The following is a 136,987-nucleotide window of genomic DNA, read 5'->3' on the forward strand; positions in this document are numbered from 1 at the left end:
GCATCCATCACTGCAGGGCATGGGAACAGCTCACGTCTCCTCCCTCAGACCTGCACAGAGCTGCACCTCTGGGCTCAGACTGAGCCCTCAGGGGAGCATGGGGAGCAATGGCTTTCACTGGCTTGTGTAGGACCTGGAGCGCAGTGCATGGGGCAGTGCCTGCAGCCGGGAGAGGGGATCAGCTCCTCTGTCCGGATCACACCAGAGCTCTGATCAGCTGTGGGCAGGATGACTTCACTCCCACATTCAATGCCAGACCATATTCCTGGGACTACCCAGTTTCCTTGCATCCCACACCAAACCTCAACCCTGCAACTGCCCTTGCACAAGCCAATCCCAGGCCTGGCACAGAACCCGCTCAAGCAGAGGTCTGCTCTGTGGATCTCAGCCCCCCTGCTCACACAAAGCCTTTTGTAATGCTTTTATCTCCTTTCCTTCTTCTTTCCCAGATTTAAGGTCAGAACTAAACCCAGGCTGAGGTCGTGATGGGGGCTCTGCCCTGAGCCTCCTGCTGCTGTACCAGAACAGCATTCACGGTACAGGGACAATGACAGATTGGCACATCATGGAGTATGTGCTACAGGAACCCCACAGTTCTTAGAAGCAAAAGAGTTCTTCTCCCTCCCACCCCCCTCAAAAAATAACCCACTTAATTCCCATATTTCTCTCTATACCATATATATATATATATATATCATCTAGACACACTTTTCTGGTAAACATTTACAAGATATTGTAAAGAACATTGAAAAGATAGATCTCCATTTGCATAACAAAGCACACCCACGTACTCCAGTGTACAAGGACACACAGTAACATACAACCAAGAAATAAAGACTTCTTTTCCCCGGAAGTTACTCAAAAGACACTGCAATCGAGCAGCCCAGAGACACCCTCGGTCAACACAGAGTGAATATGGTGCAGAACTGCTTGGCTCTTTCTGTGTAAAACCCAAGGAATTAAACCAGAAGCTTGAAGATAAAGTGTCAGCGATGCTGCCTGGTAGGACTCTGTAAGCTCACCTGGTGGTTCTGGTCCCTCAGAGGGGAGGAGGGAGCATTTCCCTTCCCCTGTGCTGGGAGGCAGAGGGAACAGGCACAGCCTGAACTCTGCTTTGGGGGAAGATGGAAGATTCCCACACCACGTGCAGAGCTGAAGCTCAGGGGCCTGTGTTCCCTCTGCTGCTGCAGACCAAGCACTCTTTGGAGACCTCATGCAGACAACTGCTTCCAGAGGTCTCCTGCACTGCTGGCACACATCTGCTTGTTGGGGTTATGGGGAAGGAAAGGCTCCCATTGCTGCAGCCTCCAGTGGGCTCAGTTTGTGCTGCTGGCCCCTGCATTTCCCAGCTGCAGGCTCCCTGTCCCAGCACTACAGGAGGACAAGCTGGTTTGCTGGGGAGCTGCACGCTCCAGAGCTGCTCTGCACCAGCAGCCTTCCCTCCCGCAGATCCACATCCCTCTCCATTCCTGCAAGCAACGTCTGACACGTGCCACAGGTAAATACAGAACACGGCACAGGCGGATGCTCCACAGAGGGAAGGGCTCCTTTCCCCTTCGGGTGGGCAGCACACCAGCAGCAAGAGAAGAGCAGGGCCTTACCTTGCAGAGGGGAGGAGAGCACATACACACACACATCACACCCATCACACCCATCACACACCACACACTACATGAAGGGGAACACTGATTTTGCAGCAAAACTTGAGAGCAAGAACCCTACAACCCAGCCCCTTCCCCGCTGCTGTGGGCACAGCTCCCGGCAGCCCTGCGGCCATCACAAAGCCCCCCTGGCTGCACCAGAGCTACCAAGCCCCCATCCCTCTCCTTTGCCTTTAGTGTTTGTACCTGAGTTGAAGAATGAATCCGAACCCTCCTCAGCACAGCCCTAGCACGATGGGCACCCCTGCTCTCCCACTGGCAGTGCTGGAGAGGCACCTCCTGCAGGGGCCACAGAAGGGCATCTTCCACCAGCAGAGCCCACTCAGGGACCTCGGGCTATTTTCCTCTTCACAGGCATTGAAAGAAGCCCACCAAGACCTCACTGGAGACTTCCAGTGCATGTAAGGAGCTTTGCAGCCAGCCCCAGAAGCACACAGGAACCCCACAGGCACCAAGGGGATTGGCTGCAGTGCCCTGCTTGGAGCAGCTGGTCCTTACATGAGCAGAGGAGACAGGCACCTGCAGAGGGAAGGTGAGGACAGAGCCCCCCCAGGAGCTCTGACCTGCCCACCGAGGAGCTCCCCCTAACAGAGGAACCAGCCTCCTACCACGAGCAGCTCCAGTAAGGCAGGTAAGAAAACCTCAGCTCTAGAGCTCCCAGAGGAGCTTGGGACCAGGTTTCCAGTGTTCAGAGGGCACCAGAGAGCCTGGATTTGACAGAAAAGCCCAGTGCTGAATTCGGAGCTCTTCTGAAAACCCATCCGGAGCTGAAACTCCCGTGTGCTCGGATGCTGCAGCAACAAACAACGTAAACCCCCGGGGGGAGAACAGAGCCCTAAAAATAACCCTACAGGGATGCACTGAGGGACGAGATCAAAGGGGAACTTCTGTGATCCAAGTCCCTCTGCTGCTGGCAGAACCTTGTGATGTTGGTCACAAACTGAGCATTGGGCTTGTGGGGCTGGTTCCTGGTGCCATGGGGCAGTGCCTGCCCAAGGAGCAGCTCCATCCCACTGCAGCAAAGGCTGCTGAGCCCAAGGCAGCCCCAGGGATGGGGGCAGCTCCCACAGCCCCAGCTCTGCCTGGGTGCTGGTGGCTGCCTCGGCAGTTTGTGTGCTCCCAAAGCACGTCCTCAGCACTGAGATGCAGTTGCACAGATCTTTGGTTAAGTCACTGAAGGCGGCTGCGAAGCCGTGAGCCAGGACCACTGGACCTAACACTGAACACAGCACATGGAGAGCTAAGGGTACTTCCAGCTTAGACAGCAGCATGTGTCCAACTACCTTGTATCCACAGGCATGGCACTTGGAGGAGGAGGAGAAGGGGAGGAAGCATTGAAGGGGTGTCCCGGCTCCTTGTCTGGATGTCTCGTCTTCCCCCTGTCCTTCACTTGTTCTCAATCAGAGTCTGGACTTTATAGACGAGGTCCCGAGCCAGCTTCAGGATCTGCTTGGTGTTGTGCCGCTCGGCCATCTCTGGAACACAGACAGGAGGAGGATAGATCCGAGCAGCCTGTGTCCTGAGGAGCCCCCAGCCCCGAGCTCCAGGCAGGAGCTGAAGCCACAGATCCCTGCCCAGTGCATCCCTCACAGACACCTGAGGAGCCATCACTGACAGCTCCTTTGGGGGTGATTACAGCCCACAGCAGGCACAGCCTGCACCCACAGCACCCATCAAGCACAGCAAGGTGGGCTCTGCTTTAACATACACCGGTAGAGCCCAGATGACTGTCTACAGTCGGACACATGCTGCCTACACCCGAGTGGCTGCCCAGGAGGACACAGCTGTACCATTGAAAAACTTGATGATGTCTGTAAAATCCATGTTGTTCTCCAGGATTATGTCCCGGTACATTTCCACCAAGGCCAGGGCTATGAAGAGCACGTAGTGAGCAGAGGAGACGTGTGCAGCTGCCCAGATGGTCTCCCAGACGGCAAAGACATCATCATACACCAGCTCTGTAACACAGGAGGAAGCCCAGCAGTTACTGCACCAGCCTGGGTTTACAGCCACCCTGACTCACAGCAGCCCTGGGAAGATGCTGGTGGTTCCTTCCCACAGGAACCTGTTCCTGGTGGAAGCATTAAGTAACTCATCCCAGGAACAGATATCCTGGGAGGCGCTGGCTTGGGACACAAGCCTGGCTGCTCTGGAACAGCAGGTTCTGTATCCACACAGCAAAGCCCCAGATCTACCAGGGAAGAGCAAAGCAGGAGCATGTGGTGGAGTTCAGAGCAGCGGAGCTGCAGAGGGCACACAGACCTCGGCTTCCCTCGCCCCTTGCAGAGGGCACACACCTCTCTTGAAGTCCAGGAGGAACCACCGGTAGCAGAAGTAGAAGTGAGTGTAGTCACCGTTCTGGTGCATCAGCTCGAAGAGCTCCGAGTCCAGGATCTGTCAAGGAAAGCAAAAGGGAACTCAATGATGAGCATCGGAGGCAGCAGCCATGCCCCTGCCTGCTCTCCTCTGGTCCCACTGCAGCTTCCAGTCACCTCCTCCCTCCTCCACAGTCCTGGCACACATTACTCCAGGCTGACTCTGCAGCCTCCTGCTCCCCACCACTGCAGGAGACCCCCATCCCAAGAGCAGCTTTCCCCCTCTTGGTTTGAGGCTGTGTCCCTGTGCCAGGACCCTGTTACCTGGATCAGGGATCTCATGTTAGCAAAGTGGGTGTCCATGGCTCCTCCATGGGGGAAGTTCTGATTCATCCTCTTCATCAGCTCAGTGAAACAGCTGAAGGCCAGGGCCTCTGTGCAGGGAAGAGGCAGTCACTGGGGCTGCATCCTCACCACCACATCCCACCCACAGCAGGGACATCCCTCCTGCTCCACACAGAGCCCAGGGACCGGCCTTGGACAGACATCTCAGGCTGCAGCAAGCACTCACTGCCCAGGCTGGGCTCCTGGGAGTCACCAGCACCAACACAAATGGAATCCTGCTGCCCCACACCTCTGAGCATGGGACAGCCCAAAGGGTCACCACCAGCCCAGCAGATCCCCCCTGTGCTCCCACAAAGGTCATGGGAAGCAGAGGCACCCACTCACCATCATCCAGGATGACCAGGAGAGGGGCCAGCAGGTCACACATCCCCTGCACGTAGCCAATCTCAATGTGCTGCCAGATGTAGCTGTGTGAGAGAGCAGGAAAGGTGGCCCATGAGCCCCCCCATGCCATAGCTTCCCAACCTGCCTCTGTTCCCAGGACACTGGCATTCCCCACATGCTGCCACCAGCACAAGGCTGTGGCTGCCCCATCCCTGGCAGTGCTCAAGGCCAGGTTGGACACAGGGGCTTGGAGCAGCTGCTCCAGTGGAAGGGGTCCCTGCCTGTGGCAGGGGTTGGGGCTGGAGGAGCTTTAAAGTCCCTTCCAACCCAAACCAGGCTGGAATTCACCCCATGGTGACTTCAATAAGCCATGCCTGGCACAGCCCATGGCCATGGCATTGATCCAGGGCTGTGCCATGGCTGTTGCATGGAAATCAGTGTGGGGAAGAGCAGAATCAGCAAGCACAGCAGGGTGGGGGGGCTGCCCAAAGGGCAGGGTCTGACAGAGTGTGAATTCATCTCTCATTCTCACTCTTCCCCCTCAACTCATCCTCCTGCCTCTGTCTTTACAACATTCCCGTTTCCCCTCCCTGGACCCCATGTCCCAGGAAGCAACCAGCCTGTGGATATCTTCCCATATTTGGTAGCAAGTCAAAACGTGCTCCGAAAGGGCTCTCATCCACTGCTGGCACAAGGGAACGATGTTTCCCAGCCTGCCCACTCCAACGTCTGCTGCATCGTGGGCCTTATCCCAGCAGAGATCTCCACCTCTGGCTGTCAGATGGAGCGACAGCTCTAATGAAACAGCAGCTTCTCCTCATATGTGCAAGATGAGGAATGACAGCTCAGCTTTCGCTGTGCCAGCTGCTGGATGTCACACAGCAACCCCTCAGTCACAGGGACTGAGCAAAGAGAATCAGATACCCTGGGATCGCTGGTCCTGGGTAGGCACTAAGCACCAGTGGCTTCAGGCACACCCTCATCAGCACCACAGCTCTGCAGGCTCATCCTCATGACACACATTCCAGGGAGCAGGTGTGCTGCACCAGCTCCAGGATGCCTGAGCATCCCCAGGGATGCCTCTGCTTCGGCCAAGACACAGCGGGCAGAGCACAAAGGGCAGGATGCTGAGCTCCTCAGTGTGAGGTCCTGAGGCTGTGGCCCAGGTCTGGGATGAGGAGGGGATGATAAAAAGCTCCCCATGATGCAGCAGTGAGCCCGAACCCCCCTGTGTGCTGGGCTGCACCCCCAGAGCGGGAGCAGCAGCTCAGGGAGGGGATCCTGCCCCTAAAGGAAACCTGGAGAGAGGCTTTGACAAGGGCCTGTGCCCCCCCCGGCCCCACAGCTCCCACCTGCACATGATGTTGCGCAGCTTCTCCAGGTTGGCAGGGGTGAAGTACCAGTAGTTGCGGTCACAGCGCTGCACGTCCTTCTCGATGCGGTGCAGGTTCACCGTGTACAGGTCCAGGAGCTCTGCCTGCCCAAAGCAAAACCAAAGCTGGGTTGGTTTTAAATGGAAACCGAGAAGAAAGCTGCAGGAGGGGCAGGGAGCAGAGGGTGAGGCAGGACCCGTGCAGTGAACAAGCCCATGCTCACCGAGTAGGTGACACCCGTGGAGGACACAGCAGCCGTTTCGCTGGTGGCCAGGTCAGCTCCAGGCAGAGGGTCCAGCTGCGGGTACAGGCTCTCCATCTCCGGCTCCTCGGAGAGGTTATCCTCACTCTCCACCAGGCTCTGCTTCTCTTCGCTGTCTGCCCAGCTCTGTCCATCACGCAGGACCCCCGAGGTGCTCGCAGCAACAAAGTCCACGCTTCCACCGGTGGGAAATTCCCCTTCCAGGCTGTCCTGGCCCTGCAGCTTCTCCTCGTGCTGTGCACCGTCGGGGTCCTGTGGGGCTGGTGCATCCGAGCCCCCTGCCTTTCCCTGAGAGCTGCCCGAGGACTTGGTGGTCTCCAGGGCACTGTCCTCATTGCTGAAGCTGCGCTCAGAGAAGCCTGAGGCAATGGAGAAGTTCTGGGATGAGGGGTGGCCGGAGTCTGGGGAACAGGCACCGTTGGGCACTGTCCCATTGGGGATCTTGCTTTGTTTGCCATCCTCCAGCTGAGTGTCTGCTTCGGGCTGCTCCACCTCATCAACAGACTCAAACACCTGCACAGCAGAGCAGAGCCCCCTGAGGGTGAGCAAAGCCCCTGTGCTCAGCACGCTGCTGGGAACATGGGCATTACATCCCCAGGAGCTGCACTCAGACAGCAGTGGGGAAGGAGGATTTGCTCTCCATGCCCAGGGCTCCTACAAGCACCCAGTGCAAGAGAGCTCAGAGAACTTGAGGGTATTTTAATTTGCCACCACTGTGCCTGTCTACAGCCCCACATCTTTGCTATAGGGAAAGACAAGCCCAGCTGAGCATCCAGCTCTGCCCCGTTTAACCAGCCTTGGAGGACACCTGGGCACACCTCAGCCTTTAGGTTCCCCTGCCTGCACTGTGGCAGGTCAGTGCTTGATGACTGACACAAGTCAGAGCCCACAGCCCCGGCTCTGAAGGACTGCACCTTCCTCAGCACAACACAGTGAGCAGAGCATCATCCCCCGGGCTGCTTAAACACACAGACACCAACACAGGGACCCTCAAGCATGAAGGCCACACGGGGCAGGTCCTGCAAGCATCGCTCACCATCAGCACTGTGTGGTTCTGGGCTGGGGGGCACCAGAGGGTGCTGGGTGTCCCTTTCCCCCCCCCAGCTGCTGCTCTGTCTGCCATGGGCACTGAGCGGTGACCTGCCCCAGCAGAGCGGACAAGGGGCTGCTGCTCACCTGGGTGCTGGAGCTGGAGTCGCTCTGCAGCCGGGCATGATTCTGGCGGCCGGAGCTGCAGCTCTGCGAGGACTGAAAGAGAAGGAAGAGGACACTGCAAAGGCAAAGAGCACGGGGGGAGGCTGAGGCCACACTGCAGACGTGGGCACATCTGCACATACAGAGCAAGCGAAAATGCACCCCATAAACTCTCATATTGGAGCTGTGTGAGACGCTCACATCACACAGCCCTGACCTGCAGATCCGAGCCAAGCCCAGCGCCCTGCCCCAGCCTGACACTGAGGGCCTGCTGGAGAGGATGGCAAAGGCCAACCCAGCACATGTGGGTCTGAGGGAACCGCTTCCTCCTGGCCCCTGGGAGCCCACAGTGCTCCTGGAGAGCAGATTCCTACAAGCCCCTGTCCTAATTTGGCAGCATCACAGCTCACCCCATCCTGGTTCACATGAACCATGAAGTCAGAGCCCATAAACCACCCTTCCGAGCACATTAATGGCTTTTTCCTCTCTTAAAGGACAAATACTGGTATTTTAAGCCAGACTCAGTTGAGGCAGACCCTCTAAAAGCCCACTGCACGCTGTTCTGGCTTCCAGCTGAAGCACAACAGGAAGGGTTGGGCTTTGCTGTGACCATTTCAGTGCTCTGCCCCATGGATTCCCTCTGTGCAACCAGCCCCCTTGTCATCCAACATCCCAGTGCCAGGCTTATCCCAGCACAGGAGCCCATGGGGCTCGGCATGCAGGGACACCAGGCACAAACAATAGGGCTCTCAGAAAGCAGAGCTGTCCCAGCCTCATGCTGGGGGTGTTCACTGGGCAGGGCTCTGGTGCACAGAGGAAGGGCGACAGCTTTCCTCCACTGCCATGGGAGCGGCTGCTAACAGGAAAGGTCAGGGTGAGATGGGAAAAGGGAGAACTTTGGTGTGTGTCAGCTCCGGCAGCTCCTTCCCAGGCGTTCCCAGAACAGGCAGAGGTGGATACGGAACAACAGCAGCAGGGATGCCGCAGGGGTCACAGAATCAGGGAATGCTTTGGTTGGAAGGGACCTTAAAGCTCCTCCAGCTCCAACCCCTGCCATGAGCAGGGACCCCTTCCACTGGAGCAGCTGCTCCAAGCCCCTGTGTCCAACCTGGCCTTGAGCACTGCCAGGGTTGGGGCAGCCACAGCCTCAGCACCCTCACAGGGTGCAGCCCCTCTGCCCATGCCCTGCAGCACTGAGCCCTCAGTTCTTGCACACAGAGCCTGGTTCAGATTTGCCCTCCTCCATCTCCCCCTGTGTAACCCACACTCGTGACTGAGCTCATCCCTTTCCCAAAGCATCCCCAAAGGAAACCAGAGGACTCCAGAGCTGCACCTCCCGAGCCCTTTCCAGCCTGGCCCCGCTCCAGCAGCACAGGGTCAATAACCCAGCACCGCTGAGCCACGATGCTCTGCTCCAATGGCAAAACCCACACGGAAACTCCCTGGACTCTGTTCCCAGGGCAGCCTTTCCTTTAGCAGCCTTTTCCCCCCACACCCCTTGGTGTGGGCTGTGGATCTGACTCCTCACTGCACTGCTGGAAGCCAGGCCCACGGAGCTGGGTGCTGGCAGAAAAGGGAACAGGGAAAAGGGAGCCAAGAGCCTTGGCTGTTTCACAGCCCCTCAGTGCCAGAAACATCATCTTCCTCCTTCCACCCCTCCCTCCAGGGCCTCTGTGCCCAGCATGGATGCAGACCTGGTCAGTGCTGCTGCAAGAACCAAAGCACATTTGTTAGACCCCCAATACACCACTCGGACCAAAACCTCATGGTCACTGCAGCACCACACACCATGAAAATGGGGGTCATGCCATGGGAGATGCCTCCTCCTGCTTCTAAACACTGCAAGAGCACATGAAAGGTGGGTAAGAAAGCCCCAGCTCTAACTTGCATGGACTGCAGTGAGTGATGAGCTGTGGAGGCAGACACAGGGCAGGGAAGGAGGGCGAGCAAGGACCAGGTACCCCATAGCTGGGTGAGCAGAGCTCTCTCTCGCTGTGCCCTCACCTCGTTGCTGATGGTGGAGTCCCTGTGCATCATCCTCTGCAGGTGGGAATCCAGGCTGGCCCCCGAGGAGCACTTGGCCAGAGCAGCTGCATGTGACTCCTTCTCCCGCTGGCGCACGATGGCCTCGCAGCCCAACCACTGTGCCATGGTGTGCTCATAGCATGTGCGCGTCTGCTCATCTGCCTGCAGCCGGGGATCAGACACAGGCACTGGGAATGCTGTCCTGGAGGAGCCGGAAACAGCCCCTCCTGCAGCCCTGCACAGGGAGCTGCACGCTCGCATGAACCACGGCTGAATGCAGGTCACCCATCTCTGTCCCTGCTGTGCAAAAAGGATGTGGATGGGATGGAGAAGGTCCAGCCTAGGAAGGTTGGACCAGATGGTGCCTGAGGTCCCCTCCAGCCTGGGATTCTGAGATCCTGTGATCTGCACAGCACCAGCCAGAGCCTGACCCACAAAACCTTGCAAAATCAGGACTGAGAAATGACCTCCCCTCTCCTCCCTGCTTGGTTATGCTGGAACACAACCAACCAGCAGCTGCACAGGGGAGCCCGAGCTTGCTCCTGTCAATTCCTGTTTCCCCAAGTCCTTCTCCCAGTTCCTACCACCGCAGTACAAAGGGGACACAACACCCAGTGGGCTCACAGGGGAGGCTGTGGCACAGAGACACTTCAAGCTGTGAAGTGCCCAGAGCACAGCAATGTGATGCACAAGGCTGCTGAGCGTCTCCATCCCCTCCTGTACCCACACCAACCTCCTTCCTTTCTGCCTCCGTCATCCCGAACTGGTAATGGCCCAGCAGGAAGGGCCAGACAGCCTTCCTGATCTCGTGCTGGATCCCACCATAGTAGATCAGCCGCAGCAGCTCCTGGTCCTCATAACTCTGTGGGAAGAGCTCCCAGTCAGTGCACGCACAGCCAGGAGCACAGCCCATCCACTAACACACATCCACTAACTACAACCACTGAAGTGATGCTGCCCAGCACCTCCCAAGCCCCCATAGCAGGTATATCCCAGTCCTACCGTGCTGTCCTGCAGGTATCTCTGCCAGATGTCCACGGTCAGCCCCGAGCTGGCATTGCAGGGCACATCAGGGGACACGATGTTGTGGTTCACCAGCGCTGAGAGGTGGGTGCGCACCGTGGAGAGGTGCCTGCAATAGGCCAGCCCTGCACCGGGCCAAAGCAAACACTGAGCCACAGACCCGAGGAGCCGTGAGGATGCAGAACAGGAGAAAGCTCTGACTGAGGGTCCCTGAAGGAGACCCTCACTCCCAGTCCACATCCCAGGACTTTGTGCTGTGCCCACCACGCGTCTCAAGGCATCATGGATGTGACAAGTACTCACAGCCATAGAAGGCCCGGGAGAGGATCTGGTACTTCATGTTGTCACACAGGAGCTTCAGCGGAGCTCTGCCAATACAAACACATCGGATGTGAGGAGAGGAAGTGCTCCGTGTGTTCCCTCAGCCCCTGCTTTGATGTGACTGCTCCAGCTTTGCCTTCAGAGGTGCCCACAGGCCCTCTGCTCAGCCGGAGAGCAGCAATTCCTGCTGCCAGGACACAGCCACAGAGCAGCTGAGATGCCCCAGATGAGGGGATGAGCCCCACTTCAGCCTGGCTACATCCCACATCCCTGCACACCCAAGCCAAGCCTGGGGCTGGAGGCACCACTTGCACTGCAGCAGCTCCAGTCCGGCCAGCAGCTGAGCTGTCTCCTGTTACCCTGCCCTGCTCCCAGAGCAAGCAGTGGAGCTGTTGTACCTTTCGTGGCTGCAGCCATTGGGGGGGCCACCATCGGAGGAGCCGCTCTGGGAGCAGGAGGAGCAGGAGGACTTGCGGGTGCTGGGCTGCCACATGGGAGGCAGAGCAGAGCCGGGCGCATCCATCAGGTCCTGGGGCACTGCGAGGGCAGAGAGAGGAGCATCAGCTGCTGCCTGCACTGCCCCAGGGGAGACACAGGAGGCCTGAGAGGAGAGCTTTGAGCAGCAACTGCAGCATCCCATCCATGCAAGGAGGCTCCAGCCACCAGGGAGGACCTGGAGCAGGTAATGACAGCACCAGCACTGGTTTGCTCAGGAGAAGGGGAAGGAAACAAAGAGGATTGATTAAAGAGAGCAAGAGAGAATCATCTGCTAATAAATACAGTGCCTTCATCTTGTGCTGCTGTGTGCTGACCACGGCAGAGAACAAACACCCACACCACAGAGACTGAGGAGAAGGGGCTGCAATAGATGCCACACAGATGAGGAGAAACAGGAGTGAAATCAACCATTGTCCCAGGAAGAGTGGATCACTGGAAGGAAAAAGCTCCCATCTCTCAAGCATTCGGATCCCATCCAAGACACAGGGAAGGGAGCATCCAAATCACACAAGAGAGAAAGATGTGATGATGAGGTTGAGCGGGACAGCAGGAGCAAGGAGCTCTCCATGTTGTCACTTGCTAAATTCCTGCTGAAACTCAAGTGCTATTTCAGTGGCCTTGGGCACAGCTCAGGTACTGCCTCATGCTGTCATGCTGAGCAGCTTGGCTGCTGTCCTGCCTGGAACAGCTCCTGCCCTTCAGCTTGGGCCTCCCTAGGAGAAGGTGAACTGTGGGATGGAGAAAGCTGAATGAAGAATAATCCTATTTACTCCTCCTTGGGAATTAAATCATGGCAGAAATTCCATCCTCCAGACAGGAGAAGGTTCCTGCCTCCCCCTGGCTCTCACCAGCTCCTGTTTGTGATGCTCAATAACTGATCCTGGCAAGAAAGATGTTGAAATATCCCCGTGAAAGCCTCTTCCCTTCCCTCTGAGCTGGTGCTGAGGGGCTGGTGACAGTCAGGACAGCTCTGCAGGAACTGTCAAGTGACAACACAGACGAGCAGCAGCACCAGACACCAACAACAGCCGCATTACACTGATGCCGAGCGGTCCCCAGAGGGGCAAAGGGAGGTTGGGATGTGACGGGGAGCCTCAGAAACCACTTAGGGGTCACCAGCATCCTGCTCGCAGCTGCAGTCCTTGTGCTCCTCCCTCTCATTGCACTGATGGAGATCACAGAGGCGAGGAACGGCTGAAAATTACCATTAATGGGAACTAGAGACACAGAGAGAGGACAAAGGCACAAATCAAAGGGGATAAAGGCAGAATCCATCGAGAAGAGAGAACTGATGCAGTTCCACCCCCCTCTGGGAAGGTTCACAGGAACCTCACAGACTTGGATGGAGCCAGCTGAGGAGATTGCAGCAATTCATTTCACTGAAGCCCTGGCCCCCAGCATGGAATTAAGGGGTAGATCAAAAGGAAGCTGCAGAAAGGAGCATCTCCATCTGGTATTTGAGCCTCAATCAGGTCTTGATCTGACTCACTGAATGGTGTTAGTCAGCTAAAGGCAGGGAGAACCAAGTATAGTCTTAACTGACGTTATGGAGGAGTCACAGGAGATGTGATTGCTCCTTTCCAGCCTCAAAATTGCAGGAACAAGTTTCTGATCCAATTTTGTAGCTTTTAAAACCCCCTCCACAAGTTCTGTCACACTCTTGGTTTCCCCTTATAAAGTCACCCTCGATGCTCCCAGAAGTCAGAAACTGCTATCCCAAGGAAGAGTGAGGACAAATGCATAGTAATTTCAGCAAGCATATTGCTCACATCGTTCCCAACCAGGCATTCAGTTTGGTGAATCCAGCAGCATCCTCTCCTTTGCCCTGTGAGCCAGGGCACGAAGAGACACAGCTCAAGGCTGGCAGCACACAAAGAAGGTGCTGCCATCTCTCCTTTGCACTGCAGAAGGAACAGAGATGGATCTAATGCAGCACTTGCTGAGCTGGCCTGGGGATAGCAAGGGAAGGATCAGCACTGGAGGCTTGTGATGGGAAACAGTGACCCCCATGGAACATGACCAGAGTGCTCCTTACTGCTGAAATGATGTGCAAGGATTTCCTTGTTGTGGCCTCTTGTGCAGCTGCAGTGAAGGACTCCCCAGCAAGTGCAAGGTTAAAACCAGTAAACCTCAGCCCATACATGATTAAAGGCAGCACTGCTACAGGCAAAGCCCATTGCCCTGGCCCCACCTCCTGCACCCCAGCCTGCTCATGCACCCCGACAGCCCACCCAGAACACTGCCCCTGCACTCACCGAACTCAGCCTGTGTCCCTGGGTAGATGATCCTGAAGACATAATCTGTGGCTTCCTCATCTTCCTTGTCGGAGGCAGACTCAGAGGAGCCCTGTGGGCTTCTCTTCCTCAGCTTGGGAAACACCTTTCCCTAGGGGAACAAAACCTGATCTTCACCCCATGGGTCAGCATGGTCAGTGCCTCGCTTGACAAACTCCTATCCTGGATGATGTCTGCAGCTTCCCCATGCTGAAGCAGCCTCGGGATTGCACACAGTATGTATAACCATGCAGCATGGCCAGCTCCATGAGAACCAAAGCTCATGGCGAGCACCATCTCCCTTCTGAGGGTCTGTTTAGCTGGTCAAGGCCACGAGCTAAACCAAACTGACATATTCCAAGCCCATCTTCCTTGGCTTTGGGAGGGTTGTTTCAAACCAGAAGGCACTGATGTAGGGCCAAGGGTCTTCCTCGTCATCCCTGCTCCGAGACACTCCACAGGGGAACACCAGCAGGAGCCTGCAATGCCCAGGGCTCAGAACAAGCCTGGTTTTGGGTGCCTACCTTTCCCCGCTGGGACCAGAGGGGTGGATCCAGCTGCCCATGGGGCAGGAGCCCATTCTCCAGGCAGGACAGGAACTGCAGCAAGTGCCCTCCTCTGGGGAAGCGCAGTGGAGGCCTCTGAATCCCATCCTGGCTCACCAAGACAACCGTTCCACCACTGTCTACTATTAACAGTGAGAGCAGAGAGAAGAGAGACACGAATGAGGGACACACCAGTCAAACATGCAGGGGCAGGCAAGGAAGTTGAGGGAATTGTCCTTCTGGTACGGAGAAGGAAGACTCTTCCTTGTCTGCATTCATCTCCAAGTCCATTATAAGTCTGGGGGCCTGGAGAAGGCTTGCCTAGATCCCACCCTTGAAAACCATGGGGCATTGCTCTGCGTGGAGCACTTCCCAGCTAAGGAGCTGGTTTAAAGGTTCTCCTGGAACACTTACATAGTGGTGACCACCCAGACCTCTGGACACCTGCCCTGAAGCATCCCCATACACGCACTCGCCAGAGATAACAAAGCAAGTGCCAGGGTGCCAACACCCTCCAGCACCCTGGCTCCTGCCTTACCTTGCTGGTGACAGTGCAAGTACACGATCTCCTCCAGGCGAATAGTCATGGCATAGTCCCAGTACACACTAGAACAGAGAGAGGGGAAGGTGTGAGCTGCAGGGATGCAAGAGGCTCTGCCTCTGTTCACATCAGCTCCAGCTCCTGCCTCTGGCTGCCCTGGTGCCAGGGGAAGCCACAGAAAGGATAAGGTCCCAGCAGCAGAGCGACTGCCATGAAGCCAACCTGACTGACATCAGCACAGCATCTCACCCCACCTCCTGCAGCTCACCTCTCCCACCTCAGGCCTCCTTCCCCATTCCTTCCCCTGTTACAGGAGGATTGCTTTGCTCTGCAGTCATGGGGAAAACTCACTGATGGGCTTGGACACCAGATCCAAGCCCTGAGCTTGGGAACATTTCCCTCTCCTCTGCCCCAGGCACTGGGAACCAGGCACCTCTTCTCATAGTCCAGATCCCCCACGGAGCCGTTCATCAGCTGGTTGGGAGTCCACTTCAGTGCCATGATGTCTGCAGTCTGGTGAAGGGACAGATACCCTGGGATCGCCTCCATGTCATCCCGCTGGAGAAACACAAGGAGAGAAGCAGCTGGTGAGAGCAGGCTGGAAGATGCCAGGGGCACGAAGCATCGACCACTGCAGGGTACCAGAGCCTGAGCCTGAGCTCGTCGGGTTTCCAGGTAAGAAACCCAGCGTGGCCCTGCAGAACCTTCAGCAGAGCCACCAGGACACCTCCTGAGGAGGCTGGAGCTGCACATAAGCCACTGGCACCTCACTTGACTGCAATAAGCAGGCAGGGACAGGAGGAGGCATTTCATGGCCTCTGGTCATGAGTGGGCAGGAGAGGAGCCTGTTTGTGCTCAGACAGAAGCAGACTCTGCCATTCCACTGGGGAGGAGCCCAACAAACCCAGTCCAGTCACTGCCTTCCCAGGCCACAAATGAGCCTGTGCTTTCCTCCATCAAATCCTGGGATAGGCAGGGAGCAGAGCATTTTAAAGGGCAGGTGCCCCAGCAGGTACTCACTGGCTGCACCAGGACATTGTTCTTGCCATAGAGGAGCGTGGCTCGGGAATTCTGGTGCAGCGACTCCACGTAGTCCCTGGCAGACAGTGACGGCCGATCATCCATGCTGCCACTCGAGTGCCTCTTCTGGATCTGGAAAGAGATCCACCTACAAACGTGAGCTGAGCACAGACACCACCTGCTTTCACAAAGCTTCTCTTGAAGCTCCTTCCCTCCTCACTTACGAGGTCACTGCTAAAAATCACAGAATTACAGAGCTGGAAAAGACCTTAAAGTCCAACTTTTACCCTTTACTTTTCCCTTGTGTCCTCTAAAAGGTTTCCTGGCTCTGGCCAAGCTCAGTTCTGTACTTAGAGAAACCCCAGGAGTGGGTTTTGTTTGCAACAGAGCAGACTTCAGCTGCCTTTGCTCTTTGTTCCCATATGATGCTCTCCCAGGGCAGAGCCCCCCAGTGCAGTGCCCTGTTGATCCCACAGTCTCCACAGCCCCTGCTCCCAGCACTCCGGGCTGGATCATCCAAGGAGCTGCCCTGCCACACTCACACAGAGCGCAGGGCGCTTGGTGGGTGAGTCCTGGCGACAGTGGGAGCTGTGGATGCGGTGCCTCTGCACCAGCTCATCTGCAGAGGGGTCTGTCCAGAAGTGGTCGGCGGTCTTCATCTTCGTGTACTCCAGCGCGCAGGGCCCCACTGCAGAGACATCATAGAATCATAGAATAGTTAGGCTTGGAAAGGACTTAAGGTCATCCAGTTCCAACCCCCCTGCCATGGGCAGGGACACCTCACACTAAACCATATCACCTAAGACTTCATCCAACCTGGCCTTGAACACTGCCAGGGATGGAGCATTCACAACCTCCCTGGGCAACCCATTCCAGTGCCTCACCACCCTAACAGTAAAGAATTTCTTCCTTATATCCAATCTAAACCTCTGCTATTTAAGTTTCAACCCGTTACCCCTTGCCCTGTCACTACAGTCCCTAATGAACAGTCCCTCTCCAGCATCCCTGTAGGCCCCCTTCAGATACTGGAAGGCTGCTCTGAGGTCTCCACGCAGCCTTCTCTTCTCCAGGCTGAACAGCCCCAACTTTCTCAGCCTGTCTTCATATGGAAGGTGCTCCAGTCCCTGATCATCCTCATGGCCTCCTCTGGACTTGTTCCAACAGTTCTGTGTCCTTTTTATGTTGAGGACACCAGAACTGCACACAATGCTCCAGGTGAGGCCTCAGGAGAGCAGAGTAGAGGGGCAGGATCACCTCCTTCGACCTGCTGGTCAGGCTAACAAGGAACCATCGGGGTGTCCCAGGGCTCAGGGTCACCACAGAGCAGAGGATTCAGCAGGGCTGGGCAGTGAGCAGATAACCCCTGCCCGATGGAGCACTGCTCCTCAGGCCCCAGCCTCGAACCTGCTGTGCCCATCAGCATCACTGGAGCTTGCACAAGCTCAGCCTTGCCACCCTCCATCTCTGTGCATGGCTCAGCGGCTGCGCGCCAGGGCTGGGAGCATGGGTTTGGAAAGCAAGCTACCAAGGTAGGGTAAAGAGGAAAGTGTTACCCAGTAAAGATGCAAGAATTGGCCCATCCACAGGATCCATCAGGAGAGCTTCTTTCTCATAGTACTTACTAGAAGAAATAAAAGCAGGATCTGTAGCATTTCAATTGCCTGGGACTACAGAATGGTTTTAAATCACTGTGATGCCCTTCTCTTTCAGTACCATTCCTCGATGGTGAGAGGACAAGAAGCCCTTAAGGGGCTGTTTCTGCTGGCTGTGAAACTCCTGGTGAACAGCAGCACGCTGCAAGCACCACCATCTCCCAACAGAACACCCCCAACACTGGAGATGACAGCTCCCCAGCACAGGACAGCCCAGCATGCAGCTGCCAGAAGACAAGGACATGGCAGTCCCTGACAACCCAGCCACAAGCAGAGCAAGTGTGGCCTCATTTAAAGCTCCCTTTAACTGAGGGAGTGTCTGGTGCCCACCAGCAGCAGGTACCAGAGTCCCTGTGGTGGGTACAGAGCAACAACCGCTCTGGCCCATTCAGGCACAGCTCAGCCAGCAGCACCTCGAGCACCATCAGAGGGGCAGATGCTGGTAGTGAGCAATTGGTGGTCCTGTGCCAGCACTCACCTGCTGTTTTCTACCAAGTAATGGACGATTTTATCCAGGACCTTCTCAAAGAGGGCCGTGCGGATCCAGAGGTGTTTGATGGCTTGAGGAGACAGGTTGGGCAGCTTCGGCATCTTGCGCACGTTCTCCGGGATGCCCTGGACCTGATTTCGTCTTTAGGGGTACAAGGGAAAAGACAACAACATCACTGAGCAGTGCACGAACCCAGGGCACTCCTGAGGGACAGGGTCTCAGTGGTGACTGCAGTGCTCAGGGGACACCATTTCCTTCATCTGTTCCACCCCCTGCTCCCAAAGACCCACATCTGTGTTTGAACACTGACTTCACTGAAGCAGTTTCCCCCTGTGCAGGCACCTTCAAAAAGCCCCTGCCTCAGCAGAGCCCTCCAAGCCCCCACTCCCTTTCCACTGGTGCCTGAGGACAGCAGTTCACAAGTGGAGGAGTTTATCTTAGCATAAAGATTCCTGCCCCCAGGTATCTGCTCCATCCATCTCCCTGGTTCCTGTCCAAGGATGAGTAAGCAGTTCCCAAAGAGAAGGTGAATTACTGCAGGTTCAAGCCCTGCACACTGAGGCAGACCGAATTTGGTTCCAGCTGGCTTAGTGCTCTGGTCCATCAGCTGTGACAGCTCAGGAGCAAACAGCAGGAGCTGTCCCTGAGCACGAGGAAGCAAGAACTTGTCCATCCCAGCTTAAACTACAGCTGCAGCTCACAGCGTCCTAAAAGATGAACCAGTTCAGTCAGGGTCTCCATACCCCAGGCCAGGACCCTGCTCCACCGCAGGAGCGATTCCTGCTGCAGAGGCTCCAGCCGGACACTGCCACCCACAGCAGCACCCAAACCACAGTGACCCAAGGGGCAGCATCAGTGCTGGTGCCTTACGCGTTCTCAATGAGCTGCTCCAGGTCCTGCACCTTCCTGCAGAGCTCCTCAGCCAGGGGAAAGCTCTTCCCCACCTTCATGAAGAGAGCTGCTATCTTGTTGCTGCGCAGGAACCCTGCTGCCCGACGCTTCAGGCCGAACAAGACACAGGCTTCCACGGCCGCTGAAACAGAGCAAAGCCATTACTGCAGGCACAGGAGGAGCTCACAGCACAAGCACTGGGTCCCTGCTGCAGCCGTGCCCTTACTCCACAGCAGAAACGCTTCCCAAGAGGACACCAGTGCCATGTTCCACTTCTGCCTAAGCAGATGAGGGAGCCCAGATGCGCTCCAATGCACGCAGCAGACAGCAGAACGGCTTTTCTGCCTGCAGGAGCATCCGTCCTGTGGAACAGAGGCACCATTTGAGTGTTGCAGAACAGAAGAAAAATGGAGGTTGGTGGAGCCAACTGGAAGTTTGCTAATCTGAACAACTACCTTAATGCAAGTACATGTGAGCTGTGGATGTGCCAGCATGCAAGCATTTCAAAGGAGAGCTCACTTGTGCCTGCTAAAGTAGATCCAGGGTCTCCATGAAACCACCTGAGGACCAGTCAGGAGGACTGAGCTTGGCTCCTTCTCACTTACCTGACCAACTAACATCACATCACCTCACAGGGCTGGTGATGACATGGGAATGTGCAGCTTTCAGACCACAGAGGTGGCACTTCCATGCTGCCACCAGCTGTGAGCAGGGCCAGGGCTTCTCAGAGCACTTTGCTCATTCACAGAAGCAGAGCAGAGAAAGGACTCGCAGCACTGAGCTCCCAGCCTGTGTTCCCAAACACCAGGATCCAGCTCTGCTCCAGGACACCCTCACTGCAAACACATCGATGCTAACACTGCAGAACCTCAGCACGCCCGGAGGCGACATCCTGCTGCCAGCTCTGTGCCAGCACCATCACTGTGGTGGTGCCAGCAGAGCAGCATGGCTGCAGCCACTGCACAGAGCATGGCTTTCACAGGGTCATGGGGGGGCACCAGGTGTGAGGTCCCTCTGCTCACTCAGCACCCGAGTCCCTCTCCCTGCTGGGCTCATCACAGCCAAGGCAAAGCCTTGCACAGGGACTGTGGTTTGGGCACAAACCACAGCGAGTGCTCAGGAAGCACCAGACCCCTGCCCGGCTCCATAGAGAGCAGGAGCCCAGGACCTGGCTCTGCCGGTGATGGGTGATGGTGATGACTCCACAGAAGGATGCACACACATCCAGGCTCCACCACAATCTGCTTGCTGGAGCCCCCTGGGATGCTCGGGATGGATGCCTGGTGTCAAACACTGACTTATTAAACAGGCTGATCAAGCTGGTAAGCTACACAGACCCACAGCTCTGCAGGGTATTGATCTGGGTCTGACACGCTCTCTGCTGCACCAGCACCCTCCTTCCTCAGGACCAGAGGCAGCCGAACTGAGCCCCCCCTGCAGCAGCCCAGCAGATGCTGATCCACCTCTCGCCTGGAAAGGCTTTTTCCCTCCAGCTGAGCAACTCCATGGAGACATTAAACAGAACCATTTCATGCAGACCCATCAACATCAGCTCCCAGGGCTGTGAGATGCTCTCATTATCTCTGCCCTGCTTAGTGCCATGCCTGAGTTCACCGCAGAGCAGGCAGCGTCTGAGGTGCTGCGAGACACATCCTGATGGCCAAACAGCCTCCCAGCAGGCTCCAGCAAGACACAGTGGTCATCAGCACCTCTGCTCAACGCCACGGCCTGAACCTCTCACAGATCCCATTCCTGCTGGCAAATGACATGCAAATGTGCAGTGTCCTTAGGAAAAACCCTCCCTGTGCTTTCCCAAGGGCTTAGAGGCTTCAGCACCAAACTCCTGGCTTGCAAAAGACTACAGATATTTCTGTGAGCTCCCTGGCCTGGCACAATTCAGACCACTCAGACTGAGCAATAAGCAGGCCCAGCACTGATATGGACAGGAGCTCACACAGGCCCCAAGCCCTGCCTCTGGCTCCTCATCAGCATCCCAGGGCAGCCTGAACGTGACAGATGCCAACCCATGTTTGTCTGCTTCAAACCCTTCCCCTGGGGCACAGCAGGGCTGCTGGGGGCAGCTGCCCTTTCCTGCCACACCACTGGTCTCATGGAAGGGCTTTGCAGCTCACTGCCTGCACAGAGAGGATGAGGAGGAGGAGGAGGAGGAGGAGGAGGAGGAGGAGGAGGAGGAGGAGGAGGAGGAGGAGGAGGAGGAGGAGGAGGAGGAGGAGGAGGAGGAGGAGGAGGAGGAGGAGGGCTCTCCCCAGGCTCACAGCACACTCTGCTTGGCAGGGAGAAAGGCTCTTTATGGCAGGGAGAGCTGAACGTGAGCAAGGTGCACAGACCGTTCACATGAGAGAGCAACAGCACGAGGTGCAGGCACCAGAAGCCACTGAAAGCACAGCAGCATCATGAAGGAGCCAAAGGAGCCACAAGGAGCCCCTCGTGCCCGGATGCCTCAGCTCCGTGTCGCAGGAGCCTATAAATAATCCCAGGCTGCGGAGCCTCGTGCTGCAAGAAGAGCAGAGAATGAGTCACACCTTGATGCCTGCTCTGCTCTTTCGATGCCGTTCTGCACACAGGCACATGGGCCTCGAAAGACGAAGAGAGAAGAGAGAAAGAGAGAAAGAGAGAAAGAGAGAAAGAGAGAAAGAGAGAAAGAGAGAAAGAGAGAAAGAGAGAAAGAGAGAAAGAGAGAAAGAGAGAAAGAGAGAAAGAGAGAAAGAGAGAAAGAGAGAAAGAGAGAAAGAGAGAAAGAAAGAAAGAAAGAAAGAAAGAAAGAAAGAAAGAAAGAAAGAAAGAAAGAAAGAAAGAAAGAAAGAAAGAAAGAAAGAAAGAAAGAAAGAAAGAAAGAAAGAAAGAAAGAAAGAAAGAAAGAAAGAAAGAAAGAAAGAAAAGAATCATTTGTGTGAGGAGAAAAGGAAGGTGGCAGCATCTCTGCTTTCCCAAGCAGGGAAGGAGACCTCACAGCTCCCTTCTCTTCTTGTTCTGTGCCTGTGGATGCTACAGCCTTCCTCAGTGGTGACAGTGCTGCACGAGCCTTCCCAGAGCAGCTCCCAAAGGCAGCTGTCATCACTGCTGTCATTCACTTCCCAGCCTCCACATTAGAAGCTGCCCTTCAGCTCCCTGTGGATTGAGGAGCTCTGGTTCCCCTCCGCACGCTGCCCACCTGCAGCAGTGCAGCTGCCTGTCACTGAGAGCCATGGGCACAGCCAGAGCACCAGGCTCGAGGGGCAGTGGTTGCCATGCCCTCACCTGCAGTCCAGAGGCTCCCCAGCACCTTCAGCCTCAGGACAAGAGGGCAGTTTCTTGCTTTGCCCTTTAATGAAACTTGCTCAGCCTGGAGTGGTCCCTCCCAAGGCCCTTGCAGGGGAGCCAGCATCCATCCCCCCTCAACACTGCTCCTCTTTGGAAAGCAGGGAGGGTTTCCCACCAGCTCTGTGCCCTGCAGGAAGTGCCTGGAATCTGCCCCAGGGTTTCCCCACAGACCTGCAGGAGCAGGATGAGCAGGAAGGCCGTGACTGGTCAGAAGGCTCAGGCCAAGGGAGGACACAGCATCACCTGCACTCCATGGCAGCGCTCTGCAGCACCAGCGCTGCTGCCTGCATGCTCAGCCATTGCCCTGTGTTGCCATAGACACTACCAGGAGCAGGGAGCGCTGGCACCAGGTGGATAACAGGGGAGCCACAGCTGGAAAACTAGGGAGTGGGCAGAGCACAGCTTCCTCCAGCAGAGATACATGGCCTCTAACTGCTCCCATCAGCAGTCCAGTGTAGGATCTTTGTCTTGCAAAATTCAGGGAGCATCCCAAAGAGGGTGGTTCCAATTGGAACTGGATGGCACTGGACCTCACACATGCAAGCAGGGAAGCACAGATGGGTAAAACACTTGGCCCTCCAGCAAACTGCCTGCAGCACTTGCCCAGTGCTGGCAGTGAGCAGCAGCGACAGCTCCCACATCCACAGCACCCCAGAGCAGGACAGGCACCGTGTCTGGCAGGGCAGTGCATTGCAAAGAATGGGCTACAAACAGGTCCTAAACCAAAGGCACTATTGAGCAAGGCTGTGTCCGAGCCAGAGGACAGCAAGGGACCTGCTCTTCTTCCATACTGGTCATTTGTGTCTAACAAAACCATCATCCACCTCTCAGACAGCTGCTAAGGGGCACAAAGAGCCTGTCCCATGCCCAGGGCTACAACATCCTCACTCATGCAAGGGGCAGCAGGATAAGCACTTCAGGATCAGACCCAGGCTTCTGCCCAGGTTTAATGTCCTCACACAGCCCCCACCAGACCCAGCAGACTGGGTGGCTGGAGCTGCTCTTTACCTGAGCATCACCTGTGAGCAGTGAGCACAGCGCACACCAGGCACACATCACAGGCAGAGCCAGCAGCTCCCTGGGAGGCTGATAGGAAACCCTTTGCCAAGGTTTTGATGGATCCATCCTGAATCCCTTCCACACTCACAAACTGTCACCCCCGTAGAAGCAACAGAGATGGAGGAAGCAGGCTGAGTGTGAAGCACAGCTGCCAGGGAGCAAACCTGACAGCAGCACAGCATCAGAGCACAGCTCCCAGCAGCTCCACTTCAGATCCCTGCAGCCGCCCTGCTCCTGCACTGGGGCACACTGCAGGCTCCTTCCCATCAATTCCTCTTCTGTCACAGCAAGGAAATATTCAGACTTTCTGTTGAACTGGTTCTGAAGGGACTAAAACCTCACACATTATTCCTGGTGCTCCTGCAGTGAGTGTGTGCTCTGCCAGCATCCCTCCTCCTAAGACACATCCCGCTGGATTTCAAGCACAAAGTAAAGGCCTCAGCAACTCAGAGCACTGCCAGAACAGCTCAGCACCCCGGGCACCAACCACCTCCAGCACCATGTCCCCATGACCCACACACATCACAGCTCTGGATCCCAGCATGGCTCCAGCCCCAGCCCCTGCCAACACCCCCCACCAGACACTCACCACAGAAGGAGATGATGTGGCTGCTGTCCTCATGCACAAACTTCCTCGTCACTGCCTCCTCCATGATCTGTTTTACCTGTTGAACAGAGGCCCCGTCAGAGGAAACACTGAATTACAGCCACGGACCAGAGGGAGGAGGCCTGCAGTGGAGATGCTCCACTTGCTCTGTGTCTGAAGGGAGCCTCCTCTGCTCTCTGGCTCTCCTGATCACCTCTAACAGCTCTAACTGTGGTCTCATGGAGAACCAAAGCATCTTTGCTGGTGGCTATTCCAAAAAGTCAGGTATAACAAAAAAAGGTTGGTTTGGTTTTGAGAAACTTCCAAGTAGGAAAACAATGAGCAGAAAACCAAGCATGGGAATCCAGCATCACTTAGGTAAGAGGTCTCTTACCAAAGGAACCAGATCTCAATGCTTTCACAGCATTGTTATATTCCTTCATTTTACATGGATTTGACAAATTCCACATGACAGCTGTCCTGAATGACTGTAACCACCCATCAGTGCCAAACCCAGGGATCTCCCAATCCCATGTGCCCAGGAATGCTGTGTGCACAGCAGTGCCATCAGTGCTGCCCTCCACTGCTCACCCCACTTTATGAGCACCCACTGCAGTGCAGTGCCAAGGGAAGCTGCCACACCAGGGGCACAACTGGGGGAAGGAAATAAATAGGAACCCACATAAACTGGGAGAGTAACTTCTGCAGACACGAGATGGGAGCTGGGATAAGAGCGGATGGCCTCAGGGCAGCTCCCAGCACTGCCTGGCTGCTGCACAGAGGAGCCCAAGGAGCCCAGGACCACTGCTCCCAACATAAATGGCTTCTCCCAGTGCCCGCAGGGTGGGGGAATCCTGCTCAGGGTGCTCTGGCTCTCCGGGTGGGATTCCACATGAAACATCCTTAATGGATCATGGGGGGAACTATGGTCCTGTGATGAGGGCAGAGCAGCTCTGAGAGGTAGGGAGGTTTGAGCCCTGCTCAGGAAGTGCTGGTGCTGTTAACGGAGGAGGCAGCTCTAAACTGATGGCCCCAGGAACTGCCCCAGCTCTGCCCAACACGTTCAGTTCCTAACTGCCTTTCCTATTAAACACAGAGCTGCTGCTGTGCCTGGATCTCATCTGCTGGTGCCTCTGCAGCATCCTGCTTTTCACCCTCTGATTTCAGAAATTAGAGGGGAAAGGGTTCACAGTGCAGAGGTGTGGGTGGAAGAGCAGCTCTGCTTATCAGGATGTTCTTTCTGAAGGCACAAGGAGGAGGAAAGAAACAGGAGGTCCAGCCCTGGCCAAGCAAACCTTGCATTTAATAGCATCATTTGGGGAGTTCAACTCCTCTGCAAGATCTAATCAAGGTCAGTTATGCACAGCTGACAGCCCCATAAAGGAAATCCTTTTACGAATATGGATTAAGGAAAAAAGACCTGTCTAAAGCCAAAAGCATCTCCCTGCAGGTCAAAGCCATCAGGGCAGCTCCCAGTGCAGCACTGCTCTGATGTGGGGAAGCAGGACTGGCACCATGACTTCTCCTGCATCCTACAGCGCGCTCCATTGGGATGTGGACCTCAGGTGGCTCAGAGCACTGGGATATTCCCTTTGGCACAGCAAGATGCAGCTCCTGCAGCTCCTCCATCCCAGCTTTGTGCTTGGAGCAGTGACTGCAGCTGCAGGAATGCTCCTGGCTCCACTTCCATAAAGGTCCCTCCTCTCCCTCAGTGCTTCAGTGTGGCAAGTGGCCAACAACTGAAACTGTCCCTTACCAGGACACCTTCAGGCAAGGTGAGGTGAGGGAAGCAAGCCCTTGGTTTCATTATGCCCAATGTACAGTCTGGTCCCTTGTAGCGGTGCCATGTGCTGAGCACCATGGAAGGGGGTAACTTCAATCCTCATTCAGGCTTCACAGCTTTTAACTCTGATTTTAATCTCATTTGAATATTCTCATTTGAATATATTCCAATTTAAGCAGTGTAATGCTTGCCAGCCACCTTTGGCACAAGCATCATCTCACTGTTCCAATGCAATACCCATGGTCACAGCTACCACAGGACCAAGGACCAGCTGGTGAGGGAGTGCCCAGAGAGCACTTGGTGCCAACACAGCACAACCAACCTGTGCTCTCAAGGCAGTGAGAAAAACCTTCCAAGAGACACAGTGTAGTGGAAAAATACTCACTGCAATTAAAAACCAAACCGAACCCCCTGTATTGACTGAGGTTATCACCCTGAACACAACAGAGCAAACAGAGCTAAAGAAACAGGAGTGGAAAGGGCACTGCAACAAGGGCACTGACACGGAATCAGAGAATCATTTAGGTTGGAAAAGACCTTTAAGATCAAGTCCAACCATTCCCAGCACTGCCAAGGCCACCACTGCCCCATGGCACTGAGGCCTCGTCTCCATGGTGTGTGAACACTTGCAGGGATGGTGACACCAGCACTGCCCTGGGCAGCCTGTTCCAATGCTGGACACTCCTTTCAGCTGGCATCTGCAACCCAGAGAACCCCAGAACTCCTGGCAGGTCTCCTATGCTGTTGTCTGCAGATCCCAAAGGACTCTCCCACCCTAAGCAGGTTTGTAGCAGTGTGGGAATGGAGAACTACACTGAACCCATGTTTGGCTCTCTCCATCGAGAAGACTTGAACAGCCTCTAAATATGCTGCATTCCAGCATTTTAATGCTAATTCTCATATTCTAGCCAGAACAATCTCAACAAATGAGGCTGCCCACTCTTTATCTAGAGCCAGCCTAAGGCAAATGAGATGTTTGCTCTTCTTTTATTAGGAAGGAAATTAAACCAGCAACTAATAATTTAGCTGTAGGTAAACTCCAGAGGGATATCATCAAGTATTCCACAACAACCAAAGCACTCCTCCTGGCTCCAGCTGTGAGCACAGGATAAGCCACCCCTCCTCTGGGAGACAGGAACAAGGTGTCCACACAAACTCAGCAGCATTAATTGCAGCTCCAAAAGCACAGCAGAAGACAGGCTGCTCTCACCATCACCCTCTGAGTCACTGGCTCGTGAACGAGTGAGCTCGTCCTTCTTTGCTTCATGTGCTTGCCTGACTTACAAGGAAAACCATTTGTTTTCCTTCTTTCTCCATCTCCAAAGCTGGTCCAAGAGTGACAGCATTGAGAAGAGTCCTTAGATTATGGGGTTCATGAGGACCATCGGCAATCCTGATGCACCCTCTTCAGAGCAGAGATTTGAGCTTGCAGCCCCATACCTTCAGCGATGCTCCTGACCCCAGTGGTCTCAGCTTTTCCTTTGGATCCTCTTGGCCTCACCAGCTCCATCACAGCCAAAACATTGCTACTGAAGTTTTATTTGACTAACTGCCTTTTTTCCCCTCAAACCCAAACCCTTCCCTAGGCAACAGGCCCCAGGCTCCATAAGAGATGCAGGCTGAGATCCCTGCTACAAAACTCCCAGGGTTACACTGCATCTGAAAGCCCAATATTGCTATAACAACTTCACAACTGCACCCAGTCCCTGCTGTCATTTACCTTGGTGGAGCAAGCCAAATACTGCATCAGTTACAATAACAGGGATCAGGAGCAAAGCAATAACCCTGCATTTAATTACTCTAAGGCAATATTGACTCCCAGTGCTGTTTCACCTGGCTGGATTTTGCCAGGCATGTCACCATACACCCTGAATTCCAGACTACACAGTGATGCTCACAGACACAGTTTTCCTGCCATGCTTCTTGCAAAGCTTTTCCCTGGTTATTAAGGCATTTGTACTGAAGCACAGCATCTCCCACCTGGAGAGCTGCTCTCAGGTCTCCCCTTAGGAAGCCTTCTCTTCTCCAGGGTGCCCCAGCCCAGCTCTCTTTTTGCCACTCGAGACCACGCTCCCTGTGCTGCAGCCTGAAGCCCTTTTTCATCTCAAGCAGAACTCCTCAGTCTAATTCCCCTCCCAAACCAGATTGATCTTCTCGTTTGCAAATGCAGTGTCCGCCTGCTGCCTGTCGTGTTGCTGTAACATCCTTCTTCAGCAGACTTGTTTGTAGAATTCACGTTATCAATCTCAGGGTGCTAAGATACAGCTCCTCATCTTCCCAGCAACAACCCCCTGATCATTCCAAAACCAAGCGCCAGACAGACTTTCCCAGCACCATCTCAAGTTGAAGCCAAGCTCTGCCCCTTACCATAGAACCACAGAGTGGGTTGGGTTGGAAGGAACCTTAAAGCTCACCCAGCCCCAACCCCTGCCACGGGCAGGGACCCCTTCCACTGGAGCAGCTGCTCCAAGCCCCTGTGTCCAACCTGGCCTTGCACTGTTTATACACAGAGACTTCCAGGCCTCTTTAGAGCCATTCTGATGGACCAAGAGGGAGCACAGCCCCTTGCACCACAGTGGGACAGCACAACACAGAGACAGCTCTAATACCACCATCCACGTCACATGCACTTGGCTTTAAAGCACTAAGACATTTAACAGAAGGGTCCATAATGGAATGTGGAATCCCTGGGGAAACCCTTGGGAACCATCCCAGTGATGTTTATTTGCTGACACTCTTTGGCAACCAGATTTTTTCTCCATAGGGCATCGACTTTTGGCCAAAACCTCCATCCATACAACACTAATTTAAGACCATGGCTTATGGTATAGCTGCTTCTATTCCTGTTCTGCTTGTCAAGTGCAGATTTCCACACCATCTGTTGGCACCACGAGCTGTGAGATGCTCCATAAACACTGCAGCATTTCAGGACAAACTTTAGTCACTTCTCTGCTTCCAACAGCAGATCCTGGTTTGTTCTGCACCCATCACACCACCAAGCTGCTGTTTCCCAAGGGCTAAACTTACTCTGACAATTATCTGGGGTTTGGTTAGCAAAGATTGACATTATTTGCACTGAAACCATGTGCAATTTCCAGCCCCAAATTCCTTTGAAGTCTGGGATTTAATCAAACCCAGATATTTCCATGGCAATGGCCAGGATGCCACAAGAAGAGGATGACATTGTGGCAGCAGAGAGGAGAGGCTGGTGAGGAGGAAGGAGCTCCTCATCTCCCTGAACACCAAGAAGGAAGATGAATGCAGGGATAAAGCATCACAAAACCTGCTCTGGGTATGAAGGATCAAGCCAGGGGCTCCTGGAGCATGAGAGCACTTCTGCACATCACTGCTTTTATCTTCAAAAGGAGAGAAAATGGTCCCCAGTGATCAGTAATACTCTTTTCAGAAGAGATCGATGCAGGCAATCAAGGAATGCTGCATTAAAGCCATCTGTTTACTTGTGATACAGGAACATTTGGAAAAGGCTGTCCTGGGTGCTCGAGAGCCATCAGAAGGTCCCTCTGTAAATAGCAGCTTTCATTACAAACCTGCAGCTTATCACCCTCATCTTCATTCTGCCTGAAGAGCTCCGACAGCTCCGCAAAGGCCTTTTCCCTTCCAATTGGCCTCGAGCACATTTAAAGCTACCAGCATTAATTTTTCAAACCCGAGCAACATCCAATTCATTTCCCATTTCCACCAGTCCAAGGTGAAGCCTGAGAGCTGGGAACCAGGGCCACAGAGGAAACCAAACCCAACCTGCAGAAGCATTGCTCTTACCAATCACTCCCTGTCGCCCACCAATAGGGCTGCATAGCGGGGGCACAGCGCTGAAAGGGTGGGAGGAAGAGAGGCTCCCTGTTGTCCCTGTGATATATGATGATGGGATTAGTCAACAACCACAGAGTGACAACCATTTAAGCCATGAGAAAATGATACATCAAGTGGAAGGCTGTGGGACATCAGCAAGGGAGCTGGCTGCGGTCAACAACAGCTTGTAGTAGTACTCTAAGCATAGGCAGAATACAGGCACAACTGTTATTGATTGGGATTTGATGAGCAAATGTGGCAAGGACCAATGCTATCTGCACTGAAACCAGGTGAAACTCCCAGCCCCAAACTCCTCTGAAGTCCCAAGTTATGCAAACCCAGGTATTTCCATGGCAATGGCAAGGATGGCACAAGAAGAGGATGACATCTTGGCATCAGAGGAGAGGCTGGTGAGGAGGAAGGAGCTCCTCTGGCACACAGATCTTGTCTCCCTGAATGCCTTGTCTCCTGTTTGAGGCTTTAAAGCTCCTTGCAGAGTGGCAAGCTAAATATAAACTAAGGTTTTTGCAGAAGAATAAGCAAGACAACTGTTTACTTTCCTCTCCCATTCAGCTTTTCACACCATTCATTCCCCAGGCAGGCTGCAGAACACTCTGTGTTTCATGGGTAATCCCTGTTCTTGTATGCAATTACCTGGAGGAGGTGAAAAACGTACATAGGATTCTCCTCTGCTAAGAATGAAGCTTGAAAAAGAAGGGGAGGAACCTGGGTTGCAAGAAGAGTGCTTTGAGTTGAAAATCCAACACCCTTTTAAAGCAGAGAGTTTGGTCTCTGCTTTAGCCACATTCTGTCGGGTAACAGATCTAAAGAAAACAGGGAAGATTTGGTTGTGCTTCTTACCCTGCCCACCAGGAAGAGGGATGCCTCACAACATCCTGCTTGCACTGCTTCCCCTGCAGCCTGCTGACAAGCAGTCAATCTGGCAGCGCTCAGCATCAGTCTCATTTACCATGACCATACAGGGGAGCGAGCAGGAGGACGGCAGCGACAGCACAACTCATCCCAACCTGCAGCTCTGCTGCAGAGCAGGACTTCTGCAAAACACAAAGGCATTAACCATGGCAACAACCAAAGAGCAGAGCCCATCCGCTCACTGCAGAGCTTCGCTTGGGGTGAGGTTCATTTGTTGTTTATCTGCCTTCTCTAATCAGCCCCTGTCTTCACTGTGTTGACTCACTCGGTTACCACATGAGGATGACAGACACAGTGTGGCTTTCCAAGCTGGATCCATGCTGTTCCCAGCCCCAGAGGAGCTCAGCTGCCCCTGGGCACTCAGATCACATAAAACCAGGGCTGAAGCAATCCAGAAACAGGCTAATGAATGAGAATACGCAGGTTTATGGAAGAGCACTATTCCAGGGGGGAAGCAGGAGAGATATGTCTGCAGTTGGCCCTTTCTACTACTCCTTGGAGCCTGCACAAGCTCCTGACTTAACCTGAAGTGAGGCCACAAGAGGTAAGAAAACCAGAGCACAAGCAAAATGAGCCTAACGAACAGGGAGCACCAAGCAAAAGAATGCCCCATCGGCTCCCAGTTTCAGTTAATTACTGCTAAATAATTAACTGTTAATTAATGAAATAATAGAGAACCTGTTGTTCCATGTCACAGAATCCCAGCCTGGTTTGTGTTGGAAGGGACCTTAAAGCTCCTCCAGCTCCAACCCCTGCCACGGGCAGGGACCCCTTCCACTAGAGCAGCTGCTCCAAGCCCCTGTGTCCAACCTGGCCTTGAGCACTGCCAGGGATGGGGCAGCCACAGCTTCTCTGGGCACCCTGTGCCAGCGCCTCAGCACCCTCACAGGGAAGAGCTGCTGCCTAAGAGCTCAGCTCAGTCTCCCCTCTGCAGGTTAAAGCCATTCCCCTTGGCCTGTCCCTACATCCCTCATCCAAAGCACCCTCCAAGTGTCTTGTCAGCCCCCTTTAGGCATTGGAAGACTGTTGTAAGCTCTCCCCAAGAGGTTTATTCTACCAGAAGCCAGCAGAAAAGCACGTCACAACCCTCAGCTCTCCTCCCACCACCACACACAGCACTTCCTTCAGCCACAACCCCTGGAGGAAGAGCAGAGGGAGCAAACCCTGGCTCCGAACCAGCTCGGAAGATGCTCCTGTGCACTGGGATCTCTGTGAGGAAGCTCCCGGCCCTGGTTTAAGCAGCAGGCAGCCGGGCAGCCCTCCCCTCCTGCCCTCATGGCAGGCGCCGTGCAGCCAGGCTGCTGCTGTGTCTCTCTCCGCAGACAGACACTAATAATGAGGTGTCAGCTCCATCCACCACGCTAAATAAATGTCAGACCCTTTCTCTGCTTTAATTGCCGTTGCCAAGGCAACGTGTAGTATTCCTTACCTCCGCGCCAGGCACAGGCTGAAAGGTGGAATGTGGCCTGGATGAACAGCCGAGCACTGCTCGCTGCCACCCTGACCTACCCCCCTTGGGGCTTGTGCACCCAGTGTCTCCAAGCAGGGACGTTCTGCACTCCAGAGCCTATAGGCTCGATACCAAGATGCTCACAAGACGAGAACCAGAACATCACTCATGGTGCCCTCCAAAGCCCCAGGAGAGGTGACCTGCCCGGACAGACACAGGCAGGAGATGGCAGCTCCCAGCACCCCATGCACGGCAGAGCCAGCCCAGGTCCCCTGCAGCGGGTCCCCTGATGCTCAGTGTTCCAGACCCCGCGATGGGAGGCTCGGATGGGTCCGTGAGCAGCTCTCCCAGCCCACATCCCGATCTGCCATCGCTCACTGTGCTACCGCACTAAGGCCACACACACCACGAACACAGAGGAGCTTGAGGCAGCTCGGGATAAACCAACGGAGTTCAAGAGGCTGAGAAGAGGGACCAGAGCAGCCCGATGGGAAGCGCCACGGACACAGACACCCATGTGCATGCCCCCGTCTGCCTCCTGCCCTACACAGGGGCACTTTGGGGGAGAGGGGTTCTCCCCATCCCGGTTCCCAAGGGAAGCAGCGCCGGGAACCGTCCCTTTATCCCTGCGGAAACCACAACTTGCGGGAGCAGCGGCGGAGCCGCGCTGCGGCAGGGATGCTCCTGCACCCGGCACCGGGCAGCGGCACCGGAGCGCGGCCCCAGGGCCGCTCGGGATGGGGGGTTCAGGAACCGGATTCGCTGCAGCCGGAGCCAGCGCCGGGGCTGCCCTCGGGGATGGTCCCACCGCGGGGAACGGGGGGCACGGGGCTGCAGCCGCTGGGTCCCGCACCCACCTACCTCCTTCTTGACGGTGCGCAGCAGCCGCTGCCGGGTCTCGGCCTCTGTGGGGACAAGGGGAGAGCCCGTTAGTGCCGCGCGGCCCGAGCCCGGCCCCGGCCCCACCGCCCCCAGCCCTACCCGCCGGGGCCGCCGCCATGGCCGCGCTCCGCTCCGTGCCGGGCCGAGCCGAGCCGGGCCGGGCCCACCCGCGGCCGTCGGGGCGGAGCCGCCGCTGCCGCCGCCAATGGGAGCCGGGCGGAGGGAGCGCACCGGGCCCGGCCCTCACCGTGCACCGAGGCCGCGCCCCGGCGCTCACCGGTACCGGACACCCCCCGCGGGCCCCTCGGGCAGCACCGTCCGGGCTGCGGGGCCGCAGAGGCCTCCGAGGGGAGAAGCGACCTTAGTGGGACCCGCATCACTGGGGGGAGCCCTGCGGGGATGGAGGGGATGGAGGGGAACAGGGGAGGCTGAGCTGAGCTCTTAGGCAGAAGCTCTTCCCTGTGAGGGTGCTGAGGCGCTGGCACAGGGTGCCCAGAGAAGCTGTGGCTGCCCCATCCCTGGCAGTGCTCAAGGCCAGGTTGGACACAGGGGCTTGGAGCAGCTGCTCCAGTGGAAGGGGTCCCTGCCTGTGGCAGGGGTTGGGGCTGGAGGAGCTTTAAGGTCCCTTCAACACAAATCATGGTTCTGTGAACACACATTCATGGGAGAGCCAAGTCTGTGCTATCAAAATCACAGCCCCTCCAGAGAAATCCCTCCCAGCTGCTGCCATTAACGAATCTCCTGTTTGTCTGCTCCCCCATTGCTATTCCAGGACATTTCCATAGAAACAGCATCCCGGCTCCTCCGCAGCCCAGTTTCCAATAACTACAAACCACACTAGCGCCAGGGCAGCAGCTGGGCCTGGTTTGGTCCCTTCCAACCCCAGTCTGGTCCTGTGTGTCCTGAGGAGCCCAGGCTCAGCACGGATGGGTCACACAGCACCTTGCATGCTCTGGTCTCTGTAAAACATCTCCAGCCCGAGATGAGATGGATCTGAGCTCAACCATCAGCCCCTGCCGGCCAGGAGAGCCTGGCAGAGCCTTGAGCACCAAGGTTCTCCTGCCCGTTTCTCACTTTGGCCATTGTGAAGATGATGCTGGAGATGCTGACCTGGTCCTGATGGGCAGGAGCTGGTGACTGGACACGCTCTGAGTGAGCCCAGGGAGGTTTAGGTGGTACCAGAAACAGCATTGGAGAGGGACCAGTGGTTGCCTGGATTCCTCCCAGTCACAACGCTGCTGTACAAGGAGCTATGGCTAATTCATAACCTTCCCTTGGGGGTTCAGGGAAGCCCAGGATAAGCCTTGCTGGTTCCTTCTCCTTGGAAAAGTCTGCTTCTCCCTGGATTAAAGATGGGTGGGAGACAATCGGCTCCTGTTTTCTGCAGTCTGGAGAGCTTAAACAAGAGCACGTTGATCTGTCCTTAATGTGATTAAGTTACATCTCTGAGTATCATGCTAATTAAATTAACCTCCCCACTGCTGCCTCTGCGGCTCACACAGGATAGCTGCTTTCCAACCACAATCCACTCCTCTGCATTTCGCTGCACGGATGAGCAGGTAGGATAAAAGCAATGTGCTAATCAAATAATCATCCTGTATAGAAACAGCCTCGAACTCGATGGGAATTCACATTTAAATCTGATTCGAGCTGGATTCAAACTCTGCATTTGAAATCTAAAGCGATTTGTGCTTCAAGTGAGGAAAATAATAGGGAAAAGCAAAATAAAGTGATGAAGGGAGTGCACAGAGTACGTCTGTGATGCAGCTGATGCTTAGACAGCATGAGGGATGATGTGCTGGGACCAGTCAGCCTTCAGAGCAAGGAAATGCAGAAACCCCACTGCAGCTGCCTGTTGGTTCCCTTTCCTTGTCACACCTCAAGGTGAACACCCGGATCCAGCACCCCTGACTTCAGCTGTGTGTGATTTCAGGTGCTGCATGGCCTCTGGAATGCCTCTAGCTGCATGCCAGCTGATGGACAAAAACAGTTACCAATGAAGTTGGCAAAATAACAGCATTTTACCCAGAACCCCCCATCTGGTGTGTCACTGACGGGCACACTGAGCCTTGGTGGTACCAGTGATGGGGCAGACTGGACCAGCATACACAGCCCCTAACACTGGGGCTGGGACATTGGGCTTGGGGGGAAACTCATCTCCCTGGTGGGCTGGAGAGCTGGGATCCTGCTGGGCCCCAAAACACTGGAGCTGAGTGTGGGGAGCACAGCTCCTTGCAGTGAAACCATCTCCCCAAGACCCCTCTTCCTCTGCCCTCCTCCATCCCCATGATCCCAGAGATCCTGTGAGGGCTTCTCCAGCTTCTGAAATAAAGAAATAGGGATTTCAAAGCTCTCTCCTCATTGACTTGACAGCAGCAGCCTTGCCCTGATGCTGGAGGAGAGGCAGCAGCATGGGCAGGTGATCTGGCGCCCCAGGAGAAGGTGGGAGCAGGATGGGAGCATTGGGTGCATTCACGGCTCATTCACTAGCAAGGAGCCCGGGGGTCCATCAGGGATGGGGCTGCTGGAATGGCATCAAACCAACAGCACATGGGATGGGCTGGAGCAGAGCAGGAAGGGGAACTGCAGCCCCTCTGCAGCCCCAGCACTCGGGTACAGCCGTGTCTTTAACCCCCCGTGCCTGTGTCCCCCCCGTGCTGCAAGGATCGCAGCTGAGCTCTTGGCTTTGCACAGCCCCATGAGTGACACAAATCCTGTCTAAACCTCCAGGAGATTAACTGTGCCTCCCCTGTGTGCCGGGCTCGGCTCCGGGGAGCACAACCAGGAGGTAAAAGGAGCAGTGATATCATGGTTCACAAGCAGAGGGGAGAAGCCCTGCACAGGGACCCACAGCACCCATCACTGCCCGCTGGGATGGAGCATCCCAGTTCACCCCAGTTCACCCCATCCAGCATCCCCTGCCGCGCCGCTTGCCCGGGGTGGTTGTGCCACTGCAGAGGGACTAAACCCACTGAGGCACAGCCTGTCCTGTCCCCTCACTGAAGAGCACTGGGATGTGTGACCATGGACCAGCATCAGCCCTGAGCTGCTCTGGTCCAACAGCCCCGGCAAACACACCCAAACCAACCCCAAACGTGCTTTTGATGCTGTTTCTAACAGGTCTCTGTGTGTGCCTGCAGGATTAACAGTGTCCAGAGGCTCAGGTGCTGGGCAGAGGCTGGTGCTGCGTCACGTTGTCACAGCAACCCACCAGCCGTGGCCTTGGGAGCACAGATCCTGCTCCCAGCTCCTCTCTTGCCTCTTCTCATGACAGATGAGGCGGCTGCAAACCCAGTGCTGGAGCACCCCGGAGCCCCGCAGCACCCACGAGCCCTGTGCAAGGGCTCGCTCAGCACCAGCCCTGTGCAGGGACCTTCCCGGCTGTAACCCTGCATAGGCACCGACCCTGCACAGGCACCGACCCTGTACAGGCACCTTTCAATTGCTGCTGCACTGAGCAGTGATGGTTTCCCACATGCTGCCTCCTGAGCACACCTGAGCTGCAGAAGCTGGTGGCTTATTTGGAGCAGAACACCCCAACACGTCCATGGGTCCATGGGATGATGGGGTGATGTGGGGTGGCTTCAACCAGCCCTCTGCGAGTGGTGCTGGCTCTGGGCAGCACACGAAGGTAAACCCAGCACACGAGTGGGCTCACGGTGAGTGTGGGTCACGTTTGTGCCCTGTTCTTGCATCCTGGTGTTCCCATTTCCCATTCACTCTGCAGAGCTGTCCCTGCAAGAATGGGCTGTTATTCCCTTGGTAGGTCCAATGTCATCACTCACAGAGCACTCACTGCAAAATACACTGAAGGAGAAAGAAATAAGTGTTAGTCAGGAGCATCACCTCTGTGTGCAAATACAGATCCACTGCACCAACCCTGAAATCCATGGACCCCAGGAGCGGAGGGGCTGGAATCCCATCGGAGCATCACTGTCCCCTCCTGCCTGTGACCAGGCTGTGTTCCGGGGCTCCCCCTGCCTCCCTGCAGGGAGCTGTCCCCCTCACAAAGCCCTAGGAGGGAACGGTCGTGTTCCCGATGCGAGGAGTTAAAAGGATCAATAACTCCATGTGTGCAGCAGGGAGCTGGAGCCCTGGGTCCAGCGGGAGGTGGGGAAGCGCAGTCAGCCCGACCCTCCCCTCCTCGGAGCTGTCATCAGCCACACGGAAAACCCAAGTTCCTGAGCCTGCATCCTGCAGGATCCGCAGCATGGCACAGCCCTGCCCGGTGCCCGACAGCCCTTCCTGGCAGGACACGGCCCCGGGGCCACAAACCCACCCCAGGGACAAGTGGAGCAAAAAGATGGATTTCCTGCTCTCGGTCATCGGGTTCGCGGTGGATCTGGGCAACGTGTGGCGGTTCCCTTACATCTGCTACCAGAACGGAGGGGGTAAGGACACTGCAAAGGCTTCTTGGCTCCAAGGAAACCTGGGTCTCATCCTTCTGATGCCAAAACCCTCGCTGCTGTTTTCCTTCCTCTGCCTCCTCTCTGGACAGGGCGGTTTAGAGACCGACCCAGCTCCTCCTGACCTCTGCCTCTTTTCTGGTTTGTGTCTTTCTCCATGCAAAACCCTCCTCCATTCACTCCTTCCCAGTGTTACCCACTCCTTACCGGTGCCGTTCTCTCCTTAATGGTGTTATCCACTCCTTCCCGGTGCCATTCCCTCCTCAGAGGTGCATTACCAGCTCCAGGATCACAAAGAGCAAACTCCCGTGGTCCAAACTGCATGAAAGGATTGAGAATCCCTAAATCCAGGCTGGGAGGTTCATCCACTTGATGATCTGGAGGCTTTGGGAATGCAACCCTTACTCCAACCAGCATCCCAGCACCTGCTGCAGATCCCGGCTCATCCCATGGAGCAGGGACACGCAGCCGGTGCTCAGGGGGTTCAACCTGAGAGGGATCAACAAGAAGCTGAAGTGCAGAAGCTTTGTGAAGGGAAACCAGCCCGAGTAAATGGCACCTAAATAAAGTGCTGCAAGTGGAGCAGAGCAGAGCAGGGCCCCTGTGTGGAAATGAAAGAGGAGGAATTCCAGTTTTATGGTGTTTGCAGTGCAGTTAAATCGCTGAAAGCATCCTCTGGTGCCTGGGAAATGAGGAGGAGATCATTAGTACCACACTCAAGGCTATGATGGGATCCCGGGTGCCCACGCTGAAACACAGACTATTTGGGATTTACTCCTGTGGGATTGGCAGTGAACTTGAGCTGCTCCGCGTTGATGTGGGTCAGAGTGGAGGTTTCCTCACCCACCCCATGCACAGAGCGTTGATCCCAGAGCTGCTTTGGGTCCACATGGGAATCCTCGTGGGATATCAACAGCAATGGGGCTGGGCCAGCCCCACCAGGCACATGGGGTATGGGGGGATGCTGGGGGTGCCCCACTGGCACATGGAGGGCTCCTGGGTGGAAGAGCCATTGGGGTTCACTTAACCCCAGCAGAGCTTTCCTGAGCCTGGAGAGCAGCTCCAGGTCCAGAACATCCATGGGGTGCAAGTGTAACCCTGGTAAAGGTGATGGAGGACAAAGAGGATGAGGGCAACATTCAAACTGAACGGCTTTAACCTGCCAGGGAGATGGAGATGAGCTCTTAGGGAGAAGCGCTTCCCTGTGAGGGTGCTGAGGCTGGCACGGGTTGGTCACCACCGCTCTGCTCCTTGCCCCACAGGAGCCTTCCTCATCCCATACACACTGATGGCTGTTTTCGGAGGGGTTCCTCTCTTCTACATGGAGCTGGCACTGGGGCAGTTCCATAGGATGGGCGCCATCCCCATCTGGAAGCACATCTGCCCCATCTTTAAAGGTAAGAGACCCCCAGGCCATGGCCATGCACTTGGGTTGGAGACTGAGAGGGCTGGACCAGCACCGGCTCCTGAGCCTGCTCCTCTCTATTCCCAGGCATCGGCTTCTCCATTTGCATCATTGGCCTCTATGTCTCCTTCTACTACAACACCATCATCGCCTGGGCTCTCTACTACTTGTGCTCGTCCTTCTCGGGCTCCCTGCCCTGGGCCAGCTGTGACAACCCCTGGAACACCCCCGACTGTACCAACTACTTCGGGAGGAGCAACGTGACCTGGACCAACTTCTCCAGGTCCCCCGCTGAAGAGTTCTACACGTAAGTACAACACATTGTATGTGGATGAGGTGTTTAACGTGGGGCACATCACCCTCGAGGCACTCGGGTGCTGGGGAGCAGGACCGGGATGCAGGGAGCAGGGTCTCACATGGGGATGCTCTTGAGGAGCTCCTGGTCCCTGCTATGGGTGTGCTTGGGGGAGAGGTGAGGTGGGACTTGCCTGCTCCTGCCTATGCTGATTCCTGACTATGGGTCTCCCATCCCGCAGGAGGAAGGTCCTGGAGGTCCAGAAGTCCGGGGGTCTGGATGATGTGGGGGGGATCCGCTGGCAGCTGCTCCTCTGCCTCTTCCTCATCTTCACTATCGTCTACTTCAGCCTGTGGAAAGGGGTGAAAACCTCTGGGAAGGTAAAAGAGCCCCCAGCACCATCCCTGTGCTCAGCATCCCCACCACAGCCATGGGGGAGGCATCGAACCCCGGAGGGGTCCCGCAGCTCTCCAGGCTGCTCAAACACAACCATCACCTCCTCCCCATGCTCCCACCCTTGCCGTGCCCAGCACGGGCAGTTTGGGTGCTCCCGTGCTGAGGGCTGGCTCCCTGCAGGTGGTGTGGGTGACGGCCACGCTGCCCTATGCTGTCCTCCTCATCCTGCTGGTCCGAGGGGCCACCCTGCCCGGGGCATGGAGAGGGGTCCTCTTCTACCTGCGGCCGGACTGGGGCAAGCTCCTGAGCACTGCGGTGAGTGCGCGGTGGGACCCCAGCGCCCAAACCCTGCCACAGACACCGTGAGTCTGGCAATGGGGCCCTGGCTCCTACAGGGACAGACAGGCTCTTGTAATGTAAATCTGTAATTGAATCACCCATCTCATCACCACCGGGCTTTGTTTGTGCCCTGGGCTCACAAAGGGCTTCCTGTGGGCAATTACCAGGCAGCACTTGAGAGTTCACATTAAAGAGAATAAAGGCCCCACTGCCAGCACTGAGGAGCAGGCATGGGGGGCTCGGGGCTCCCCTCGACTTCATCCCCTTCTCAACACGGGCGCACACAGACGCTGATGCTTAATCCTGCTGCTGCAGGAGCCCAGGGTGGAAATGAACCCCCTTCATCCCACAGCAGCTTCCCTGCTCCTAGAGCAATGGGGCAGGCAGGAGAGGTCTGGCAGCATGTGCCAACACAGACCCCATCCCCATGCCATGTGGTGGGCACACCGTAGGGTACCCCCAGCCCTGCCTGTTGCTTCTCCTGCCAGGTTTGGGTGGATGCTGCCGCACAGATCTTCTTCTCCCTGGGCCCTGGGTTCGGTGTCCTTCTCGCTCTGTCCAGTTACAACCCCTTCCATAACAACTGCTACCGGTGAGCTCCTGCAGCCATGGGATGCTCGGCTGCATCCCGCAGCTCCTGTGCGCCAGCCGGAGCATCCTGCCCCATTCACTGTGTGGGGCTGGAGAGGGAGCCCCGGGGGGTGCTGAGCGGGGTGGGATTCTCCCATCCGTGCTCTCTGCCCTGCAGGGATGCGCTGGTGACCAGCGCAGTGAACTGCCTCACCAGCTTCCTCTCGGGCTTCGTCATCTTCACCGTGCTGGGCTACATGGCTGAGATGAGGGACGTGGAGGTGGAGGATGTCGCCAGAGACAAAGGTTCCCCTCCCTCCATCGCAGCTGCCCCGTCCTGCCCCTGTGTGTGCAGAGCAGCCGGGGAGCAGCAAACCAAACCCCTGTCCCCTCCTAGGGCCCAGCCTCCTTTTTATCACCTACCCTGAAGCGATCGCCAACATGGTGGGATCCACCTTCTTTGCCATCATCTTCTTCCTGATGATGATAACCCTGGGGCTGGACAGCACGGTGGGTGCAGCCTGGTGTCCCATGGCTTATAGTGGGTGACAGGGGATGCTGTGGCCTTCAGAAGCAGGGCAGCCTGCTGAGCATGGGAAGGATAGAGGGGACAGGATGGGACCAGACTGCCTGAGGGAGCAGCACAATCCCCACATCCCATTTCTCCACCCTGCTCTGCTGTTTCCTTTGCAGTTTGGGGGCTTGGAGGCCGTGATCACAGCCGTGATGGACGAGTACCCGCAGGTCCTGGCCGGGCGACGGGAGCTCTTTGTGCTCGGCCTCATCACCGTGTGCTTCCTGGGCTCCCTGAGCACCCTCACCTACGTGAGCAGCACCCGGCTCTGCTCCCATCCCTCCACATCCCCACTCCTATCTCCAGCATCCCCTGGGCAGGGTTCCCCCTGCTCCCTATGGGCTCTGCAGCCGCTCTCCCTGTGCTGTTGCAGGGGGGAGCCTATGTGGTGAAGCTGCTGGAGGAGTTTGGAGCTGGCTGCTCCATCCTGGCTGTGGTGCTCCTGGAAACCATCGCTGTGTCCTGGTTTTATGGTAAGAAACCCCCTCAGTTCATTAACCCCCTGCAGGCACTTACACCATGTTCTGCATCATGCACTGAGTCAATGCCATGGGATCCAGGGGCAGAAGCACATGTGGGATGGGGCACGGAGCAGCATGTGGATGCCCCTGTGCTCCCCATGGATCTCCATGCTGTGACAGCTCTCTCCTCCGCAGGGATACAGAGGTTCTCCCACGATGTGAAAGCCATGCTGGGCTTCACCCCAGGTGTGTTCTGGAAGGTGTGCTGGGTGGCCATCAGCCCTGCCTTGCTGGCGGTGAGTGTCTGTGGCCAGGATTAAAGGCAGGGCTGCCCTGTACCAGCCCCTTACGCTGCTGCTGCCCCATCCCCTGGTACCAGCCGGGTTTACAAAGGAACAAGCTGCAATTACATTTTCCAGCCCCTCTGCAGCTCTGGGGCAGAGCTGGGAGCTGGCAGCTCACATGGCACAAGCACAGCTTCACCTCATGCTCCTGGTCCCACACTTGTGCTGGCACCGCCAGCCACGGGTACAGCACTGAGCTGGATCCGACCCCTTTGAAATGCAGCTCGCCCAGAACTTCAAAGGCTGCTTAGAGGCAGAGGGTCTAATCTCACCACATCTGCGGGAGAAGAGGCCTTGTGAGGATTAATTAGTGCTCTGAGTGCTTGGCCGTGGTTATTAGAGGGAGGAATTATCATCAAAGCAGACAGCGAGCGATGCTGTGCAGCACTGGGGACGTGCAGCTTGCGCACGCCACGCTCCCAGTGGGGTTTGTGACATGAAGACCTCCCAGCCCCAAGCCTGGCAGCTGGGAAGTGTCACTGCAGCATCACCAGAGAGGGTTTGTGCCACCCATGTCGTGCACGTGGGTTTTGGGGCTCTACCTGCTTGTAACTGGCAGTGGGGTATCTCCTGCTGTGGTCCAGCCCCTTGAGCATCCCTCTCTGCTCCATTGGTTACAGTTCATAGTGATCAGCTCCCTCCTGGACCAGCCGCCGCTGACCCTCTTTAACTATCAGTATCCTGAGTGGAGCATCTCGGTGGGGTACCTCATAGTAGCATCATCCTTCATCTGCATCCCCCTCTACATGGTGTACAAGCTCGTCTGGACACCAGGGTCACTCAAGCAGGTCAGGGTGATGCCATGGCCCCTGCAAGGGCTGGGGGTGGGCAGGGACCTGACAGGGTGAGCCGAGACCAGGAGCTGGGCAGATGGTTCATGCATCCTCAGCATCGTTGTTCATGTGCCTGTTAAAACACACCCAAGGAGTGGGGCTGGGTGGATAAAACAAAGGGAATGGCTTTAACCTTCCAGAGGGGACACTGAGCTGAGCTCTTAGGCAGAAGCTGTTCCCTGTGAGGGTGCTGAGGCGCTGGCACAGGGTGCCCAGAGAAGCTGTGGCTGCCCCATCCCTGGCAGTGCTCAAGGCCAGGTTGGACACAGGGGCTTGGAGCAGCTGCTCCAGTGGAAGGGGTTGGAGCTGGAGGAGCTCTAAGGCCCTGGGCAGGAAGGAAACCCATTGCCTCTTCTCCCCAGCGCCTCTCTGTCTGCCTCTGGCCGGAGAGAGCCACACGAGCCCCGCAGGCAGAGGCCGTGCCCATGTCCCCGGTGCTGTAACCCGGCGGCATGGCAGGGGATGCAGAGACTGCCCCGGCCTCCTGCCCCTGCCCTGTGTGAGCCATGGGGCAGGCACAGGAGCCGCTGCCATCGGCCTGCTCGCAGCAAACCGCCCCCAGCGTCTCCCCCGGTGCCGCCCGTGCTGCTCCCAGGTTGGAAGTAGGCTGGAAGTGAAGAGGATCCCCGACCCCGGTGCAGACCGGGATCCATTGCAACCCCGGGTACGGGGCACCACGGCCCAGCAGTGCCTTTGGCTGTGCCGTGAGTGACCGGGAAATAAAGCTGCTGTCACCGGATCCGTTGTTGTGAACCAGTAACACCGCATCCCTCGGCACTGATGACGCCCGTTAAACACTTCCCAGAGCCCACATTCACCTCGGTGCAGCCAAAGCAGCAGCTCCCGGTCCGGCTGCAGCCCCGGCCTGCGCTGCTCTGCAGCCGTGCCCATCACCGTCCCCTCCGGGCGGCGCCGCTCGTTCAGGGTCACCCGTTGCAGCGGAGCCCATGGAGCCTGGGGCCGCAGGGGACCAATGGGGCACGCACGGTTTGGGGGGGGGAGGGACATGGGGCTGGGGTCCCGCTGCCATTGGCTGCTCCCGCAACCGGAAGTGCCGCCGGAAGAGGCGGGGCTGGGGCCGCGGGATGCCGGCGGTGCGGCAGGGAGCACTGGCGGCGCTGGCGCTGCTGGGCCCGGCGGGACGGGGCCGTCCCTACGCGGTGCTGCAGAAACAGAACCTGGGTGAGGGCAGGGATGGTTCTGGGGGGGGGGGGGGGGGGACGGACCGGTAACGTGTGCGTAACGTGTGGGTAACGTGTGGGTAACGTGTGGGTAACGTGTAACGTGTGGGTCACCTGTGGGTAACGTGTGTGTAACATGTAGTTAACGTGTGGGTAACGTGTCCTTAACGTGTTGGTAACGTGTGGGTCATGTGTGGGAAATGTGTGGGAAACGTGTGGGTCATGTGTGAGTAACGTGTGGGTAACGTGTAACGTGTGGGTAACGTGTAACATGTAGTTAACGTGTGGGTAACGTGTCCTTAACGTGTTGGTAACATGTGGGTCACGTATGGGTAACGTGTGCTTAACGTGTGGGTAACGTGTAACGTGTGGGTCACGTGTAACGTGTGGGTAACGTGTGGGTCACGTGTGGGTAACGTGTGGGTAACGTGTAACGTGTATGTAACGTGTCCTTAACGTGTGGGTAGCGTGTGGGTAACGTGTAACGTGTGGGTCACGTGTGGGTACCGTGTGGGTCATGTGTGCGTAACGTGTCCTTAACGTGTGGGTAACGTGTAACGTGTGGGTAACGTGTGCGTAACATGTGGGTAACGTGTAACGTGTGGGTAACGTGTGGGTCACGTGTGGCTAATGTGTCCTTAACGTGTGGGTAACGTGTAACATGTGGGTAACGTGTGGGTCACGTGTGGGTAACAGGTAGGTAACGTGTGGGTAACGTGTCATGTGTGGGTCATGTGTGGGTAACATGTGAGTAACGTGTGTGTAACATGTAGTTAACGTGTGGGTAACGTGTCTTTAACGTGTGCATAACGTGTAACATGTGGGTAACGTGTGAGTCATGTGGGTCACGTGTGGGTAACGTGTAGGTAACGTGTGGGTAACGTGTAACGTGTGGGTAACGTGTGCCTATCGTGTGGGTAACGTGTGCGTAACGTGTGGGTAACGTGTCCTTAACGTGTGGGTAATGTGTAACATGTGGGTAACATGTGAGGCATGTGTGGGTAACGTGTGGGTAACGTGTCCTTAACGTGTGGGTAATGCGCGCGTAACGTGTGGGTAATGTGTCCTTATAGTGTCCTTATCATATCATTAATGTGTTGGTAACATGTTGTTATTGTGTCGTTAACGTGTCGTTAACGTGTCCTTAACATGTCACCCTCCTGCAGTGCTGCTCGGCAGCATCCTCAGCGCGCTGCTGCTCACCATCATCCTCATGGCCATCTGCGTCTACAAGCCCGTGCGGCGGCGGTAGCGGCGCCAGAGCCAGGCCCGGGGCTGGGGCTGTCCTTGGAAGCACTGCTCATGCCCCCCCTGTTCTCCTGCCTGGAACCCAGCCCTGCTGCATCTCCTGCCAGCCACAGGATGCCCTGATGGCTCCATCACCACCAGCATGGCCGGGTGCAGGAAGTCACAGCAGGCAGACTCTGGAGCTCCCGCAGTGAACCTGGCTGGGTTTGAGCAGCGTTGCAGTGAGGCTGATCCATCAGGATGTGCTGGAGTGATCGGTGCCCGGAACCAGGAGAGCACAGCCAGCTGCTCACAGCGTACTGAGTTCCACCACATGTAGCTTTGTGTTCACATTAACTTGGTTCCTCGCTTGAATATTGAATCTTGAGGATGGGACAGGGCTTGGAGCAAGCTGCTGTAGTGGGAGGTGTCCCTGCCCATGGCAGGGGTTGGAACTGGATGGGCTTTAAGGTCCCTTCAACCCAAACTATTCCATGACTGTAGTTTGGCAGCTGGGGCGTCTGGTCCATGTTTCCCTCCTGGTGTAGCCACTCTGGGACAGGCTTGTCATGCCCCATGGTATTTGCTTTAACTCTTGGCTAAACAGCCCCAACCCACCTTGCACCAAATGTCCATGCCCAGCCTGTCAAGAGCTGGGATGCAGCTGAGGGTTTCCACTGAGGGATCCAGCTCCTGCAGGTTCCTTTTGGGGAAGCTCCAGCCAGCCCTGTCCCATCAGTAAGAGATTCAGGTGTTTACACTGGAATCCCACTTGGTATGAATGCTGCTGTTTTGTTTGCACTGCTCAGAGTAGTAACTGGATTTTGCTTTTTGAGTATACGTGTTATTTAACATAGGGGTGTCTGCCTAGTAATTTATTTAGTGTTTTAAAACTTCCCTTCCAGAATGACTGTGTTGACTGCTCCCTAAAACCTTGTGCTGCATCCAATGTGTTCTGTTCAGGACACTGCCTGCTGGCACTCAGGGCCAGGCTGGATGTGGTTCTGAGCAACCTGGTCTAGTTGAGGACGTTCCTGCTTGCTGCAGGGGGGTTGGACTAGACGAGCTTTGAAGGGCCCTTCCAACCCAAACTACTCCATGATTGCAATGGGGAATTTGCTTTGCTCATGCTCTATTAATCAAATAACAGTAGGAGGCTGGTCTAGAACAGATCCAGGTATTCACTGAAGGGAAACATGGATGAGGAAGCAAAGTAATGCTGCCTGCTGCTTTCTGATCCCTTTCTTTCTGAGTCCTCACTGCTGATTCCTCTCAGTCCTCAGCGGCTGTTCCTGCAGGTGGATGCAGCTCACAGCTCCAGCTTGGCATTCCCTGGAGCAGCATGCTGGTTTGCATTCATCCCTCACTCCCTGCCATGTCTCTTTGTACAAATAAAAAGCTGAGTAAACAGCCCAAGGCTCTTCTTTATTCATGGATGTTCCTTTGTTAACTCTGGAGCTGGATGAAGGATGAAGCTGTCCTCTTGCCACCTCCCATCAGCTCACAGGTCTGACCATTGCTAGGCCAGCAGCACTGGGCAAAGCCCCTGTTTTCATGGGAGTTTTTCAGCAAGAAACTGGTAACAGGGACCTCAGAGCTCACTCTTTGAGCATGGTGCAGTCACCAGTGATGTTAACAGGTAAAGTCCAGCGAGGAAGATTCCATTTTGAAATCGAAAGACATCCAAGCCGGAGTAAGGATTATCCACATTAAGCCCATCACCAGCTGTAGCTGTTGAACAGTAGCCCATATGCTTAAAACAGTCCAAAAGCACAGAAAGAAGCATGTGGTTAAGTCTCAAAACCAAGTGCAAACAGCACCCATCTCAAACACTTCAAAAGCCAGCTGTAGTTCTGGAATGAACTAGAGGTGTTTGAGCTGCTGCTTTCCTGCATCAGTCTCAAGAGTCCTTGGAAGAGAGGCTGGACTCAGCTTTACACAGCATTAACATTAAACATGCTGTGCACCCTCTGCTGCTCCTCTCCTGTTACTCACACAAAGGGAGGTACAGAAACAAGCATTCAGGAGTCCCATGGTGCTCCCTTTCATTGCCATAGATCCATCGGTTTCCAAACCAGGGAAACAAAAGTTGGCTGAAAATGTCAGGAATACAGTTTCTGGGATTATGTCTGTGTTTCAGACTACACCAGAGCCACCTTTGAGAACGCCATAGACATAACGTCACCTTTGATGTACAAAAAGGCAACAAAAAGGCAGGTCATTATTCCAAAGGACTCCAGTTACTGTGCTAGCAATAAAATACTTCATTTATGTAGTGTAATGCTGTGCAGAATCTTTGTTCCTCCAGCACACACAGAGGATAAGAGGACACTTCCCATACATACAGTTTCAGAGGGAAGCTGGGGTTTACGAAACGCAGCTCCTGGTCCAGGGAATGGCCTTCCTGGTCAGGTGGAACGATGCAAATGCCCTTTTCAGGCCCCCACCACCTGCCAACCCATTCGGATGAACAGAAACAGTGCAGATAAACCAGCTGTAGTTTACACTGAAGGGATTTTAATCATTTCCTATGTAAAACAATGGATTATTGGTTTAAAATAAGGTTCCAAGTCACCAACCATCTCCCTTGTTATGATCGAGTCCTTTCTACAGTGATTTTATACTGGTTAATAGTTGGTCACACAGAACCGCCCTGTTCTGCCCGAGGAACAAGGGCAGGATTAGGTAGCAAGATCAGACCATATGTACCATAGGTTCTTCCCACTCTGCCAGCCAGAACAGAGGAATATTGCTCACATTTAACTACAGTAAGGCTTTCCCGTGGACGTACATTGTGTACTTGTGGAGTGCACTTGAGAGTCACAGTGTGAGTACTGTAAACACTGACAGAAGTGCAGATAAAACAGCTACAAATAGCTCGTATGAGGAAAAGACCTGAGGAGAGCTGGTTAAAACAGACCTGTGAACCCTTACAATGCCACTTGGAGGAGTGGAGGCCTATTGGCTTGCTTTAAAATCAATAAAAATACTCAGATAAAAAAATATATGTCTTCACACGAAGGATGAGCCTTTGAGTTCTAGAAAGCAACACGCGCTTCCCTTCCGATGGCAGGTTAACACTTATCTTCTGCTAAGGATACATTAGAATTCCACCTGATTTGTTTTCCTGTTTGACTTTAGCACCTGCACCCAGGCACACTCGTGCACGCAGCGAGTGACTGCAGAGAAGCACCTGTATCTAGCACTTATTTTCTTGCTGCCCTCTGACTATGGGAAGGAGCTGGTTTGGAATCGCTGCAGAAACTGCTGCTTTACTTGGCAAATGGTCCCAGTTTAGGATCTACTTTTACTGGCTGCTTGTTTTGTCCTTTCTGCAGAAAGCACTAGTTTAATCTTGAGCTTGGATTAGCTGTTCAAGTATAAAATTATCCCTCTTAAGCAGGAGCACATGCTAAAATCTCAGTAACTAAAGAGAGAATCACATATAAACAAAGCTAACAGAAACCATCTGTCAGCACAAAGAACTACCCTATGTGTGTGTATGCATATAGAGACTCTTCCACGTCACAACGGGAAGAAACAGGCAATGGCTTCGAATTACTCAGAAATGACTAAGCAGGTGAGTATTTCTTTGGTAAGTAATGAAGTTTCCCTCCGAAACTCCCTGGAAATCAGGTTTTCAAGCTTTGCTGCGATTCTATATCCTGATGCTAAGCAAAGTTTCCATCTGCTCTTCAATAAATAAGTTTAGATAAAAACCTTCCTTCAGAGCCAAGACTGCGGCATTGGGGAGCCACGTGCAGAGTCCCATGGCCTGAAACTCCCTCAAACAAATATAAATCAGCTTTTGGTAGCTGGTGGTGCCAACCTTGAGGGCAGGTGAAACATTTACTTAAGCAATCCAGGAGTGGTCTTCAGCCTGACAGCCCCAAAAGCCTTCAGTTTTGTGCAGATTTGGTTAACATCCTCATTTCAGGAGGCCACTGAGGGGTTATTTCTCCACCAGGGAAAGCTGTAGGACTTGCTGCAGCTCTGCATCCTCCTCTTCCTGACGCTGCTTCTCCCGCTCCTCCTGCTCTCGCACAGACAACTCCATGGCAAGCTGCAAGTCTTTCTCAAAGCTGGAAGGCTCACTAGGGCTGCTGCACTGGGAGTTACCCGAGCTGGTGAGAAAGCTCTCCTGCAGCGCCCTGGAGGAGAGAAAGAACTTCAAGAAGGAAGAGAGACAGAGCCTATTTCACAGTTCCTGCCATGCTCCTTCCTAGCGACTGCTCTAACTGCAAACCTGAAAATCTCTCCCCAGAGAGCAGTTGTTCTAACATCCATAAAATTCCCAGCATAAAACCTGTTCTTTGAAGGTCCCTTTGAATCTTTCACACATACAAAAAAATTCTCAGCTTCTGAAAGCATTCTCACCTGGTTCAAAGGCAACACAATTTCATACATCCAAAGAGTCAAGAGGAAGCAGTTCCTGGCATGCACATGCAGGAAGACCCCACAGATACTGGAGCATGTTCTCAAGGGCCCATTAAATACATGTTGCTAAGGTTTTCAGGATTACAGAGCCACCCTGAAGTGTGCAGCACCTACTAAACAATCAACCCAGAGGGACCACATGCACAGCTTTAAGAGCAGAAGGACTGTGTTTACTTCTTGGGTAAACACTTATGTTGCAGACCAGTCCCATAGCTGACCTAAAGAGCTGCACTAGATAAGCCAGAGAGGCCTAGTTCAGAGTTCCTGCTGCTTGGAAAAGTAGAAGTTAGAAGCAGCACAAGAAAAGAGACTTTGATTTCTGTGCATCTGCTACCTATAAACACTAGAGTCACACAATTGCTTCATGCTACTCTTGGGAGTATTCCTGCTCTGTCACTGCATGGCTTGATGTGAAAAAGATTAGTTACCTCTGATACTGTATATTGAAGTCCTGTGAGTATGCAATGGCTCCATTGGCATCCACCCCCACATCCTAAAATGGGGAAAGACAGACAATTCCACAGCAATAATGAATCTGCAGTGCAACTCACAGAAAGGTAACTCTTACATCACTCTTAGTTCTTCTTTAAAATACATTTCTGTGTTTTCTCTTCTGAGGGTCTTAGAAAAATAGGTCTTACATTGGTTTAAATCAAAGTTTTGCACTGCACAGATTACAGTACACTTACTTTAACTCCACCAGATTCCAGCAAGCTCTGCTGAATGGCAAACTGCATGATCTCATTGTCTTCATCCTGCACGTGTATGTTCCTGCTGTCATCTTGAACGTGGTAAGTTTTGGGGATCTCAAACACCGACTGGTCGACCTCAAAATTAGCACCTGCAGAAGCCAGAGTTACAAACATGACACGGTCTATGCTTACAAGCTGTGACTTGTTCTGATGATGCTCATGCATGATTAAATTGACTCCAAAAATTCAGATAAGCCACCCGGTTAAACATACCAACAGCCTTTGAAAGGCTTTTGTGGCAAGCAAGCACACAGCAAGACAGAATGTAGGGTCTTTCTCTAGGATGCTGGCAAGTGATACAAACACAATCAGTGAGCAGCAGAGCTCTGAGGTGGCTGAACTCTGACAAAACCAGATGGGGAATATAAAAGGTTGGAAAAAGGTAAGTATCGTAGTGGCTCTTCTGAGGTTACTCATTAATGGGTCTGCAACAGCTCATAGGACAGAGTATCACTGGGTATACACAGCCAGGAGCATCCTATTCCAATGTAATCCACTCTTTCCTGAAGGAGCATGCAGACCTAGCTAGCCATAGCTTGCACCAGAATTTAGATCTCAGAATACTTGGGAAAGCTTGTCCAAGCTCAGTTTAGTCAGGCAAGCATGGAAGGGGCAGAACTGGTCAGTATGAGCAGCATCACACACTCCAGCTTCCTCTCACCTGTGAGTGTTTTATCTCTGCACTTAACCCATCCTCTCTCCTGTGCATCCCACTGACAGGCACCTAAAAAGATGCAACCACTGCATCTTCCCACCCCTCACCTGAATCATAGGGTGCACCTCTAGCTGTTTGTGATGAGGTTCTGTCAGCTGTCCTGCAGCCATTGACATTCTCAAATGTAATCCGGGCATTCAGCACGTGAAACAGGGGGATTTCTGTAAGAAAGAGTACAAGATTTCTGTCAAACAGGGAATTCCCTCATTCATTTCCACACCTACAGCCACATTTATTGAATGCATTCCACAATATATATATATAAAATATATAGCAGCATCCTATAATGAAAAGCACATAGCAACTCACTTCAAGAAATAGCCCATAGTCATTCTCTCTCAATCTCTTTATTTTACAGTAAGATTTGCCAAATCTAAGGCACTGAACTAAGAGGAAAGGCCTAGAAACATCTCAATCTTCCTGAAATGATGCTGTCTTTACACTTATACCTTTGGCCATTCAGAAGTTGGATGCAATGACCCCAGATGTACAAGACAATGTACGCCTGGGTTCTCAGTTCTAGATATCAGTGAGATGACTAGTAAAAAACTAACATGGTTTTTGTAAATAGGCTGTAAAACCAATAGCAAAACTGGAAATGAAGAAGATGCTACAATAAAAATTGCTAAATTTTACCAATTTTGACAGGAAATCCTGGTGGAAATTCCAGAGTGATGAAATCCCTAAGTCTGGCAAAATGAGCACTGGTTCTGGCCATCAGGTCGATGATTGGAGTGACTTGTTCCATAAGAGACAAGGGAAACTCTTCACTCATCCACAAGGTTGCTTTAAATCTTAAAGACAAAGATGCATAAAACCACCATAAGTTTACAGTTTAGCAACAGATGCAAAGCAAAATGCAGAGCTCTGTCACCTGCTTCATACACTTCAGAGTCCAAACAGTGACTGCTCTGAGAAACCAAACCACATTCCTGGTCAGACCAAAGGTACAGAAGGAGGTTACTAACAAGTTACAACACTACTCCAACTGTTTTCTTTGACTTAGTGGAAGAACTAGGCTATAGCTGAATAGTTCAAGATCTTTCTTGATTAATTTGGAAAGCTGGGGGAAACCACAGTGGGTATTTATGGTTTCCAGAGATTAGATGGCTGACAAACTAGAAATAAGTCAAACTTTATGTCTCACTTCTGCGTTCGGATGGTGACTTCTTTAGGCCTGCCTATGTCTCGACCTCTCAGATCAAATTCTGGGTCCAAGTATTCCTCCAGAGTAATAGCAGTAGGGTTGTTGGCTGCAGCATATTCTGTTGTCTTGGTTGTATTCTAAAAGAAAGGGAAAAAAACAACCAAAACTAAAAGTATGGAACACATAGACAGTGGCTACTGCAACAAACATTTAAGTTACCTCTTGTGAATTAACTCGTTTTCCATTTTAAGACACCAGTCACAACCAGAAATCCAAGCACACACATTCAGACTGCTGTCTACTGAGTGTAAAGATCTCCATGCATTTTAGAGATGGGAAAAAAACTACTTAAATACTTTGAAGCTAAAACCCAACCAGAAATGTACATGCAACCTACAGCATTTCTAGGCTCCAAGTACCTTGTTAATGGAGTATTTGAAACAAATTGACTCTTCTTCCCAGATTACTGGTGGGTTGCCACTAAGCTCTGTGCTGGCTCAGGTTTACTGCCCCTGCTCCCACCTCAACTCCTGCTGCACTAATGGAGTCTATGTGTTCATCAGAGTGTTCAGAAGGAGATGCCTGCTGTGCACACAGAACACTTGAGGACTTAAACCAAATAGAAACATCCTCAGGGAAAATTTTTACCTAGTGAGCAAAATTCCTGCCAACCTAAGGAAACAAGAGGCGATTCCACACACTTAGAATTCCTGCTGGCACAGATCTCTGTGCTGCACTGTGCTCTTTCAACACTCACCTGAACACCATACTCGTGCTCCACTGTACCCAGAAATGATTCCAGGGGGTTCCTGTCAGCTTCAAATAATAGGAGAGAAACAAAAACAATCTATTACTAATAATTAGCAATAAAACAGACTCAAAACATGCAAAAGTAAAGCAGGACAAAGCACCAGCAAGGTAAGTATTTCCCTCATCTATCTGCCCAGTCCTGCAGTCACAGAGACAGAATCAGAGCTAAAAGGTTCTACTTATACCCAGTTATCCTACAGGGAAACTACCTTTGTATCTTTTCTTCTCCTCCTCTGTTAAGTGTTCTGTGCGGATTTTGGTGACCACATTCACATTGTTTGCCACATATACCTTTAAAGTACAAGGACAAAAATCAAAAAGCCACAGGTTAAAAAGAGAGTTCTCCATTAAAGCACCACACACAGAGATCTAAAGAGAGAATAAAGCAGCGTGGATCTGCCCCTCATTGAAAAACATCTTGATCTTTTAATATACTGGTGATCAACAGGAAATGCTGCACTTGATATTTCTGTTTGCTTTGCTATAATGCAAATCCCACACATTATGTTCTTGACTGACCTACGCTAAAGCTGAAAGCACATGCCACCTGCTGGGTAACTGATAAAACAAGAAACCCTGCAAATGATGCACCAATCTCACAAACATCTGTGCCAGAACAACGGTGCAGGGGTCTGGTCATTGGCTTTGGCAGCAATAGAATTCAGCCTTTCAATCCACACATGATTTACACACTGTTTTTGGTAACTAACTAAACCAACCTCAAAACTAGACTGGCATCTCCAAGTTCTCTGGGGGGAATCCCCACCTGGGCAAAGATATTAAGAAAGAACAGGGAAGGGAAGTCAAAGAAAGTAGTTTCTGAACAGAAGGCATTTGTAAGGCCTTTCAAATGAAATTTAGTGAGAGTTTAATTCTGCAGGAACACTAATGAACCCTGGGTCCAACTCACTCCTGCCCAGTTCTTCTGGCAAGACAGTAGAGCTCTTGATGTAAAGTTTAAGACTTGAAATATTCAGGAAATAAAGGCAAAACACAATCACACTTCAGCTGGCTGCAAAACTTGTTAACAGAATAGAACGGGCTTTACCTTTGCTTCATAACCATTCACACTTTCTGCTTTTTCTGTCCTCCATATCCAGAATCCAGATGTGGTTCTGACAAAAAGGGAACACCACAAGCATCTGTACAGTTGCATCTCCACACAACCCCCAGCCTGCTTTTCTAAAGCTGATTTTAAACAGCATTTGATAGGTTATTAGGTTATTACCCTAGACAAAAGTACAGGTTGACCTGTCCTCACACACGTACCAGGACTGAGGAAGTCACACTGCTTCTGTTCTTACTCAGTCCATGGCCAAAAAACAAAGGCTCAGACAGAGATTTTACATGGAGATGTGGATACCTGAGCCACAGAGGTGAGCAGCCTAACAACTTACCCAATTAAACACATAGTTTCATTTCAGACATAACTTAGTCACTGCAGCTTCGGGAGCTGGATAGTGGGAATGCTTCTGTTTAAGAAATCCAAGTTTCTGAAAGTGTAGATGTTGCCTAAGGCTCAGTGAACTTTATAGTGACTAACTCTGGGCAGCTCTGAAAGGGTACTAAATAGTCAGGAGAAAGATGCCAAATTAGACATTTCACTTTGCAGACATGTGTTTTGCATGATCATGGCAGTGGTTTACTGCACAACAGAGCACTCCAAAAGGAGTTTCATAAAATAGGTTGTTTGAACTAAGCTGACAGGTACTGGGATAAAAGCAGGCAGCAAACAAGGAAGACAAATGTGTGTCTGTGGCAAGAACACACTATACACATCTTTTCATGGTATCAGTGTGAGATTTCATTGACTTAGCTACAAGATGCAAGTTCCTCCCTGTTAGTTCCAGCACTACAGAGATCTGGGTGAAAGGCAGACTTGTAATGAGACATTAACACTGATCCCACTAACAGAATAAACTGGAAGTTTTCTGCACATCAGTTCTTTCAGCTGCAAGCTGACCAAGCCAAATTTCATTATCCAGTGGTACATGAAGTTTAAAGTAATTTCAGATCTAGCCCTAAGAATTTTTATTACCAGGGTTTTTAAGCTTTTGTCTGTAAAGCTTTATTCTAACGATGACCATCCATAACCTTGAAGTGTTTATTGAAGGGAAATGTTGTATCTTACCTCTCAAAAGCAATGTTTCTGGTATCAAGGCACGTGTTAATAATGGGAGATGTAAGGCGTCTTTCCACGTCTCTTCTTTTGGGTGTCATAGATCCCAACGTCAAATGCTTCATCTGCTGGGAGATCTCAAAACGCTCCGTGGTAACAAACTTCTCATCGTGATTGATCTCAATCAGTTCTGCCCAACCTCCAGTATCTGTTGCAAGCAGTACAACTCAGTCTAAAGAAATCTTAGCAAGTATCCCAGGGTGAAAAACTGACAATATGCTGTATATCAACCAAGGGTGCATTCTGCACACTTGCAGCTGTATCTAGGATAATTTTTATTTGGGGGCAGAAGAACAGAAGGGGGAAAAACACAGTACAAGATTGAAGTAAAATTTTAGCCCTATTACTAAATTTTGACCTCAGACATACTCAAAGGAAAGAAACAAAGTCCTTATATTAAACCACAAAATGGTATCTCTCTGAGACACTCACAGAATATGTGTATAAAACAACTAGAACTTAGTACTGACCCTCAACTGGCCAAAGTCAGGATTGCTTATTGTGGCTCACAATGGTAATCAAAGGTGTAGACATGCGGAAGTATTTACCTCCTCCCTTGAAGATTAAGCTGCACCTCCCTCTCTCCCAGCTCATGTTCTCAAAGCCCAGTAACGTGATGTCAACACGCAGCTTGGCTCCGCTCTTCCAGATGCGGCAGACGTCGCTCGGGCAGACCCTGGAAACCAGTGGGACTAGAAAAGAGGAAATTCTCTTGAATGAGGAAAATGTAGATAGGAACTAAATACACAGGAGCCTGAGCTCAAGCAGAAGCTTATCCCCGATACAGGACTGTCAATACTATGATCATCATTCCAGAGGAGATACTGGAAGATCTTTAGCTTTCAGAACAATCAGCTTAGGGACAAACCCCACCAACTTTAATTCAAAGATGATGATGAAAAGGAAGGTGACATCAGTTCACACTAAAAGGTGTGGAACAGCACAAACCCCATCCCCTAGTAGTCTAACAGCTGTAGGAAAAAGAAGTCAGCTGTATGGCCTATCCTTCATTCCTTTAAAAGAAAAGCAGGTTCTTCCCAACTAGTCTGTGCCTCTCACTGTCCGAGTCATTAGTAGCCAGACAGGTAAAGAAAGCCCTAAGAAAAGGCTTCAGCAATTCTAGCGATGACTAAACTCCATTAAAAAAGCAAACAAAGCCCCCAAGAAGCAACCCAAAGAAATGAAACTGAATATTTGTGCAACTAAAACAAAAGAGGCTCCTTTGAGAGGTAAAGAGAGACGTGTTCTGTGGGGCAGGCATGTCTCTGTGCATCTTTTGTGACACCTGTACATTAGCAAGTCCCTTTGTTGATAGTATAAAAGAGATGACAATGATCAGGATGCTCACCCCAGCTTGTGAACTCCCACTTCATTTCCACATAAAAGTCAGGAGTCTGGAGAAGGAAAATACTTGATGAATACTACAGGAAATAGTTTCAGTCCAACATTCAATACAGCATTTCTTGTTTTAGATAAAGGAAAACAAATAAAGAACAGAACTAGAGCCATGATAAATGAATGTTAAAAACTGAAACTACAATGAGCTGTTCACCTTCAAGATTCAGCTTCCACTGCTGGAGTTCAGGACTAAGGAATTCTAAACGAAGTCAAGGAAAAGGTCCCCCACTCTTCCAGCACTGTGGATTATGCAAGTTGAGCCAAAGGATACAACTGCCCATCTGATTTCAGTTTACTCAACTGAACTACTTGAATGAGAATTGCAGCCTGGAGTAAGAGGTTTAAACTAAACCATTACCTCACTAATCTTCTGGAGTAACTCAGGAACTCCTCCAAGTGTCATGGAGGTCAGCTGGTAGTCCCGATGCTGCAGAATCATTTGTACCATCTCTGGATCCCCTGTACTGACAGCCTCGTTTAGAACTGAAAGAAATCCAGGCACAAACTGGTTTCAGCTTCTTTTCCAAGCAGAACACATCATGGAAAAGCAGTCCAAATACAACATCTGCAACTGAAAAGCATCAACACATGACTTCTGCCTCCCAGGTTGTCCTTACCTGTCCATCCCTGTGCGTTCTCTTTGGTTACATCTGCCTTGTGATGAAGAAGGACCTTGGCAGATTCTATATAACCCAAGGAAACAGCAAGGTGCAACAAGGTCCGGCCTCGTGGATCGCGTTGATCAACATCCTGTGGGGTATCCAAGAGAGAAATAATGCTGAAGCTGCCCTGTCAAATGCAGGAGAGCACACTAAAGGTTTATGTGAACAAAGCTTGGCAGCAGTAACCCAGGAATCAATATTCCCACATATCAGCCCACGGTGCACAGCTTCCACCATTACCACCCTGCAGTGCAGCCTAACTTCCCCATTGACATACAGAGAGAGAAATAGAGTGGGGCCTATAAAACCACCATGGTAAGAGCTGGTATCACTGTAAGACACGACTGAGTTGGTGCTTCTCATTTCATTTTCTGTATTTTTTCCTCTATTTCCCTTTAGAAGAAGACCAGAGTTTACTCTGCGCACACTGAACCACAGACAGCCTGAGACACCAAGAGAGGGGTTAACACACATAACATAAGGGGGGAAAGGAAAACTCAAACCAACAGGGAACACACAACACCAACTTTATGTATCACCTTTGAAAGTACAGAAGCAAATGGTATTGCACAAAGCATCCACCTGACTGACACACACAGCACAATGGGGAGTGAATGCATTTTGTACAAGTCACTGAAAAAATGAAGAAAGACAGAAACAAACTACACAGGCATAAATATCCAAAACATGCAAGCACAGCATACTCATACCTTACTTATTTTTCACTATTAGCTTAGAGATTTGAAACAGAAGAGCATCTATAACTAAAGGAAAAGGGGAAAGTCAATAGCAGAATAAGAAAGGAAAGTTATTATGCAAGTTAACACGGTTATCTGAGAGCGTTAAAGCTGGAAACAACACACACAGAGTAGGGAAAGCTTCAGGTTAAAGCATCCTCTTTCCATCTCTGTGGTGGGATACTAATGGATTTGCTTCCCAACCCCTACTGACAAGTGAAGGACTCTGAGGTGTCCCCCCCTTTGCTGCTATTAACTGGTAACCACACACTGCCATACATCTGCCATCATCTGCCACACCAAGTGTCTTTGATTCCCTTACACACCCCTCCAGCAAGAAGCTTATCCCAAGGAAGCAGAAGGAAATGTATCTTTGGAATACTTTAAAACACCAGAAGTAATTCAACAGGAGATAAAGGGACAGATATCCCATCCTAACGTGCTGCTCGTCTGAGGTGGGGAGCAGCACTCCACAACTGTGAACTGCAGCCTCAGACTAACGGCAGCAGATCCTAAATCACTGACAAACTTCCACAGGCAGGAACGTTACTGGAAGAGAAGTAAGTGCACAGAAGCAACGTGCCAGGGAGGTTCAAGGTTTGGTTAAGGATGAGATAAAAAGTAACAGCATTCCAAAGATGCTCCCAAAAGTAGGAGAGGAGCATGCTCTGCACAAGCATTAGTAAATCGTGGTGTACCGTTAGAGTTGCAGATGACAGTGAGTACTCAGGAGGTGGTGGCACAGCTCATTGCTGGCTCATACACGTGCAGTGTCAGGTATAATGTAGTTACCACTCCCTGCTTCTGCAGCCTGAACCCCACTGTGAGCAGCAGAGCTCCTCCAGCACCTCTGCCCAAGCCCTGCTGCAGCTCCTCACCCCGTTTCCTCACCCCACGACCATTGCTCACTGAGCAGGCCCCAACAGGGAGCAGGTCGTTATTTTCCTACTCCACAGCATGAAACAAGGATCAATTTTTAACCAAAGATGCTGAAAACATCCCAGCCCATATAGAAGCACTGCACCACGGCCTGGGACAGCAATGAAGAACTGCTGGTGCTCAGCGAGCTGGAGGCTGGTTTCATCTTCAGCAGCCACCTTCTCTGCATGTAGGTTTCCATTAAGGTAAGTAGCATTTATTGCTTACTTATTGCAGAGAAAAACCTGACATCCATTATATCTGCCCTTCTTGATCTGTTTCAATGACTCCTAATACTAAAAGCTATTCTGCACCCCCTCTCGAATGCTGTGAGCACAGCTCTACAGAAATCAATATCACAGATAACAAAAGGCATATTCCTACCCCTGCTTACATCACTCCCACAACCCCAAATCAACAGGTAAAGCAGCCCAGCAATGCCACAAGCCCAGCAGACAGACCTGCTGGTACCATCAAGGTTATGTCTCCCTAGAAGCAAGGGGCACCAAGGCCCTGCCTGCACACAAGCTCTTTTGGGGCTGCCAGCCACACTCTAACCCCTCTGCAGCCTGGAACCGCAGTTACCTGGTCCTGCAGCTCCTCGTTCAGCCGCTTGTAGTCATTATTCCAGACCAGGACGTGCAGGGGGAAGGCGCTGCTGGCCCTGCCAGGGGAACTCATCATGCCACACACCTGCAGGAGCGGGGAAGCAGGGTGCCTACCCTCACTGTCCCCCCTCTCGACTTGGGAGGCCCCACGTTACTCAGGCCCTCACCCCTGAGCTTCTCTCCAAGCCCAGCACTCCCCTGTCCCAGGCACTGGGGGAGCAATGGAGCACAACCCCCGATGAACCCCACACCCTGCTCCAAGGGGTGCCCCATGCAAAATCCTGCTCCCCAAGGGTCCCTATTCCTTGGATCCCCCCCAGCCCCCTGTTCCTGGTGCTCTCCCCTTATCCTGAGCACCCCAGACCCCAACCCTTGGAGTCCCCTGCTCCTGGGCTTCCCCCTATAGCCCCCCACTCCTGAGGGTCTCCCCTGCTCCTGGTGCCCCCTACAGCCCCCCACTCATGTGGGTTCCCTGCTCCTGGTGCTCCCCAGACCTCCACATTCCCGGCGACCCCATTTCTCCTGGGCTCCTCAAGCGACCCCCCCCCCCCAGCCCCCCACACTTGAGGGTCTCCCACACACCTAGTGCTCCCCACAACCCTACACTGCTGGTGTATCCTGCCCCTGGGCCCCTACTCCCGGTGCTCCCCACAACCCCTCACCCCTCTGGGCCCCGGTCCCTCAGCCCCACAACAGCCGCCACCACCTCACCCCCTCCGCCGCCGCGTCCCTCCTTCCTGTCCCTCCTTCCCGTCCCTCCGGGGCAACCGCCGGGACGAACCACAGCGCACCCGCTGCGGGGGGAGAACTCCCCCTCAGCCCACCGGCAGCCACCAGCAAGCCCACCGAGAGAGGAAATCGTTGCCCCCCGCACACCTTACCCCCCCCGCGGGCGGGCAAGATGGAGCGTCCCGGCCGCAGGCTGCCCCATCGCCCTCTGAGCGGTGAGAGCGGTGTTGGGCCGGACGCGGCGCTCGGTTCTCACTGTTCCCCCCTGCGTCCATCAAGCGTTGGTTTCGCCCTCCCTCTCTGCCGCCGCCATGATGGGTGAGGGCAGACGTTGATGAGAAGCGTGTTCCGCCAGCCTGCGCAAACCGGCTTCCAGCGCCTCCGCCCCGGCTGGAGGGGCAGGACCGGACCGGTACAGCCGCTCAGCGCGGAACTGCAGCGCTCCAGCGGAGCGGGGTGCAGCCGTAGGCGGCCGTCTGCCAGGATCAGACATGGCCGCTCACTGTGCCTCTCGCCCCTTTGCCCGGAGCAAACATGGCGGCGCGGCGCTCCCCGCTGTGGCGCGGCGGCGGCGGGGCGGGCGGGGCTGCTCGGCGCAAGCGCGCTGCCGCCTGGCGGGGCCGCTGAGGGGCCCGTTAAGGCGGCGGGACGCGGGGGGCTCCGTGCGCACTATGGCGAAGCGGCTGAGGAGCAGCGAGGTGTGCGCCGACTGCAGCGCCCCGGGTAGGCAGCGCCGGGGCAGCCCGGACCCCCTCCCACCCGGTGCCGGAGCTCAGGGATGCGGGCAGGTGGCGGCCGGGAGGTACCGGGGCGCGGCGGGGCCCCTGTCAGCCGGGGGCTGTGGGGGTGTTGTGGGTTTGTAGCGGTTGATGCCCTCTCGGCGGTGGGGAGCCGGGGCTGGACGTGCTTTCAGCGGCCCTCTTCCCGGGGGAGGTCCGGCTGCCCCCGGCTCTGGGGCCGGAGCGCACGGTCCTGCTGCCGGTGGGTGCCACGGGCCCTCGGAGGGGCCCTGCGGGGGGCGGCCGGTTAGGAGCTAACCTGGAGCTCCTGCGCTCAGGAAGGAGGAAGGCTGGTGGAGACTGGGCTGGCTTAAGGAAGTCGGGTTTAAAGAGCTGTTAGAGTCACGGAGGTAAAAGGTGGGAGGTGTCTGTAGCTGGAAATCACAGAATCCCAGCCAGGTTTGTGTTGAAGGGACCTTAAAGCTCATCCAGCCCCAACCCCTGCCATGGGCAGGGACCCCTTCCACTGGAGCAGCTGCTCCAAGCCCCTGTGTCCAACCTGGCCTTGAGCACTGCCAGGGATGGGGCAGCCACAGCTTCTCTGGGCACCCTGTGCCAGCGCCTCAGCACCCTCACAGGGAAGAGCTCCTGCCTAAGAGCTCAGCTCAGTCTCCCCTCTGCAGGTTCAAGCCATTCCCCTTGGCCTGTCCCTACAGACCCTTGTCCAAAGGGCTTGTAAAACACATGGGCTTTTTTTTATAAAGCACATGCTCTGTGTTGATGTGCACATTGGCAGTCTCAACAGGGGGTCCGTTTGTGAGCTTATTGGAATAAACCTAGTGTGTAGCAAGTCCCATCTCTTCTCACCGTCTCTAGCCCTGCTGTTGTTACATTTAAAGCTGTCTTTGTTTTTTAGCTGCTATGTCTATCAGTTGTCTTTACTTATGAGAGATTCGTAGCTGTTTATGTTTTGTGCTGGTTCTCCCAATACAATTACTTATGTTCATACTGAAAGGAGTTAAAAGGCTGTAATCTAGATAAGGTGTGAATGGGCATAAGATAGGACACAGAGAGGGGATAACAGCTTTTGTAAAACAGGCCTTTTGTTTAAAAGTAATAAAAATCCCAAATTAACTCTCAAGGAGTTACTTTTATCTTCGTAGAATGTTATTTTTGTGATAAACAGAGCTGTGTATCTCCCATGGACAGTGTATCTGTGCTTGTAAACATCACTGGTGTTCTGACGCTGAGATAAAGCTGTTTCTGTGCTCGTTGGGACAGTGCAGCGTGCTGGAATCATCACTGGGGTGATCTCATAAGATGGCCTTTCATTTTGTTGTGTTGTGACATTCTAGTGCTGTCAGATATTTACTTGATCTTGGTGGAGAAATCTGCTGCCATACCCATATATATATACACATATATATATATAAGTTACTCTCTGGTGAAGTGTGCATGCTTTTCTCTCGCAGGAGGTGATGTTACATGTCCTTCTTTGGTACTTCCTATTCTGAGGCAGGAGTTCAGTGTTCACGCTCATGGCTTGGCCTTGCCTTCATCACACGCTTCCTGTTTTGAATCACCCTGCGTGTTCCTGAAAGCAGAGCTCACCCGTCCTCTGCCTTCTCCCCTCTTGAGCTCTACTGTCAGCTTGAGCGGATTTTGATGGTGTCCACCACTGTATCACTTTAAAATGATTCAGATAGATACCTGCACAGACACTTCAGTGAATTAAATTTAAACCTGAAATACAGACTTTCCCACAGCCTGACCGCTTGCTCTCTGTTTCTTCAGACTAACACTGTGTTCATTCTCCCTTCCCATCCCTGTCTGTAAATAGGGAACAAGTGATTGGTTCTAAGCCAGGAATGGATTGAAGTGAGGAGCTACAATCATTGTGCAGTTTCACTGACAAAACCCTCTTTCAGTTAAACTAGTGTGACTCAAAACAGGTTGCAGTGCTGAGCTTCCCAGTTCCATCATGCCTGCTGTCAGGTCTGCTCTGCTGTGTATCATTTAGGCACCTAAACTGGGCCCTGAACTGCTCTTCATCTTTCTTCAGCTTCCCCAGTGCTTAGCAGGAGCAAGGAGTGTTCTCTCAGCTCAGTGTGGTGAAGTTCTCAGTTGCCTTGTCAAATCCCAGCCTGGTTTATGTTGAAGGGACCTTAAAGCTCCTCCAGCCCCAACCCCTGCCACGGGCAGGGACCCCTTCCACTGGAGCAGCTGCTCCAAGCCCCTGTGTCCAACCTGGCCTTGAACACTGCCAGGGATGGGGCAGCCACAGCTTCTCTGGGCACCCTGTGCCAGTGCCTCAGCACCCTCCCAGGGAAGAGCTTCTGCCTAAGAGCTCAGCTCAGTCTCCCCTCTCTTGGGCAGGTTAAAGCCATTCCCCTTGGCCTGTCCCTACAGGCCCTTGTCCCAAGCCCCTCTCCAGGTTTCTTGTTGGCTCCTCTATTGCCTTTCCTTTTGCTTTTCTGTTATTGTAATCTTTTTTTGCATCACGCCATCCCCTGTTGCAGTGGTGCCAGGTTTTGACATAGACTGGCCAGATTCCACATAAACATGGACTATCGGTGTGATTTCTTTTAGGCAGAATGCACAAGCTGAAGTGACAAGCAGTGAGGTACCGAGGTGGATGTAAAGAAATAAACCTGATGGTGATTGTTAGTTAAGGCAGAGTGAGTACTGGCTTCCAGAGGAGTCCCATTAGTTTATGAATGAGCGTGTGATAAGGTTGTGTGTAATGAAAAGGGACGAGGCTCATTAGTCTGGAAGGCTGCCTCCAGCCTCCGTGGGTCAGGTTAGAACTAATGCATCTCATTTCAGTGCTATTTTTTTCCTTAGAATGGAAAGTTAAAATAATGTAATGATTTATGAGGAGGTTTGTGCTTGTTATTAATTTGGTTTTTAAATGAGGTTATTTTTTCCCCCTCAAAGCTGTGCTTTAGTTTGGCTCTGGGCTGTGATGGTTATCAGCTCCGAGTGGATGCTCTCATCCCTCATGCTTTGAACAGGTTTGCCCACATTGCCTTCAGCACGCACACAACATCAACTCTGCTTAAAAACCCCAGCAGTGATGGGATCTCCTGTTCAGGGAGTCAGTACATGCACTGCATGGGTCAGAGAAGACTTTGTGATGCACAGTTGCTCAGATGTATTCTGACAGGATGCAGGAGTTCTCTCATCACATACTACCCTTGGGTTGGACTCACTTATTTAGCCTCAAACTCATCTCTGCGTTTGAAATCAAGAATAATTTTCCAAAATAGAGAAGATGTTGAATTCCTTTGGCTTTCTCCTGGGATGAGCCGGATCTGAAGGTCTGTCTCACTGCTCCACTGCCTGTTCCTGCAGGGTTCTTGGCATGTCCAGTTTCATGAGTCACTGAGAGAAAACTGGAGTTTCTTCTGGAGATGGAGCTGAGAGCAGTGGAAGGACTCACTTTAGTGTCCTCAGTTTCAATCTGATGTAACATCCCTACTTTGTTTCACGCTTTGTGATGTCTGAAGCTACATAATAGCTAGTATTATTATTTATTACTTCATCTGTCATCAGTTTTCTTTCTGGTTTGCTTGTAAGATGGCTTCAGTTTGAATCTATCCAGAGTTGAAGTGAATTAGCTTGGCAAGTTTTGATTTTACTGACCCTTTACTTGGCACGTGCATCCTGCTGTTCTTTTTAATGTGATACTCTTGAGCATTTTTATTATTGAATGTGGAAATTAAAAATCGTTGTAGTAATATAGAACTGAAGCCTGAGTAGCACAAGAAGAAGCATAACTACTTTACCACTTCTTACTTTTAGACTTATGAGGTTTTCCAAAGAGTAGGTGGATGCTGTTGTTAGACTATACTTTTGTAGGACTTCATGAACTTACAAGTAAGCACTTTAAGGAGGTAGTAAGTTGAGCATCCTATTACTCTTACAAAGTATTGCCAGAGGAAGAGCTGCAAACAGTGGGGCTGTTGTCAGAGTCCCACATCCCCACTAAGCACAAGGACTGGTGTTTCCCCAGCACACACAGCCCATGTGCACTGCTGCTAAGCAGTAAAGCTGAGGTTAGAAGGCAGGGCTCCTGATTTTAGACTCTGGGTTTGACATACATGTTGCCTTCTGTGTTGTAATTCATGTGTTCTTTTTTCAGATCCCTGCTGGGCATCGATAAACAGGGGGATTCTCATCTGTGACGAGTGCTGTAGTGTTCATCGAAGTCTGGGGCGTCACATCTCTCAAGTGAGGCATCTCAAGCACACCCCATGGCCTCCAACACTGCTGCAGGTGAAATGTAAAACTGTGTCTTCCTTCAGTAAAACTGCATATGTGAATATTGTATGGAATTTATTGGGCTTATAACATGGGCCTGTAGGGACAGGCTAAGGGGAATGACTTTACTGAGATGAGCTCTCAGGCAGCTCTTCCCTGTGAGGGTGCTGAGGCACTGGCACAGGGTGCCCAGAGAAGCTGTGGCTGCCCCATCCCTGGCAGTGCTCAAGGCCAGGTTGGATACACGGGCTTGGAGCAGCTGCTCCAGTGGAAGGGGTCCCTGCCCATGGCAGGGGTTGGAGCTGGATGAGCTTTAAGGTTCCTTCAACCTAAACCAGGCTGGGATTCTATAGATTTAAACCTTCAACTTTTCTTCCAGACTTTTACAATGCATCTGGTTCAACCTCTCTTTGGTAGAGCTGCTGTTGGGAAGAGTAGAGAGTTTTAAGGGGGCTCTTTTTACATTCCATGTAACAAGCTCCTAAGCCTGTGTCTGGTTCTGATACCCCAGTCAGTTATGGATGCTGGCACACGGAATGTGCATCTCTTGGCTTGCTGTCTGTGTGAATGTAATTACAGACATTTGAGCAGTCAGTCTGTGCAGTTAGCAGCAGAATGCCTTTACTGCCTGTTTGTGTTCACTTTGGATTTCAGATGGTGGAAACACTGTATAATAACGGTGCAAACTCCATATGGGAACATTCCTTGCTGGACCCCGCCTCTGTTATGAGCGGGAGGCGCAAAGCAAGCCCACAGGATAAAGTGCAGTAAGTGCAAAATGACAAAGGTTTTATTCCTGTACAAGTGTGACTGCTATATTCAGCAGTGACAGAAGCAGCGAGTTATCCATGGGGACCTGGTGATAATTGTATTGTAGAAAGGGAGCAGGAGTAAACCAGTTATTTGTTCACTCATTTTCTTATTTTTTTGCCTTTTAATTTACAATAATTTGTAAAACTTATTGCAGAAATGGAACTAAATTGCTTGAATTCTCTGAGCTATTGACTCCTGACCTCTGGCTTTGGGTAGTGAGAACCTGTACTTGTACTTCAATCAAAAGACTAATTCTCACACCATGTGCTTCAGTTAATGGAGCTCTGCTGATGGGATTGAGATTAGTTGATGAATTAAACAAAAACTAAGGTTTCTGTTACTGAGTATGCTGCTCCATTTGAAAATGTAATGGCTGCATGTAATAATTATGTATCTTAAGTTGGCATGATTTTAAGTTCAATGTTTACTTGTAAGAAATACTCTAGGTCTTAGAGCCTGCAGATGTTCTAATGCTTGTAACAGAAGTATATTCTGTGTAGTTAAACAGTCTGCACTGATTGTGCTTTTAATGGGTCTAATTTGCTACTAGTAGCAAGCAAAGATCTAATAGTCTTCACTTGTGAATTTTCCTTTTCCCAGACCATCTGTATCAATGTGAAAGCATTAATATATACTTTCTTTCCCTTCTGTTGCTTGGGTTTCTCTTTACAGTCCCAATAAGGCAGAATTCATTAGAGCTAAATATCAAATGTTGGCGTTTGTTCATCGCTTGCCTTGCCGTGAGGACGACAGTGTCACTGCCAAAGATCTCAGTAAGGTCAGTGCGTGCGTTCTGGCAGGCTGCAGAGGAACTACAGCTTGTGTGTAACAGCAGTGAAATCTGACTGAATTAAAGCAGTTGCTTTTGACTTAACTATTGCTGTTCTCCAGCCCTATCATATAAACAAACACAGCTTGACTTCAGCTTGAAGCCTCTTTGGTTCTGGTATATGTATGGATACTGGAGATGTGGGTGGTTGGGAGGCACCAGCTTAGATTAACCTGGAGAAAAACATTTACACAAAAGATCTGTAGCAAGAATTTTTGCATACCTGTTTCTAAGACTGTGGCTGAAATACCAAATGCTCAATTGCAGTAATTGCTGCTGCTTTAAGTACAATTCTGCTTCTCTTTCAGCAACTCCATTCCAGTGTGAGGACAGGGAACCTGGAGACGTGTCTGCGATTGCTTTCCTTGGGAGCTCAAGCTAACTTCTTTCATCCTGTATGAATACTTCCTACAGTTTGTAATAGTTGTATAGATTTCAGCTGATGCATGTTGTAATTCAGACCTCTTGATTAAGTAGCTGTTTTTCTTTCTAACCTATAGGAGAAAGGCAACACCCCTCTCCACGTGGCTGCCAAGGCAGGGCAGACTCTACAGGCAGAGTTATTAGCAGTTTATGGCGCTGATCCTGGCACGCAAGATTCCAATGGAAAAACTCCAGTTGACTATGCAAGGTAGAGGGCTCTGACATACGTGATGCTGTTCTATATTCACCTATGTCCATAAATCACATGATGACAGAAATCTATTTCTCTGGTTATTTTTAACATGTTGTATGTCTCAGAATGAGTAACTGATGTAACTTCTGTTTGTGTGTGTGTGAACCAGACAAGGGGGGCACCATGAGCTGGCAGAGCGCCTGGTGGAGATCCAGTACGAGCTCACAGACAGGTTGGCTTTCTACCTCTGTGGCAGGAAACCAGGTGAGAGGGTAAAAACTACATTCTGAGATCTATCAGTGTTAATCATAGGACACTTCAAACTATGGTATGCAGTGTTAGGGTCAGCATTAATACACTTTTTCTGTGCATTTCAAATAGCCTAAGTTTATATAAATCATACAACAACTCAAGAAAGTACAAGATGTAAAATTAATAACATTTAAAATTCATTTTCATAACACGTTTTCCACAAATAATGTGTTCTGTAAATTTAATACCCCTGGTAATGTGGAGAAACCTATGTGTAAGAACAGTGGAGTACTGCTGAACTTCAGGGAGTGAATTGCAGTGAAATGACAGGTATTGTGTACGTTGAATAGTCTGCAGGAATGATACAGGAACTCTTTCAAGTTGACCCTCCTCACTGAAATGCAAAACTAGGGGAGCATTCCGTTAAGTGGGTGCCTTTTGAATACAAGCACACGAACAAATTTTTAGCTATTAGGTGCTATAAAGGCTCCTGTGGTGTAACATTAACTTTTTTAATGGAATATTAATATACTTGATAAACTTTAACTGGAATCTTTGATAACATTGGAAAATTGTGGTAGGAACCTTCTTTTAAGACATGCTAGTTTCCTATAACTGGAAATGGAGTTATTACATGCAAGATAAATGACGGTGCTTGCCTGTTCCATGTATTGTTGGGTTTCTCTTTGCTGTGTCTTAGTAACACTGAGTATCAGCTCTATGTATCCAGACAGCATTGAAACTATAGTCCAGTAACAACCTGTTAAAATGCAATCCATTTTAAATTCTAGAGCATAAAAACGGACAGCACTTTGTGATACCTCAGATGGCAGACAGGTAAGACCCTGATTCCCTGGCATAGCTGAAAACAGCAAAATAAACCCCCCTAATAATTAAGTTTCTCTTCCTTTCTAAAGCAACTGTTAAGCTTGATGTTATTCTAACTCTTTAATGTGTGTCTTTGGTGCCTCTGTCACTCTTGGAGGCTTTTATTTTTGTTCCCTTAGAATAGTGTCATTTAAACAAAATCGCAACCCAAGAAGTTGAATGTATTTGTTAAAATGCAGAGGGAAGGTGGGACAATTATATTAAGGGAACATGGGAATTCCTGGGTAAAAGGTTTTGTAGATAATTCTAGGACCAGTTGAGTCCCTGATACAGCATTTTGAAACAAATACTTGCAAGAAAACTGCATTTTTCTCTGAAAGTATTTATAATTTAGATCACTTGAGTGCTTTTAACTTTTGGTTACAATCAATGAAATAATTTTTGTATAATCATATCGAGTATTAATCCTAAGTCCCTATTTTTCTTTCATTGCTGTGCAATTGGGAATAAGGCGGCTGTGAGTAAATTACTGTTCAATCTATTGCTTGCAAAATTGCTATGAAAAACTTCTAAAATGATAGAAACTGTAATGGTAAATTACTGTTAACATCTGTAGTTCTTTTAGATAAGCTGTGTTTAGCTATTGGATAAAATACTGTATATTTTCAGTGCAGAGTGTTCTGCAGAGTAGAGTAAATATCATTTACATTGTAGCACGGAAGAGGAAGTTGACATGTAGAGAAAAGGGCTTGTTCAGAGGTGCTGCTGAGAGTACAGAGCCTGCAGTACAACCTGCCTCACCTCTGCCTCATGTCCTCTGCTCTGGTCTTTCCCCTTTTTTCCCCCTTGTCTGGTGACCCTCTGCAGTATCAGTTAATCATACAGAGGTTTTATTTGAGCCTTTGCAGCCTCGTAGACACCCCAGGGAGTCTTCTCCTGGGTGCTATAAATGTGGACTCATAAGGTATCAGCTTCCTGATCTCTGGCTCTGGCGATAAATTCTGTTGAACTGCACAATTTTCATCTTGTGCCTCATGTTCAAGACTGGAAACCAGTGGGAAAAGATTATTTACTGATGAGTACAGAATCATTTTAAATGTGGCCCTATTGCTGTGGCCGTTTGCCAGTCTGATGCTCCCCCACGTCCTGCACAGCCCAATGGAACAAGTCCCATGTGTTTTATGTGGGCTGGAGTTGTGGTCAGAATGATCGTATTATTCAGATGCCTCACAGAAAGCGTTTTGTTGCACTACAGCTTGACTGTGGCTCGAGCTACACAGATGGGGCTGTTTGTATTCCAAAGGATCTTTTGGCTTCTTTTATTTTAAGTTGTTTCGAAAAAGCTTAAGAATATGCTAATTGTGATGTTAACACACTGATCTTACTAGTATTGCTAAAAACTGTATTAAAATACTGCAGGATTTAAGGAGTTTCAAGGAAAAGCGACATTTCATCATTGAATTACCACAAAGTAGAGTCTGTGTTTTAACAAGCTGGTAGATGCTGTAGATGTGATGATCACTTCTTGTTTTCATAGCAGTCTAGATTTATCAGAACTCGCAAAGGCAGCCAAGAAGAAGCTTCAGTCTGTAAGTAAAACTTTGTGTAGATGTAGCGAACTCTGCTCTTCATCTTCCAGGCTGGTTTCAGCTTCTGTTAATTCCTGCATCAATAAATGTCAACTCCAGCAAGTTAAAAGTCTGGAGAAAACCATGAAAATAGGCAGAGCTGGAGGAACAAAGATGATGACAAATCCATGACAGAGATAGTCTTGTTTGAGGCAGTATCTCAAAGTTCAGAACCTTGAACTTTGTCTTGCTGTCATGTGTTTGATATAAATCTGTATGTTAAATGTTGATACTTGCCTTTAGCTTTCTGGAAAGCCAGACTAGTGCATTAGTCTCTGCTAATTAGCTGCTAGCAATGCCAGCTCACTATTTTGACTGAAGTGTGGGTGACCACATCCTTGTACAAGTTAGAGTGAGGATGTGTTTTCCCTCTACTTAAAGGTTTTCACTGTCACACAATTATCTCTCTTGAACCCTCTGCTGTAAAAGCAGAGCTTGAATCACACAGGCGTGTTGAGTCCTCACTCAAGCCCACATCTGCAGTGTCAGTTGGATACCTGGTTCTGACAGTAGGTCTGCTTTATCCTGAATACATGAGGTTTTTTTGTGATCAGATAGTAGAGGAAAAATCCATTAACTAGTAGAGGAAAAACATATCACAGTGCTGCTGTCTGTATATAGCAGTTGGGTGCTTATATAGGTCTGTGTCATGGATACTTTGCTGTGCAAGCTAAGAACCAGTTATATAGGCTGAAAGAAAAGCAAGAGTAGAGTTCTGCCCTTACTTTTCTGTTTATAGAGGTCTTGTATTTTGTGTTCAAGCTCTAACTATTCTCCTCTACCTTTAGCTAAGCAACCATTTGTTTGAAGAACTTGCTATGGATGTCTATGATGAAGTTGACAGGAGGGAGACAGATGCAGGTGAATGAGGCTTTCTGGAATGTGTATAAAATGAATGTGAATTCTCACATACAAGATCCTAGGGCAAGCACATGTTCTGTTTAAGGCACTCTTCTATTCAGTAATTGCTCATAATGGTGGTTTCTTTGTCTTGTGTTGTCTGAATGTGACAGTAATTGAAAAAATCTTTTGGTTTTTACCAAATAGAGAACCTTCTGGGGCGAAAAGCTTCCCTTTGAGTTTGGGTTTGAGATTGTGGCCTTTTATTCTTTGATAAGAAACACTGTCAAATAGTATGGGAAGGTTATTCCCTCTTTTCTCTTCCTTGAGCAGTTTGGCTTGCTACTCAGAACCACAGTACACTTGTGACAGAGACTACAGTGGTTCCTTTTCTTCCCGTAAATCCTGAGTATTCCTCAACCAGGAATCAGGTAGGCAACCTTCTTAATACTGTAAAACTATTTATATTCAATAAGCCAGCTGTTTGATGTAATATTGCTTTACTGCATTTCATTACTGTAGAAGAGTTGAATCTACTTGTGAAGAGGTCAAAATAGTTTTGTGCTTCCTCTGCCCTGGAGTGTGCAGATGGATACTTTTAATCACACTTTATGCAATAAATGCAATTTTACACTCATCCTCCTGTAAGTGCTGTTGTGTGTTTTACCTGGGAGCTCTGGTCTTTGTCTAACACATGATGTGCTGCTTTTTTCTCCATTATTCTTTGATTTAGGGAAGGCAGAAACTGGCTCGATTTAATGCCCATGAATTTGCTACATTAGTTATAGATATTTTAAGTGATGCCAAGCGGAGGCAACAGGGGAATCCCCTCTCTGGTTCAAAAGGTGAGAATGGTTTTGGTTGTCAGTTTATCTGTCAGTTTATTCTCCAAACTCACTAGTATATTTTAAAATGATCTACAGAAAATGTGGAGCTGATTCTCAAATCGATCAGCAACCAGCATAGTGGTGAGAGTCAGGACAATGACCAGCCTGATTATGACAGCGTTGCTTCAGATGAGGATACTGATCTGGAAACAAATGCAGCTAAATCAAACAGGCAGAAGGTAGGTTTGAAACATTTATACATAGACCAAATGTTATTCCTAGAGGTAATCTGTAGTCAGACTTTCCCCTTGTGAGGGGATTTAATGTGCACAAATGACCAGAAAAGTACTGTGTGCCACTGTGTGTGTCTGGAGATAAGATACAGACCTAGTTGCACAGATGAAATAATTGGATCCACCAGAACACTCCTGACCAGTGATTCCATGATGTTTCACAAAGATTTACTGCTTCCTACGGGAGAAATATTTGCAGCAGACCAATAGTGACCAAGTGTTTTAAACCGTCCCTGAAATTAAGGTGGCATGGTAGAAAAGGGGCAATAAACCTTACAGTACTAGTGTAATCTTCCCTGGTGATATGCACAGTGGTATTTAGGGATCTGTCTCTTAGAACTGTCCAGTTTATTTATTGCATATTCTTAAATCCTTCTGAAACAGCATTGTGTCACTGATCTGCAGAGACAAATGTGCATCTGTGCTTTTGTGAGCTAAAAGCTCATTGAGATCAAATCTCATTTATGTTGGACTAAAATTATTCTAATGAATAGATCTTGTATATTTGAACTTAATTTGAACTGTGATTCCTATAAAGTAATGAGGCTTCAGGAGCTTTTTACATTCTTGTCCTGTTTTCTTTGGGTAATCTGTTCCTCAGTGGTGTATTTTTCTCTTCCTGCTCATAGAGCCTGGATTCGGACTTGTCAGATGGGCCAGTGACAGCCCAAGAATACATGCAAGTTAAAAATGCACTGGTGGCTTCAGAAGTGAAGATTCAGCAGTTAATGAAAGTGAACATCAACCTGAGTGATGAGCTGAGGATCATGCAGAAAAAGGTAACAGGCCCAACAGTGCAGCCCCTTCATCTTTCGGTGTGTTTTAAACTGACAAGAATAAAACTGAAAAGGCAGTAATCCAGTATTAGGATAGTGAGAAAACTCATTTTAAATGGAGCTGCTTTGGAATCAGATATGAGACTATAACTGTGTAAGGGCAGTACATGCTTTGAATGTTTTATTGTGGAGATGATCACCTAGTTGGTTCATTTTGACATAAGTTTTCCAAGTGACAAGGCAGTTGTTACAAGCCTTGTATATTTTTGCTGTCTTGCTTCAAGATAAGCAGTTTTCAGCAATGAGGAAGTCAATGCTGTCATAATCTTACCTGTGCACACATGAATACATAACTATATGATGTACTTGCAGCTTTTCTGATAAATATATTGGCTTTTTTTCCATGCAAAAACCTAGTTGGAATGAAAGGAAATTAAAATCCCAGTGCAATAGAAAATAATCTGAAATGTGGCAGTTTAGAAGCCAAACCTTTTAATCCTTATGGAAACAAATCAAGTTGTTTAATGCTTTGCCAGTGTTCTGATAAATAGAATGGTATAAAGGAGAATTTCTGTCTGTTGCATTCACTCTCCTGTCTGTCATGCTAGCCTAGGAATGCTAGGCTCCAGTGTGTGCTGCAGAAAGCTACCTCCCTTTGGAGTTGTTTAAGCTGTGATCCTGCCCAGGTGAACCCATGCCCAGAGCATGTTCCCCCATTGTCTTGGGGCAAAGAGGCTGATGCTTTGGAGAGTGGTGGGAACTGTTGAGCTCTTGGTATTTGAGGTTGAACTAGTTCAACAGATCAGAATATCCATGTCTGTTAAGTGCCATCCTTCTCTTACAGTTATGTTCAGCCTTTCAGGTCTATTGGGATGGTGAATACTGAGAAGAACTGGAGAGATGTGAGGGTGTTTCCTTTGTCTGTTAACAGCTTGTACTGGTTAAGCATTTCTCTGCATCAATTGAATTAACTTTTCACTTCTGTTGAGTGTCTTTAGAGAGTTATAGTCTATTTAGTATTAGGGCCTATGAATTAACCAGGCTTTAGTGTATTTATGTGGTGTAGCAGAGAAGAGATGGTGGCTGTGCTACAGCTGAAGGTGTTTTGAAGGATGTTGTAGCCAGGGTGTTCTCACCTTGGAGGTGAGTTCACTGGTTCTGTGTCCTAATGGTGTGTGTAACTACAGGGCTTTAACTCAGTGGCTGGTGGCTCAGGTTGAGGCATCAATGCAGCTGTGGGACACTGCAGAATGCAAGGAAGGGCTTGGCTCAATGCTCCTGGAGCTCTGCTACAACAAGTGTATTCTATGCTGAGTTATTTCTGGCAAGACAACAGTGTATTTGTCCATTCAAGAGTCTCTTTGGGTTTGGTTTGTTTGATTTCTAAGCAAGAGCTTAGATCATATGAAGTGATCTGTCCACTTTACATACACATTTGTTAATGAGATCCTCTTTTGCTTGGAAATTACTAAGAGAAATGTGTTAAAGAAGAGGCAAATCTACTCTTGATGAATGCCCATTCAGAGCAGGTTCTTCCTAAATGAAGATGAAAATAGTTTAATTACTTTAAGGGATATTCTATTGGAAAAAGCTATGGGTTTGGGTTTTTTTCCTGCCTGCTTCTATGTGGTTAAGTTTGGTGTGAGTTTACATTAGCTGCTGGCTAAAACTGCACCAAAAGCACATTTATAATATGTAGATGTATGGAAGAATGAGACCTTAAGGCTGACCTGTTGAATTGCCTCTAAGGGCAAACTTTAAAGGGGTAGCTTGACTCCTGTCTGATCCTCACATCTGAAGCCTTGGTGCATCTTACTACAGAGCCACAGAAAGTGGGGAGAAAAGCCCTAAACAGCAGTCAGTGTATTTGATGTAGGGTTCTGGGAAGTGCTCAAGGCCAAATAGGATTTTTCTGATAGGAGTAATGCTCTGGAAGGTTCATATGATGCAAAGTAACTGCCAGTAGTAAATATGCACTTTCCTGTTTGAAAGGCCAGCAGCTGTTGGAAATATACTCAGTTATTGGTAGAGAATTGCTGATACTGCCTTTTTTTCTACCTCTTTTCTTCATGATGTGTTAATATAGCAAACTTGGAGTAACTCCATCAAAAAAACAGAATTATTACATTTTTACTGTGCATCAAATGCACAATAATAAAAAGCTTTAAAGTTATTCCCTGTTGGCTTCTTAGAAAGCAGTAGCTGATCCTTGATTTCCATAAGCTAAACTCTCCTCTTGCTTTGCAGAGCAAGCTTCAATCTCCTTTGCGCTGCCTCTGGTGTCTGTGCTGTAGTTCTGGCATTGTCAGATTTCATGGGCCTCATGTTAAAGTCTTCTTCTAAGGTCTTGTAGCAGCTGCTGAAATGGAGCCCTTTGCTTGAAAATCTGTGTTGTTGGCAGTGCTTCCCCCCATAACCTCCTTCTAGCACATTCCATGTGTCAGTACAGCCAGGCTGGAAGAAACTGTGGATTTAACTACAACAGCTGATTTTCCTATTTAATTTAGCTTGCATCCCAGCAAAAAAGTGCTGGAAATCAGCATATAAATATTTCCTGATCTGGAACATAAATGTTTCTATGCAAGTCAAATAGACTTTGAACAAAGAAATCAACCCCCAGCTACTAGTAGTGGGATTTACTAGTAAAGCTGATGAGAGTGTATGTATGGTCAGTTTGCTTTTGACACTTGCTGTTAGAAAAACCAAGTCCCACTGCTAAACATTTCTTTCAGCTTCAAACGCTGCAGAGTGAAAATACCAACCTCAGAAGACAGGCCACAACCAATATATATCAGGTCCAAAGTGGTTCTGAATACACAGACCCTACCAACAATTCTTCTTTAAAGCGACGACCATCTGCACGTGGTAGCAGACCCATGTCCATGTATGAGACTGGATCAGGTCAGAAACCCTACCTCCCCATGGGAGAGGTTCCATACCCAGAAGAAAGCATAACACGACTGCAGCCTTTCCCTCCACATGTAAGTAAAACTGCTGATGCTTCTGCATTTCTTTTCATGTTCAGCTTTTCTGTCTATTCCAGCTATGCTTGTGTACCAGAGGTGCTCATCTGTCTGCTTCAGGGTGAATTTGAGCTGTTGTTAGTGTTTGAATTTGAACAGATATTTCATGTTTGCTGTATTAACATGTCTGCAGGAGCTGGAGGGTTGAAAAGGAAAAGCTATAACAATCCTGGAGTATGTAAACTGGAGCTTCTGCTCGCCTCTTTCTTTTAACCACAATTTATATGCCAAATATCAATGTGTGGCTATTTGAAAACCAGGATTGGGGGGGATATAGTATTCCAGGAAGGTAGGTGAAGTCCATGCCTTCCTTTCTTGAGATATAGAGGCATGTGCCCATTTGTGGAACTGCAGAACCACCTTCCAAACATAACATTAAGCTAAATTTTCACTAGGCCACTAATTCCTTCTTCTGCATTTGGAACTGGAGGCTGAAGATGGTTAAAATCTATTAATTGAATTCTCCAGGTTTAGTGTTTTCCCATACAATGTGCTAGTAGCAGAGGGGGAGTTCTGTATTAGAACTGTATTAGCAAACCCTTGTGGGTTTGCACTGTTGTGTTGGTTGCACTCTGGATAAGTGACACATCACACACGGGTGCTTATGAAAGTGAATTTTTGTTGCATCTTTTTAGATCGCCCTAGGGGTGGGAATGTGGGACAATGGTTTTTAGGCACATATTTAACATTTGTGGATCTGTTTCAGTATGTTTCCCTGTTGGAAGCACCATCTTCCAGTGAAACAATTGAGCCCTTTAAAAGACATATTTGGAAGTTAGTGGGGTTTTTGCTGGCATAAGGGGGGGCAAATATTCCTGGCACATTCCAAAGGAGACAGTTGGGTGCACCAGGGAATCAGTGCAGCAATCTGTATGCTGGGTTTTCCACACCCTCAGTTAAATTAGTAAGAACTTGAAGCTATGAAGTCTGGATCATTTGCAATTCTATTGACTTGTTGAGATGCAGGCAGCTCTGGCAGAAGAAATGTCACAGTACTTTCTTATGTGGTGATGCTTGCCAAACATGGCAGCCCTTTGTTTGAGGTCCTTTGGTTTGAGGTGTGGGTAGAAGCAGCAGTTCTGAAGCATTGCTTGGTTCTGTGAAGTTAATTCTGTATTGAGGTGAATGTCTATTATTCTTTGTAGAATTCAGCACCTCTGGAATATCAGTGTTAGAATGAACATGAAGTCAATTGTATTTTGAAAGAACTAAATCCACTTGGGCTTAGCCAAATTCTGAAAATCATTCTTGCTTTGTCATCACCATGGGTTTAAGAATGTTCCTTGATTTCAATTAAGAATTTATTTGTGGTTTGGTTTGGTTTTCCCGAGTTATTTTCTCTTTCCCATTTTTAGATCGGGAGGAGTGCGTTTGTGACCTCCTCTTCATCTCTACCTTCCTTCCCCTCCACGCTTTCCTGGTCAAGGGATGAAAGCACAAGAAGGGTTAAGTACCTTCCCAATGGGTCCTTTTGCTGGAGGAGGTGGCCATCTCCCCAGAGCCATTCTGCCTCTGTCTTTTCCACTTTTATGCTGACTGCTTGCATGGAGCAGTGTTGCATCCCTCTCTTCTGCCACGCGCTGTGGATACTTGCCTCTCTCTAACTTCAGCAGCTTTAACATCATGCACAGTCACTCCAGATCACTTCTTCAGCTGCATAACACTGAAAACAGCCAGAAGAGAACGTGGTTGCTGTTTGGAAAGTACTTTGGCAGATGCTCACTGCTGTTTCATAAGCCAATGTGTAACTCTTCCTCCTGACTAAACGCACTGCATGCGGCCTCTGAAGCTCGCTGGGCCCTGCCTTTAAACCTGCTTTCTCTGGGGGCTGCCAGTTTGTGTCAATCCAGACTGGTCCCAATTGACTGTTGATCTTACAGATGTTCATTAGTTTGTTTGAAGTGGGTTCCTTAAACCTCCAAACAGCCATTTCTGTCGCCCACCGAGACACTGCGGGGTCAGTGAGCCTTATGCGGCCCTTCACAGATGAAAGACTGAGTGGGTACAGGAACTGATTTTAGCAAGACTCCATTACGGCAGATTAAAGACACTGAGAGTATGTAGAGGAAGCTTATATTGGTGTTCCTTTGGATGTACAGAACTTTGTTCTTATGGGTTTTGTTAGCTACAGTCCTGATTCTAAGGATAAAATTGCAGTGTTACCAAGAAGCGTTAAATGCATCCTGTAAGCTGATGTTATTCCAAAGACATTGCCTTTGCTGAGGTCTCATATGAGCTGTTAGGTATGTGAAGAAGCCTCATCCAGCTTTTAACCTGTTCTTTTTTTGTAGTGGAACACTTAAATCTAGTCTTACTTAAATTAATCTGCTAGAAATGCCCCCTTGCAGAAGGACACGCTTAGCAAGGCCAGCAGTTCGATAAGCTAGTCCGTCCATCACAGCTTCTTTTCAGGCTGTTTTATTTGACATCCTTGAACTCCTTGCAAGTCACACATTCAAGAGAAAGGGAAAGCACTTTGCACGTGCAGCTTTGCACGTGAAGGGGCTGTGACTGAAGTGCCAGACCCCGAGCAGGTACAGCTTAATGTGTCACATACTGATGAGTGCTGAAGACAAGCAGCCCATGGTCTTGTGCTGCTGCTTGGCCTGAGCTTGCACTGCTTGCCAAACGTGCCTTCACCATCAGGATGAGTGGAACACATGTCAAGGACTCTCTGGTAAACCTCTCTGACTTTGAAGCAAATATGAATACAAGGTCTTTTGGGCTGGGTTTAGATGTTTGTGTCTCATTTCATAGAAAATAACAAGTAGCTTATTCCTGTTTTGTTGTCTCGTGTGTTCAAGATTTAGGCTTTGCTTAGTTCTGCATTAAATGAAGACTTTTCAAGAGTAAACTTGAGGGAGGTGTTTGCATTTCTTTGTGAGACTTACCTGAATATGAAAGGATCTTTCAACAAAAGTTCTCTCTTTTTGCTCTGCTCTTTCTGTGTGGTTCCAATGAGGAAATCAGCACCATCTCCTCCTGTTTCTTGGGCAAGTGTTGCAGTCTCCCATCAGACTTTACTATGTCATCCTAAACTTCTCAAAAATCAAGCCTGTGGGTTTTGGTGTTGAACAGATTGGGCTCTTCCTGCCAGGACACAGACCCTGCTTGTTAAATTTGTGTGTCCCATTTTGTTTTGAATGCACAGCATTTGGACATCTCAGTTGAGAAAGCATCAGATTTGTGAGTAGGGCTGGATGATAAAACTTCCCAGGGATATCCTGCTTGGTCAGGTACAAATCTGGGTTTGGCAGCAGCTGGGACCAGGACTCGGTAGTATCAGAAACCTGCAAAGGTTTTGTTTGGTTCTCTTGTACTCTGATTCTATAGCCTGTTTCTGATTCTTGTAATTCATTGCTGTCAGTTGTGTTTCTGTGTAAAGCTTTGCCACTGATCGAATTGTTCTCCTCTGGGAGAAGGGAAAGGTCAGATTTGACATATAATAGTTGTGTATCTTCAAAATATGTCACGTTACAGTTGATCTCCACTAGCCTGAGAGGTGAGCATTTAAGGAAGTGTTTGTTCTTCTGTGCAGAGTAGCTTTAAAATGGATGGGGAGTGGGGAAAGTGTTCACACTCCAGGTGCTTCAGAGTTAAGAACTACTGGTTTCAATATTGGATGAGTGCTTAACACAGGTACTGGACCTTAGCCAATGAAAACCTATTCCTGGTCACATTTTTGGCCTTTCCTAGAGGTAGAAGTGTTATTTCCTAAGTGTCTGGATGAGGGATGCAAATGACTCTTTGTCCAACACTTGAGATTCCATCACCTTGATGTCAGAGTTTCTGTAAAGTTCCAAGGCTTGTTCTTCAGTGGGGATTGTGGAGGACCCTGTTACTGAGCAGTGTGTATGACAAAGGCAGAAGCTGATGCAGAGGCTGCTCGTGTGTGGAGTGAGGCAGATGTGGTGCACTGGAAATGGTCAAGCTGTAGCAGACACTTCTGATGAGCTTTGCAGTCTTTAAGACAGGAGTAGGTGGATGTGTGTTGATGCTGGGGCCTGGCTGAGCGATAGGGATGTGCCAAGCTGCTTTCAATCTGCAGTGGGCCTCAACTCTCCCTGTTTTGGTCTTGCACCCTCATTTCAGCCTTCAGTCTGCAGTGGATCTTGGCATTCCCAGGCACAGGGGCTATAGCAGGCTCGTGGAGCTGGCACAGCATGGGGCTCACCTTTCTTAACCAAACACCAAACCAAGTCTGTATTCACTGCAGGCCTCTAAGCTGGAGAAGCAGAGCAGCGTGTCCGAGGGTGACTATGACAACCCCACCACCCCCCTGGAGCTGGAGGAGACAGGGTAGGTGCCACGGTGCAGAGCTGATGCTGTGGTGATCCATTGCTGTTGGCACAGCCCCACGCTGCCTTGACACCAGGGCTGACCTCTGCATGGTCCTTTGCAGGTCGGGCAGGAAGGGCCGGCAGAGGAGCATCATCTGGCAGGGGGAGGGATCCATCCCTGAAGACACAGACACAGCTCCCAGCTCCAGTTTGCCCAGTACGGAAGATGTGATTCGGAAAACTGAGCAGATCACTAAGAACATCCAGGAGCTGCTGCGGGCGGCACAGGAGAACAAGCACGACAGGTAAGGTGTGAGGGAGACAAAGCTCCAGAGTTAGAGGGAAAACCAGGACAGTTCATTGGGTGTTTTGGGAAGGATGCTCCCCACACCCCAGGTGAACACTGGAGATGCTGAATTCACCCTTGCAACACATGCAGGCCACAGGGTGAGCCAGGATGGGTGACCAGCAGTGGGAGCACATGATCCCATCCAAAATGTCAGTGCTGCTATGTGCAAGTGGGTTCTGCCAGCAGCACTATCTGCCCATCCTGCCTGCGGCTGGTGGGTGCTGGTGAGCACAGCACTTGTGAGGTCTGACTGTGAAGTGATGGTTTACATATAAATCAAATGTGTTGGAGAGAACTTGGAGCTTCAGACCTCGGTGTCCTTAGGCAAGGACACCCACAGAAGTGTGGCAGCAGCACTGGGTCTTGTGTCAGGGAAAAATTATATAGTCAGGGAGAATTTGGCTTTCCTACTGAAAGATTAGTATGGATAACACACCAGGAGCAGGTGTTTTGAACTGTGGGGTTTCGGCTCAGAGCTAAGTCAGCAGGACTCTGTCGGGTGGCACATGGCACCAGTGCCCTCAGGAAGCTTTGGCCCAACTGAGCAGTTCATTTTCCAGATAATGGGAAGGGAGTAAAAGTGATGCTGCCCTTGACATTGTCAGGGGCTGCTCCTGCCCTGTTCCTCTGGAAGCCTGTAAACAGGAGTTAGGTTTTCCTGGATCTGGAGCAGCTTTGGGCTCTGAGAACCAAGAGGCAGCTCTGGTGTTCTGTGCCCGTCTTTGCCCATGGGAAGTGGCTGGTAGCTCACGCCTGCCTGGGAGGTGCAGTGGGGCCACTTCTGCTCCATGTTTTTCCTTTCTTGTTCTTTTCTATTTTTGGAATCCTCTCCTCAGGCTGGATGGCAAATCCTGGCATGTTTGTGCTGAGCTCCATGCCCTTGGCCGTAACCTTTTCCACTGCAATCCCTTGTTGCTTGTTTCTCTCAGAGGAGCAACAGTGAGAGGAGTTTTAATTGAGTTTGGGGTTCATGGATATCCCAGTTTACAGGATTGGAATTCCATTTTTTCTTTTTTTCCCAAAGTCATTGAAACAACACTTTTACTGTTATATTACATAAACTTTTAGCAACCTGCTCCCTTCTTTTTTGTTTCTCTCCTGTACCACCTGCGGAGCGAGCTGTTTGCCAGCACCAAACTGTAATCCTGCAAAAATCAGCTGTGAAGCTGCTGTTCTGTGTGCGCCTGTCCCCTGGCTTTGTCTCAGAGGGCTGGGGGCATGCAGGACATGGAGCAGGCTTGTTCTGCCATCCTCTCCTTGCAGAGGAGATCCATAGGGATGCAGCAGTGCATCTTCCAAGCTAGTACTGGGGACACTAGATAAAAATCACACACCGAATAGATTATCAGAGTAATAAAGGGATGCAAGACTACCACCTGTTAATGAAACAACTTCCTTCCTTTCCTCCCTGTTTTCCTCTCTATTCCCTACACTGACTCAAGCAGACCACTCAAGAGCACATGGACTGTGCGCAGCCTCAAGCACGGCCTTGGCTGTGCTGGGAGAGCTCCCCTGAACATCCAGCAGCCCCGTCCTGCCTCCTGGTGCTCCGGCCTCTGCCCCTGCCTCCCAGGCACAGTGTCCTTTCTCTTGCTCTCTGCTGCCTCTTTCCCTCACGCACCAGCTGCACAGGGGTCATTGAAGGCCATGCATGAAGTGCTTTGGATGATAATGGTCAGCTCTGGGGTCCCCAACATAAGCGGGACATGGAGCTGCTGGAATGAGTCCAGAAGAGGCCATGGGGATGCTGCGAGGGCTGGAGCAGCTCTGCTCTGGAGCCAGGCTGAGAGAGCTGGGCTGGGGCAGCCTGGACAAGAGAAGGCTCCTGAAGGGGAGACCTGAGCGCAGCTCCAGTGCCTGAAGGGGCTGCAGGAAACCTGGAGAGGGGCTTGGGACAAGGGCCTGTAGGGACATCTCCAAATGTGTGTAACCTCCACAAACGTGTCAGCTTATTTCCTGAGCTTACAAGGAGTGTTAGACTATCTAAAGCTGTTCCTCAGGCACATCACCAGCTCTGCAGCTAGCCTGGAGAGCATGCTGTGAAATGCCTGTTGTTAATCCTGGTCTCCCTTCATGTTGTGACTGGGGCCTTCTTTGCCCTGTTAGCAAATGGTTTAATCACCAAACTGGCTTTTGTATGTGGTATGGTGCTGCCTAGTGCTTGCAGGGGGCAAACTGGTGGTTAATCCAAGAGCAGAACAGGAATTCCAGTGAACTTGGAAGGCTGCTCTCTGCCTTTAGTCTGTTTGGAAGGACTCATGATTTGGGACATATGGAAATACTCCTTTTGACAGCAGTTTTCCTGCATTGCCAAAATGACCCCAGTGTGTTGCTTTTTTCTCAGTGCATTTGCAAGTAACCTGTTTTGGCATCCTTGGTGTTGCAGGATGAAGCACGAATAATGCCTGGGGGGTGCTGGTTTGGGTTTGGGGTTTTCTGTGCTTGAAAGGGCAATAAGATACCATAATCTACAGATGCTGGATATTCTTGAATGCTGTTGCTTTGAGACTTTTTGAGATGCTCTTGAGAGTGAATGGTGTTAATGAACTTAATGCTACAACTGAGTATTTGAAGCATAAAAATGAGTCTTCTGAAAGGAGATTTTTTGACAGAGCACACTAACACAGCGCTTCACAGCAGCTTGTGGTGAAGATGTAAGATCTGGTTTGAACAGAGATGGCTCAGAGAGGCTCAGAACTGGTGGCTTTTGAATAGGTTTTGAGTATAAAGTAGGGTTTCTAAGGCTTCTGCTTTAAGTTACAGATGGAAAAGAAGAGCAGGAAAACCCCACTGCTTCAGAGGGGTAGCCAAGACAGTTCTGTATACACCAACCTTTGGCTGTTGAATTATGTGTATGAGTTTGGATGGCCAAAATTCAACTCTGAAACTAAAATCAATTGTAACACCTCTGGGGTTTTCGTTTTTCTTCCAAGATCACTGGATAATTTCAGCTCTTGGATTTGCAGCAGTTTAGAAGCTTTTCTGTCAGTTCTTTGGTTTTGCAGTCTCTTTCCCTGTGGAGGAAAAGCTCTTTCAGAACAAAAGGGTAGGGATTTCCCTGAGGTGGCAGCAAATTAAACTCGCTCAGATCCCACATACAGAGTGGTTTGGGGTTTTTAATCTCCTTTTGAGCATCTGCACTGAGGACAACAAGTTGCTTTTTCCCCCAGACCTGTGTATCACCAGATTTTGTGTAAATGTTTTCAACCTGCAGAATCTTACTTCACTTGGTGCCTGGCTGGCATGGATGGGTTTGCTTGGCCACACTCTCCCACACCTCCCAGTAGAACATCCTCGTGCATGTGCTGAGCAGAAGGAGCTGAGCAGTTTTCTGGATGATGTGGATGGTTGGGCAGGAGGAGGTTTGGAAACTGATGCTTTAATGTGCAGTTAAAATTCATGGGCCCAATCCCATAGCTGCAAACAAACAGACCTTTTCTGAGAACATTTGGTATAAAGGCTGTGAACAGTCATTCCTTCAAACAAACTTTGATCAAAGACTAATGGAACCTTCAGAAACAGTTCCATAGCACTGGTTAAGCTCTTGCTTTTCTCTGAAGATGTGGTGCTCCACACAAGTGTGTGCTGAAGTGTGCAGGGCAATGCTGAGGACACACCAAGAGTCACCGTGCTGTGTGCTGCACTAGCTGCTTCCATCGCCCTCACTGCAGCCTGCGGAGATACTTGTAGAGTATATATTAGAATATATATGTTTTGTTACTCAGTTTTTGGAATAATAGCCATTGAGCAGTGGGATTGAAGAGGAAAGGTGAGTCTTTACATAATGAGTAACACAATCCATCTTTTTTGCAGTTATATACCGTGCTCCGAGAGGATACATGTGGCAGTAACAGAAATGGCAGCCTTGTTCCCAAAAGTAAGTACCATCCAGCATTGATTCTGTTATTCACAGCAAATTGAGGGAGTGAAATCTCCATGGTTTCAGTTTTGTAAAGTCTTACCTGCCCCTAAAGCTGCAGGGAAAATCTAACACTGCAGGGCTGGGTGTCCTGTACACTCCGTGCCCCAACATCCACCAGGAATTGGGCTGGGTAGCAGTAAACAGGCAATAGAATGAGTAACTTCCTAAATGAGATCATGAAGTAGTATTCCCTCTGTGCTGCCTGGCAGCAGTTTGAAATACCCCTGAGATGAGACAAGAGAAATTCCAGGAGCTTGTTTCATCCACTCCTATTCCAGATCTGTGCTACAGTGGCAGCTTGTAGCATCTCCTGCAGCACAGAGGAACCTGTGTGGAAAGCAGCACGTCCCACGTTACAGATCCCTTGTGAGCTGCTACCAGCTAATTAAAGCAATCCTGAGAGGATTTTGGTGTGCTGTTGAGTTCAGCTTCTACTTTCCTTTCCCAGAAACCCAAATCTGAGCTGGTCAGGACTTCCTTGCGCCTGCTGACATCTAGTGCCTACAGACTCCAATCCGAGTGCAAAAAGACGCTTCCTGTGGAGACGTGCCCCGGCACTGACATCCAGCTGGTCACCCAGCAGGTCATCCAGTGCGCCTACGACATCGCCAAGGCAGCCAAGCAGCTGGTCACCATCACAACCAAAGAGAACAACAACTGAGTCACACTTGGCTTTTTAGTCCTGTTTTGTAAAGGTTGGATTGCAAACGTAGGTGTGGAACTGCTCGGATTTTTATGAGGAAGAACTAATGGGGCAGGAAACTTTTATTTTAAGAAACCCTCAGTATTATTTTTGCATGTTTTCTAACGATTTTATGATTAATTTAACCCACTGCCTTATTTTGTGCCTGTGTTGCCAGTGTAGTTACAGGTAATAGCATGTTGCAAATAGCTGTCGAGCCAATACAGCGTACCAGCGTTGTCTCAAGCTCTCGCTAGATGTTTCCTTGGGGGCCACGTTCTGCTTTCAGATGGCACTTTGCAAAACTCCCACTGGAGTCACCACATGCACCAGCAGGCCACATCCTGCCCCTGGGGCTCTCCGTCCTGGAGCTGCACATGTCCTGATGGTGCTGACTGAGAACCCTGCAGCAAAAGAGGCTCTGAAGGCTCCAGGACCGTAACTGGCTGCCGTCCCAATGGAGGAGTATGAGCCGAGTAGTATCTGTTCCCGTATCAACTGTTGTGCAATAATACGTTCTTAGTCTGCTAAAACAAGGAGTAGTTGTGGGCATCCAAGCTTATGACGTGTAACTATACGAGGTCTTTGTCACTTTATCTGTTTTTTGGAAGGAATTTGAAACTCAGTAGTTCTTTCTTTTAGTTGTCACTATGCCATTAATATATATGTTTGATGTTACTTTAGGGCATTAGTGGTTAAAAATATTATCCTTTGTTTCTGATTTAATAATTGATTCTTCAGTTTCCCACAGAGTTTTATTGTCAGCTTCAAGCACCCTCTGGTTGGCAGCAGCATCTCTCAGTGACTCAAGATGCATTTTCACTAAAGATCTCTGTACTCATTGAAAAGGAAAGGAAGTTAGAAGAGTGCCAGTGCAAAGCAGCTCTCTCTGCCATAGCACAGAACTGCTGTACCTCAGGATAGCCAAATGTGAAAAGAGCTCTTCTATCCAGTGAGTTTTATGCAAATCTTGTAACATTTTAGGAGCTATGTATGGAGCGACCAGGGTGGGCTGTGTGTTGGAAAGGCAGTGGGGTCACAGATGTCATTGTGTGTTTTGGGTTTTTCATTCATCACAGTTCACAAAGCTTCCCAAATCTGTCAGTCCATCATTTCAACACTTAGGAGGTTTTGGGGGAGTCTAAATTCCATGGACAGGGGGAGATATCAGTGATTTTTCCCTCTGCTGTGTCCCATTTGGAACTGTCCCAGCTGCCACTGCCAAGGAGCTGAGGTGTCAGCAGGGTTGGGGAGCTGTGAACGTTCAGAGCTTTCACAGACCCCTCTGGGTCAGAAACGCTGTTCCAGAGCCAGGCTGCAGCACAGGGTCTACCCAAACCATGCACCCCTACAGGCCTTCTGGTGGGAAACAAGCTGAGAGGTTGGTTCCTTCTCAAGTTGAGTGTGTTTGTATTTTATCTGAACACAGTGCCACAACACTGTTGGATTCCTGTTGTGACTAGCTCCCTTCTTAAAGCAGTGCAAGGTAGAGGGAGGGAAGGAATGGAGAGTCAATGACAACCCAGTAAATTCACCTTCAATGTGGGGTTTTTACTTTCTGCACTTCTGAATTCCAGAAGTGTCTTTGACCTTCCAGGAATGGGATTAGAACCACAAAAGGTATTTGTAAAACCTGCTTCACAGTTATGCTACTGGCAGTTAAATAGAGTGATCTTTTCCTTAACTTGGCACCACTGCCAGGCAGGAGGTGGTTCTTGAAGCCTCTCAGGCCACTGCTGTGTGCTTTTAAGATATCTTGCCTGATTTCCAGGCCACGGAAATACTGAGTTCTGTTGTAATCTATCAGCTGTTTGCTTCTATACCAAACCAAACGGACACTCTTGAGAGCTGCAAGCCCTTCTTCTTGCTATGCCAGCTCCAGGTTTCTTAAACCCAAGCATTTAGCTCTACCTTTAGCTATAAAATCATGGTTAACCCATAACTGATTTCCTGTTCTGCCACCTAAACACCATTTCTGGCCACTTCCCTGCCTCCAAACAAACCTTTGCTCGGGGTGGGTTATGGCCACACAGCACTGGGCCTTGGTTTTATAACACCTCAAATAACAAAGGCGGTTGTGTCGTTTATGACTAGATCTCCCCTTTCTTCCCTCTAACCAAACTGGTCTTTCTTTACAAAATGCTGCATAGGAAAGTAAAAAATTTATTTGCCTTTTTTCCAAAACTTGTATTTATCAGTGTCATTTGCCTGTACAATATTTTGACTTAATCTTTTGTTTACAGTATTACTATAAAATGTTAAAACCCTTTCAGTGTTTATTTGGGGTTATTTGATGGCTTTGTAAGGAGAAGATTTTGGAAAAGGTGGCTTCAGCAGAGTCACACCTGCAGTGCTGTGATGACGCCTGTCTGTGGCAGGGCCTTCTACAGCTCCTCATGCACTGGGCAGGACCTGCAGGCCACACCAGCCGAAGGACCAATTTCAAGCAGTCACCAATGATAAAAGGAAGGAATCGGGTGCAATAATCAACTAAACCCCCTCCTACTGTTGCAGGAGTTGGCTCTTGTAAAGAAACAAGCAGTTTGTTCAGGTTGAAGTCACTCATTCTTTGTGAAACAAGTGAAACCCAACATTTAATGGAGTCCTTGGTGCCATCTGGAGAGGAACATGGTAAGGATTACAGCTGCAGCACTGGTTATCTTGCTGATCTGCAGTACACATTATGAGCTGACTCCAAACACAGTGATTGGCAGTTCCCATCCTAGGGGGAGGCTGAATCCCTTCATTCCTCAGATCCAGAGGGCCTCTTTATTTGCTGTGTTGCCCCAGCATAACACCTGCTAAAATACATGGTCACAGCTCCTGAAGCAGTTCAGCCCCCTGAGGATGCTCACCTTCTCAAAACCAGATGAAATTGGCTCTTTAGCAAGGCCACAGCTAAGTGGTTTCAGAAGTCCACAGGATTGAGTCTTGCTGTCACTGCAGGCTATTCCAAAGCCACCACAGTTTCAGAACTTCCTTGATTCTTCCAAGTTTTCTGTAGTTTGCAGCCACATTTAATGCCCGTTCCATCAGGTGCAAAGGACAAGAATCCTCAGGTCCACGCTGTTTTGGGGTAACTGTAGAGCTAATGGGGTCAAAACAAAGACAGTAACTACCTGATGGGCTCTAGAATTAACATTCTGTACATGTGCAAAGGAGGGAGACTGATGTTAGAAATAGTACCAGGGAAGGAAAAGGCTCAGTGTTCTGCCCTGGTGCCATGTGATAACCAAGGGCAGTGAGGACTGTGTCTGTCTGAGGCTATCACTGTGTGTCAGGGCTGCCCCACAGCTCTGCTACCTACCCTGGGGCGATAGCCCTGCTCCACTGTGCCCTTAGCCTCCTGCTGCACCAGCTCCTGGCAGTGCTGCTGTGCTGATCTCTCCTCCTCTTCCTCCTCTCTCTGGTGCTGCTGCTCCTCCTGCTCTTGCAAGCGCTGTTCTGTCATCTGGGCACAGAGAAAACAAGGTGGTTAAAGTGAGACCTGACACAGACTGGGCACATTCAGCAACTGGGAGTGTTTCAGGGGAGCACACAGTACCTGCGCCTCCAGCTCCAGCCTCCGTGCTCTCTTCAGTTCCTCCTCCTGCTCCTTCTCTTGACGAGTCAGCTCTTTGGCCTTTTCAAGGTCTTTAATCAGCTGCTCTCGATACCTTATGGACTCTTCTTGGGCTCGTCTGTTTAACTCCATCTTCTCCTGGATCTGGCGCTGTCTGCCTGCGAGGACCTTTGTGAAATGAGGATTAAAGGAGGTCAGTCAAGAAAAAGACAGCTTTAGAAGCAGAACTGGGGAGAGCTCAGGGCAGATGGTTAGGCAGTTCTGAGAAAATGAGTCAGACAAGCAGAAAAACTGCCCTGGGTAGTGATGGCTGAGGCCTGCTGGAGGATGGAGGGTTATAGCTGGAACCAGGAGAGACCTCATCCAAAAAGATCCTCACCTCATTCATCAGGCGATCTCTGGCTGCCTTCTCTCTTTGCCATTCTTCTTCCCTCTTCTCCCACATCTTTCTAGCTTCTTCTCTAAAAGAGAGAGGAATGCTCTCTGAAGTTATTGCTTACAGTTAAGAAAACCCCTATGTACTCTATGGGCATAGACAAGCTACCCTGTGCTTTAAGAGGTACAGCAAATGCTGGCTTGCAGCAGGAATTCCTGGACACCCAAGTCTGCCCTGGGCACAGAAGGGCTTTGGGAGGAAGGCTGCCTCCTAACAGGGATGTTATTTCACATGGGGGACAGGTAGGTGAGGGCATTGCTGTCAAAGCTGGGGCAGTTACAGCTGAAGCTGTTACAAGTCTTCACAACACAACCTTCAACTGAAACTTGATGGCAGCACACACTGTCCTGTCAGCAAAGGAGATGCTCCCTGTGCTGGTTACACCACTCAGCACAGCATCTCTTCAGATGACGTTCAGTGGTGGGGAGACTCACCTGAAAATAGTCTGCAGCTCTGCTTCCCTTTCCTTTTCTAACTGGAGCTGCTCCTCAATGACACGTTTCATCCAGGCAGCATCTGCCACAGCCCGTTCCCGTCGCACTGACTGCCGGCGCTGCTCCTCATCTTCTTTCTCAAGGAGGGCTGAGAGGATTTGCCTGTCTATCTCCTTGAGGAAAAACCACAGGATTAACAGCTATCCCGCAGGCTTCCAGCCTGGGTGCAGGGCTGCTCTCCACCATTACTGGTGTTAACACTCAGTCTGCTGGCTTCCCTGTGATCCTTTTGCTCCAGTACCTGCTCACGAGCTGGAAGGAGCTTCCTAACTAATTACCTGTGAGCATCAGAGGCAAACACATGAATAGAACACAAAGAATGAGTTTTCCAGCACATGGTATCTATAAAGCATAAATCATAGAACAGTTAGGGTTGGAAAGGACCTTAAGATCATCCCTTCTCTTACCAGCTCCTCTTGTATCTGCTGAGCTCGTCTCTGTAACTGGGCATTGCACTGATGCCTCAAAAAGCGACTGAAAGAGGAAAACAAAATCCAATCTGACTCTAGCCTGATGTTTTATATGCCAGCACTCAGGAAGGTGCTTCTGGATAACATAACTTACAGCCAACAGAGGTACCTCCTACTGCTAACATGAACAAAAAGCAGTAATGGCACCAATGCATTTGCCCTTTCTTCTTACCCAAGCTCCCTCTTCTTCCTGTGCTCTTCCATTTGTTTCCTTTCTTCTTCCAAGCTCTCCAGCTCCCACTGCTGCTTTAATAAATTCTCTTGTTCCTTTTTCAGCTTTGTTGCCTATAAGGATTAAAAAGCAACCAAGGAAGAGTATATTGGAGAGCTAGGACAGCCCCAAGAGAGTGTTCATACCGAGTGTGTACCCCATCCTGCTCCGCTGCAGCAGTCAAAATCCTCACTGCAGGAACTATTCCACATTCATTTCATGTGTGGCTCAGTGGCACACCTGAGGAGGAATTAAGGCTTACCTCTCTCTCCTGTAATTTCAGTTCTTCTATTTGTTGCAGCAACATCTCTGCTTGCTTCTTCCCCTCCTGCCGCCGCTTCTCTTCCTCCTGTCTCATTCTTTCCAGTGCTTCCCTTCGCGCAGTTTCATACTTGTTTTCGTAACGCCTTTTCTCTTCAAGCTCAGTTGCTTCTCTCTTTCCAAGCCAAAAGAAAACATGGCATTAGGCTAAAGTAAAGAAACAGCCTCTGGCTTAGGAAATCCACAAAGCAAATCCTGCAAGTGACTGGTACTGGGAAAAGATGGAACAAAATACGCTAGGAATGAGCACAGAGACCAAGCAGACCTGTCTGCTGATGAAAAGGCTTGTCAGTCTGTACACATCCTTCATAGGACCCTGCATGGGCCTGATGCCAAGCACGGGTGCTCTCACAAATGCACTCAGGTTTTCCTTTTACAACCTAGATTACTGTTGTAGTTAACTCAGAAATCTGTATTTGAAGACATTTATGATTCTTTCACATCACAATCGCTGTGTTCCCAGATCTAGTGTGTGCACATTCAACTACTGTGCTCCTGTGACTTTGCCCTGGCTCACTGCTGATGAAAGGAGCACCACAAGGAGCACCACACTGAATCCTGCATCAGAGCACTCAGCAGGTAGCACTGGATTTCCTAGGAGATGGATGGTGTGTACTCATTAGACTGAACGATGGCTCTTCATTAAAAGCATCCTTGCTGACAGCAGCTCCTGTTCTGCAGCACAGGAACAGCCCATCACTAAGGGGACAAGTGTGGTGACCTCAATCATGATTTAGTTCAACACTGGCATGAGAAAATGAGCAAGCAGCCAAGTCCTGTCCCTTCCACAGGCAAGCCATGTCTGCACAGGAAGGCAAGCTGTGTGCCAGTGGGGTCAGAAGGCACATGGTGCCACATCTCCACATGCTCACCATTTTGGGAGCCCACCCTTGTGACCATTAACACCAGGGCTCTCCCCCTGCCTACCTTGGCTTCCTGCTGCACCTGATCCCCCCAAGCCTCTATCACGTGTTTCTTGTGCAGGTCTGACTCCACCTGGGAAGACAGCAGATGTGGCATCACCATTAGTGCCAGAGGCTCTCCTGGGATCACCACCAGCATCTGCCCAGCTCTTGGGCCATACGATGACCCCCGAGTTAAAAACTGATTTAATAACTCCAAGGCAGTGGATATTAAAAAGAAACCAGCACCACCTCCCGGAGCTCCGCGTTGTTCTTCCAGTGCTCGTACAGCTGCTGCTCAGCGACCTGCCAACACACGAGTGTTGTACACCGTGTAAGTACACGGTGTGTAAGTACCCCGGCGGGTTCCAGACCCTCCCGGAGCAGCCGGAGCCCCGCTCACCTTCCCCCGCCGCTCCTCGCTGCCTGCCCGCAGCTCCTCGCTCCGCTGCCGCTCCCCGCTCCGCTCCGCCCCGCGGCCCCGCCGCAGCTCGGCCGCCAGCGCCTCTCGCTCCTCGCCCAGCAGCCGCCTCAGCCGCGCCCGCCGCTGCTCCAGCCGCGCCGCCGCCTCCTCCGCGTCCCGCAGCTCAGCCGCCGGGCTGCCAGCCCCGATCCCCGTGTCACCGGAGCGCAGGCCGGCACCGACACCGGCCAGCCCCGATCCCCGTGTCACCGGAGCGCCGACCGGCACCGACACCGGCCAGCCCCGATCCCCGTGTCATCGGAGCGCAGGCCGGCACCGACACCGGCCAGCCCCGATCCCCATGTCACCGGAGCGCCGGCCGGCCCCGGCCCGGCCAACCCCGATCCCCGTGTCACCGGAGAGCCGGCCCCGGCCCGGCCTCCCCCCGTCCCGTACCTGCGCGGGGCAGCGCGGGGCTGGCTCCAGCGGGCCTGCAGGGAGCAGCACACTGCGGCCTGCGCGAAGTTGCGGCTGGTGCGCTCCCACTGCTGCCGGCTCCGGGCCTCCCGCTCCCGCCCGGCCGCCCAGCGCTCCACCGACACCCGGCCCCACTGCGCCATCGCCCGCCCGCAACGGGCGCGCCCGCCGCCATGGCAACGCCTACGGCCGCTACGGGCGCCGACGAGGGACCGGCCGCGCCGCGCTTCGCTGTGAGGGCCGAGCTCCGGCAGAACAGCTCCGGTTTATGGCGCTGTAAACGCTCCGGGCTCAAGGTTCCTGCGGCACCGAGCCCCGCCCGGCCGGTCTGTGCGGCTGCTGCCGGAGATCGGTATCGCTGCACGACCGGTTAAACCAGACTATCCGGTGGAAACACCGGGTTTGGAGCCAGGACACCGGTAAATCCCCCCCGTCCCCTGCCTCTGCCTGCGCGGAACCCGGAGTCGTTTAACACTCGCAGCGCTCAGCAGTGTTTAATATTAATCAATCGCTGCTGCCCCGGGTCGGGCTTTGTTCTCTGCCGCCCTGCTTGAGCCTCCTGCTCCGAGCAACTGATCTCCACTAAATAATTAACAGCGACCGGAACGAGCACAGGGCGCCGGAGAGGGATTTCATCCGGAACTGTAGGGACAGACCGAGGGGAATGGCTTGAACCTGTCCGAGAGGAGGCTGAGCTGAGCTCTTAGGCAGAAGCTCTTCCCTGTGAGGGTGCTGAGGCGCTGGCACAGGGTGCCCAGAGAAGCTGTGGCTGCCCCATCCCTGGCAGTGCTCAAGGCCAGGTTGGATACAGGGGCTTGGAGCAGCTGCTCCAGTGGAAGGGGTCCCTGCCCATGGCAGGGGTTGGGGCTGGAGGAGCTTTAAGGTCCCTTCAACCCAAGCCAGGCTGGGGTTCTGTGATTTCCTCCGCTGGAGGCGCCTGTGTAGCCCTGACCAGGCAGGGTCGGAGCCGGGGGGGATGAACTGGGGGTCACCCCAGCCCCCTCCGGTGCCCACGGGGCCGGACACCGAGACCGGGAAGCAGGGACCCCCCCCGGCCAGTGGGTGAGTGGGCACCGAGGGGGCGGAGCTTTGCTCCCCTCAGAGCCCGCCCCCCTGTTCCGATTGGCGGGCGGGCCGGTGGGTGGTGCTCTGCCATTGGCTGGGGCGGCGGGGGCGTGGCGCGGGGGCGCCGCGCTACCGGGTCGGGCGCCGGTACCGGTGCCGGTGCGGAGCGGGCCGGGCCATGGCGCTGCTGCTGGAGCACGAGTTCAAGCCGCTGCCCGCGGACAAGCAGATCGAGACGCTGCCGTTCCTGGAGGCCGTGGCGCACCTGCCGCCGTTCTTCGGTGAGCCCAGGCCTGCCGCCGGAGGGGTGGGAGCGGCGGTAGGCACCGGTACCGGACCGGCCCCGCACCGCGCCCGGCTGAGGCCTCCTGCGGGCAGCGCCCCTGGGGCCGGCCGGACCCGGTGCTCGGTCCCCCCGTTCTGGGTCGTTCCCACTCCCGGTGCTGGGTCCCGGTGGGCGCCGATCCCGGGCTCCAGGAGAGCAGCGCGGCGGGGCCGCGGTTGCATCATGGACCCGTCAAACCCGCCCGGCAGCCCCGTTGGGAAACGTCCCTCGGTCCCCGGGGCCCACGCCCTGGCAGGGCCAGGCCCGGCCTCCTTCCCCCGGTTCACCCTGGCCGCAGGCTCCTCTCGGGCCGGTCCGTGGGTCCCAGCCGCGCTCCTCAGCCCACGCCGGGGCCGTGGGCGCATGTTGGCATGGGCACCCTCATGCCACGCTGGCTCGCTGCCCTCCACAAAGCCGGTATTGTGTGTCTGCCCCGGGCCGGCCTCGCTGGACGCAGGGCACTGCCCGTTGTGCTGCCCGCAGCACCGGGGCTGCATCCCGGGCCGGTGGTTGCCAGCACGGCCAAGGCCAAGGTCTTGCTCACCGTGTCCTTGAGCGAAGGCTAAAGAGCCGCTCCCAGCGTCGCCGGTGCTTGTCTCGGTGCTTGGCTGTGGTTAAGGTGAAACCTGTTGCTTATGAGCTGACTTTGTGTTGTTTCCTGTGTCCACTCGTGCCTGATCATCCTCCCTCCCTGCTTCTGTAGATTGCTTGGGCACTCCCATCGTGTACTCACCGGTCAAAGCCGATCTGGCTGGAAATATCAAGGTAGGAATGGACACGGGGGGGGGTCAGGAGGGGTGAATGTGGAGCAGAGATGCAGTGGGAACAGAGAAGTGTTTAGAAGGGGCTTTTCTTCCCATTTGGGGCTCATTGGTGTGTTTATTAACGGGGTTCCTGGTACAAGCTCCATCCGGGAATCTCCCGGGATCCATCCCCTTCTCTGCCCACAGAAAATCCGTGCAGTTTATGACTCCAATCCCACCAAGTTCAAAACGCTGCAGAACATCCTGGAGGTGGAGAAGGAGATGCACGGAGCAGCCTGGCCCAAGACGGGCGCAACACTGGCGCTGATGTGGTTGAAAAGGTGACTCAGGGCGTTGGGAGCTGCTCCAGCACATGGGGACATATGCTGTGAAGAGCACGGGTCTGGCTGGGGCATTGTGGGGACCACACCAAGCACCAGCTCTGTGTGCTGTGGGGCTGGGGGTGATCTGGATGTGCCAGGCTCAGGGGGTGCCTTGCTGGAGGCTGGGAAGCAGCATCCCCTTCCCCATCACAGTCCCTGCTCTTCCCTCAGGGGCCTGAAGTTCATGCTGGTGCTGCTGCAGAGCATCTCTGATGGTGAGCGGGATGAGGAGCATCCGAACCTCATCCGAGTGAATGCTATGAAGGCTTATGAGATTGCACTAAAGAAATACCATGGCTGGATGCTGCAGAAGCTCTTCACGGTGAGTGTTCACATCTCCATGGAGGAAACAGCCTTTCCTAAAGCCCATCTGCCCCAAGAAGGGATGTGCTTTAGGGAATAAGGGCTTGGAAACATGGGAAGCTGTTGATCTATTTGAGCTAGGACCCTCTCTGCATCCCTGCTTCTCTGAGGGTCCAGCTACCATCCCTAAGGTTGTTCCCATGTGCATCCACATGGGGTCTCTGGATGCTCAGAAGTGTATGGGGGTAACCCAGGCTGTGGTCCTGCATGTGGGACAGGGTTAGCTTTGGGATTTTGAGAGCCTTACGGCTTCTTCCCCTCTTTTATAGGGCTCAGTCTACGCTCTCCCATACAAATCAGATCTACTGAAGGCACTGGAGAAGGGTAAAGTAGTCAAAGAGGAGGAAAGCATCGAGAAGATCCATCAGTTCCTCTCGAGGGTAACTCCCATCCTGGATGCAATCTATGAGATGTACACGAAGATGAATGCAGAGCTGAGTTACAAAGCCTGAGGCTCGCAGGGCCCTGGCAGGGCTGTAGTAAGGTGTGACGGGTGCTACTTGTGGTTTACTCACTGGGGCGGCTCCTGCCTGGCAGGTGACTTTGATTCGTGTCTGGATCTGCAGTGGATAACCTGTTTTCTAAACAGAATAATGAGTTTTTTAGTCAGGATATGGCAATAAATCAGTTGTCATCACAGGATTCCCCAAGTTTTTGTACTAAAGAGGGAAGACCAAGTGTTTCTAATCCCATCCTCTGGGTTCACACCTATTATGGTGCAGGGAATGAAGCGTGGCTGGCGGCTGCATCCCAATGGAGCTGCCTTGGCTCTGCCCTGATCCTCTTGGACTCCTACCAATACTATTGGACTACAACTGCTCCAGCACCCATGTGAGAAGCTTCCCGAATGATGCCCATGGAGCAGGAGCCGATGACTTTCCCAGGGAATCCCAACTCCTCCAGCGCCTGCATGGAGCGAGGCCCCTCTGCCGGTGGCTGAAGCCAGGATTGCAGCCCCACGCGGTGTCTGTGGGAGCACACGTTGCCTTATTCACTGACAGCCTCACGGTGCTGCCGACGGGATGTGATTGTTAATAAACACTGACGGTAACCTCAGCCTGGGTGGATGTTTGGGGGTGCTCATGGGGGGTGTTTGAGGAGGGTGTTGTAGGGGGAGCGCTGTTTGTGGGAGGCTTTTTGGGGCTGCTCCATGTGGGGCTGTTTCAGGGACGTTGTTCCGGGGCGGGGGGGGGTTTGGGGCTGTCCCGGGGCTGCTCCGGGCCGGTGCCCGGGGCTGGGTGGAGGCGGATCCGCTCCCGCGGGCGGGAGCAGGGGCCGGGGAGGAGCCGCTCTCCGGGACAGGCCCCGCGGCGACTCAGCGGCGCCGGAGCCTGCGGGACCCGGAGCGGTGCGGGCCGGGAGCGGAGGGGGACCCGCGGTAACCGGTACGGGCGGCACCAGCGGGGGGCGGACGAGGAGAGGGGCCCGGGGGCAGGACACGGGACGAGGTCAGGGCATGGGACCGGGGCAGGATGGAGCCCAGGAGCAGGACATGGGGACCTCATAAAGATGGAGCCCCGGGGCAGGACACGGTGCGGGGCAGGATGGAGCCTCAGGGCCAGGAGGGAGCTGCGGGCTGAGCTGGGCAAGGTCGGCGGATGCAGCCCCATGGGGGCTCCATGGGCAGGGCTCCATGGGGGTCCCGATCAGTTGGGGCTCCCTCGGGGGGTCCCCGCAGCTCCGACACGCACGGGCTGGACCGCCCAGGTGAGTGCAGCCCCTCGGTGCCGTTCCCTTTGGAAGGTGGTTGTGTCCCTCTGGGTGAGCGCTCCCGGCGGCACCGGTGTCCACACGATGCGGTCCCAGCACAGGGGCATCCTCCCTGCGCCCGCCCTGGGCAGATCCCTGCACATCCCAGTGTCCCTGCCCCCATGGTGGGCTGGAGCAGGGACCAACTGGGGATACTGGAAGGTGACTTGGGGAGAGGTGGGAGCGCACGTGGGGCATGGGGCAGGAGGGTTTGTGTTGGATTCAGGGCACAGGGTGAGCTGCGCCTTGACTCATTTGTTCCATGGGGTGAGGGAGTCTGAAAGCTGCAAACCCAAATAACGACCGAGCCAAATGAAACCCCATTGACGGCACCTTTCCTGGCAGCGGGGTCCCGGGAGTGCCCGGGTGACGGCACTGCCTCAAGAGCCCATTTCCGAGCCAGGCTTCCTGCCCTTGGTCACTGCTGGCAGCACCGGCTCCCGGCCCCACCAACCCCTTCACTTGTCCCCCAGCTTCTGCCCCATGTCCCCATCAGCATCAGCATCCCCACTGCTCCTGCCACTGATGTCCTTATCTGCTTCCAATAGGGAACAGTGTCCTGTGCCGGTGACTCCCTGGGTTCTGGAGCTGTGTCAGTCTGGGCTTTTCCCTAAAGCCATGCTGGGACTGCTGAGGCTAGAAGGGTCAGGCACTCCATGCCCGTGCACAGTCTGAGGGTTGGCTTGGCAATTCCCTCTTCTCTGTTGTCCAAGGACACACTGGCAGTGCAAGGGGCAGTGTGTGCTCGGGGTCGGGCTGTGGGACCTGTGGGCTTTGGCAGGTGCCTGTGGAATGTCTTGCAGAGATGGTGATGGGAGGAAAGTCGGCAGAGAAACCACGTCCGATCTGTGGCTTGTCCTGTGTATCTTGGGGCTACACCATCCCCTTTGGGTGCCCCATGGTGGCAGAGAGGAGGGAACCGCATCCCCCCATTCCCGCAGGGATGCCGGGCTGTTTGCAGCCCTCATTCCCGTGTCCCTGGCAGCATCCTGGGGCAGCCATGGGCGGCTGTGGGACCCGCTGCCTGATTAGAGGCCCGTTATGCAGCAGAGCTCCGCGCCCGCCGCAGCAGGGCCCAGCCTGTCCTTGTGGCTCCTCGGGCAGCAAATGACACGTTTCCAGGCTGCTTTTTCTGTCCCGGGACCCGGGGGAGGGTTCAGCTCCTCAGGGGCTGGAGCTGAGCTCAGCCTCGGCGCTGCTGATCTGTGGGTGGAACACGGGGCTGGGGGAGAGCCTGGGTCCCTCGTGTGCCCTGTGACAGTGCAGGGCAGGGCAGTGCCTGCCGCGGTGCAGCTTTGCTGCCCGCACTGGGATCGTGCCTCTGCTGCAGCCCCGCTCCTCTCTGGGCAACCCAAACCCCTGGTTTCTTGCCCTAACCGCGGCTCCCGCGATCCAACGGGCTCTGACCCCCCCGTGCCGTGTCTGTCCAGGCCCCCCCAGCGCTCATGGACCAGCCCCATCCCTGCTGCGGTGGCAGCTTCCCGTTACCTCTGGGCGCTTCCCAAGGCGCGGGGTGTATCCCAGGAATGTTTTCTTTCCCTGGGCGGCACACGGGAGCACAGGGTCTGCTCTGTGCCCTGTCCTGGGCTGCACCCAAGCCGACCGCAGCGGGGAGAGGCAGCGAGGCCGGGCTCGCCCTTGCCCATTCGGACTGCGCTTTGAAGCAGGCAGCACCGCGGCCAGCGAGGGGTCCCCACTGCCGTGGGTGCCGAGGGGAGCAGCTGGGACACCCCAAGTGCCGCAGGGTCCGTGTGGGACCCACTCCCGCTATGGGGCTGGGCAGCGCAGGGAGGGGATGGGCATACAGAGGATTTGGGGGTGATGCTGTGTTTTCCTCTGCCAGGTCTCCTGCTCTTGTACGGGTCACATCCATCCCTGCAGCATGGCAGACACCGAGGACCCACTGCGCACCGCTGGTGATGCTGGGGAGGGCCCAGGAGATGATGGGTCCCTCCAGAACGATTCCTTCCCACTGTCCTCCCTGGCCAACCTGTTCGAGAGCGAGGACACCCCGTCCCCCCCGGAGGCAGCGCGGGGTCCCCCGGGCGCCGGGGATGGGAAGCAAAACCTCCGCATGAAATTCCACGGAGCCTTCCGCAAGGGTGCCCCGAAGCCCATGGAGCTGCTGGAGGCCACTATCTACGAGTCCTCCGTGGTCCCCGCGCCCAAGAAAGCCCCCATGGACTCCCTGTTCGACTACGGCACCTACCGCCACCACCCCAGCGAGAACAAGCGCTGGCGCAGGAGGGTCGTGGAGTGAGTACGGGGGTGCTGGTGCGCCCGGTGCCGGCGGGGGGGGCAGCATAGGGGGTTCGATGCCCGTGGGGGGTACGATACATGGGGGTACGGGGATCCCCATCGGCTGTGGACGGGGACGGGTCCCCCCATGGCTCTTTGAGGGGTGCTGTGGGCAGGGAGCAGCTCCCGGTGCTGCGGTGCCGGCAGCCTTGGCTCCGCTTCCCCCTCAGCGGCCCCGTGAAAGAGGCTCTGTGCGCTCCGCCGCTCCCGGCCCGAGCGGCCGTCTGGCTCCGGGCATGAAAGCGCTTTTCAGGAGAGCCTCCGCCCTCCCCACGCCAGGAAACCGGAGCCGGGGGGGGGGCGCCCGCGGCCGGGCGCACAATGACCCCTCTGTGCCGGGCACCTGGGGCGGGGGCAGCCGGGATGGGGCAGCGGTGGAGGTGGATGGAGGGGAGGGATGCTCCATGTCCTGTCCCCGTTCCTGGTGATCGCCGGTTGTCCCCAGCCTGTCCCGCTGCTGCCGACTGCTCCAACCGGTCTGGCTTTGCCTGTGGCACTGGAGGGAGGCCAAACCCGTGTCCGGTCACGGCTGGGGCCCAGAATGCAGCTCCAGAAGGGAGCTGGCAAAGTCCCCACCAGTCCCCATGGGTGATGCTTGGAGGTGGCATGCTGGGAGCACTGGTATGATGTGGGTGGGGAGGTCACCCCCTGCTCCCCACGCCCTTCCCCACCGCGGAGCATCCTCAGGCTCTTTGCACAAGCAGGAAACTGAGGCAGTGGCTCCAATTCCCAGCGCTGGCTCTTCTCCCACAGGAAGCAAGCGCCTGGTGTGAAGGGTCCGGCTCCCAACCCGCCCCCCGTCCTCAAGGTGTTCAACAGACCCATCCTCTTTGACATCGTCTCCCGGGGGTCCCCGGCCGGCCTGGACGGGCTCCTCTCCTTCCTCCTCACACACAAGAAGCGCCTCACAGATGAGGAGTTTCGAGGTGAGGACCTGGCCCCCCCATGGTGGGTGATGGTTCCCTGGGATTCAGCCAGGGCTGTGGGTCTGGGCACCCCCATGTGCTGGGCTCTCAGCACTCTCTGCTCGCAGAGCCCTCCACGGGGAAGACCTGCCTGCCCAAGGCGCTGCTCAACCTGAGCGGCGGCAGGAATGACACCATCCCAGTGCTGCTCGACATTGCTGAGAAGACAGGCAACATGCGGGAGTTCATCAACTCGCCCTTCAGGGATGTCTACTACCGAGGTAGGGGGCATGGGGCTGCTGGGGCCCTGCCTGGCCATGAGGACACAGGGGGATGGGGGATAGAGGATGCTGGGGAGGTTGGGGACTAGAGCAGTGGGTACCCTGGTGAGGATGGAGAGCCTGGATTGACTTAGTGACCAGAGCAGTGAGGACTCTGAGGTGCTGGGAGGCTCTAGGGGGCTGGAGCAGCAGGTACCCCGAAGGCTGGGTACCCCTTAGGGAGCCATGGGGCCAGATGGTGGTGATGGGTGCCCATGGCACAGGTCAGACAGCCCTGCACATTGCCATTGAGCGCCGCTGCAAGCACTATGTGGAGCTGCTGGTGGAGAAGGGAGCCGATGTGCATGCCCAGGCCCGTGGCCGCTTCTTCCAGCCCAAGGACGAGGGTGGCTACTTCTACTTTGGTGAGTGGGGATGGAGCTGGTGCATCCCCAGGGGTGGTATATGTGTGTGTGTGTGGGGTGACACCAACAGCGGTATCCCTGCAGGAGAGCTGCCGCTGTCGCTGGCCGCCTGTACCAACCAGCCCCACATCGTGCACTACCTGACGGAGAACGGGCACAAACAGGCGGACCTGCGGCGCCAGGACTCCCGCGGTAACACGGTGCTGCACGCGCTGGTGGCCATCGCCGACAACACCCGCGAGAACACCAAGTTCGTCACCAAGATGTACGACCTGCTCCTCGTCAAGTGCGCCAAGCTCTTCCCCGACACCAACCTGGAGACGCTGCTCAACAACGATGGCCTCTCCCCGCTCATGATGGCAGCCAAGACCGGCAAGATTGGGGTACGGTGACAGCCTCCCTCTTAGCTGAGCCCTGTTGTACCCAGTGCGTGTCCCTGCTGTGGGTGCTGTTAGAAACCCGGATGTGCAGCCTGTTAATCCTAATTAACCCCCTGTTCCATTCCATCCCTTCCCTATTTAACCCCAGGCCCTTGGCACATCCCATCCTTCTCCCTGTCTTGTCCTTGTGCTCCGGTGGTGTGGGCAGAGGCTTTACTAAAAATGCCAACATTGGAGCATCCCCATGGGCTGCCTGCTGTGATGGTGGCCATGCACCCAGGAGCACCCTGGACCCGCTGGGGTGGGTTGGGATGCCTGGTGATAGCAGGGGATGTGCCTGGGGTGGGATGGGAGGACAAGCGGGGTGCCCCGAGCAGCAGGGGCCAGGCACAGGTCTGCCCATGGTGAATGGTCCTCCCTCCATCAGATCTTCCAGCACATCATCCGTCGGGAGATCACGGACGAGGACGCGCGGCATCTCTCAAGGAAGTTCAAGGACTGGGCTTATGGCCCCGTCTACTCCTCCCTGTATGACCTCTCCTCGCTGGACACGTGTGGGGAGGAGGTGTCGGTGCTGGAGATCCTCGTCTACAACAGCAAGATCGAGGTGTGCAGGGCTGGGGGGAGGACCAGGGGGGACCGTGGGGCTGTGTCCTGGCTGACAGCATCCCTGTGCCAGCAGAACCGCCATGAGATGCTGGCTGTGGAGCCCATCAATGAGCTGCTGAGGGACAAGTGGCGCAAGTTTGGGGCCGTGTCCTTCTACATCAGCGTGGTCTCCTACCTCTGCGCCATGGTCATCTTCACCCTCGTCGCCTACTACCGCCCCATGGAAGGCCCTGTGAGTGCCACAGCACTGGGGCTCAGCCCCATGGGCCGGCACCTCCTGGCAGGGGGGTTTGCTGGGTGTCTGTCCCCAGCATCCTGCACTGTTAGGGTGAAGCAGCTCTGCTCTGTGCTCTCCCACAGCCTCCCTACCCATACACCAGCACCGTGGACTACCTGCGTCTGGCCGGGGAGATCATCACCCTTCTCACCGGCATCCTCTTCTTCTTCACTAACGTCAGTGCCGTGATGGCCGAGCCCTTGTGGTCTCCATGCAAGGAGCAACTTGAGGGCCACAGCCCCGTGTCCCAAGGCATCAGCCCCCACTGTGATGCCCCCCTGGACACCAGGGCCCTGCCAAGCAGGGGTTTGCTCCCCCTGGCCCCTCCAACCTCTCCCTCTCTCCCCAGGTCAAAGATCTCTTCATGAAGAAGTGCCCAGGTGTGAACTCCTTCTTCATAGATGGCTCCTTCCAGCTGCTCTAGTACGTGGGTACCCCTGGGCTTGCACAGGGCAGTACCTGTCAGTGCAGGGTCTGATCCTGCTTCTCCTCCAGCTTCATCTACTCGGTGCTGGTGATCGTCACAGCGGGGCTGTACCTGGGGGGCATCGAGGCGTACTTGGCTGTCATGGTCTTTGCGCTGGTGCTGGGCTGGATGAATGCGCTGTACTTCACCCGGGGGCTCAAGCTGACGGGGACCTATAGCATCATGATCCAGAAGGTCTGGTGGGGTCTGGGGTGTTCTCCCTGTGGATCAAAGGGAGTCTCCTCCTTGCTTTCTTGAGGGGTCCTTGTGGCTCTCAGCCTGGCCACCCATGCTGCATGGGCTGTCAATGGTGCCACACATCTCCCCCCTCCCTCCATCACTTGCAGATCCTCTTCAAAGACCTTTTCCGCTTCCTCCTGGTCTATTTGCTCTTCATGATCGGATACGCATCAGGTGGGTGCCTGCCTGGTGAGCTGGGGCTCAGGGTAAGGACGAGCCCTTTGGCAGAGCACAGCTTGACCAGGCAGGGCTCTGTGGAGCCCCTGCTCCATCCTACCTGTCTGTGGGCTCAGCCTGTTCCTCCTCCTGTGCTGGAGAGAGGCTCAGCCAGTGTGGGACCCCATTGTGGACCCCGTCCTTGCTGCTGTCCCCATGGACTCACCATCCCTATTGCTTCCCCCCCAGCCCTGGTGTCCCTCCTCAACCCATGTCCCAGCAGCGAGGCCTGCAGCGAGGACCAGTCCAACTGCACGGTGCCCACCTACCCCTCGTGCCGCGACAGCCAAACCTTCAGCACCTTCCTGCTCGACCTCTTCAAGCTCACCATCGGCATGGGTGACCTGGAGATGCTCGAGAGTGCCAAGTACCCTGGCGTCTTCATCATCCTCCTTGTCACCTACATCATCCTCACCTTCGTGCTCCTCCTCAACATGCTCATCGCCCTCATGGGTGAGACCGTGGGCCAAGTCTCCAAGGAGAGCAAGCACATCTGGAAGCTGCAGGTACCACCTCAGAGCTGCTGGGCAAAGGGGCTGCACCACTGCAGCTCCCCAAGCTCCATCAGAGCAGCAGTGCCTGGGCGAGGGGCTCCCATGCATCCATCCTCATGTGGCTGCGGGGTCCCTGGTGTTGCTGGCAGTGGGCTACCACCATCCTGGACATCGAGCGCTCCTTCCCGGTGTTCCTGCGGAAAGCTTTCCGCTCGGGAGAGATGGTCACGGTGGGGAAGTGCACGGATGGGACACCCGACCGCCGCTGGTGCTTCAGGTAAAGGCAGGAGATGGGGACCAGGAGCAACCAAGCTTCTGCCCCTGCAGCCAGTGGCGTTTTGGGGTGCTGGGGATGTGTCTGTGTTTGCTGGGCAGTTGGTACTAACCTGCACCCAGGCTGCTGGTGGGATGGGTCAGGGATGCAGGATTTGCAGCCCCTCTGGCTGTGACCTTCCCACAGGGTGGATGAGGTGAACTGGTCCCACTGGAACCAGAACCTGGGCATCATTAGCGAGGATCCAGGCAAGAGTGACACGTACCAGTACTATGGCTTCTCCCACACCGTGGGCCGGCTGCGGAGAGGTGAGCATGGGCTGGGAGCATCCCTTGGGATGCTGCTTCCAGCCTCTTATGAGCCCCAGGCCCCATTTGCTTTGGCTCCGGGCTCTGCCATCACATCCCCATCTCCTTTGCAGATCGTTGGTCCACGGTGGTGCCGCGCGTGGTGGAGCTCAACAAGAGCTGCCAGCCCGAGGAGGTGGTGGTGCCATTGGGGACAATGGGGACAGCAGAGGCGAGGGAGCGGCGGCACGGCCAGGCCTCAGGGTCCCCGCTCTAGCACCATGGACCGGGCTGGATGGTGCTTGTCTGCTCCTCAGGGATTCGTGCTGGTGCCCAGCCCGGATGGGGGGTCCTGGCCCTGCTCCGGGGGTGCTGGGGGAGCTCCAGTGTCACCGCTGTGCTTTGCCACCCCAGCGCCGTTGGCTGTGCCATGCTGGAAACCGCTGCCATGGGCAGGGGACCCTTCACCCCCATGGTTTTTGGCACAGGGTTTTGCACAAGATTTATATGATTATTTATTAGTAATAAAGACTGAGCTGCCCCCGCTGCTCCTCCCGGCACCCAGGGACCCGCTGCGGGCAGGAGCCTGCTGCTCCCCAGCATGTGCCATTGAAGCCACCCAATGCACTGAGCTCCCTGCTGCCAGCCTCGATGGCACCGCAGGCAGGGCTGTACCGAGAACCAGGGGATCATGGATGGCTGCAGCAGCCGGTGTTGCCATCCCGGCTTGGCTGCTCTGCCCGGAAGGGAGATCCTGGCCCTGTCAGCACCACATTCAGCTGGAGGGGTGTGTGGGATGGCTGTGGGACACGGGGATGGTGCATGGCTGCAGTACACAGCTAGGGAACGGATATGGCGCAGGGCTGAGTTGCACTGCCCGACTTTGTCCACCGGAGGGCAGCACACACCGCGCAATGCTCACCCCGCCGGGCAGCTCCGGGCTGGGGGGGGCACAAACCGAGGGTCTGCGTTGAGCTGGGCACCCATCTCCTCCTCCTCGTCCCGTCCTCGGGTGCGGAGCAGCCCATGGGGTGCGGGTGTGCAGGGTGATGCTGCTGCTGGGCAGGGGATGGGGATGGAGGCTGGTGATACTCAGCAGGTTCAGGTGAGCTCCTGAGGGACAGTGAGACCTTGGTGGGATTTACCACATCTCATCCCATCCTATCCCACTCTACCCCATCTCATCCCACCATTCCCCATCTCATCCTATCCCATCCCAATCTTCTCCATCTCATCTCACCCTACCCCATCTCATCTTATTCAGTCCCCATCCCATCGCACCTCTAACTGCAATGCTCCCTTTCTGCTCACCTCCCTTCACAACCAGCTGCCACACCACAGTTTCCTTTTGCACTGGGCCATGGGGTAGGTCTGAGGGATGGGTCTGGGGGGGCACCAGGGTCACAATGGCACAGTGCATGGTGGCAGAGACCTTAGCCAGGGCTCTGGAGGCCGCCCAGCTCACTAAGCAAATGATGCAGCAGAAAAGGGGACACTTCATCTTCAGACTTGATTACTCGCCGTTAGCTCTAACTGCACTGTCTCCATTTAAATGTGATTTACATCTATCTCTCATATTGTGGTTTAAGTACTTCCCCAGGGGGAGGGAATGAGGAAGTTTCATTATCACTACTTAGGAGATGCTGAGGTTCCAGCTCTCGCTGTGTAACTGAATGAGGAGCTGAGCGGCTTCACCCCCAGCTCGTGTTTGGAGATGACAAACTTGCTTTTACCCATTGCCAGTGGGTTTGTGATGACCAGCCCTGGACAGGCAGTGTGGGGTGACACAGGGAGCCCCAATGGGGTCTGCACCGTGGCTGCCCCAGGCTATGGTGCTGGAGATGGGATTTTTTCCAATGTAATTGGAAATGAACTGATTTTCCCCCCTGCTGTGGAAATTCCAGCGTCCCAACAACAAGGAGATGGATGTGAGTGGGGTTTAAAGCCATTGGATGTAGAAAGAATGGATGTGGCTGTGCCCAGTGCCCTCTGTTTGGGCCCCTCAGTGGGGATGGGGACACTGCAGCAACCTTTGGTGCTGCAGGGCTTGTGCTTAGCACTTTTACCCCCTGCACAGCCCTGCATTATCACACCTGTGTCTTTGTATCACACCCACCATAGGAGAGGGCTGGAGCAGCTCTGCTCTGGAGCCAGGCTGAGAGAGCTGGGCTGGGGCAGCCTGGACAAGAGAAGGCTCCTGAAGGGGACACCTGAGAGCAGCTCCAGTGCCTAAAGGGGCTGCAGGAAACCTGGAGAGGGGCTTGGGACAAGGGCCTGTAGGGACAGGCCAAGGGGAATGGCTTGAACCTGCCAGAGGGGAGACTGAGCTGAGCTCTTAGGCAGAAGCTGTTCCCTGGGAGGGTGCTGAGGCGCTGGCACAGGGTGCCCAGAGAAGCTGTGGCTGCCCCATCCCTGGCAGTGCTCAAGGCCAGGTTGGACACAGGGGCTTGGAGCAGCTGCTCCAGTGGAAGGTGTCCTTGCCTGTGGCAGGGGTTGGAGCTGGAGGAGCTTTAAGGTCCCTTCCAACCCAAACCATTATAGGATCCTGTGATTTAGGAAGGAAGGGCCCCCCCTCAGGACTGGGGGTCCTGGTGATGCTGGGGCACTGCCCCCTCCCACCCCTCCCTGCCAGCACAGGGAAGAGCAGAGCTCCTGACACCAGGAATGTGGAGCATGGAAGCAAATTCATTTTCAGGTGAATCCGAAGCTCAATTTGTGAAGCTGGAATCGATCACGGTGAGGGATGTGCTGGTTCAAGTCCTGCAGCTGAGCAGCTCATACCGCCTGGCTCTGCTCCTCATGCTCAAACAGCAAAGGTGGCTGCTCCACTTAATGCCTGCCTCCTCCCCACCTGCCTTGGAAATCAGTGTTATTTAATAGGAAGGTGTTTGCAGGCCAGAAATGGCATCATTTCAATCAGAAATCATTGAAAAAGGGCATCATTTGCCATCAGGAATGGCTTCCGGGGGTTACAGGTGGTGGTGGCTTCTCCCTGGGTGCTAGGATGCACTCATGCATCCCTGCCCCATCTCTGTCCATTTCTGGTCCCCATGGACTCACCTGTGGCAGTCCTGGATTGAAGCAGACCAAGGAGCCACCCATTTATTGTGCATGAGACACGTGCAGTGTTCCAGTGCACAGCGAAACCCTCCTCCAAGAGGGAGCTGTGGGAGGGGGGAATTAACCTGCTAACAGTAACCCCCCCTCGATGAAAGGTAACGATGTGGGGACCTGCAGGATGGATCACACCATCCTCCAGCCCCCATTTACGGTGATGTGGGCAGCAGGATGGAGGCAGCGCTGATGAATCCCTGCTCCGAGGGTATCGGTACAAGGTTCCTCGGGCTGCCGGTGAGGCTCCTTGCACCTCTGTTTGATTCCCCCCTTTGGTACCCCCCAGTGCAGGGGACAGCCCCATGGGGAGGCTGGAGCCGGCACCACCACCCCGTGCCCAGCACCACTGCTCCTTTTGATGTGGCATCTCTTGAACGACAAAGCTCTAAGTGTCCTCAGCCGGTCTGACCATGCAGGCAGGGAGCATCTCCCACCCCCTCAGCAACATCAGCCCCTGTGAAATTCCCCTTTTGTCCCAATTCCTCTTTGTTCCCGGGTCGCTGTCACGCTGCTGGTGATGGAGCCGTCCCCTCCCTGCAGCCCATAAATATCGGCACAACTGCGCCTATGGCAAAGAAGACAAATGGAGCCACATTCCGCAGCCACGGGGCAGCTCCAGGGGATGCTGTGTCCTCATCCCCATCCCTGTGCTCAGCAGGGCTGGAAGGAGCAGCACAGGAGCCGAAAATAAGAGTATCTGGAGTTTTGTTCCCAGTAAATCAGCTTCTGCATCCCATTAGAGGCCCTCAGCCCATGGCCATGCTGGGGTTTGGGTACCCCCATCCAGAGGGCAGGAGCGGGCAGCACTGCCTGCATCCTTTGTGTGGGGTTCCACTGGGACCATTCCACAGCAAGTGATGGCCATGGGCAAGTGTGGGCAGGAACTGGTTTAAAAATGATCCTAATGCTGCAAGATAAGTGGGAAATGAAGGAATCCTGTGCTGGGGCCGCAGGCAGCTGCAGGCAGGGGTATGAGCAGGCAGCAGAGCCCCTGCTGCCCTCAGCCCTCTTCCCACTGGGATAACTGCAATGCCATATGTCACTGCTGCTGGACACGGAGCTGCGTCCTCCGCCCAGAGCTATTTGGGATTTAATACTATTATCCTAATGCAACCGGCTCATTGTTGGGGCTGGGAAGCTGCTGGCGGGACAGAGCAGAGCAGGGGGGTGGGATGGGTTAGGAGAGAGCAGATCCCAGCCAGAGACCCCCTTTGTGCCCTGGCACCGGGAAATGGCAGTGGATGGATGGGAAGGGAGATGCCATCACTGCACTGATGGTGACTACGGGTACTGGGATGAGGATGTGGTACCGGAGCCTCGGTGCCCATCACCTGGGCCTTGGTGCCATGAGGGGTGAGCATCCCATGGGTGCACGTGGCACCGAGGCCCTAATCCCTGGGGATTTGTCCCACGTGCATGGCCGCCCTTTGGGTGCGAGGCGGAGGTTGGCGCTGGGGCCGGATTAATGGCTCAGCATCGTTAGTGGGTTATTTATAGGTGCCCTAAAAATCTGTGGGTTAAACGGGGGGGTCCTGGTTTCGGGGGGGGGGGGAGAGGCCACAGCAAAGCAAAGAGACTCCAGAGCACACACATCCAGCGATATCCTGGCTTTACTTTGGGAAAAACACCATCCGGACACACGGCTTGTGGGTTTTGTGTTTCTTTCTTTTTTTTTATCTTTTCTTCATTTGTTTTAAAACAATATAAGTGCAGCAGCACTTCTCACAGTAGAATATAATGGTCAATTTTAGTATAAAAGAAAAAACATTCTCAGAGATTTGTAAATGCACTTAGTGCTTGAACAGGCCTTTCAGGGATACAGTACCTCTCTTCCGAGCACAATCACCTTGGGCTTCATCGGGGTAGGTTTCCTTCTTTATCCATTAGACATCAAAAACACTTTGTAGTCTGTGGTGTGGAGCTGTTTTTAAATGAATAACTCTATTAAAGACGTAATTACACATAATGAATAACGGACCCTAATGAGTGTTTCAGAACTGAAAAGAGAAAAGGAGGAGGTATGTGAGTGCCCCCGGTACCGCGGTCACCTCTAACCCAGCACCAAGGTAGAACTGACAGTAAAGGGGGAAATGGAACAGCCTGGAAGTGTGAGACCTGGGGTGGGAAAGGGGCTCGGGGGGTGTCCCTCTGGGTACTGAACCCCCTGGTTGAATGGGAATAGGAGCCAGTGGCCAATGAGGGGCCGGGCGAGGAGGAGGAGGAGGAGGAAGAGGGGTGTGAGGAGACTCTGTAGCAGCCAACACGTAGATGTACAGCCTAGTAACTACAAAAATAACAGAACTTCAAAACAAAGCGATCTGTTCAAGTTTCAAGTGTTTTTCACTTAAATAGCCTCCAGACTGTCCCCAGTTATTAGCTTTAATCAAAGCAGTGCAAGTTACGGACTTCAGCTACAGGTCAGGCGCCGGCTCCCTGCGGGCACCGGGCTGGGACCGGCTGCGGTGAGCCCAGCACAGGGGCTCTGCCCCGCACGGAGCCAGCCGGGCGCCCGCAGGCTCGGAGCCTCCTCTCCCTGGATAGCAGCAACTCGTAGCGATTCCCTGTTCACATTCGTGGAGATAAAATGATTTCTGAGCTATAGAGATAGACAAGAGGTCCTTGGTCCTCCCGGCGCGATGCGGGTGAATCCAGTCTGGGGACCCCGGGGTAATGACAGTGTCCCGGGAGCCCTTTCGGCAGCCGACCCCGTGTGTCCCCCTCCCCGTCCCCCTGCCACCATCGCTGCCACGGTCCGGGCCCTGTGCGGTGCCGGAGGGGAGCGCGGCTCTCGCCGGGATCCTCGCCCTGGGTTTGGGTAAAGCAGCATCGGTTCCTTATCTGTAGACGGGCAGGCGGATGTGGGCGTGCTGGTGGTCCAAGAGCCTTGGCACAGACACGGTCTCGTAGCCCTTGCCCAGCATCTGCTCCTTGATGCAGGGCGGGTGGATGTCGTTGATGAGATACTCCAGGGACTGGAGGCTGCTGCTGAGGATGGAGGTATTGCAGAGGGTCTTGCTGGGCAGCCCCTCGCCCGGGGGCACCCCCAGCTCGCGGGGCCCGGCCCCCAGCTCCGGTGGGTTGTAACAGTCGCTGTTGGGGGTCACCAAGATGCTGTTCCAAGGGGGGGCGAAGTATTGCCCCACCGAGAAGTTGCCGTGCATGCAGTTCAATGGGGACGAGCTCACCTTCTCGGCCGCGCCGCCCAGCGCGTAGGGACGCGATGCACCCGCGCACGTCTCGGGGGACTTACTGAGGGCCCCCCCACTGCCCCCGCTGTACATCCGCAGGTGCTGCTGCTGCTGCTTCTGCTGCCACACCAGGTAGTCCATGCCCTCGGGGTACCCGCCTGCCTTGGGTGCCAGGGCCGTGGTGGGGTTGGAGCCCAGCGCCAGCTCGGCGCCCTTGCGGCACTCAGGCAGCATGGTGCCGGCGTAGGCACCGGTGAAGGCGCCGTGCTTGGCCGGGCTGGGGTTGGCGGCCACCACAGCCGGGCAGCCTGGCTGCGCACCCTGCGCCTGGCACTGCTGATTGATCTGGTAGATGATGCTCTGGATGGAGGGCAGGTTGGACGGCGGCAGCGCCAGGCTCCTGCCCGCCAGCGGCAGCACTGAGGCTGCCACCGTCACGTTGGGGGGCACGGGACCCTCCAGCTGCTTCTGGCCACTGTGGTAGCTCAGCTGCCCGGTGCAGGAGGGACCTTGAGCTAAAGTGCTTGACGCAGGGTAGGGAGCGATGCCGACCTGGGCGGGCGAGAGCTGCTTAGTCCGCTTCCCCTCCGAGTTCTTCACCACGCTTTTACCGGAGGCTTTGACGATGGCCAGGAGACCCTGGTAGCCGCCGGCATGCAGGGGGTAGGGGCTGTACCGCTGCCCCGTGGTGTCGTAGCCATTGACCGTCCGGTTAAGGTGCTTGTGCTGGGGGACCCTGATGTTGGTGGGGAAGATCTTGATGGTCAGCGGGCTGTTGGCCACCTTCTGTGCGTAGGCATCCAGCTCGGCAGGGCTGGGGTAGCGCGGGGAATGCATCGGTGCTGCCGTCTCGCCTGTGGGAGCAAAGCACAGAGTGAATCCGGTGCTTTTGGGATGCCGGGACCCGGCACCCCATCACCATCACCCACTGCCAGCAGAAACCAGGTCACGGCACCAACCTGCCCCCTCCCGCTGACGGAGCCACTTGTAAGTGGCCTAAAATAAACTCGGTGTGGAGAACGGAAATGTCACTTTACCCAACGGGGGAATCTTTCTCCGAGATTGGATTTAAACTACATTATACAAGCAATTTCATGGGTGCTTTGCGCTGCTACGAGAACCTCACCAAAAATGGAAGAGCATTGCATTTACCAGCCATAAATCAGCAGTTCCTATAATGAGCACAAAAATGTCACTTTTATGCAATTTTACAGATGAACAAAACTGGTGAAATTAACTGTGGTAACCTACTGGAGTCAGCAAAAGCCACTGCGGGGAAAAAAATGGATATATGTATATAGTTTTGTTCCTTTCAAACTCTTTCCCGAGCAAGTTTCTGCCATTCTGGTGTGAAAACTCATTTGTCGTACCCATTATACTTTCATTTGGAGTTTATCTTGAGTATCCAATGAGCCACCAACTGTGAAAATGATTAAATCTACAAAATCTATCTAATAGATGGAATAAATTAGGTGTTTAAAACCTCTCACACTCATACGCATATACAGAGGCACATGCACACACATGCCAGCACAGAGGGGATGATGTCTGCTCTCCAGCCCTCCTAAGGGATGTCTGCAGCATCCTGGGAACGCCAGACCCAGTGTGTGCCCCAGAGACAGGGTTTGCAAGGGAGAGATGCTCAAAACTGGGGGTTTGGGGCTGCCACCCCCATAATGAGGAGCCCTTCCCCTGCTGCAGGTCAATCTTGGATGCTCTCAAGCAGCACATCCCCACGGTACCCGGGGAAAGGGACCACAGGCACTCAGCATCCCTGCAGAGGAGCACTTAGCTCCGGATGCCCCTGGCATCAGTGATTCCTGATGCCACCGTGTGCTTCCATGGTGGCAAATTCACCATGGAATAGCTGCGCCATCAGGTGTGTCCAGCACACCTAACCAAGCCGTTCCAGTGGCCTGCCTCAATCCTACTCCAAGGGACGCTGCCTGCACACATGGGACCAGCGTTCAAACTGGGATACAGGGGACATTCCCTATCAGTGTGCTGTGTGGGGATGCAGGAGCCCCTCTCCATCCTCTCCACCCGAGCAGTGCAGCAGTAATTGCAGAGGCAGCACGGCGCAGCGTTCACCAGCCATTCCTCCCATTAAGCAAATGTTATGGGCTTTTTACAGGTGTCTTAAATAGACATTGTTATTAACGAGTGTATTAAGCCAATTAAAAGCAGGGACTCTGAGCAGGATTTAATGGAGCTGCCAGGAGACAGGAGGCACCGCAGCTCCCTGTGGCATGACACGTGCAGGCACACGGCATCCCAGCCTGCACCATCCAACCATGGACCATCCAACCTCTGGGAAGCTCCGGAGCTGCACAGGGCACACAGGAGCGTGCACCAGGGCATGGGCACAGCACACGGAGCCACGCACATCTGCATTCCCCTTCATGCGGGCACCGCTGTCCTTGGAGGTGGCAGCATCGTGAATACTCAATTAACATGACACTAATTAGCTGGTGACACTTGCAGAATCCCTAATGAGCCCATTCCATGGAAACACTCATTTCCAAGGGAAGATATTAAAAGAAAAGGGGACACTGATGGAGAGAGGAGGGAGGCAGCATCGCCCATGGCCACTGTGGCCAAAAAGCTGCCCCCAAGCACTGGGACAGCAGTGATGCTTTTGGGACAGCCCCATGCAGCATGAGCTGCCTGCACCAGTGAGCCAAGCTTGGCCAAGGGTATCCCAGTCATGATCCCCAGTGCTGGTGTGTGCCCAGGGAATGCTGCATCCAACGGTGATCCGGCTGATGGGAGAGCCAGGAGCCACCTTTGTCGCCTCTCTGCGCCAGCTGGGCTGGCTGGGAGAAGCCACCAGCTCAATGTGCTGTCATATGGAGGGTGATGCACCGACCAGGGAGCCATGTGCCATGGGCTCCGGCGCTCCCCATCTCCACAGTAATTACTGCTTTCCAATGAGATGCAATTACTGCGAGAGGCAAACTCTTCCCAACCAACCAACCAACCAGCCACTGCCAGCACTCACCAGGCGCCTCCTCCACTTGGACCATCAGAGCCATCACACTGAGACCTCATCCCTAAATCCAGGCACTGGGCACAGGGAGAGGCCCCATCCACAGTGATGTTTCTCTGGCTCCCTCCCTCACCAGCATTCCCACGGGATGCGGCCAGCACGCTCCCCGCTCCGAGCGTTCCCTCCCTCCCTGACCTGCTCTATTTTCCCAGCCTGCACTCAATAACAGCTAAATAATTGAATCTGCTCAGCAGCCAAAGATTTGGTTTGAATTTTATTGGAATTTTAAATTGTTTTGTTTCTTCAGTATTTTATTACTGTAAATGGAAAATGCATTGCCCGCAGTAATAATCCGATGGCTTTTTATATTACTCCGAGCTCCTGCTCCCAGCGTTATTGGAAAGCCAGGCAGAAACGAGAAGCCATTATAATGGCAGCACAGGCTTATAAGATTACGCCTCCAGCTAAACAACTTTTTACTTTAGCAAATTGGCCACCAAACCCGGCTCCAGACACAGATGTAAATCCCAGACCTCCCTGGTGCCGTGAGCCGGAATAAATCCCTCTTTATGGGTCAGGGAGTTCTGGCCCTGCCATGCCCCAAGCAGCAAATGTCCAACAGTGATGGGGGTGCCCTGAGAAACCCCCCCCATGTATCCCCTGCATCCCCCACATCCCTGCATCCCTCATACCCCTCCTATCACCCTTATCCCTCGCATCCGCAGCATCTCCTGTACCCTGTTTCCCCACCATCTCTGATATCTCTCCATCCCATTTCCCCAGCATTCCCCCTATCCCCTGCATCCTCTGCTTCCCCAGACACTCCTGTGCCATGTCCAGCTGCAGCCACAGCCCTCAAGCACTGGGAAAGAAGGAAAGATGGGAAGGAAGGAGGGGAAGGGACAAACCAAAGCCATCCTTAGGGCAGAAGAGACCAAAGCCAACCAGAGACTGACCATACAGAGCCTGTGCTCGCAGGAGTCCACCAGCATAAACCCACAACAGTCCCCAATTACCCCAGCCTGGCTCCAATGGGACACAATGGGCGCCAGTTAAGGCCAGCTGCCGGGCCCCTAATTAACCCTGATTTTAACTGTACACTTTTAAAGGCACTAAAGCGGTTACAAAGTGGAGAACAAGGCAAGGTTAATAGCGCAGACCTAAATTGCAGGCCCGTGGGGCCCGGGCCCCATAGCAATAATAGACCTGTCTGTGCTGCTCAGCTGTCAGTCAGGCGAACAATTCGGCACCCGAGGAGCTCACAGGAGCTGCATTGGGGCTCTGGGAATCAGCATCTGCTCCGTGAAAGCAGTTTGGGATCAAAAGGGTGCCAGGGAAGATGCTCAGCACCAGGAAGGATGCTCAGCACTGGGAAAGATGTGCATCAGGAAGGATGCTTGATAATGAGAAGGATGCTTGGTACCAGGAGGGATGCTTGGTACCAAGGAGGATGCTTGGCACCTGGAAGAATGCTTAGGACCAGGAAGGACAAGAAGGATGCTCCATGCTGCTCCCACAGCCCCTGCTATCCCCAGGCTTGTGCTGGATGAGGGGGAGCACCTGCACCAGCAATTTATGGCTTTAATTTTCAGGCCATGATGCTGCAGGAGACCCTACACTCCCTGGGGCATTTGTCCCACTCTGGAAGGGGACAGTGAGCAGGATATTGGGGTACATCCTGGGAATCAGCACTGGCACCAACACAGCCCTGAGCAAGGATTCAGTGGGGACAACCTGAGCAACAGCACATGGCACCTAACCAGTTAACAGCCACACGAAAGACATGCACTGCATCCCTGCCTCCATTCCCTCCCTCCTCTTCCAGATAAGATGGGATAAACCTGATTTTACACATAGAAAGCACTAAAATCTTTTGTAACAAATGAAAGAAGGAATCTGGGCAGTAAATCGTTATCAAGCTGCTGATGGCAAAGCTGCAGGTGGGAGATACCTGGTGCCTTGCTGCAGGTGGGAGATACCTGGTGCCTTGCTTGAGCCCTGCCCCAAGCATCCTCCCCCTCCCCATCCTCTCTGTCCTTCCCCATCCTCACCCTCCCTCCCCATCCTGCCAGGGAAAGCAAAGCTCTGGGTTCTGCTCCTGCTCTGCCTCCCTGAGCCAGAGGGGCAAAGGGGCAGCAATTAGGCAGGATGTGTAATTAGCAGAGGTGGGAAGGGGAGAGATGCTGAGAGCAGGGGGTGGATGCAGGAGGAGCTGCTCAGTGATCAACCTGCCAATGGCTCCCATTAAAAACTAACAGTGCTGCAGCCTCCAAATGAATTGAAATCTATGAGAGCTGAGGCTTGTCCCCTGGCTCCTGGGGGGGGATGCAGCAAGGAGATCCCAATGTCTCCAAAGCCTTAAAAAGCATCAAAAATCCCATTTTTCTCTGCCTGCAACAGTGGGAACAGATTTTGGGAGAGCAGAACCTTAAATATTTGCAAAACACTTGGGGGAAATATCAATATTTGGGAAACACTTGGAAGAAACATCAATGTTTGGAAAATACTTGGGAAGAAAACAAACAAAACCTGGTGCATTTCACAAATCAAGAAAGTCCTTGAAGTCTGTGGTCCGAGCCACAGATGGCAAAGCTGGCACTGGCTGCCAGCGTGGCACGGAGCAGGGTGCTGGCACCGGGAGCATGGCAAATCACCGGGGGTCCCAGTTGGAGCTGGGGGGTCACTGGGGGATGCCCCGAGCTGATGTTGGGGTGCAGAGGGAGGCACTGGTGTTGCTAACCCAGCACCACTCACCCTGCACCAGGCAGGTCACGCTGCTGTCACTGTGAAGAAAGAGCAGTGGTTTCTATGGCAACGGGGTCCCCAGGATGGGTGGCACAGAGGCAGGATGCTGTTGGGGTCCCTGGACCCCCAGCAAGGATGGCAGCCACCCATAACCACCATCACCCTCAGCATCACTGCGGCTGCCCCCCACAACACTGCATCCCTGCTGCAGAACCCACACACACTCCCCAGCCCCTAAAAGCATCCCCTGGCAGAGCATCCCCCGGTGCGAGGAGACGAGAGACAAACACTCCCCTGCTCCGGGGGCTTAAATGAAAACCAACTCCAGAAATAACAGTGGGAGAAATCCATCTGGATAACCGTAGGTGGCAAACCCTGCGCCGGAGCCGTAATCTGCAAAGACAACAGAATTCATGACAAAGCACAAAGGGAAGCGCCAGGCTCTGCCGTCCCCAGATATTCATCCGTTAACGCGTTCCCTTTTTAGGCTGACATGTCATTTCAGACGGGCCTTTTCTGCCTCCCCTTTCTTCTCCCCCTGCTCGGCGCGCGGCTCTGCCGAGGCGGCTGCTGAATTGGATCACCTCAGGGCGAGCACTTTATTATCTGCAGTCAAAGCGTCACCACAAATACCCGTCTACACACACACGTGTCACTTCCCATTTGTCTCCTCCACGAGGTATTAGCGCATGGCGGCACCGCGGCCACCGGCGCGGCAAAGCCCAGCGGCACCGGGCGGGAGGCGCATCCCGGCCATGAGGATGCCCCGGTGTCACCCTGATGCCACCCTAAAGAGATGAAGATGGCATCCCCAACATCACCATGATGCCACACCAGTACTGCCCCAATGCCGCTTACATGCCACCTAACACTGCCCCAGCACAGCCCCGATGCCACTGCGGCCACCCCAACACAACACAACCCCATGCCACCCCAATGTCATCTTGATATTGCCCCAATGCCACCCCACTGCTGCCCAATGCCTTCCTAATGCCACACTTCTGACACCCAACACGGCCCCAGTACAGCCCCGATGCCATCCTGATGGCCCCTGATGCCATTCCACCAAGAGGAAGAGGATGGACTCCACTGCAGCTCCTCCCAGCCGCTCCCCAGCCCCCCTGCTTGGTCACTGATGGTGAATCAGCATTTGAATGGTTTTAAGACATGGATTCTGCATCCCAAATGTGGCTGCTGGTGCCCATGGGACCCCATCCCTGCTGAGGGGAGCAGAACGGGCACCCCTGGTTCAGCAGATGCCCCATCCCCAGGTCTGCAGTCCCACACAGCCCCACTGGTACCCAAGAACCTGCTCCGTGCCCAATGGACTGGTGGGGTCCTGACCAGTGTGGACACAACTCAGAACCTCACCGTGTGCTGGGGCATTATGAGTGAATTCCACCCAAACACCAGGGCTCTGACTCATCCTCACCCATCCATCCCCCCCATGCACGTGACCCATTGAAGAGTGGTTTTGCAGCCTTTCCTGGCAGGGAAAGTGCAAGTCAACAGCACATTTTGGGCAGGGCAGTTAATTGAACTCCTTTTTATGGCACGCATATAAATACACAGACCCATCATTAACCGATCCCTTCCAGAAACTGGAAATGAAAGAATTAATCTTACTTCACTCATGTGTAACCCCTCATGAAATTAAAATGATATTTTATGGGTGTGTACGAAAGCAGAGCCTCACTGCAGCTCCTCTAATGAAAATGCCCTTGGAATCCGTGGAATTGGGGAATGAGGAGCCATTAAACCCCGTTTATCCCATATGCAATTAAACAGTTTTATCACTGATGAGAGGCACCCCCTCAGGTCAGTGTGAGAGCGGGGGTGACCCTGGAGCTGGGTCCCTGGCACCGCCTCTCGTTAGTGTTATAATGGCCCAGCCAGAGCCCTGGAGGGCTCTTGGTTTGTGCCGTCCCTAAAGAGCCATTTCTTACCCAGTTCCCACTGGGCTGAGGTCCCATGGGGCCAACAAGGGACAGGCCAAGGGGAATGGCTTTAACCTGCCCTAGGGGAGACTGAGCTGAGCTCTTAGGCAGAAGCTCTTCCCTGTGAGGGTGCTGAGGCGCTGGCACAGGGTGCCCAGAGAAGCTGTGGCTGCCCCATCCCTGGCAGTGCTCAAGGCCAGGTTGGACACAGGGGCTTGGAGCAGCTGCTCCAGTGGAAGGGGTCCCTGCCTGTGGCAGGAGCTGTAACTGGATGAGCTTTAAAGTCCCTTCCAACACAAACCAGTCTATGACCCTCAGCCTCAGCAGAGGGATGCTCATGGTGAGATGTGACGTTAGCCTTAGGTGAGCACCCACCCTGCACCCCACAGCCTCACACCAGCAGCATGGTGCTGGCTGACGGAGGGCACACAGACAGGAACATGTAATTAAGTACAAGCCACGGCGACACCGCTGCAGAGAGCAGGAGCAGTAGAGTTTGGCCAAGCCGAGAGTGGTATTATTTGATTTATAATTTAAATAAAGCTCAGGATTCCTGTAATGTGCACAGAATAAAATCAAAAGGGACCAGGCTGCTGGAGTTAATTGGACGTGATATTTTCCGGAGGATGCTGCTTCTCCGCAGGCTCCTGCTCCTCGACTGGATGCGGGCAGGGCTCCAGGCACCCTCCTGCTCCTCCCGCATCCTCAAGGATGCAGCCTTGGGATCACCGGCAAGGGAACAGGCTGCTGCCATAAACTGGCACCGCAGCACAGTCACCCACAGCAGTTACTAGGATGGATTTCATGGGATGCACCGAGCCTGCACGTGGGGCACCGAGATGGGGGGGGGATGACAGCAATTAGGAGGAGAGCCAAGGGGCAGAGCTGGGGGGTGAAGGCAGCGGGGCTGGAATTACTGAGCTCACCTTTTACATGAAATTAATACAAAACTTAATCAGTGGCGCGGGCAGGGTAATAGGATTTCAGTGCGGTGCTGGGCCAGACGGCCCCCGCGCCCCGAGCCAGACTCATTTAATATCGACAGAAACAATGCCAGAGGACAGAAATAAGACCCATAAAGATAATTACTGAGATACTCAGGAGCAAATTAAGCAATCAGAGGCACTTCTAAATTGTGCCTCGTCTGAAGAGGATGCTCGGTGGCGAAGTGCAGGGGGCTCAGCCCCGGCTCCCGGCCCTTCTGCACCGCGCTTCCCGCAGGTGCCATAAATAAAGGAAGGGAAATCTTCCCAGCCGGATGCGTGGCCCTGGATGTCACCTGCAATTGAATGTGCAGGAGCTGGAGCGATGTGCTGGGTCTGTCTGCAATGAGCCGGAGCAGGCAGGCAGCTAAGGTTTGATTAAGGTGACCTGGGTGGCAGCACCCAGCGGCAAGTGCAGCACAGGGGGTCCAGGCAGGGATCTTGGCTGTCACCACGCACCGTCTATGGGCTCCCGTTCCCCAAACCTTACTTTAGCATCATCTATGGTGGGGTGGGAAACACCTGGGAGCACCAACTAGGAGCAGGAGTGTGCTCCTGGGCTTCATCCCCATGAACCCAGATGGCCCCGGGCTCAGCCTGGGATGGGTGAATACATCCTGATCTCAGCATCACACTGGACTTGACACAGAGATTCCCAGTGCCAAACACCTTTAGAAAACCCTGTGGTGGCTCTCGGAGCATGTGAGCATGGCTGAGCTAACACCCCATGGCAACACAGTGCACCAGGAGCCAGAGCCTGATGCCAGGCCTGCATTGCTCAGGCGTGACGGATGAGGAATAGTTTTCCAGGAGTAACATCCATTTCCTTTCCAGACACCAGCAGAGGGACAGCCCAAGCGGCACCGTGAGCTCCTGTGTGGCACAAGCACACGGGGTCCACACATGCACCCAAATGCTTTGCATCTGCGCTGAGACCCCCCAATTGCTGACACCCCAATGGGTGCCTGGGGGCAAACACCTCAGGAGGCACCAATCCCACCTATCCCTGCGATCACTGATGCACACATACATGTACTTTCCTACATGCAACACGTGGGCACCCATCACCGTGCCTCTGGCCTGGCACCCTGCTCCTTGCCGTGATGCTGTGCCAAACCCTGGGGATCTTCACCCCCAAAAGTAACCCTCCCTGCTGCCAGTGTGACCCAAGCCCTATCAGAGCAGGGTCCCCAGCATCCCCTAAACCCCACACCTGGCTCACTGGGGTGCCCAGGTAGAGGGGAAAACCAAATCTCCATGAAAATAGAGATCATTAAACAAATGCCCAGGGGCTGTCACAGCCTAACAAGCAGAGCTTCAGCAGCTGATTTGTCTTCAGCCAGCAATGTTTAAAAATCCAACTGAGACCAGCAGAAAAATATCCACTCCCCTCTTTAAAACACACATTCATCACTCGAGAATCTTAATGCGCCTTTCCCAGCCGGGGAGGTCAAACACGCCTGCCTAAAGCAGGCTCATTAAATATACATTTAATCACGGTTTGGATTGAGAGACAAAGGCTGGGAGAGACAGGTGCTTTGCTGGAGTGACCTTTTGGATCCCATTTTAATGTAACTGGTTTACAGCTTATCTGAAAGGCCAGCTCCTGGGGAAGGCAAGCAGCAGCCAAATGGGGAAGGTAATTAGGGGGGGGGAAGGGATGGGGAGGTTTGGGGGGCTGCGGAGCAGGCGACAGCAGCATCCTCTGCGCCGCTTCCAGGCAGCTCTGCAACATGTCCTGAAGTTCCACTTATCAACCAGAGCAACCCAATTTAATTTGCTTATCTCCTCTCCTTCCTCCCTCCCTGCTTCTGCTGCTCTGTTTAATTATCATCGGTTAAATAAATGTCTTTTTCAATAGGGGAAGCAGCATCAAAGCCGGTACATCTCTGTGTGTGTCCCCCCCCGGACCCGGGGCACTTACACTTGCGTGGCTCCAGCGCCTTGTTGGGGCAGGCGAGGTGCTGGGCTGGGGGGTTCTGGGTCCTCTGCAGACACGCCAGCATGGTCCTGGGCTCCGGGTGGGCAGCACCGGCCCCGCTGCCAGCCTGTGCCCTGCTGAGAGGAGAGAGAATCCAGTCAGGAGCTGCCCGTGCCCATCCTGCCCATGCAGCCTCTCCCTGGGCAATGGAGCTGCAGCAGGAGCACCGCACGCTGCTCAGAGCCCTTCCCTCCTTCACAGATAACAACTCCGGGAGCCTTAAAGAAATATGAATGTATATAAAATAAACATGAAGGCCTCGGCGGGTGAGTCGTGCTTCCTGCAAAGCTTTCCACCCTTCCCAGCGGGAATGGGGCAGAGCCGGGATGCTGCTCCGGCACCAGTGCCAGACTGCTCTGCCAGCGTGCCAGTCAGTGCCTCCTGGCAATACAGGATCCCGCCGGCTCCAGGCAAGGCCGGGGAAAGACAGCATTAAAATCCCATCGGGGTCCTGGGATCTGCCGCCAGCTCCCAGCTGGCATCCAAAACCTGCTCGACAAAAGCCGGAGGGGTCAAGCCAAAGTCACAGCCGCCACCGCTCTGCTCATTGTACATCCTTCAGCAGCCGCCACCGAGGGCATGAATTATAACCAGTTGCTGCTGACACCCTCCCACTGCTCCGGCTGGCGCAGGCAGTGAGATTCCCACTTGGAGAGGGCAGGGAGACGTGGGCAGGAGCGGCAGGAAAGCAGGCAGCGGTGCCGGTCCTCAGGCATCACAGCTTTGGAGCCGTTGCTCTCCCGGTTGAACATTTACTGATGGTTCAGTGTCATAGGTGGGGGTCACAGATGGGGGTCACAGCTGGGTCCATCACTTCACATGCTCCATTGTGGGGGAATCATCCTCCGGCAGCCAGCTGGGATGTTTCCCACATGCCTCAGTGCTGGCAAACAGCACCGGGACCAGTGTGCAGGGGAGCATGTGGTGGCCTTGGGTTCGCACCAGCAGAGATCTGGTCCCAGAGCTGTGCCCGGGGCTCTCCTTGTTCCACTGGTCTCAATGTCACCCTTCAAAACACGCCCTTGCAGCCACCGAGGACATGCAGGTGATGGCACCCGCTTGCTTCTGTTCCGTGCTCCACTCCACGGGGCAATGGGGGTCCCAGGTTGACAATGGGACCCATGTAGGATATCAGTGACAAGGCCAGGCTCTGCCCTAGGGTGCTATGGGGGTCTCACCCCATCCCCTCCATGCTGCAAACCAGGGAGCAAGGGACGAGACTCGCTATCGAAAGGTGTGAGGAGCAGGCGGGGAGGAGGAAGTCATCTAATACGAAGCAGGTGTCTGGAGAACCCAAATTGTGCTGTTTTCTCCTAATAATGAAGTATTCATGAGTAAAAGCCTTTTTCACTACTTTCTTAAGATACTAATTTCACAACAAGCGCCTTGTTACCATGCAATTATTCCAATCGTGCATTTCTCCCAGATTCCATCTGTCCTCGCGCTCTCTAAATGAAAGACAATCATGTAACCACCTTTCATTATTCACTATTTTACTTTCAGCAAAGGTACCCTGAAAGAAATGATTTCCTCTGAAAGGGACTTTTATTCAGTTTCAAAACCAATTTTCTCCTATTACTGTCTTTAAAAAAAAAAAAGGCAGGAGGGGGCAGGGAGGTGTTTTTATTTCATGCATTACATCTCCTTTGTTAACGCAGCTCGCAGTAAAAGCAGCCGTATCCATTTTCTGGCTTCGATTTCTGGTAATTTTAAAATATGCCATTACAATCAGGCAGAAATTATACAGTTTGAAAAGAGAATGAAGTGCTTCTTATTCAGAGGCTGAGTGAGCGCACTTGACTGCCGGGGAGCTCGCCTCTCCCCGCCGGGACTCGGGGTTCATTACACAGCTCCTGTGTGTGCGCTGGCACCGGAGCGCTTCTGCATCCGCTCTGACCGCATCCCTATGGGATGGACCCTATGGGGTGGCATCAGCTCCGGCCATACCTGAGCCTCAGCTCTGCAGTGACCTCAGGGCTGGCATCCTGCCCCGTGTCACCATCTGGCTGATTAACGGGCGGACGTCACCTCCTCCCCTGCAGCCAGGCCAGCTCTGCTCCAGGACACTGCCCCGTGTCCCTGGTAAACACGGGCTTGGGATGATGCTGGATGTGCATCAGGTCCCTCATGATTCCCAAGGGAATCAGGGCTGAGAGCGAGGAGAAATCACCCAGGGATTGGGTGGCATGGGATGAGTGGACAAGGCAACAGTCACCAATGTGGGTGCTGACCAGAGGGTGAGGATGCAGCCCCAGGACACGGCTGAGCCCTGGGGAAAGGGGGATGCTGATGGCCGGTCGCAGGAGCTGTTGGCACCCTTAGCCCTGGGGACCCTGTCCATGGCAGGGGGTTGGAACTGGATGAGCTTTAAGATCCCTGAAACCATTCTATGACTCCATGATGAATAATGCCACCAATTAACTCAGACTCCAGTTCTGTCCCCATTTCCCACTGTCACACAGTGGGGAAAAGCTTTCCAACAACTATTCTGCGTTTCACCCCAACGGGCACACATCATAACCACCATGACCCCACACATGCCACAGCCCCATCCCTTTGTCCCAGCCCCTAAAGCACACGTAGGCGAGAGGGTGGGCGCCGGCACAATGGGCATCTGTGCCACGGTGGCATTTCACTAATGCCGCTCAGAAAAGCCCTTGAATCAGCTGATGGGAATTGGGCGCTGGGCTGGCCGGACGCTTAGCGCCAGCTTAGTTAGCTCCATCTGCATTTGAACTAATTCCAATCAGCAGGATCCGATTTAGTTCAAGCTGCTCTGGCTCTTCTGTAGCAGGAAAGACAACACTCAGCAGTTTTGCCCAACCACCCAAGCCTCAGCCCAGCCAGCAGCACATGGCAAGAGGGGTCCCTTGGGGACACCCAGAGCAGGGTCCCCCAGGAGTCCCACATCCCACAGCATCGCTCCCCAATGCTGGCATCACTCCTTCCATCCCCTCTCCGGCTGCTCCTCCCTCCCTGTGCCGAGTAATTTCGGAGCCCAATCTCTACATCGCACTATTTATAAGCCCAAGGACTTTGTGACTTTAATAAAAACACAAACCCAACACCCTCCATGCCTAAAGCACCCGTGACGGGAGGGTTTGGCACCTCCTCTGACATCAGCGGCTGATAAGTCGGGCTTATCTCCTACGAGAGCCCTGCGAAGGTCCCTCCGGCGAGATAAGGCCCCGCAGCTGTCGATGGAGGCTTTCGCAGGCGAGGATTTAGATAAAGGGAAATGTGACGGGAGGGGGGAACAACAAAAAAGAGGAATCTTTAAAGCCTCAGCCTGAACCGGGTCTGTGCCGCTGGCCGGGCACCAGGCTCCGGTGCAACACGTGCACATCCTTGCATGAGTGTTATCGGGGTGTTCTGGGGTGTAACCACCTAAAAAGGGAGGGTTTGGGGTTGGGAGAGGAAGGGGAGAAGGAGCAGGGATGCTGCAGGGTCACAGCGCGGTGCCTCCCAACCCTGCTATTAAAAGCAGTGCTGGGTTCGGCACAAGGACAGGAGGTGACAGGGTCACCCTGCTAGGAGAGGAGCAAGAGGCTTCTGACAGCACCAGACAGACAGACAGACAGCGTGGGAGCGAGGCCAAGGCTGGCAGCGCTCTCACAGGCTGGCAGCACTGATAAATTCAGCAAAGGCTCTTGCCTGTCCCTGGTGCCCTGAGTACAACACAGCCACCTCATCCCTCACTGCTGGGATGGAGAAACCCACCAGGGAGCTCCTCTTCCCCATGGACATCGGTGCTACCCCACAGCAGCCCCATCACAGCCACTGCCACCATCCCCAGTCCTCACAGACACTGGTTTCCCATCAGATAGTGAGGGTGAGGAGGTGCTGGAGGAGGAAGGATTCCCCTCTGCACACAGAGGGTGCCCATCCTATCCCAAGGCAACTCCGGCTGGCACTGCCGCCTGGCACCACCACGATTGTGCCAGCCCCTGCCCATGTCCTACCCAGCACCAGATTTATGGTGTCACGGCAATGGAGGGGACACAGCACCGGGTGAGCGACGCCGCATCCTAGCCCTGCAAGGGGCGAGGATGGGAAAGGTCACCCTGCCATAAATCACAGCGAGCAGAGGATAAAACAGCAGCGAGTTCAGCACCGAGGGCTGCAGCAAAGCACGGCTGCACCACGACCTCCTCCCGCTCCATCCCACCCTGCTAATCCGCTCCCCTCCGCGCGCTCCAGCCCCAGGCCTTTCAGGGGGCCCTGTTAATAATTAAATGTTAATCTAAAAAGCAATTTTAGCTGCAGTGCTGCAGATCTGGTTAGAGATTACATTAGCATGTAAGAGTCAAGGGTAATTTTCTCTAACCCCTCTTGTGATCTTTAAAACCCGCGGATCTTAAAGCAACACCAGCTCCTCTGATTAAAATTGGAAGCTGGGGTTTGCAGCGGATAATGATGCTGGAAGTGATTATTTTGCTGCTCGGGATCTCGCTGGGGTGCAGGGCAGTGAGGCACTGGGAAAGTGACCTGTGTCCTATGGGGAAGGTGACTGGGGTGAGCACAGACCCAACCGGCACCCCACAGAGCTGTGCCCTCAGCTTATGGGCCTGACCCCACTCAGCTCTATGCCCGGGGGTCCCTCCCCTCCCAGTTCCTCTATCATGCCCCATCCTCCAAGATAGGAGAGAACCTCATGGATGGGCTGCACATCCCAGTGCAGATGCAGATGCACATCCCTTTGGAGAACCCCCTTCAAGAAAACCAACATCAAAAAATACCCCAAAACATCCCTTAGCTTGCAAGAGGGGCAGGGATGGGGACACGCAGAGGACACAGGCAAACTGCTTCCCAACCACTACAAATGACCCGATGGAAGAAAGAAGGCAAGAGATGTGTCCCTAATGATGGCATTAGAAACCCCAACAATTCGAGTGCCGCTGAGCACTTGCAGACATCCCCGCGCAGGGCTCGGGCAGCCTGGTTAAATTTATGTGTCAGCTTTAAGGAGGCCTCTCATCAAATGAGCTATTTTGAGCAGAGATTAAAGATCTATTTTAGCTGCGAGCGGGAACAGCTCTCGAACAGGTTAATAATGATCCTAGAAACCCAAATGTCTCCAGTGCCCTGGGGCTGAGCAGCTGGAGCCCTGGGCAGCACCGCATGAGGGTCCCTGAGCAGGGAGGTGAGGGACCCCGCTGCAGCATCCCCCCCATCCCACTGCCATGCTTCCAGGGGGAAGAGCCCCCGCGCTGGTGCGGGGAGGAGTGGGCTGAGCAGCTGTGGGTAATTGGAAGTGGCAGACGCTGGCGCGCCGAGAAGAGAAGGTCATTACGTGGGACTGGGAGCACGATGCCAGCAGCAGGGAGGGGGGACGGCCCCGTTAGCAAAGGTCAGGGCCCTGCTCGGGTTCCTTTGGTGGTTTTGGCAGAGCTTGGCTCTGCTGGAGTGTATCTGGGTCCCAACAGGATCCCAGTGGGCAGGACCTGCCTGTGAGTGTATATCCCGTCTTAGCCTGGTACCCTATGGGAGCGACATGCTGCCCCAGGGGAGCTTTGAAGCAAAACCTCACTCATCCAACACAGTCACACCATGCCTCCATCCTGCACATGGATGGAGGGAGAGGGGTCAGGAGGATGAGCCCATGCCCATCAGAAAGAGCATCCTCAGGATGCTCCATGGACTCTTGGTACCAGCCCCAGCAATGATACAGGATGGAACCATCAGAAAAGCCAAGAGCTGCAAGGAGGTGTCCAGAGCAACAATTAAATCACTCTGTACCCCACCAAACCAGGAGCCCAGCCAGGCTCCCATCCACTGCCTGGTGCATGCAGCACCCACATCCCCACCTGAGACCCAACAGACTCAACCCTTCAGAGACCAAAGCTCCCCAGCACCCATCCCAGCTCCTCCTGCCCCATCCCAGGGTCTCACTGTGGCCGCAGGGGGCCGGGGTGTCCGGCTGCACCGTGCACCGCGAGCCCGGCGCGCGCCGCTCGGTAATTACAGCCCCGAGCGCCGGGGCTGTGAAAGAATCTGACGAAGGAATCCAGGGTAGATCGCGCTGCTGAAATTACTATAATCAAAGGCTTTCACAAAGGCTTCAAATGCAACCAATTACCCTGAAAGGCGAGGCAAGAAAGAAAACAAATTAACGTGTTTGCACAGAGCCTCAGCGGCAGCGCACACATTGCCCCGCGCCGCCCTCGACCCCGGCCGGCCCTGGGGCCTGCTCCCATCCCTGCATCCCGCTCCCCATCACGGGTACCAGCTCCCCAGTGCCACCGCTGCTCCCCGTCCCCGCATCCTGCCCCGTCGCCGCTGCCGCGGGGTGCAGCTGCACACAAAGGGGCTCTGTGCTCGGCCCTCACCCCACAGCCGGTCGCTGCCCCCCGGCACACAAAAGCCCTGCCTGTGCCGGTGCCCGGGTCCGGCGCAGACTCCGGAGCTTGCCAGGGTGGCCTGAGGAAACCTCCCTCCCTCCTCTATGGTACTGGCTGGTGTCTGGGGGTGAGGGGGCCCATGGGGTGCTCAAAGGCACCCATTGAGCATCACCCCACTGACACATGGGGATGCTATTCATGGTGGGGACCAACACCCTCACCTCCTTATGCTTCGTGTGAGCTGTCAGTCTGGAGGAAAAGAGGGGAAAAAAGGGAAAAAAAATAATAAAAATCAACTTTGCTCTTTTAATATTTAACGAGAGTCCATCACCCTGAGTCTGTTTGGTAATATAAAGCTCTGGAGATTTAAACCCTTCTCACCCGGAGAGATGGAAATGAATGGTGCTCTTTAATGAGCTGGTTCAGCAGAAAAGATAGATTTCTGAGATTACTGGAGGAATTCTTATAATTGATGTGTACTTTTGTAACGAGGATTATACCACCATCCGGTCACGTAATTCCAGCTCTTCGCCCTCCACTTCTCCCAAGCTCACCCTGCTTTCGGGGTCCCTGGGGGTGAGGGACCAGCTCATGTCCCCACAGGGAGAAAACAATGCAATGGGGGGAGAGAAAAAGACAAAGAATTAACCAGGCTCTTCTCCTTCAGCTGCAGGCAACCTCGTGCAGCCCCTGCATGGGAAAACCATGAGATGTATCTGCTTCCCAAAGCCCTGCTCTGCCCGCCCCATCCGAGGCCGGATGAGCTGCTGAATGGCGAGTAATTAAAAGGAGCAGAGAACAATACCCGCGGCTGGCGAGGAACGAGGAGTTTCCCCTCCGCTGTTTATAGCAATTGTATGGAAATGCACTGGGACGCGCTGACAGCCGCCGGAGCAGCCGTGATTGCGAGCTGGCTGCTCCCCCGCCTGATTGGCATTAATTGTGCGCGTTTGCAAAGCAGAACGCAAAGTCTGACATGAGCTGCGAGCCAACATTTCTCCCTAATAGTCTCAATGATTACGACGAGAGCTGATGATTGTTGGGGGGTGTTCATAGGGATGGAGAGCAGCAATGCGGCTTCTCCTGGTGGGGATGAGGGTCGGGATGTGTGTCCCCCAAGCCCCTTCCCTCTCCCCATCCACCGGGTGTGTGCAAGGGAAGATGCTCCTGCCCCAGCCGCTGGCTCTGCCCCATAGCAAGGGGAGGCTGCAGCGTGAGGGGATACCAGGAGGATGTCCCCACACTGGCTGTGCCCTAAGGGAAGCACTGGGCCACCTTGGTCCCATGGGTGTCCCAAATGAAGCAGGGACCCCAGGAGCAACCACATCCTCACCAAGCACTGCAGGAGGAGCTGATGGTGGGAGCAAGAAGGGAGAGGCACCTGCACCACCTGCCCCCCCCCAAGAACAGCAGAGCTCATTATTAAAAGCTAATTAACAAAGCCTGAGCTTCCCAGACTTTTTACTGGCTTTTTGGATGTCCTTGAGCTTCACCACTGCGCAGAGGTCGGTGGGAGGACGGGTGGGCTGTGGAGACCAGCACAGGATGCTCCGGTCACAGCAGAGCCAGAGCCAGAGCAGCACAAAACCCTCCCCTGCACAGCCCCGACCCATCCAGGTTTACAGGGGAGGAAAAATCAATGGCATCGATCTGCAATGGGAACGTGGTGCTGGCATCTGACCGGGGCTGTGCAGAGGACGTGGCTGGGGGTCACCCAGCAGGGGACACGGCTCGGGTCACATCAATGGGGATGGGGGACACGGCCCAGGGTTACAGTGCTGGGGACGGGGACAGGGCAGCACTGACAGCTGCCCCCATTGCACTGGGCCCCTGTGGGCAGGGATCAATGCTGCCCATCCACGTGCCATAAGCCGTCGCAGCAGCAGATAAGACACATCCAGGGTGTGTGGGTGGCCCTTGGCTGTGTCCTTGCCATGGCTGGCACCCACCCAGCCTCCTCCAGGGCCACCACACAGCCCTCTGGGACAGACAGAGAGCTCCAGGCTCTTTATCATCCGCGTTGGCCAATGCATCACTCGGCTTTGGGCTTTCTGAGCTCACTATTAATAGTTCCCAGATGAAAAGGAATAAAGGCTCAGTCCCTCTCCTCCTTTCCCCCCTTGCCAACAAAAAGAGTCCGTAAAGAAGTGCTATAAAACTGGCTTGTTATCTCACCTAGCAAGGCTCAGCCTGTATGTTATTGCTAATTGGGTATAACATCCTTGTCTTGTTCTGCTCTCTGAAGCTAAATCAAGAAAGCACCACTGCTGCGAACTAATTATATCTCTGGACTGCAGACTCCAGCTTGTCTTCCCCTTTATTGAGTTAAAAAATGGTCACTAACCTTAATCTCTCATATTCCCAAGCATTAGGGCTGCTGAAAAACCACCACTTCCACCTGCATCCCAGTCTGTGCTGAGAAGGATGGAACACGTGTTCCAGCAAAGGTTTCGTGCTGCTCTGGGACCCAACCCAGGCACAGCCTGGAGGTGCCCATCCCTGCACACCAAGACCACCACAGAACCATATCTTCTTACAGCGAAGTTTAAGCTTATTTCACTATGTTTTTAAAGTCTGAACCCTGGGCAGCATCCCCATGCCTCAAGCTCACCAGATGTGAGCAGATGTGAGCATCTGCATCAAGCACGCACGAACTAACAGGAGTGGATGCTGCTCCAGTTCATCCACAACAACTCCCAGTCCCGGCCCACGATGGAACCTGATGGTCCTATTAATATTGGTGCTCACCATGAGTCCCCCATAGGGGCAAGGACACCACGGCTACCGGCTACACCACTACAGGTATCTACAGCCAAAGCACTGCAGTTACCGGAGCACTGCAGCTGTGCACTATGGTGCTGCCATGGCACAAACCTCCAGGCACAAAAAGAGAGGGGACAACCAGACCCCAAAGGGCGCTGAGAAGGGCAATGGGGCTTTGGTACTGCAGCCATGAGGGTGACCCTGTCCCTCCTGCACCAGCCACACAAGGGGGATATTTAAGCAGAAATAGAAGGCTGTGGGTCAGAAGAGCGATGCCACCGAGCCCAGCGCCATCCCCCTGCCCGGGGGGACCCACACAGATGGTGTTACTTTCCAAAGGGAAAGTCAAGCTCCAGCTCTCCCTGCAAGCCAAGAGCATCCCTTAAAAAATTGATACTTCCCTGACTATTAATTAACCTGAACCACTTAAAACCGCCTTCAATTTGTCAGGTTTAACTGCCAGCCCTGCTCGGTAAATCAAGCATCGCGTGCAGATGGAGGCTGCAGGGAAGGGAGCAGGCAGCGAACGGGGCACCCTGTGCCATGCTCACCATCCCATCCTCCCCGACAGCACCAACCACGACATTCCCACCTTGCAATGAGCCGGGACACAGCATTAAACAGGGGGGCTGCAGAGCACCCCACGCCGCATCATTCCCGTCTCCCCCACAGCACTCCTGTTGTGCAATCAAGGCTGAATTTGGCAGCATTGTGAATATTTCCCTCTGACAGCAAAACCTCCCTGCTGCAGGGTATTAAGGCTTTATTAGTGTGTGGTTACCAGCGACGCTAAGCCAGCCCTCGCTCTAGCAGAGATGACCTACAAGAGGCAGATGGTGACAGCTTCAGAGAGCCCCCGACCCTGGGACGTGCCTTCCCCCATAGGGCTGCACACCCCAGTCCCATATAAGGGGATAGAGACAGGGTCCAGAGACAGGTCCCCCCCACAAAACCCCTCTCCTCACACAGGGCCAGCCCCTGTGCATCGCCTCCTGATGCTGGGGCCATCCCTCGCCCCCCCGGTTTGGGTTAACCGGCTGATGTATTCTCTCCTTAGCAAAAGGAGTCCCAGGGGCTATAAAACCTCCCAGCAGGCTCCTGTCAGTCTCAGGTCATTAACTTTCTTTCATTGGGAGTTTGTTTACAGCCAGCCATAAATAGCGGTGCGGGCGCCGGGACGGGTGCGACAGGACCCATGTGGGAGGGCAGAGTGCCCCGGGTCCAGGGCACCCGGTCCAGCGGTGCTCATCCCACCGTATCAATGCCTCCCCCATGCCCCGTGTTCCCTATCCCAGCGCTGCCCACGGTGCCATCAAACTGCCTCAGCCCTGCAAATTGATGGGGTCACCTTGTGCATGGCCAGAGGGAGCTGGGGAATGCGCTTGGGTACGCTTGAGGCTCCACTGTGGTCTTTAATGGAAGAGGAGGAGGAAGGTAGCTGGGTCAAGCTGGCCCTGTGGGCGAGCTGCCCCCAGGCCCTCCTCTGTGCCCTCACACAGATCAGCAGTGGCTGCAGAGGGAGCACAGCCCCTGCACCCATCACAAGCACCCACCTCACATCAGGACCTCCACATGTTCAAGATGCACACAGAGCCCCAAGAGGCACCCCAACAACCCTCATCTCACAGTGACCTCCACCTCAGCCTTCCACCCCGAGGCACTGTGCTGCTTTACCAGCGTGGAGGTGGAAAGCAGAAAAGCCAAGCGCACAACCAGCACAGCACTGCACTCCTGCTCTGCACACTAGGGCTCCTCCATGCATGAGCACACCCAGGATGGTCTTGGAGCAACACATCCCACTGCCTGCCCAGGAGATGCACCCACAGTGCTGCCAATGCCCCAACACCAGGAGCACACCCGTTAGCACACAAGAACCCCATTAACTCCTCAGGAGGCTCCGGTGTGGCTCTGGCTTGGGAGGTGGCTGGGTGCAGGTGCCCAGGGCTGGCAATGGGACCACAGGTCACCAGAAGCTTTATCTGTTGTAAGTGAATATGGTGGCTCCACTACAGCACCGGGAAGCACCTGCACTGTGTGCATGGAGGGCTCAGCCTGGGCTCCCCACTGCTGACCCATAGCCCCACACTGCCCTGAGCACCACCATCACCACCACGCTGGCTTGGATGTCCAGAGCAGGGCTCAGTAGCGTGATCCTCCCCCTCAAACCTTGTCCTAAGCTGCAGAGGGGAGTTTGATTTCACAGGGTGACTGTAGGAACCCAGCCCAGCAGCACCCCAAGCTGCACAGTGGTGAGCTGAGAGGTTAAACGCCAAACTCACACCTGGTGACTTCAGCTCTTGCACCCGTCCCTGGGACAGCAGGGACTCGCCAAAAACCACAGCCTCGTCACTCACAGTCCCCCAGGTCTATGGAAATATCTATATTTTAAAGCATACACTCGCACACAACCTGTAATCAGAGCAACACAAATAGCCCCTGCTTCCCATGTAAATTAAAAACACCCATTAGGCAGATTTCAAAAGATGTCAGTAGGCTTATAATTATACACGACATCCTTCCGAGATAAAAGCGATTACCGGGGATGCAAATCACTTAGCAACCAATCAGTGCCCCCAGAGTGCAAAGCACTGACCAGCCATCCATTTTCGCCTCGTCCTTTTATTCCCTGCATCGAGCAAATACAAACACAGATAAAGAGAGGCACAATAGCTCTTGACACGCAAATAGGTTAACATAATAAAGCCAGCTTTAGCCGGCTCACTCGAGGGAGAAAAGCAATTCTCAGGCAAGCAGGAGGTAATAAAACAGGGCTTTTGTGTTCCTGGCTCCCATTCTCACCCCTGCGCCAGCTTTGCTGCATTAGCTGATAGGCATCGTGGTTTGATTGAATTACCTTTCATGAATATTAGCTTTTTGAGGAATGCGCAGGCAGAAGAGAAAGAAATGTCTTATTTCTTTGCATGCATGCGCCGCTGCAGACGGACATGCGGCGGCAGATGCCGGGGGGCCGGGAGCGGGGTCCTGCAGGTGCAGCCCCCGATCCCCCCCCACCAGCTGCAGCATCCCTGCGGGGGGGGGCACCGGCAGCGGACCCCCCCCCAGCACCAAACACCACCCAAAAAGACCGCATCCTGCCGGGAAAGATGTCCTGCTCTGATCCCCATCGCCCCGGACCCGCATCCCTGGTACCCGGCAGCAGGAGGGTGCAGGCAGGGCTGGATCCCCCCTAATATTCAGGCTTTACCGCAGGTTTCCCAGCACAAGTTCTGGCCACGCAGGGAAACCCGCTTCAGGCGAAACGAACTCGGCTGCCTGGCAGGATGCAAAGCCCGGCACTGATGCTGCGGGCACGGCAGGAGCAGCTCGGTGTGGACCAGTGCTGCGGGAACCCTCGGTTCTGGGACGCAGAGCCCTTCCTAGGCAGGGCAGGAGCCTGCGGTTAAAACACAGCACCAAAAGGGAACAGGCTCCCCACGGATGGGTGCGTGTTCTAGGCGTAAAATCAGGCAGATAACCGAGGGAATGTGGCCCCCAGCAGCAGCCATCCCACCTCCTCCCTCCGTGGGCTTCTCTGCTCCAGCCTGGGGATAAATTGAGGTATTTCAGTTTTTAATGACACCCTCAGCTGAAACGGGCTCTTCTGGCAGCCCACACTGCTCCGTGCCCCACCAGTACCGACCCACTCATTCCTAAGCCGGGATAAGAAGCCAGGGAAATGGCTTTCCCTTCCCCAGCTCTACACACAAGGTCAGAAGAAGGCATCGCGGTGAGAGCTTCCCTCTCCTGCTACAGCATCGAGGCAGCCTGATCCAAGCACACAGCTCACCCCAGCACCCGAAAATCCACTCCTGAAAGTTTTATGGATCCTTAATAAGGAAAAGTCCCTCCCGAGGAGCTGGGATCCTCACGAACCCCTTGCCAGGGATGTTTCCCACCTCACATCCCAGCACAGGAACCCATGTGCCAAGGCTTTGCCAGCCACGGTCCCACCATAGCACTGGAGCCCGGCACACCAGATGGCAAAACCCCACCACAGGGGCACGAGAAGGTCCAAAACTGCCAAATCCCACCAAATCATCCCGAGCAAGACACAGGATATTCCTTAGCGAGGAGCCACATGGCTCTGCCCCTGCCGCAGACCCCCATGGCCCGGCATGCTCTGTCCTCCATAGAAACACATCGCTCACCCCGGCGAGCTGCCTGCAGCCTCCGACCAGGAGCATCCCTATAGCAGGGAGATGCACATATACACACACATATATATACACACAAAACCTCCTTACAGAGCCACCTGTGCCCCGACAATCAGAGCCAGGCAAACCACCACTGCCCGATGCCAAAGCAAATTCCCCCTTTGGAAAACACCAAGCACGGATGTATAACTTCCCCACCACCTTTCCCGGGAATAACCCCGCAGGGCCGGAGCCGTGGCACGGTGTCACCTGCAGCGAGCTGCCGCCGGCTCCCTGCATCCAGGCCCTGCCTCTCCGGCCATTCAATTCCCACGATCTGGCGGCTCTCCCCGGAGCCGGATCGGGATGCTGGGACTGCGGGAACACCTCGGGTTTGGTCGGGAGCGAGCCGGAAAGGCGGCACAACATGCTCGGCCTCGGTGGACTCCCGGCCGCGATGCCCATGAGCTCCTTTGAACCACGGTGCCTCGTCCCCGGTGAATCGTATTCCCAGCGATCCAGATGATGCCGCAGGGATGCTCCCTCCGCAGCGGGGCTTGTGCTGGGAGATGCGTGCTCCCGGCAGATGCTCTGCTCGGCGGCGGCAGGCGAGGAGACCGGATTCTCCGGGAAGCATCGCTGGGTCCTGCTCCTCTCGGCTCCTCCGTGCTCGGCGGTATCCGCACCGGCGGGGCTCCCGCTCCCGTGTGCCCGTTGGGCTGTTCCCCGCCGCCCGTTTATCAGGGCGAGGAGAAAATCCCTTTTCTCCCGGTGGGGAAGGGACGGCAGCAGCAGCAGCTCCCGGACGGCTCCGCTGGAAGTGTCTCAGCTTTCCTCGTGGAGGCTCCCGTGGATATTTTATTCCCACTCCCGAGTCGGGAGACCCGAAAAAGCCATTAAAAAAATATAAAAATAAAAAATAACGGGGAAAAACCCCCAAAAGTTGCTCCCGTTCCTCTCCGGTAGCGGCGGCCGAGCCGGGCCCTGACCGCCGGCGCCAGCTCCGACCCCGCCGCTCCTTCCCCGCGGCTGCGCGGCCGGGAGAACCCGAGCCCCTCCGGGCTCCGCGTTGCGGCGGCGCCGCCTCCAATGCGCCCCAGAAGCCGGAGCCCCCCGGTCCCTCCCGGTACCCCCCCCCCCGCTCCGCACGGCGCCGGTGATTTCCCTCCCCCCGTTCCCCCCCCCCCCCCCGTCTCTCGCCGCCGTTTACCGTCAGAGCTGGATCCGGGCCGGCTCCGGCCGCTGCGGTGCGGGGCTCGCCGGGCCGCCCCCCCCGGGCCGCGCAGCAGCAGCGGCGGCGGCGCCCGCCCGGCCCCGCGCCCCGCCCCGCCCCGTGCGCGGCCAGCGTGCGGCGGCTCCCGGCGCTCTGCCCCCGGGGCGGCGGCGGCGGGGACGGGAGGGGCGGAAAAACCCGGTCCGAAAACGCGAATTGAATCAAAGCGGACTCAGCCCCGGGCGGGTGCGCTCGGGGACCCCGCGGGCATCCCCGCGGCTGCTGCGTGCGCTGCGGGCGGAGCGCGGCTCAGCGCTCCATGGCGGCGGGGCCGGGACCGGAGCCGGAGCCAGGGCCGCTCCGCCCGGTGCGCGGCGGCGGCGACACTGAGCGCCCCGCGCGGGGCCCGGCGGCCGCACGCGGCTCGGCCCCGCCCCCGGCGCGTTACCATGGCGACGCCGCCGCGCGTCCTGCGGGGAGGGGCGGGGCCTCGCTCTCGCACGCGCCCCTTTCGCGGGAGATTTCGAAGCGGGCGCGGCGGCGCGAGCGGGACTGCAGCTCCCGGCGTGCCCCGCGCCAACCCCGCCGCATAGGGCGGCTGCTTGGCGCCGCGGGGCATCATGGGAGTTGTAGTCCCGATGTCGGGTGTAGGGGGGTTCGCTTGGAGGGTCCCCCCGCAGCCCCCGAGGGCACAGAGACGGGTTCTCCTCATGGGCTCTGCCGCAGGAGGGGGATGAAGCCTCGGATGGAGTCATCCGGGGGCATCCATCACCCGCCGGGAGCTGTGGACATCCTGGTGATGGGCACAGCCACCACAGACCCCCCCCCCACGGCGTGTGCAGGCAGGCAAGGGCTGCCCTCCGTAGTCCTTTATGCTGTTCCCAAGCCGGGAGCCCCCCTGCCACAGGAAGGCAGACAGAGGGGACTTGGGGAATCCGCCCATTCACTCTTGCCCATAATGATGCCAGGGAGTGCTACACACACACACACACACACATATACAACTCCCTCCGCCCGGCACCCCTAAAGCCACCCAATATGTGCCCCAGGGCTCATCGCCTCCCCGCTCCTTGCCTCTCAGCCATGAGCTCTGAAGGGTTTGGTGTCCTTTTGGCTTCTCCTCAGGGCCTTCTCAGCTCCTCCATTCAGGATAGCGCCAGCAGCTCCTCAGGCATATGGGACCTTGATGTGCAGGAGGAGAGCAAAGCCATTTGGGGAGACAACATCTCCAAACACACAGAGATCCAGCCTCCACTTATGATCCAGCAAGTGCTGAAAGTCGAGGAATTAAAATAATAGCTAGATATGCTTTCAGGAGAGCGATTCCGCTGTGTAATTATAACACGTATTATCCTCCCTGTGAAAATACGTTATATTGAATCAATTCCCTCTTTGAGCAGGGCTATTCACACTATTCATTTGTTTCAGTTCAAACATTTTTAGCTCATGGATCTGGCAGGTTCTTGTGCAGCTTTGTGCATTCTCTGCAGCTTATTTATCTGCTTTCTGGGTTGCAATCTAGGCCAGCGATAAGAATAAAACCATTATGGATTTGTGAGCAGCACTTAGATTTTTCAAAGATAATTTAATCAAAGCTATTAGGAAGTCAGGAAGAAAGATGGCTTTTTATTCGGCACCAAGGAAAAAGAATACAAAAAAGAGCCCTCATTCTTCTCAGATGTTTGAACCATCTCAAGTCACTCACGAGGACTTGAAAGGGGGATGGTGGTTTTGCTGAGGAAGAGATCCATCTTGAAACAGCCGACTTCAAAAGGTGGGTGTTTTGGCACTGCCTTCAAGAAGATACTATTAAGCAGTTCTGACCTCCCCATTTACATCCTTTTCTGGGGTTTTTTTTTCCTTTA

General features: G+C 53.4%; 8 protein-coding genes and 1 long non-coding RNA gene across 16 annotated transcripts; 5 read left to right on the forward strand and 4 right to left on the reverse strand.

Moving 5' to 3' along the window:
• Positions 1-1,475: 1,475 nt before the first annotated feature.
• On the reverse strand, positions 1,476-32,756 carry SGSM1 (small G protein signaling modulator 1). 2 transcript variants are annotated; one of them, XM_034068626.1, is made up of 26 exons: positions 32,737-32,756; positions 32,617-32,660; positions 23,783-23,858; positions 18,793-18,955; positions 17,911-18,063; positions 17,334-17,401; positions 16,323-16,468; positions 15,781-15,912; positions 15,194-15,318; positions 14,758-14,825; positions 14,199-14,362; positions 13,657-13,786; positions 12,439-12,618; positions 11,302-11,440; positions 10,886-10,950; positions 10,562-10,707; positions 10,293-10,421; positions 9,539-9,721; positions 7,517-7,588; positions 6,302-6,853; positions 6,058-6,182; positions 4,706-4,788; positions 4,301-4,410; positions 3,959-4,055; positions 3,452-3,619; positions 1,476-3,136 (listed from the first exon to the last, which is right to left on the reverse strand). In XM_034068626.1, the coding sequence occupies exons 1-26, from the start codon at positions 32,753-32,755 to the stop codon at positions 3,048-3,050; spliced, it is 3,426 nt and encodes a 1,141-aa protein (XP_033924517.1). In that variant the 5' UTR covers position 32,756; the 3' UTR covers positions 1,476-3,047. The 2 variants fall into 2 exon arrangements, with proteins under 2 accessions (XP_033924517.1, XP_033924518.1); XM_034068627.1 differs by lacking the exon at positions 12,439-12,618.
• A 4,145-nt stretch (positions 32,757-36,901) lies between these two features.
• On the forward strand, positions 36,902-42,703 carry LOC101881292 (sodium-dependent serotonin transporter-like). Its single transcript, XM_034068432.1, has 13 exons — positions 36,902-37,028; positions 38,306-38,440; positions 38,536-38,755; positions 38,985-39,123; positions 39,320-39,454; positions 39,967-40,070; positions 40,227-40,354; positions 40,446-40,558; positions 40,742-40,873; positions 40,996-41,095; positions 41,279-41,379; positions 42,048-42,215; positions 42,623-42,703. Exons 1-13 carry the CDS (start codon positions 36,941-36,943, stop codon positions 42,701-42,703), a joined length of 1,644 nt encoding a protein of 547 aa, XP_033924323.1. The 5' UTR covers positions 36,902-36,940.
• Positions 42,704-43,325: 622 nt separating this feature from the next.
• LOC117436854 (uncharacterized) lies at positions 43,326-46,081 on the forward strand. Its single transcript, XR_004550181.1, has 2 exons — positions 43,326-43,442; positions 44,608-46,081. It is a non-coding gene; the product is annotated as an uncharacterized lncRNA (long non-coding RNA).
• Positions 46,082-47,163: 1,082 nt separating this feature from the next.
• Positions 47,164-60,179, reverse strand: ANKRD13A (ankyrin repeat domain 13A). 3 transcript variants are annotated; one of them, XM_034068488.1, is made up of 16 exons: positions 59,913-60,179; positions 59,009-59,116; positions 56,724-56,856; positions 56,465-56,589; positions 56,057-56,102; positions 55,257-55,400; positions 54,661-54,856; positions 53,578-53,644; positions 52,739-52,820; positions 52,477-52,535; positions 51,720-51,856; positions 51,209-51,366; positions 50,620-50,733; positions 49,795-49,946; positions 49,534-49,598; positions 47,164-48,819 (listed from the first exon to the last, which is right to left on the reverse strand). In XM_034068488.1, the coding sequence occupies exons 1-16, from the start codon at positions 60,033-60,035 to the stop codon at positions 48,621-48,623; spliced, it is 1,908 nt and encodes a 635-aa protein (XP_033924379.1). In that variant the 5' UTR covers positions 60,036-60,179; the 3' UTR covers positions 47,164-48,620. The 3 variants fall into 3 exon arrangements, with proteins under 3 accessions (XP_033924379.1, XP_033924380.1, XP_033924381.1); XM_034068489.1 differs by lacking the exon at positions 59,913-60,179 and adding an exon at positions 59,743-59,819 and having other exon boundaries at positions 48,621-48,819; XM_034068490.1 differs by lacking the exon at positions 59,913-60,179 and adding an exon at positions 59,743-59,768 and having other exon boundaries at positions 48,621-48,819; positions 59,009-59,087.
• A 182-nt stretch (positions 60,180-60,361) lies between these two features.
• On the forward strand, positions 60,362-86,967 carry GIT2 (GIT ArfGAP 2). 5 transcript variants are annotated; one of them, XM_034068138.1, is made up of 20 exons: positions 60,362-60,483; positions 64,624-64,757; positions 65,397-65,509; positions 66,228-66,333; positions 66,693-66,779; positions 66,885-67,015; positions 67,170-67,264; positions 68,044-68,089; positions 69,618-69,669; positions 70,497-70,569; positions 70,882-70,979; positions 71,282-71,393; positions 71,472-71,614; positions 72,298-72,447; positions 75,177-75,425; positions 76,823-76,912; positions 79,684-79,766; positions 79,870-80,052; positions 83,910-83,973; positions 84,467-86,967. In XM_034068138.1, the coding sequence occupies exons 1-20, from the start codon at positions 60,432-60,434 to the stop codon at positions 84,677-84,679; spliced, it is 2,274 nt and encodes a 757-aa protein (XP_033924029.1). In that variant the 5' UTR covers positions 60,362-60,431; the 3' UTR covers positions 84,680-86,967. The 5 variants fall into 5 exon arrangements, with proteins under 5 accessions (XP_033924029.1, XP_033924030.1, XP_033924031.1 ...); XM_034068139.1 differs by having other exon boundaries at positions 69,621-69,669; XM_034068140.1 differs by lacking the exon at positions 76,823-76,912.
• TCHP (trichoplein keratin filament binding) lies at positions 86,844-92,422 on the reverse strand. Its single transcript, XM_034068143.1, has 12 exons — positions 91,956-92,422; positions 91,500-91,695; positions 91,349-91,402; positions 91,122-91,190; positions 90,136-90,309; positions 89,835-89,947; positions 89,600-89,666; positions 89,133-89,305; positions 88,642-88,723; positions 88,245-88,430; positions 88,008-88,151; positions 86,844-87,788 (listed from the first exon to the last, which is right to left on the reverse strand). The coding sequence occupies exons 1-12, from the start codon at positions 92,117-92,119 to the stop codon at positions 87,756-87,758; spliced, it is 1,455 nt and encodes a 484-aa protein (XP_033924034.1). The 5' UTR covers positions 92,120-92,422; the 3' UTR covers positions 86,844-87,755.
• Positions 92,423-93,151: 729 nt separating this feature from the next.
• GLTP (glycolipid transfer protein) lies at positions 93,152-95,911 on the forward strand. Its single transcript, XM_034068659.1, has 5 exons — positions 93,152-93,322; positions 94,070-94,131; positions 94,317-94,450; positions 94,664-94,814; positions 95,125-95,911. The coding sequence occupies exons 1-5, from the start codon at positions 93,220-93,222 to the stop codon at positions 95,305-95,307; spliced, it is 633 nt and encodes a 210-aa protein (XP_033924550.1). The 5' UTR covers positions 93,152-93,219; the 3' UTR covers positions 95,308-95,911.
• Positions 95,912-98,458: 2,547 nt separating this feature from the next.
• TRPV4 (transient receptor potential cation channel subfamily V member 4) lies at positions 98,459-104,162 on the forward strand. Its single transcript, XM_034068286.1, has 15 exons — positions 98,459-98,860; positions 99,656-99,828; positions 99,936-100,088; positions 100,352-100,492; positions 100,577-100,875; positions 101,300-101,479; positions 101,555-101,713; positions 101,842-101,934; positions 102,108-102,181; positions 102,254-102,419; positions 102,572-102,638; positions 102,870-103,186; positions 103,324-103,451; positions 103,635-103,756; positions 103,870-104,162. The coding sequence occupies exons 1-15, from the start codon at positions 98,487-98,489 to the stop codon at positions 104,010-104,012; spliced, it is 2,589 nt and encodes an 862-aa protein (XP_033924177.1). The 5' UTR covers positions 98,459-98,486; the 3' UTR covers positions 104,013-104,162.
• A 4,360-nt stretch (positions 104,163-108,522) lies between these two features.
• FAM222A (family with sequence similarity 222 member A) lies at positions 108,523-120,739 on the reverse strand. The gene is made up of 2 exons (XM_034068383.1): positions 120,616-120,739; positions 108,523-110,891 (listed from the first exon to the last, which is right to left on the reverse strand). The coding sequence occupies exons 1-2, from the start codon at positions 120,695-120,697 to the stop codon at positions 109,684-109,686; spliced, it is 1,290 nt and encodes a 429-aa protein (XP_033924274.1). The 5' UTR covers positions 120,698-120,739; the 3' UTR covers positions 108,523-109,683.
• Between the last annotated feature and the right edge of the window lie 16,248 nt (positions 120,740-136,987).

Source organism: Melopsittacus undulatus, chromosome 12 (assembly GCF_012275295.1).
Source record: "Melopsittacus undulatus isolate bMelUnd1 chromosome 12, bMelUnd1.mat.Z, whole genome shotgun sequence".
NCBI classification, from domain to species: Eukaryota; Metazoa; Chordata; class Aves; order Psittaciformes; family Psittaculidae; genus Melopsittacus; species Melopsittacus undulatus.

What these genes read in the sequence shown, in the direction of transcription:
- FAM222A (XM_034068383.1), bottom strand. Translation starts at nt 120,697, where the DNA reads ATGCTGGCGTGTCTGCAGAGGACCCAGAACCCCCCAGCCCAGCACCTC. An exon ending in GGCGCTGGAGCCACGCAAGT is followed by an intron (nt 110,892 to 120,615) that starts GTAAGTGCCCCG and finishes TTGCTCCCACAG; the next exon opens with GCGAGACGGCAGCACCGATG.
- GIT2 (XM_034068138.1), top strand. Translation starts at nt 60,432, where the DNA reads ATGGCGAAGCGGCTGAGGAGCAGCGAGGTGTGCGCCGACTGCAGCGCC. An exon ending in AAGCTAACTTCTTTCATCCT is followed by an intron (nt 66,780 to 66,884) that starts GTATGAATACTT and finishes TCTAACCTATAG; the next exon opens with GAGAAAGGCAACACCCCTCT. An exon ending in TGCAGCCTTTCCCTCCACAT is followed by an intron (nt 75,426 to 76,822) that starts GTAAGTAAAACT and finishes TCCCATTTTTAG; the next exon opens with ATCGGGAGGAGTGCGTTTGT.
- TRPV4 (XM_034068286.1), top strand. Translation starts at nt 98,487, where the DNA reads ATGGCAGACACCGAGGACCCACTGCGCACCGCTGGTGATGCTGGGGAG. An exon ending in GGGTGGCTACTTCTACTTTG is followed by an intron (nt 100,493 to 100,576) that starts GTGAGTGGGGAT and finishes GTATCCCTGCAG; the next exon opens with GAGAGCTGCCGCTGTCGCTG. An exon ending in AGCACATCTGGAAGCTGCAG is followed by an intron (nt 103,187 to 103,323) that starts GTACCACCTCAG and finishes TGTTGCTGGCAG; the next exon opens with TGGGCTACCACCATCCTGGA.
- SGSM1 (XM_034068626.1), bottom strand. An exon ending in TGCGCACCGTCAAGAAGGAG is followed by an intron (nt 23,859 to 32,616) that starts GTAGGTGGGTGC and finishes TCTGTTCAACAG; the next exon opens with GTAAAACAGATCATGGAGGA. An exon ending in GATACCTGCAGGACAGCACG is followed by an intron (nt 10,422 to 10,561) that starts GTAGGACTGGGA and finishes CTCTTCCCACAG; the next exon opens with AGTTATGAGGACCAGGAGCT.
- ANKRD13A (XM_034068488.1), bottom strand. Translation starts at nt 60,035, where the DNA reads ATGGACGCAGGGGGGAACAGTGAGAACCGAGCGCCGCGTCCGGCCCAA. An exon ending in ACGAGGAGCTGCAGGACCAG is followed by an intron (nt 56,857 to 59,008) that starts GTAACTGCGGTT and finishes GATACCCCACAG; the next exon opens with GATGTTGATCAACGCGATCC. An exon ending in GAACGCACAGGGATGGACAG is followed by an intron (nt 56,590 to 56,723) that starts GTAAGGACAACC and finishes GATTTCTTTCAG; the next exon opens with TTCTAAACGAGGCTGTCAGT.
- TCHP (XM_034068143.1), bottom strand. Translation starts at nt 92,119, where the DNA reads ATGGCGCAGTGGGGCCGGGTGTCGGTGGAGCGCTGGGCGGCCGGGCGG. An exon ending in AGGTGCAGCAGGAAGCCAAG is followed by an intron (nt 90,310 to 91,121) that starts GTAGGCAGGGGG and finishes TGGCTTGGAAAG; the next exon opens with AGAGAAGCAACTGAGCTTGA. An exon ending in GGCTGGAGCTGGAGGCGCAG is followed by an intron (nt 88,152 to 88,244) that starts GTACTGTGTGCT and finishes CTCTGTGCCCAG; the next exon opens with ATGACAGAACAGCGCTTGCA.
- LOC101881292 (XM_034068432.1), top strand. Translation starts at nt 36,941, where the DNA reads ATGGATTTCCTGCTCTCGGTCATCGGGTTCGCGGTGGATCTGGGCAAC. An exon ending in CCCGCTGAAGAGTTCTACAC is followed by an intron (nt 38,756 to 38,984) that starts GTAAGTACAACA and finishes CCCATCCCGCAG; the next exon opens with GAGGAAGGTCCTGGAGGTCC. An exon ending in CACCAGGGTCACTCAAGCAG is followed by an intron (nt 42,216 to 42,622) that starts GTCAGGGTGATG and finishes TCTTCTCCCCAG; the next exon opens with CGCCTCTCTGTCTGCCTCTG.
- GLTP (XM_034068659.1), top strand. Translation starts at nt 93,220, where the DNA reads ATGGCGCTGCTGCTGGAGCACGAGTTCAAGCCGCTGCCCGCGGACAAG. An exon ending in GCGCTGATGTGGTTGAAAAG is followed by an intron (nt 94,451 to 94,663) that starts GTGACTCAGGGC and finishes CTCTTCCCTCAG; the next exon opens with GGGCCTGAAGTTCATGCTGG. An exon ending in TGCTGCAGAAGCTCTTCACG is followed by an intron (nt 94,815 to 95,124) that starts GTGAGTGTTCAC and finishes CCTCTTTTATAG; the next exon opens with GGCTCAGTCTACGCTCTCCC.